Source organism: Cibotium barometz, chromosome 9 (assembly GCF_041138505.1).
Source record: "Cibotium barometz isolate CiBa-2024 chromosome 9, ASM4113850v1, whole genome shotgun sequence".
NCBI classification, from domain to species: Eukaryota; Viridiplantae; Streptophyta; class Polypodiopsida; order Cyatheales; family Cibotiaceae; genus Cibotium; species Cibotium barometz.
In genome coordinates this window covers 16,171,644-16,315,822 of record NC_141054.1, presented here as the reverse complement: position 1 = coordinate 16,315,822, position 144,179 = coordinate 16,171,644, and the positions used below count along the sequence as shown (strand labels likewise).

The 144,179-nt window shown below is 38.4% G+C and overlaps 1 pseudogene; it reads left to right on the top strand.

Moving 5' to 3' along the window:
- Positions 1-90,359: 90,359 nt before the first annotated feature.
- Positions 90,360-138,407, top strand: LOC147635297 (polyadenylate-binding protein 2 pseudogene; annotated as a pseudogene).
- Positions 138,408-144,179: the final 5,772 nt, after the last annotated feature.

Here is a 144,179-nt window from a genome sequence, read left to right as displayed (position 1 = left end):
TTAACAGAATTCGAGGAATTCTGTTAGAATTTAAACCTGGATCTAGAAGTATTGGGATACGGATTTAAGATTATTCATGGTTTTCAAACAAAATCAAAACTAAAAACTTGCATAGAAACCCTGTTTTCTTAAAGGATTGTGTTACGCCAGAATGCTGGAGGGAGCATTTGGCATATATGTTTATCTAAGGGAAGTTTGGTTGCAACAGCTGGCAGGGAGTGTTTGAGGGACAGCTCACGCGGCAAAAACCTGCCCAGGTCTTGGCCAACCTGGGTATGGTGAAAAATGGTGCGCTTCTAGTACGATGGGCGAGGGCCGACGAAGCGGTCCCTGAGTGAAGTGCCAGAACACCTAAGGAGGATCCTGGAGGGTTTTGACCAGGCGATGCACGGGCTCGCGGTGTTTAGGACACCCATGCGTATGTCGAGGAAGATATATATATGTATGGTGATGAATTGATTATTGTAATCTGTTACTAGATCTCGTTGCTGACCAGTTGGTCCCAACGGAGAGTCCAGAGTGGTATTGTTTTTGTGAAACAAGGGCCTAAATGGAAATTTTGAATTATGAAATCTGTGACCATATTTGTTTTGTCAATGGATTATTTTATATGAAAGTTTTAAAGAGGAGTGTGTGCGTATCTGTTTTCTAAAGCTAAAGTTAAGAAAAGCATTTCAATTATGGGTGGGTGAGTACTTGTTTGGTTCCAACGATTCCAGTGGTAGGGTGGTGGCTAACCCATGCGCCGGATGGGGTTAGGCTGGAATCAGTGGAGTTTTAATAATCAAATTGAAAAATCTTAGGATTATGTTAGGATTCGAATAGTTAGTTAATTCCCTGATAAATTTCTCAATTGAGTGAATCAACCAACTGTGCCTGATCTTGATTAGGAAAAAAGCGTTGAATTTACTCAGATGATCAAATTTTATCAGTGATAGTTTCCTTCTCTCTGGTTTATTCAGGTGAAGGATAGTTTAGAATTGATCTCGTTAGAAAAATTCGTTAAGAAAATTCAAAAAGGTGGAATCGTCCTCCCCACTTTCAGGGCATGGGAAATTTTCCGATTTCGGTTTTCGGAGTGACCACCAGCCTAGTCTCGTGCTCAGACATTCGTGGGCGAGGCCTCGAGTGAGAAACCCTACCCCGCGCACGAGGGGGCTGCTTCCGCAGCCAGCTACCGGGAGTCCGAGGGATCTCACAATGTGCACGGAGGGGGCAGAGGGATCTCACAATGTGACAAAGCTTGTTCGATATTCAATGAAGTTGTTGCATTTGAAGATTTAGCTCCTCCCTTTGGACTCTTTTCTTCATCAAGACAATATTGAATGACTCCTTCAAGGGTGGGATTAGGTATGTTCTTCAGGGTGGTGACTAAGGTGGGGTACACCTTCTTGACTGCTTTTATCAAAACAGCCACCTCTCATCATCTTCAAAATCTTCAGCCTTAGTTCGATCAATAACCTTAGTGTTGGAGATGAATGGCCAAAAACCTTTGGACATCATCTTGTACTTGACAAGAACTTGCCAGGTGTAAAATCCCTCTCCTGAGAACTTCTTAATTTGGGTGTTGTCCTTTGACATTAGGTATTGAAGGAGATTACAAGAGACTAATGGGCTGATTTATGAAGAAGAAAAACCAAAAAAATTGTGATGTTTTGGCTTAAGAAGAAAGAGAAAGGCTAATGAGAGTGCAACAACCCTTAATCAAGCGAAGGATGTTGCTTAAAAAAGGAGATTAAGATGGTGAAGCTTATGGTTTAGCACTTAGGATTTGTGCCCAACCACCTATTCTGATGGAGATTAGCTTCAGTAGTGTTAAAGAACACTTTGTTTGGTGATTAAGATCACCATTAGTGTTTAGAAATACGATTAGTGCTTAAGAGCACATTTTTGGCATCAATTAATACTTGTATTCATGATTAGATTCACCATTAGTGTTTAAGAACACACTTAGTATTTAGAAACACTTTGGAATGGCTCCCCTTTGTTGGATTAGTAGCCTTGTTAGTGTTAATCATTACTATTAGTGCTTATAAGCACACTTTGAGAAGCTTTGTGCACTTGAAGATGTTGATGAAGCTTGATGAGGTTTGATGAATGAGACTTATAAGCACCTCATAGTGTATGCCAACAACTTCAGAGGATCTAGAGCAAAGCCCTTGCAAGAGGCACTTAAGAGTTCTAGAGCTAAGAAGAGCAGATTAGTGCAAAAAACACTTGATTTTGAAGTTTTAATGGAAGCTTCAATGGCTACCAATTGGGCAGCCTTGTCTTTTGGCTCTAGCGCATGTGTCGAGCAGCCATTGAGGCTAATATCTTGACTGTAGGGCCTTGAGGCTTAGGGTTTCAAAAGCCCTAAGCTTATGTGGCTTAAGCTTTCCCCACAGAAGGCGCAGAACTGTACAAAATCAGTGCTGCACAAAAACGGGCGTCGGCCTGCTCAGACGGCAATGGTGCGGCTAAGAAAGATGTAGTCCGTCAATTGCTTGTACAAACCTGAGCACCCCGAGGTCTTCTTCAAGTTTCTAGTTGAAATCACACCGAGATTAGGCCTCCTCAAGCTGCTGGAGGGCCTCCACTGGCTCGGGGTAGATGAGGTGCACTCTAAAAACGACTTTTTAAACCTATTCTACACCCTTGCAAGTTGCCTAGCTCTAGATACCATGTTAGAAATTCGTGGTGCTCATGCTAGATCAAAGATGTGGAGGAGAGAGAGACCCAAAATACAAGAAAAGATCTTGCTTATTAAGTTGCTCAAAATACAACTAAGCTTCATGCTACATAAAATGCCTTCTAGCTTCACCTTTAAATAGGTGAGCTAGTGGACCATAAGTCCATTCACACACACACCCTTCTCCTCCCCTTTTACATAACCTTAGTCTTTTAATAGGGATTAGGAGAAAAAAGTCTTGTGTTGCCATCTCCTCACAACACACATGCTCCATTATCATAAATGCTGCCCTTTGGAAGCAGGTTAACGAGTCAAACACACAAGTGAGGACCTTAAAGGACCACTTGGAAGCAACAGAGGCCACCCACAGGGATGTCATAATGAAGATTTTGAAGGCCAATGAGGAGCAAGAGACAAGATACAAGGCACTAGAAAGAAATAATGTGGTTCTTTGCCAAACCTTTGTTCATAGCATCAAAGAAAACACAGACCTCAAGGCAAAGTTGGAATAAGCTAAAGAGTAACTCCAGTCTAAGGAGGTCACCGACAACTACGAGCTCACAACCCTTCATGCCCAAGAAGTACAAGAACTCCAGGGCCAAAGAAGAGGAATTGTAAACTACAGATACAACAGTTATCCTCAAATCTGAAGGAAGCAGAGGACAAAGCCACTCACTTACAACAAGAGAGAGAACAATCCAAGAAGGCACATGCAGAGAAAGTGAGAGCACTTAACGATGCCATCAGTGCCAGTCAAGTCGAGATGTAAAAAGATGGTATTAGCACACAAAGAGAAAATGGTGCAAATCACGCAGCAATTACAAGACAGTCAGAGGTTGCTGCCGCCAAAAGGCTCCAAATAATTAGAGAAGCTCAAGAAAGTGAAGCAACAGCCAGGTGAGACCAAGAGGAAGCAACCCAAAGATTCGAGGAATTGGATGCTACAAGGATGGTTCATGAAACTGTAATATCAAACCTCCTCAAGCATCAATGACTCTTGCTTACAAGAGTTGGAATGCCAGTTGGCGATACAAGGCTGAAGTTAATGGCCGGAGCCACCTACGCCCGATCCTTGAGCATGCCTTGGAGTTAGGTCTATTGCTAGTAACTCCTCGGGTCCCTCCTTAAACTCTCACTCTATTTTTTTCTACACTAACCCTCTCTTTACTTCAATATGATATAAATCTATTTGAAGACCTAGGCTCAGGTGAACTAACCCTCATTAAGCAGAATACTGAATGCGATGCTAACCCTACAATAACAATGGGAATTATGTGGGGGGACATAGTCTTAACATACACAAGATATCTTTTTTACTACCCATTACATGCTATTGTGTTAAACCTTCATAGAAGTTGGTGTCGGGTACTCCAAAATTCTGAAACAACAGTGTCAAAAAATTAGATCTATTTGTTCTAGATGACATTCCCGAGACACCATCCAACTATGAGGTGGTAGCACATAGCTATCAGTGGATTATAAGCCATGGGTAGCTCAAAGTCTACAATACTCACCAACATATTAACTTATGTGAGTCTACCTTATATCATCCTTTTGGAATTCTAAAGCTATAATCTAATATCTACAAACACTTTGAATCCATCATTTTACCAATGTACAATATAATTTTGATGCCACCCATATTGAATAGCCTACCGTAAATCCTGAGGATATCCTTAACCTACAAGATTTTATGAATTCTCACAAGCCTAGCCACCCACCCCCTAGCACAGGTCATGGTCAGGAAGAAACCTATTCTTCATATTCAAATTCCACTTACCCCCCATATATTCTAATGTCGCTAGTAAACTCCTTAATACCTATCCTAATGTCCCACCTACTAAAACATCTCATTTCGCCTGCATATTCTCTACTTTCACTCCTCAGCCGATAGATTTTCCCACTAGCCCTTTCATCCCCGAGGAGATACTAGCACCTCACGCATCTCCCCAACGGCAACCTCAAGAGGTAAGCTATCCTAATTCCCCAGGACAATATTAAAGCTTTCACTGATGATACAATTTTGGAATCATTGTCTGGTGCAAAATATGAGGGCTTCATTCGCACTGGCAATCCTCTATTAAAGCCCAAGTTGATGTTCAAGGTGCTAATGCAAGTGACACCCTTTGAACCAACTCAATGGATTATGCCAGAAGCCTACTCCGAGGTCACACCAACAAACCAGCATTATGTGCCATACCCTCTACGAGCACCTCGCCCGAATTTAGAAGAATTACTTTCCTTGGCTGGAGAAGGCACATTATGGGATAATGTGGCGTAGCACACAAAATTGGCCAATCCCCAATCGGTTGACCTGCTGGAAATCAGGACTGTCACCTTCATGATCAACTATTGCATTCGCAGCAGGTGGAGAAAGGCTCCCCATACACACAAGAGGCGGCTATGCCACAATTGTCACAGATGAGGCACATCCCAAACTAGAGGATTTTGTAACAGAGCTAGACTAGCGGAAAGAGTACTTAACAATTCCAGAGTACTAGCAGAAGGATGTGATGAGAATGAGAGGTAAATAGATGTGATGAGATGTGATGTAAATCAGATAAATATGAATGAATAGATGAGATGTGATGTCATGTGAATCGGGATGTGAGTAAATGATAAGGGATATGACTGAATGTGATAATGTGTGAATCAGGATGTGAATGAATGATATAGGATGTGAATGAATGTGATGTGAATCGGGATGTGAATGAAAGATAAGGGATGTGAATGGACGTGATGGGATGTGAATCAGGATGTGAATGAACGATAAGGGACGTGAATGAATGTGTTAACAATGAACATGAGAATTGGGATGTCAATGAATGAGATGTGATGTGAAATGGATGTGATAAGATGCGATGTAAACTAGATAGATGTTAATGTATGTGAAGTGATGAGATGTATGGGTAGATGCAAGTGGATGAGATTTGATGAGGATAAATGAGGAAATAAGTGATGAGATAGAAAAAGATGTGATTAGATGAGATTAGATGAGAATGGGAATACTTATGAAATGAATGTGATTAGATGTGATTAGGTGAGAATGGAAATACTTATGAAATGAATGTGGATTGATGAGAATGGAAATACTTATGAAATGAATGTGATTAGATGTGATTAGGTGAGAATGGGAATACTTATGAAATGAATGTGATTAGATGTGATTAGGTGAGAATGGGAATACTTATGAAATGAATGTGGATTGATGATTAGGTGAGAATGGGAATACTTATGAAATGAATGTGGATTGATGAGTGGATAATGTGGATTCATGTGGATGGATGTATGGATGAAGTGGATAGATGTGTGGGCCATGTGGATTGACGTGAATGGATGTGTGGATGAAGTGGATTGATGTGTGGATAATGTGGATTGACGTGAATAGATTTATGGATGATGTGGATTAATGTGTAGATAATGTGGATTGATGTATGGGTAGATGTGAGTGGATGAGATTTGATGAGGATAAATGAGGAAATAAGTGATGAGATAGAAAAAGATGTGATTAGATGAGAATGGGAATACTTATGAAATGAATGTGGATTGATGTGGATGGATGAGTGGATAATGTGGATTGATGTGGATGATGTGGATGGATGTATGGATGAAGTGGATTGATGTGTGGGTAATGTGGATTGACGTGAATGGATGTGTGGATGAAGTGGATTGATGTGTGGATAATGTGGATTGACATGAATGAATGTATGGATGATGTGGATTTATGTGTAGATAATATGGATTGATGTGGATGGATGTATGGATGATATGGATTGATGTGGATGGATGTATGGAAGATGTGGATGGATGTGTGGATAATGTGGATTGATGTGGATGGATGTATGGATGATGTGGATTGATGTGGATGATGTGGATTGATGTATGGATGATGTGGATTGATGTGTGGTTGATGCGATTGGATGTGATTTGGTTATGTTTTGCCAGGTACTGAGGAAAAGAGTTCCTAGGCCCACTAGCCAGCGTTTCATGCAAAAATTAAGGTAGGCATACCACGTACACACCCAATATGAAATTGCCAATCGGCTGTCTTTAAAACAATCCTTCAATGAAAATCATAGTAATACTGATCATAATTTTCTAAAATATTAAGTCCATTGTATTACAAAATATTTCATCTGGACTCTCCATTGAAGACCAGCTGGCCAACCAACGAGATCCAGTATGAAAAGTTGATTCACAAAAGTCATTCTTTTTAGTCCATCCGAATCTTCCTCGACGAACGCATGGGTGTCCTAGCAACTGCGAGCCCGTGCATCACCTGGTCAGAACCCTCTAGGATCCTACTTAGGTGTCCTAGCACTTCACTCTGGGATCGCTTTATCGGTCTTCGCCCATCGTACTGGAAGTGCACCATTTTAACCGTACCGAGGCTAGTCAAGACCCCGGCAGGCTTTACTGTAAGAGCGACATTCCTCGACGACTCCCCGCCAGCTGTTGCAACAACGAGCCTCTTCTTAGTTTAAACACATACTAAATGCTTCCTCCAGCTCATTCTGGCGTAAAACAATCCTTTAAAAGAAAACAGAGGTTCTATGCAAGTAAAATTCCCAGTTTGAGATTGGTTCCACAAAACCCTTTTTCCTTAATCCATATTTTCATAATGAGAATCATTGATCTCTCATCACGGTAATCTACCCATCATTGACTGTCCAACTAGATTCTTGGTGATTTAGGTCAAGGGAAAACTAGGTTAATGCAAAGGTAGTCTATTCTTTGTATTAAGAACTGGAATTGGTCATGAAGTTTTTTCTTGATTCAGATTGAGAGATGGACAAGTAGTTTATTGACCATTCCTCTCATAGTCGTGGTCTTAACCAAAATCATTCGGTTTAGTTCTAACAAGGATTTTCTTCAGATAAACATCTACCGAACTTCTAACCGTAAGAAAATTCCAACTTTATGAATTTCATTTCTTCTTAACCATAATAGATTAAGAAATGGTTTTATATGAGAATATCAGATTTTTATGAAAATACTCTTCTTCCATTTAATCTAATTTTGGGAAAATATAAATTTGGCCAATTATTCACATAAATATATAAAGATATTCTTTCTACCACTTTAATTTATTAACTCTAATTCTCTAGGTGGAATTTTGGTGAAACTTCTTCTTTTGTCACCAAAAATTAATTCAAATATTTCTCTACTTAAGTACCATAAAAGGGTTGTTGCAAGATCAGGGTGACCAGTTTTGTCGGTGGACTTGGACAATGCTTGGAGAGAAAATTTGGCAGAGCAAGGTACTTCAAATGAGATCAAGCAACTAATAGAAAAATACATGCACTCAAATTAATCCAATATATCTTAAATTAATATAAATTAGTCTAATTGATGAAGAATAATAAAAAATATAATGAAATGATTTAAAAAATGATCTTTCATACTTAGAGTGATCCACATTTTTTCCATGGATGCACCAGTACAAGTACACTAGTCCATATAGTTTTTATATGATTCACATAGAAAATGTAATTTTGCTAATTAGATTATTAATATTTGCAGGCCTTTGGATAGCCTGGAAGAATTTTAAAAAAGAGATCATTAAAAATCCAACCATTGGATTTGCAATTTTGACTAACCACCACATTCTACTAATATCTCACTATCTACCACTCTTTTGATCTACAAGATTGAGCATTTTAAGTGGTAATTATTGTGGGTACAAAAAGTGGCATATATTAGAACACTTTAAAGACCTTGAAATATTTAAAGAAAATAGACAAATATCTTAAAACTTTCTTAAAAAATCAAGTTAAGCTCTATATTATGTGAAGATCTAACGTCCAAATCAGGAATCTCATATGAGTTCATATGTAAAAGACATTAAGATTTTATGGAATCAGTCTAAATTTGGGACAGGGTGTACACATTAACTTTGTACCTAAGGAATTGAGGACTTTCAACTATCTAATGCTTAATCAAATTATGAAACTATATTCACAACTTTACATGTGACGTTCTAACCAAAGAACTTGAAAGGAAATTCCTTTGTTAGCTAGGAGAGATTAGCCACTAGAGGTAACAAATACTTGTTTTTTCCCTAGGGTGCTTGACTGGACAAAACTAGACACCCTAATCCTGCAACCACCCAAAAATTCTTCTTTTAACTAAATACCAATATCCATTTTTTTAAATAAGCTTAAAATTCTCTTTTTCTCATTTATGATTGGATTCCAATTGTCATGGAAATTCCTCTTTTATCATAAAATAAATTTATCTAAAATTCCTTTTTAAATTAAATAAAAATATGCATTAATTCAAATATGCCAAGAATTCCACTTTTACAATTTAAATGATTGAGTTCCAAATGTCATGGTGGGAAATTCTCATTTATCATTTAAATTTTCTCAAGCATAAAAATAAATTTATCTAAATTTCTTCTTTAAATTTAAATAAAAATATCCGTTAATTCAATTATGCCAAGAATTTCACTTTTACCATTTAAGAAGCTCCAATATCTCCAAAAGTAGAGGATTTTTAAGGGATAATTGAGTCCAACTAAGTTCTAGAATTTTCCAGCTTCAGTTTGGCCGAATTTGGACAAGATTTGGACCAGTTTAGCTCCCATTTTGATCCAGGAGAGAGGAGAGATGAAAATATCTTTATATTTTTGAATTAAAAACCCTCCCACACATGTGAAGGAGGTGCCTACCTCAAAGGTCCCCCTCTCCTTATCAAGGTGTCAAAAATTCATCATTCCTCTAAAATATCTCATTTTTTTAGTAATATCTTTTAATTTTTAACTAATAAACCTTGTACTCAGTCAACTCTTCATCTTATGTGAGCATTTACTCATTTTTGGGTATTTTCTTTTATTCATTGGATTTATCTCATCCTCCCAACACTTGGATTAATCCTATTGGCCCATTGGAATCTTAATTGGACCATAATCCAGAAATTTCTAAAAATCTGGAATCTTAGGTTAAGGTCTTTTTAATCATTTTTAATTGATTCCTAATGCACCTTGGAGAGTTTATTTTGAACTTCTATTTCAGGAAAATATATTTTTAAAATTTATAAAATTTTTATATCCAAAAATTATCTCAATATTGAATTATCTCTCTCTAGAATTTTTCTTCTCTCTAGACCAAACCAAGGAAAAATAATATTTTTTTAATTTAGAAATAGGGAATGATTACAGGGGATTGAGGTAAAAGCTTATTCATTATTCAGGCTGAGGAGGAATCTTACATCCTCTCCCACTTGAGAAACGTGAGATGTCCTCATCTCGCAAAGTGAGATGTCCTCATCTCGCAAAGTGAGGGTAATCTTTCGCCAACTCTTCTTCTTTCTCCCAGGTGGCATCTTCTAGAGGGAAGAACTTCCACTTTGCTAAAAATTCTCTAAGGACTCTGCTCCTGAGAATCTTCTCCCGAACGTCAACGATTTCTTCAGGTTGGAGTACCATTTGGCATTGAGTCAGAGAAATCAATTGTTCGTCCTCATCAAGCACGTGACTCGGGCAAGGTACATATTTCTTAAGCAAATTGACGTGGAATACATTATGTTCCTTTAGATGGGGATGCAGAAGAATTTTATAAGCTAGATCACCCACTTTCTTTATAACAACATATGGCCCATAGTATCTAGGTGAGAGCTTCTTGTACTTCCCTAAAGATAAGGAACTTCTTTTTGGTCATACTCCAATGAAGACCATATCTTATTCTTCAAACTCTCTCTCTGATCTTTTTTTATCTGCATACTGCTTTTGCCTATCTTGGGCTACCTTTATATCTTTACGGATTGATTACATTTGCTGGTCCATGTCATCAAGCATCTGTCTGGACATCTCGACTCTGATCAATGGGTCGGACCAAGTCAACGGTGCAAGGCAATCTTGTCCATACAAAGCTTTGAAAGGACTCGTCCCAATGCTTCGATGATAAGAAGCATTGTAAGAAAATTCAGCCAGATGCAAATGGCTTAACCACTTCTTGGGTTCCCTACCACAGCATGATCGAAGGATATCTTCTATTACCTAGTTCACTCTTTCAGTCTGGCCATCTATTTTGGGGTGATAGGCTGTGCTGAGATCCAAGAAAGTTCCTACTGCTTTGAAGAATGCAGTACAGAATTTTGATGTAAATTTGGGATCTCTGTCACTTACTATCCTCCTAGGTAAGCCATGCATTATGAAGATCTCTTTAAGGAAAACTCGAGCAACATCCCCTGCAGTGTATGTTTCTTTCACTGGAATCAGATGGGCAACTTTGGTTAGCCTGTCAACTACCACAAAAATGGAGTTGTAACCTGATTGCACTGAAGGTAAATCAGTAACAAAGTCCATACTAATACATTCCCACTTCATCTGAGGAATGTTTAGAGGCTGCACTTTCCCTAGCATCTTGACTCTCTCTACCTTGACTCTCTGACACATTAAGCATTTCTGCACATGATCAAGTACATCCTTTTTGAGTCCTAGCCAGAAGAAGCTTTTCTTCATAGACATATAGGTTTTCATAAACCCTCGATGTCCAGTTATTAGGCTATCATGGGCTTCTTGCAAAATTCTTCCCTTTATTCCGTCATCATTGGGAACACATAGCGGATTATTATAATACATGCATCCTTCATCCAATTTGTACCCAAGAACTTGACTCATTTCCTGAGAAGTCTTGCTTTCCTGCATGAGAAGGGTAGCAATAGGGGCAAAGAATTTTTCCTCGATGATTTTCTCCCTTGCTCTGATCAATGGATTTGACACCACTGTAATTGCAAGCAAGGAGGCTTTTCTGTAATTGCAAGCAAGGAGGCTTTTCTGCTGAGCGCATCTGCCACACCACATTTTCTTTCCCCAGCTGATACTCAATTTCAAAATCGAATTCCTACAGGGTCTGCATCCATCTCCTTTCACGCATGTTGAGATCCCTTTGGGTGAAGATCCACTTCAGACTTTGATGATTTGTCATCAAGGTGAACTTTTTTCCCAAAAGATAATGTCTCCACAACTTCAGAGCATAAACTACTGAGAGTAACTCCAAGTCATGGACGACATAATTTCTCTCATGTGTTCTGCATTTTCTGGATCCATAGGCCACTGCATGACCTTCCTGCATAAGAGCACCGCCTAAGGCAAACCTACTGGCATTAGTAACTACCTCGAAGGGTTTGGTAAAATCTGGCAATTTAAGGATAGGGTTGGTTACTAAGGCTGTCTTCAGTTTATCAAAGGCACTCTCACACATTGCAGTCCACTGAAAAAGGGTACTCTTCTTGAGAAGTTAGTTAAAGGGGATGCTATCTGAGCATACCTAGGTATAAAGATCCTATACCATCCGGCTAATCCTAGGAATCCTCTAACTTCCTTTACCGTCTTGGGTTCCGACCAATCTACGACTACTTGGATCTTTGTGGGGTTAGGAGAAATCTCATCCTTTGACACTTTGAATCCCAAGTATTCCACCTGGTCAACAGAGAAAGAACACTTGCTCTTTTTTGCAAAGAGTTGGTGTTTGCTTAGGATTTCCAGGACCTTGTGCACATGATCTTCATGATCTACAGTATTCTTTGAGTATACCAGATATCATCAAAGAAGACAAAAACAAAATCATCCAAGTATTCTCAGAGAATATCCTGCATAAGATGATAAATGTCGCTGTTGGGGCATTAGTTAATCCAAATGGCATGATTGTGAACTCATAATACTCATAGTGAGTATTGAATGTTGTCTTCGGGATGTCCTGTTCCCCTTGATTCTGATCTAGTAGTACCCAGATTTGAGATCTATTTTTGTGAACATTTGGGTCCCACTTTATCGATCTAGAAGTTCATCAATCCTAGGGATAGGATACCTATTTTTAATTTTTAATAGAGTCAATCCTCTGTAGTCAATATAGACTCTTAACATTCCATCTTTCCTCTTTTGAAAGAGAACGGGCGCACCCCAAGGTGAGACACTAGGTCTGACAAATCCCTACTCTAACTGTTATCTTAACTGCTCCTTAAGTTCTATGGCTTCAAGGACTGGCATTTTGTATGCATGCTGGGATATTGTGGCTAAGCTCTGGGGTTAACTCAATCTCATGATCTACTTTGCGAGATGAAGGCATCTCAGTCAGCTCTTTGGGGAATATATCTACATAATCACTTAACCACTCTGGTTCTTTAGCCTTGCATTTTATGTCTACCAGATTCTTCTTAACGACATAAACAGCTTGCCTCTTTCTGCACCCTTTTAACAATTTAGAAGCCTTGACTAATTGCAGCACTGGGGATCCGGAAATTCTAGTTCCTTGAACTTTATTCCTGTGAAAGTCAAGGAAAGAGATGGTTCCATTGTGACAATGAATGTCATCTTGATTCTTATGGAGCCAATCCATTCCAAGGATTCCATCATAGACTCCCAAGGGTAGGACTCTGAACTGGCACTCTGTGTTACGTTCCCATCTAGACTAAACTGAATAAGGTCTGTCTCAAGGTGTGTGAAAAGAATCTTTCCACTGGCCAATTCCACTTGCATAGGTTTCCTTGATTCTTGATTTAGGACTAATTTACGCAGACATCTTGGGGAAATTAAAGAATGAGTACTGCCTGAATCAATCAAAAGCTTGAGTTGCTTACTGTGTTGGAGTTTAGAGAACTGAAAATTGATGGTTATTCCCTTGATGCTCTATTGCAGCATAGATCTGTCCTTTTTCTTTCTCCACTTCCTGAGCTGTAGTGACGGCTCTGCTGCAATTTGAGGTGGAACTCTCTCTCTTTGGCTAGCCCAATTTTGGGATGGAGTTTGGAGACTGCTTTGCATGGAGGCTGCAGGCTAGGCTAGCACTCTTCTGGGGTTACCCCGATTTTGGCGCGGGGGACCCTGATTGGACTAATACGAAGGAGTCTATCTCTGAATTCTGGGACCCTAGCTTCCTTGGCCCACAGAAGGAGATGGGCAATCCTTGAGCTGGTGGTTCCCAAACCCTTGACATCCGAAGCACCTCTTCTCACTTCGAAGCTCTTCCGTTTGAATTCTTGAAAGAGCCACGTTCCTGAGAAAGAACTTCAAGGGAAAGGTCTTTCTTCATTCCTAAAACTTCAAGGGAAAGGTCTTCCTTCATTCCTAAAACTTCCCGACTCCAGATTCTGGTTGGGACCTTGGTGTCTCTTTGGAGGTGGAAGGTTGGAAGAACTTCTCGGTGTCTGGAATCTCTTGAAGGATGAGGGAGCTGGCTTCAGGGATTTCACTGACGTAAACGAGAACATGTGAACATGTTAATAACATATGTTAATAACACAAAAAATCTTGTGATCACATGTTATATTCACAAAGCTTTCACAAGGGACTAAAAAAATTATCTTTGTCGGGTATAAAAAATCTTCTTAGGTGGCCACTGACCTGCTATTATGTGAAGATAGTAATATGAGAACATGTGAATAGCTTAATCCCATGTGTAGCCAAGCTTTTAAGGGGTTCCCAAATGGCAAGTGACCTGTTATTTTGTGAACGGTAACATGAGAACATGTGAATAACTTGTTCACATGTGTTATTATCACAAAAAATCTTGTGATCACGTGAATATTAAATCCTTGGCTGGCTTTAGTGGGACTTTTTACAATGAAAGCTTTGGCGAAGTCCTTCGCCATTCTTACAGCTTCTGCCATTGATATTGGTTTGGCATTCTTGACCAGTGTGTCTGAGGGTTCGTTCATTCCCCGAATGAAACTAGCCATGAGTTGCTCTTCATCTAGCGGTGGTGAATATTTGAGGAGAAGAGCAAATGCCTGGTGATATTCTTCAATGGTTTTGCTCCCCTCATTTAGCTCTAAAAATTCATTCATCTTGGTTCTAAAAATCCGGGGGGACAAAATCTCTTCCTTAGATAGGCTTTAAGATTATTCAAGGACTAGGTATTCCTATCTAGATGGTTAGTGTCGCAATGGTTTCTCCATGCCATGCTGGCTGTTTTCATAATTTTCAGCCTACCAAGAGCCATTTTGCTCCTCTCGTTGTATCCGGTGATCAAAATATTCCTCCATTGCTTCAACCCACTTCTCCACAGCCTCACCCAAGTTCTCCCCTTCACCTTTTGAAGGGTCCTAGATGAGTTCTTTGGTGAAGAGCCTTACAAACATCCGGGTCAAGCTCTTCTTTATCAGTTAGAGGATGTGGTTGACGGCCATGGTTCCCTTGCCTCATGATTTTGCCAGAAATGATACATTATTAAATTTTTATTTTGATTTCGTCCACGAGATACTAAGACTTAAGAGGTTCAAAAAATAATTTTGTAAACAAGATAAATGATCTTATTGGAGATCTATGACATATGTCCGGTAACAGATTTTGCTTCAACAATTTGTCACTTAATAATAATCACTTATACAACAGGGAATTTTTCCACAAAACATTTGTCACTTAATAACAATCACTTATACAACAAGGATTTTTTCCACAAAACATTTCTTTATTTATATAAAGGTTACAATATGTACATAGAGCAGCTCGGCTCCAGAAGTCAAAATCTCCTCGAGAGACGCATAAGACAGTGATATGTTCCCTTACTACCAAGGGAGCTACTATCTTCTTCCTTAGGAATAAAGCGACCAAGGAGTCTGTAGATATGGCAGGAAAGTCTGAAATCTCGAGGTGTCAGGTGATATAAAATAACACCATGTATCACTTTCAGCCTCATCAAAATCATGGTCAATGAGATATTCTGCCTCAATATCGTGCACTAGTAGCAAGAGGCATGGACATACTTCCCTACAAACCACTTGTGCTGCAGTCTCTTCGCTCGGTCAGGGAAATATAAATCCTCACAATGGCCTCTGAATCTGGCTTAGCTTGTTTGAGTTATAGCGGAAGAGATGAGACGCTTGAAGGCGAAAGCAATCATATCTTGTGACTCGGTGAGGTCGGGAACACTAGATAAGTGTGGAACTTCCATCTATAAAACCAAATTCTCTGATTAAAATTCTTCATTAATGAAGCTTAAGGAATGAAAATACAATATGTAAATGCTCTTTCTGAGTTTTTATTACAAATTTCTGAATAAGAATTTATTTTTCCTCATTAGCTTTGATACCAGTTGTGAGACCCCCGCCTCCTCTGCGGTTCCCCCTCCAAGAGCGCTGGTGGGTGGCGGAAGCAACGTTAGCCTCTCACGCGGGGCAGGGATCCACACTCGGGGCCTTGTCTATGGATATCCGGATAAGAGACTAGTCCGGCGGTTCCTCCGAAACTGAACCTGAAAAAACCTCCCTCGCTTGGAAGGCAGGAGCAATTCTGCCAGGAAAAATCATTTAATGGGAGAATTAATCTAACGAGTCAAAGTCTCTATTCAAACTGATCGACCAAACCTGAAGTCACATGGTCAGATCAAAGAAGAGACTTGCACTTGGTCCATAGAATTACCGCTTTTTTCCTCCTTTAACGAGGCACAGTCTCTGATTCCCTCCCACAGAACAAGGGTCTTCCTAGGACTTAATCTAATTAACGTAACTAATCGTAACTTATTTGTATCACAGGAATCCCTCGATCCAGCCTCTAACCCCAGCCGGGGCCCCTGGGTTATCTAACCGCCTGACCATTGTATTGGTGGGATTCCTTTATAAAGATTTGGTTATATTTTGCCCGGGTACTGAGGAAAAGAGCTCCTAGGCCCTCTAGCCGACGTTTCATGCAAAACTTAAGGTAAGCATACCACGTACACACCCAATATGAAATTGCCACTATAATAGAACTGATTGTCTCTAACACAATCCTTCAATGAAAATCATAGTATTACTGATTATAATACTCCAAAATATTGAGTCCATTGCATTACAAAATATGTCATCTAGATTCTTTGTGTTGCAGACCAGATGGCCAACCAACGAGATCGAATATCAAAATTTGATTCACAAAAGTCAGTCTTTTTAGTCCATTCGAATCTTCCTTGATGCACGCATGGGTGTCCTAGCAACTGCGAACCCGTGCATCACCTGGTCAGAACCCTCTAGGATCCTACTTAGGTGTCCTAGCACTTCACTCAGGCGGTCCTCGCCCATCGTATATATCGGAAGTGCACCATTTTAACCGTATCGAGACTGGTCAAGACCCCGGTAGGCTTTGCCCCCCGCGAGAGTGACATCCCTCAATGACTCCCCGCCGCCAGCTGTTGAAACAACGAGCCTCTTCTTAGTTTAAACACATACCAAATGCTTCCTCCAGCATTCTGGCATAAAATAGTCCTTTAAAAGAAAACAGAGGTTCTATGCAAGTAAAATTCCCAGTTTGAGATTGGTTCCACAAAACCCTTTTTCCTTAATCCATATTTTCATAATTAGAATCATTGATCTCTCATCATGGTAATCTACCCATCATTTGACTGATGACTGTCTAACTAGATTCTTGGTGATTTAGGTCAAGGAAAAACTAGGTTAATAAAACGGTAGTCTATTCTTTGTATTAAGAACTAGAATTCGTCACGCAGTTTTTGCTTGTCTTGATTCAGATCGAGAGATGGACAAGTAGTTTACTGACCGTCCCTCTCTCATCATGGTAATCTACCCATCATTTGACTGATGACTGTCTAACTAGATTCTTGGTGATTTAGGTCAAGGGAAAACTAGGTTAATAAAATGGTAGTCTATTCTTTGTATTAAGAACTAGAATTGGTCACGCAGTTTTTGCTTGTCTTGATTCAGATCGAGAGATGGACAAGTAGTTTACTGACCGTCCCTCTCATAGTCATGGTCTAACCGAAATCATTCGATTTAGTTCTAAAACAAGGATTTTCTTCAGATAAACATCTACTAAACTTCTAATTGTAAGAAAATTCTAACTTTATGAATTTCATTCCTTCTGACCCAAATATATCAAGAAATGGTTTTATATGAGAATATCGAATTTTTATGAAAATACTTTTGTTCCATTTAATCTATTCTCGGAAAATATCAATTCGGTGAATTACTCACATAAATATGTAAAGATATTCTTTCTACTACTTGAATTTGTCAACTCTAATTCTCTAGGTAGAATTTTGGTGAAAATTCCTCTTTTGTCACCAAAAATTAATTCAAATCTTTCTCTACTTAAACACCATAAAAATTCTTGTTTTAACTAAATACGAATATCCATTTTTCTGAATAAGCTTAAAATTCTTTTTTTCTCATTCAATTATTGGATTCCAATTGTCATGGGAATTCCTCTTTTATCATAAATTAAATTTATCTAAAATTTCTTTTTAGATTAAATAAAGATATCAATTAATTCAAATATGCCAAGAATTCCACTTTTACCATTTAAATGATTGAAATACAAATTTTATGTGGGAATTCCTCTTTTATCATTTAAATTTTCTCATGCATAAAAATAAATTCATCTAAAATTCTTCTTTGAATTTAAATAAAAATATCCATTAATTCAATTATGCCAAGAATTCCACTTTTACCATTTAAATGATTGATTTCCAAATGTCAGGGGAATTCCTCTTTTATCATTTAAATGTCCTCATGCATAAAAATAAATTTATTTAAAATTCTTGTTTAAATTTAAATAAAAATATAAATTATTTCAATATATCAAATTTTCTCTTTTTCCATTTAATTACATGGATCTCCATTATCATGGGAATTTCTCTTTTGGCATAAAAATAGAAATACCAAAAATTTCTCTTTTCTTTAATTAATTATTTATGCATAAATACCAAAAATTAGTTTTCCATGAATTTGATGACAATCATTCTTTTAGCATAGGATGACTAATCCTAGAATATGGTAGGAAGTCCTCTTTTCACATTATGCATAAAAATGAGTTATGTATAAATTTTGCCATAGCTTCGCTGTCTGCTATTACTGATAATTTTTAATATTTCTAGAAAGAATAAGACTTTGTAATACAATTATGATAGAATAACTATCTTTAGACTTAAATCCAATTTATGGAATTAAATCATAAGTTTACCATAATTTTATTAGCATAAAAGCATAAAAAAGCCATTTTCTTAACCTCTAGCTTAACTAGCATAGAGTTTGGTTTTTGAATTTAGAATTTATCAACAATGAGAAGCATCCATTTGAATAAAGAATTAGTCATAGGAATGACTATTCTTTTGGGAGAGAGAGAGATATACATAAAAAGCATCCTAATTAAGCATAAAGACTAAATTTTTTGTGATTAATCATTGGAATTCTTATAGAAAGTTTGATTTGCATTGAAAAATTTTAATTTGAAACTTCTCAAGTTTGAGAGGGGTTGAGAAGTGAAATCTTTTGAGAATATTTAATGAAAACCATGAAATTACTTCTTACCTCTAGATTTTGCTTGCTTCTTTATCTTAGAAGGAAGCCCTCAACCAATCAATTGGTTTAGTGTGGTGAGAGGAAAGCTCCAAGAATTGTTGAAGAGAACTAACATAACCCTAGTTTTATGGAAGTACCTTTGGAAGGCCAAAATTTTTCTCTTTTTCAGCATCTTGGCAATTATGAGATTTTTGTTATAGTTCACAAGTAGCTTAGGAACTAGGACCTAAAGGAGATTGCGTTGTTTTGAAACGCCAAGTTCTACCAATTGACTTTTACAAACATGAAAAACATGATTTGTTCAAGAAGTTATAGGCATTTTATGGGATTTTTGAGAAAACACCTTTAAATTCCAATGAAAATTTCAAGTTAGAATTTCTTGTCAAATTTCTAATATAGCTTGTATTTTGACATCATGAAAAATCCCCTTTATTTTTTGACTTATAACCGGCCTATGGTTGAAACAAGGTGTAGAAATGTTGTTTCTAGGTTTCCCCAAGAATTCCAAAGTTTTGATGAGAAACAGGACACTAAAGTGTCCTCAGGACACTTTAGTGTCGAATTACAGAACTAGTGTTAAGGCCTTTGACAACATTAGAATATTTCTCTTGGAAGAGTCACCTATGCTTTTTGGGCGACGAGGGAAGTTTTTTTCGAGTTCGGTTTTCGAAGAACTGAGGGATTAGTCTCTTTTCCGGACACTCGTGGTGGTGGGCGAGGCCCAGAGTGGGAAACCGTGCCCCAAGCGTGAGGTTGCTACTTTCGCTGCTCGCTTCCCAAATTTCGGTGCACGGAGGGGACAGGGGTCTCACAAAAAGGACCATTTCATGTAAAGACATTACCACAAAGCAAGTTTTCTTAGTGCTACAAACTATATTATAGAGATCATCATTACAACACATGGAGAGATAAACTATATTGAATTTACACATTGCATCAGAGATGTGCTCTTCATATGTGAATTCTAATTAACTAGGCTGATGTAGATTATTATTATTGGGTAGTGGAAGCTTGCTCTTGCTCTTACTGTGGGGGAAAGTAAGCTTGCTCTTGTTGTTGGGGAGAGTCACGAGCATGATCTTGTTGTACTTGCTTCCATCGAGGGGATGACAAACCTCCAAGGTATATCCATTCCCTGTCGGTGGCTTTTGCGAATATTGCTGCTGTGACAGTGGCATTGTCTTCATCGTTGTGGAGGGGGCACATCAGGCTCTCGTTGCCCAATATTGTTGAATAGATTTTCAATTGTTGTGGCCCTAAATAGTCATACATTCAAATCCCTATATTTTGCTAATAGTAGATTCCACACATACAAAAAATTACATATGTGCTATCAGTGAATGTATAAGGAAATCAAGATATCATTAAAGAAGAAGTGCATGCTTACATTTTCTAAGGGCAGTCTCAACATTAAGTGTAGTAGCAACATGGCATTGTAGCACACTCTCCAACCACATCTAAAGCCGTCATATTGCTGCAGGACTCTTCATCTAACAATCTCGGTTGCCTCTAAAATTTCCTCTTGGGTAAGGGCCTCGATACTAGCTACTATCACTCTAATAGATTTGTACACTATTTTTCATCAATACTAACTCTCTCTCTCTCTCTCTCTCTCTCTCTCTCTCTCTCTCTATCTATCTTTCTATCTATCTATCTATCTCTAAAATAAAAAATGATCGTGTGAACTTGCTGCTTCACGTTGCCATGGAATCTTGCAATTTAATTAGCAAGATAACATCGCTTAGACTCAGTATCTATAACAATCAAACTCTACTGCTCACTACAAAATCAAAAAAATTGTATAAGATGGTAAATCTAGTGTCTATGTCAGAGTACAAAAAGTATAATTTAGGTCACATGACACTTACTTTTCATGGTATGCCATTACAAAGATATGGGCTTGATCCAAAACTACATGCCTAAACCATGGACATATATCCACATAGGAAACCTTCTCTGAAACCTGAAGCAAGGATATAAGAGAATCCAAAATATATACCTTGCGCTGAGCTTCCCATGGGAGATTTGACAAAACCAAGCTGCACAAATAATTTACATTGTATTAATTTGAGAAAGCGTAACACTTCATAACACTTTAAATTAAATTTTAGGACATGGACATAGCAAATCTTGAAATAGCATGCATAACTCTATCGTTAAAGTCCTTGTGCATTCTGGATAAGACATTAATCTCCTCCATGTCAAAAGGGAAGTATTTAAGGAGTGTTTTGCACCGAAAGCCTCACAACAAAGAAGGGGGCCAAATACCTCAAAAAGATTCAACATTAGGATTATGCAACTCTAGACAGGGAGCTGCTTCCCTCACCCTTTCAATACTCTCCCTATTAGCTTCCCTATTTTTGGCTTTGTCATTGGTCCTTTGTGCATTGAGTCATGTGTCATGAAAATGATTGATCTTTGCCTCTTCAGTGACCAGTAACTCTTTTCCTCAAGGGAGGAATCTCCAGGATACCTTTCATCGTCGTATCAATGAGCTTAACTGTCTCTAGAGACTTGTCATACCTAAACCTAAGAAGCTGTATCGAGTACATGTCCTTCCACATCACTGTTACTCTATGTGCATGGGCAACTAGAACGTAGTTGTCCTGAAAAACTTAATAAGCCAATCCTCAATAGCCTCTTACAAGCAACATAGCACTGCACCCTGCCAACGCATACCCATGTGGTTCCTTTGGCAAATTGAGACCTAATTCTATCCCGCAGGGGGAGCATGGTCTTCTAAAAGTCAAATCACCCATAGGGTAATTGATCATAAATTGGGCAGCTACAAGACTTGATTTCTAGAGGCAACGCTTTTTTCCTCATCCATGCAAGGCACAGCCGCCGCCCCCGCTGACCTAGTCTTCTAGAATAGAATTGCTCGAGAACCTATTTATCTAACGTAGGGATTTCACTTAATATGTTGGAAAGCTACCCGACTAATCGAGTCCACCCATCCGTAGGATGGTGCCGTCGGGGCATTCCATCCTCCCACTTTCCACCCTACTCACGCATCAATTTGTTTTCTAATTAATCCTACCACACTGTTTGACATAAATAAACATGTTCCTTAATTAAGGTCCTTTTCACAAGGTTTGTTAAAACAGCCTTTTTCCACAGTACACTAATGCCAAAGACAAGATTTATAAAAAAGTTTATACATGAATCAATTTCATACAGCCAAATCGGCTCTCCTATTCTTTTCCTTTATACTGCCGATGATCTAGAATTCGGCCTTCCAGCCTCTACATGCTGGGCAAAACCCTACGGGACCATACAACTCATCGTCGGCCGCCGCTGTGGCAAGGACTCAAGCCGGCCTATCGCCCTCTCAAGCTCCATCACTCGATCCTTCCGTCCCTCAGAGAGATGTCTGCGCATAAGGGTGGGCTAATTCACCGCACTAGCCTGGGCCCTCAGAACTAGGCAGCATCACAATCACTCGCCTCAAACAATCGGCAAACCTCATTCTCCCAATGGTATGAGGGATACCATGGGCCAACTCTGGGCCTTACTAACATCTCCGCCGTCCGGCTATACAAGCACAAGGACGGGGCAACGTCAAGGCAGGGAGAGTTGTACCTGTACCTTAATTTAACCAAGATAACAATCCATTTACTCAACTAAACCATAGGACTAGAATCCATGTTACCTTCTTAAGAAAACAATCCATTTACTCAACTAAACCATAGGACTAGAATCCATGTTACCTTCTTAAGAAAACAATCCTTTTCACAAAGATTTTAGCATTTCAACTTGAGATTGCGGATAAGACATTCTTTATTTAGGCATATGCTATTGTTTAAAAGAATACAAACTTTAAATAGTAAATCAATCAAATAGACCACTATAATCAATAGAGAAGCCGGGGCCATACCTCAACCCCTAAGAATGATATATAATTGAAAAACAAAATATGTATATACCTTATAGAAATTTATCGTTTATCGTTGCCTTTGCTTGTTAACAAGAGCTTTAGAACTTGACATATGAGAATAGAGTCTTCTAATACTTTCTTTTACGATTGAAATCATCCAATCATCTCCTCTTACTCGTATTGTGACTCTTCTCTCTTTCTAAGATCTATGGCAAAATAGCCTTCTCTTACAGGGTTACGGCATACTATTCTTTCTCTAAAAGAAAAGCTATGGAGTTTTGGTCTCTTCCTCCGAAAGACCATAGCAATCTAAGCTTCTTTTCTAATATATCAGATAAGAATGAAGGGATATATACATCTCAAACTCTAGGATTACCTTGAGGCTACTTGCTGTCTTCTCACAGTTTTCTCTGTGTAGAGACCCTCACAAAAATAGCAAATTGTTTTGGCCATAACTCTCTGATAAAAACTCAAAATATAGTCATATAACCAGTCAAAAGAACTGGAAGGCATCTGGTCTACAAGCCAGCGCGAGAGCAGAATAGGCAAAAACGTTCGTATATAGCCACAAACGCGCCATCTTTAGAAACGCATTGTTTTTCCACATTTTTAGTATGCATGGACTCTAAATATAACCTCTTATCACCTAAATTAGAAATTCTATTTTTGGCGATACTTATCTCTTAATAGAACTATTCTTATGCTCTTATTTCTTTTAGGATTTTTGGAGCTAATATTTTTATTCTAACACTTTCCTAATGTTTCTAGCCTTGTTGTCTCACTCTTCTCTAATTACACTCTCTTTCCTTATTGAAATCTATATTAAAAGACACACATACATACATGGCTTGGGAGGGACCTTACAACCACCAATAGTGATGAGGGGTCTGAAATAGAGATTGAAATTAACACGAACTCCTCAGTCACCACAAAAAAAACAGAGCTCATAGCATCCAAAGAAACTTTAAGAAGTAGCTTCGAATCTGATACGGATTCTCAATCTGAAGAAACAGATAAATTTTGTCAAGGCATCTCCAAAGATAGAGGAGACATAAATGCTATGTAGTGAATCATCATAAAAGGCTACAAGAAAGAACCACCATTACCCAATGGCTACAAGAAAGAACCACCAGTTCCCAATGGCTCCAGTACATGGGTGCAGTTGACTTACATCGAAAGTTTATAGATGATTGGAGAGAAGAGTTACAACAACAGGTCGAGTATTGTAGACCACCCCCAATTCATATAGCTAAGGTCGTGGAAGTCTTTTATGAACCAAAACCAAGTAACTCCACTAGAAAGTCGTAAACTCACATAGAAGGAATGAGAGCCTAAAGTTGCAGCTAAAGCAACTGACAAAGGAAAGGAAAATGATCCTGATTTCCTTCGTCATCTTGCACAGCTAAAGCAGCTAACGAACAAATAACTAAAGATGTAGATAAAACAATTGACAAATGAAAGGCTAAAGTAGCTGAGGAAGGAAAGGCTAAAGCTACAACTAAAGCATCTGATGAAGGAAAGGAAAATAAGCCAGATTTGTGCCTAGCACTTGAGCATTACAAGTCATACACCATAGGCGAACGCAAGTTAGTGTTTGGTAATACTAAACATAACCCCACAAGTGAAAGTGGAGGAGTCTATGATGGACTTGCAGAGGTCAAGGAAGTAGAGTTGAACCGGGACAAGATCCTAATCCTGTCTACATAGCCAAGGACTTAAATAAAGCCAAGGAGGCTGAACTTATAGCTCTCCTCAAGGAGTATAGGGATTTATTTGCATGGACATACCATGATATGAAGCCCACGGGATTCACTCCAATAAAGGGGGACATCACCTGCATGCATGAACCTCAAAAAAAACCCCTATATATGATGCTCATATAATGATAACACCCCTCTATTTAAGCTTATAAGGATACCTTTAAAAATGAATATATCACCTCCCTTCCTTATAGCTATGTTTTTTCTCTAGCATTTCATTGCTAAAAGTATTATTAGAAAGCTACCAAAACATTGCAAGAATTTTGTACAACTATGTTCATCAAAAGTACTTATGATGTATCCTTAATGTTGCCATACCCCTCCCCATCCACATCCCCACCGCCATCATGAGGCTCCCTCCCCTTGCCTTAATTTTAAGATTTAGTATTCACCTAAATACATGGCCTTACCCCTACCTTATAGGCTTATTCTTCATTTTAAAAAAGCCCCTCTTATACACTCACGTGATATCATAAGTTTTCTAAGAGTGAATTCCCTGAGATATGAACGGAATTCCTGCAAAAGTGGTTCATGTAAGGTCCCTCCCAAGCCATGTATGTATGTGTCTCTTTTAATATAGATTTCGAGAAGGAAAGAGAGTGCACTTGGAGGAGAGTGAGATAATAAGGCTAGAAACATTAGGAAAGTGTTAGAATAAAAATATTAGCTCCAAAAATCCTAAAAGAAATAAAAAGACAAGAATAGTTATATTAAGAGATAAGTATCTCCAAAAATAAAAAAATCAAATTTAGGTGATAAGAGGTCATATTTAGAGTACTTTTACATATTTAGAGTCCATGCATACTAAAAATGTGGAAAAGCAACGCGTTTCTAAAGATGGCACGTTTGCAGCTATATACACATGTTTTTGACTATTATTCTACTCGCGCGATGGTTTGTAGACTAGATGGCTTTCGGTTCTTTTGATTGGTTATATGACCATATTTTGAGTTTTTATCAGAGTTATGGCCGAAACAATTTGCTGATTCTGTCAGGGTCTCTACATAGGGAAAACTGTAAGAAGGTAGCAAGTAGCCTCAAGGTAATCCTAGAGCTTGAGATGTATATATCCCTTCATTCTTATCTAATATCTTGGAAAAGAAGGTTAGATTGCTATGGTCTTTCGGAGGAAGAGACCAAAACTCCATAGCTTTTCTTTTAAAGAAAAAAATAGTATGTTGGAGCCTTGCAAGAGAAGGTTATTTTGCCATAGACCTTCGAAAGAGAGAAAAGTCAGAGTACGAGTAAGAGAAGGTAAATCTTGGAGATGATCACATGATTTCAATCATAAGAGAAGGTATTAGAAGACTCTTTATTCTCATATATCAAGTTTTGAAATTGTCATTAACGAGCAAAGACAACGATAAACGATAAATTGTTATTAACGAGCAAAGACAACGATAAACGATAAATTTCTATAAGGTATATATATTTTTTATTTTTCAATTATATATCATTCTTAGGGGTTGAGGTATGGCCCTGGCTTCTCTATTAATTGTTAATAGTGATCTATTTCATTGATGTTAAAGTTTGTATTCTTTTAAACAGTAGTATATGCCTTAATAAAGAATGTCTTATCGCAATCTCAAATTGAAATGCTAAAATCTTTGTGAAAAGGATTGTTTTCTTAAGAAGGTAACATGGATTCTAGTCCTATGGTTTAGTTGAGTAAATGGATTGTTATCCTGGTTAAATTAAGGTACAGGTACAACTTCTCTCTGCCTTACGTAGCCGAATAGAGGAGATGTTAGTAAGGCCCGAAGAGTTGACCCATGGCGTGATTGGAATGCTGCCTAGTTCTGAGGGCCCAGGCTAGTGCGGTGAACTAGCCCACCCTAGTGCATAGACATCCCTCTAAGGGGCGGGAGGATCGAGCGACGGAGCCTAAGAGGGTGACAGGCCGGCTTGAGTCCTCGCCAGCGGCGGCGGCCGACGATGAGGTGTATGGTCCCGTAGGGTTTTGCCCAGCATGTAGAGGCTGGAAGGCCAAATTCTAGATAATCGGTAGTATAAAGGAAAAGAATAAGAGAGCCGGTTTGGCTTGTATGGAATTGATTCATGTATAAACGTTTTTAATAAATCTTGTCTTTGGCATTATTGTACTATGGCAAAGAGGTGTTTTAACAAACCTTGTGAAAAGGGCCTTAATTAAGGACCATGTTTATTTATGTAAAACAGTGTGGTAGAAATATTTAGAAAACAAAATTGACACGTGAGTAGGGTGGAAAGTGGGAGGATGGAATGCCCCGATGGCACCATCCCACAAACGGGTCGACCTGATTAGTCAGTTAGCTTTCCAACATATTAAGTGAAAGCCCTACGTTAGATAAATAGGTTCTCGGGAAATTCTAATCTAGAAGACTAGGCCAGCGTCTATGCCTTGCATGGATGAGGAAAAAAGCATTCTCTCTAGGAATCAAGACTAGTAGTTGCCCAAATTATAATCAATTATCCTATGGGTGATGTGACTTTTAGAAGACCACGCTCCCTCTGCAGGATAGGACTAGGTCTTACCTACAAATCGTATCCTTGAATCTTTACATGGTCAAGGTGTCGACAAGTAGGAAATTTTCTCCAAGCTAAGACTTAGTAGACTATCTTAAGTGTTTCCCATATTTTGGAAGGGGGGGAACCTTACAAGTGGTATTAGAGCCAATCTTAGTTCGTAGGATTTATTTTTCAAAGGTTAACTACTATCAAGGGATTAAAATAAGTGATTATTTATCAAGGGATTAACTACTATCAAGGGATTAAAACAAGTGATTATTTATCATATGAGGACGAATCAATCATCTCTACTTGTCATAGAAGTGGTTTGAATATCCTCACATGTTGAGACAATCATCCTATGAATTGTGCTTGTATCTTGGGGGTGCACACACAAGATATTTGTACAATAAATTTGAGAAATAAGATTGGGAGGAAACCTTTTGAGGGAAAACATAGGGAGATCAAATTAAGAAACTAGTGAGAGATTGAATGACTAGAAGGATAGACCAAAACTTTGTTTAGAGAAATTTTCAGGATATATCTCATTAACTTGCATATTATAAATTACTAAGATTATAACTCCATTAAGGTTTGAATAGTTGACGTGTGAATTCCATCCATTGGATGCTTTACACTAGGACAATCATCCAAGATCTTGAACCCATCTCAGACAAACATGGGTCTAACTTTGGATTTGTAATTCCTAGAGGATCATGCTATTAGATGTGTTAATCCCAAGAAACTAGATGTGTAATTTTTAAAAAACTAATCATCTCAGACATGTTAATCCTAATAATCTTTGGATGTGTCAATCCCCAGGCAGCACCATGTAAGATCCCTGTTCCCACGAGCAACGGATTCAGGGTATTGGCAGCGGAAGTAGCGCTTCTCGCGCGGGACAGGGGTCCCACACTCGGGGCCTCGCCCACGGATATCCGGATAAGAGACTAATCCGTCGGTTGTTCCAAAACCGAACCCGGAAAAACTTCCTTTACCGGAAAGCACGGGCGATTCCACCAGGATAACTTTTTACTCTAACGTAGTCAAGATCATTTCTGATCGAGATGATCCGGTTACATCTATAAGATACTTAGTCAGTTCAAGGAAGAAACTTGCACTTGGATCATTGGGATCAATGCTTTTTTCCCCATTCAAGAGGCACAGCCGTTGATTCCTATCCATAGAACAGTTTCTATCCGGGATTTTTTTTTTCTCTATCGTAAAAACAAAAGTTTGAGTCTCGATTTACGGATCCATCAGTCCAGCCTAACCCCATCCAATCCCATGGGTTAGCCAACCGCCCAACCACTGTAGTGATGGGATCCAATTAAAAATTTGGTTAGGTTTTGTCCCGGGTACCAAGGAAAAGAGTTCCAAGGCCCCCTAGCCGGATGTTCATGCAAAATAAAACTAGTCACACCACTCACACACCCAATATGAAATTGCCTTTTTTCAACCAGATTCAACCAGTTTAAAACAATCCTTTAATAAAACCATAGTATCATTGATCACCATCTTCCAATTTATCCAATTGATTCTTAATTTCCCATCATTCCTTCATCAGAGTATCTATGGCATCATTGGCAACTAGAACGCTCAGGAGCCGTTTCGATAGTTCCTAGCCCATAATACTTGGCAATATAATCACTTAACATGATGGACTCTCGTTGAAGATCAGCAAGATCAACCAACAGATCCATATAAGGAGCCATGGACTCATCCATTGAAGACCAGCAAGGTCAATCAACCAGATCCATGCTCGATTTCAGAAAACAACTCCAACTCTGTTCCAATATCTTCCTCGACGCACGCGTGGGTATCCTAGGCAACCCAGAGCCCGAGCACCGTATGGTCAGCACCCTCTAGGATCCTTCGCAGGTAACCTAGCGCTTCACGCATAGGCCGCTTCCTTGGCCCCTCATCCACCGTACCGGAAGCTCACCATTTTAATCGCACCGAGGCTGGTCAAGACCTCGGCCGACCTTGCTACGCGAGACGTCCTTCATTGACTCCCCGTCAGCAGTTGCAACTTTCTCATCACGACCTTAATCACAAGACGGTCAAAATGCTCCCCCCAGCATTCTTGACATAAAACAATCATTTACAAACAGCATTTACAAACAGTTTACAATACAATTTCTATTTTAACTTTCATTTTTCCACATTATCCCTCCTCAATCTACATTACTTATTCCATATTCCATTTATATGTATACTCATCCCATCACCTCATTTCCATCTCATCACTTCAGATTCCCTCACATCACAATCGTATATTCACATCCATACATCCACAACTATATGCGTGCATTCACATCTACATGCATACATCTACATCCCTATGCATACATCCACATCCACATTCACATTCACCTCCATACATCTACATCTACATGCATACATCCACTCCACATTCACATCCACATCTATACATCTACATCTACATGCATACATCCACCTCTACATCCACATCTACGTCTATACACCTACATCTACATGCATACATCCACATCTCCATTCACATCTACATCTATACATCTACATCTACGTATACATCCACATCTCCATTCCCATCTACATCTATACATCTACATCTACATGTATACATCCATATCTCTATTCACATCTACATCTATACATCTACATCTACATATATACATCCACATCTCCATTCTCATCTACATCTATACATCTACATCTTCATGCATCCACCCACCTCCACATCCACATCTACATCTATACATCTACATCTACATGTATACATTCACATCTCTATTCACATCTACATCTATACATCTACATCTACATGTATACATCCACATCTCCATTCTCACCTACACCTATACATCTACATCTACATGCATCCACCCACCTCCACATCTACATCTACATCTATACATCTACATGCATACATCCACCTCCACATTCACACTCACATCCATACCTCTACATCTACATGCAAACATCCATATCTCCATGCATAATAATATTCTTTTAATTAATCTAGGATGATAGTTCCTAGGATATGGTAGGAAGTCCTCTTTTTATGCTTTGAATGAATTTATTTTATGCGTGATTTCTATAAAAATTTTGCCATAGCTCCGCTACTATGACTGATAAATCTCAATTTTTTTTCTAAGGGATAAAGCTCATTATTAAAGAATTAATTAGAATGGTCTCTAATTGGATCATCAATCCATAATGGTCTCTAATTGGATCATTAAGAAAACAATTAGAATGGTCTCTAATTGGGTCATTAAGAAAACAATTAGAATGGTCTCTAATTGGGTCATCAATCCATAATGGTCTCTAATTGGATCATTAAGAAAACAATTAGAATGGTCTCTAATTGGGTCATCAATCCATAATGGATTGAATCATCAATGTGCATAAACTAAAAGCATAGCAAAAAGCCATTAATTTGGCCTCAAGCATAGCTTAATCTTGGATTAAGGAAAGGCTTTATGAAAAGCTTCATTTGGATTGAGAATGGTTCATGAGTATGACCATTTCTTGAGTGAGAGAGAGAAATTACATAAAAACCATTAGAATTTAAACATAAATGGAAATTAACTTCTATAGCATTTATTAAATTATGTAACTCTTCACTACTATTCACCAATTAACTTCAATAGCATTAAAAAAACCATACCAATTAAACTTCTCAAGCTTGAGAGGGGTTGAGAAGAGAGAATCATTGAGAAATTATAGAAAGATCAAAATTCAATATGCTTACCTTATAATTTGCTTGATTCTTTATTCACGGTAGAGGCCCCCAACCAATCAATTGGTTTAGTATGTTGATGGAGCCACCAATGGGGATTGAAGAAAGAGAGAAGTATCAAAAACTAGTGAATTATTAAAGAATTCACAACTCTTGGCTTAGGTAGAGTAGAGTAACAATGCATAAGACACTCTATATTTTGGCTTAGGTGGAGTAGAGTAACAAGCATAAGACTCTATCTAATTTGGCTTAGATGGAGTAGAGTAACAAAGCATAAGACTCTATCTAATTTGGCTTAGGTGGAGTAGAGTAACAAAGCATAAGACTCTATCTAATTTGGCTTAGGTGGAGTAGAGTAACAAAGCATAAGACACTATATATTTTGGCTTAGGTGGAGTAGAGTGACAAGGCATAAGACACTATATTTTTTTCAACAAGGGGAGGCTTCTATTTATAGGAAAATTTGAGCTCCTAACCAAACAAACTGATTCTAGAATTTTCCAAGTCAGTTTGGTTGAATTTGGACTAGATTTGGACCTAGTTTGGTTACTTTTTGATTCGGTTTGGTTCCATTTTGATTTGGTTTGGTTCAAGAGAGATGAGAGATAAAAAAATATCACATTATTTTTGAGTTTAAAACTCATTCAAGCATGTGAAATATGCACCTCCTTTAAAGAATTCCCCTTCCTTACATATGTGTCAAAATTTTATTGCTCATAGTTTTTTACTAATAAACCTTGTACATTTTCAACTCTTCATCTTATGTGAAATATGCACCTCCTTTAAAGAACTCCTCTTCCTTACATATGTGTCATAGTTTTTTTACTAATAAACCTTGTACATTTTCAACTCTTCATCTTATGTGAAATATGCACCTCCTTTAAAGAACTCCTCTTCCTTACATATGTGTCATAGTTTTTTTTTTTACTAATAAACCTTGTACATTTTCAACTCTTCATCTTATGTGAAATATGCACCTCCTTTAAAGAACTCCCCTTCCTTACATATGTGTTTATTTACTAATAAACCTTGTACATTTTCAACTCTTCATCTTATGTGAAATATGCACCTCCTTTAAAGAACTCCCCTTCCTTACATATGTGTTTATTTACTAATAAACCTTGTACACTTTCAACTCTTCATCTTATGTGAGCATTTACTCATTTTTGGATATCTTCTTTTACAAATTGGATTTATCTCCTCCCTACACATGGATTGATGCTATTGGCCCATAGGAACCTTAATTGGACCATAATCTAAAAATTTCTGAAAATCTAGACCCTTAGACTAAGGTTCTTTATACTTATTTCCAATTAATTCCAATTGCACATTGGAAAATTCTTTTTGAATTTCTATTTCAGGGGAACTTATTTTAATAAGATGAGTTAATTTTCTATCCAAAAATATTCATAATCTGAATATTCTCTCTCTAGCATATTTTTCTCTCTCTAGGCTAAAACAGTTAGAACAAGGCCTTTATATTTCTGAAGAGGGATTGATTACAGGGGAAGATACTAGACATCAAAAAGGGGTTGGGGGAGGAATCTTACATTCTACCCCACTTAAAAAATGCGAGATGTCCTCATCTCGCAAACTGGGATAATTTTACAAGATGCACGAATATGAGATTTAGAGAAAAATTTTAATCAAGATTAACCACCAAGAAAAGTCTTAAAGAGAGCAAGATTCAAAATAAGAACAAGATTTAAACTTTATTCATTCACGGAACTTATACAGTAAAGATAGAAGAACTCTTTACACTTCCATAAGCCCGTCCATCATATGGTCACAAAAGCAGTCCTCACAAGCTGCACAAGTATAGGGTAACTCATCTATGGGAATGATTCTACTGGTTATTGCCGCACCTATCTCAGTGGTATGAGGTGATCTAACAAAAGGACCTCTGAGAGGCAAGCCAAAAACGGGGTAAAGGCATATCTTCTCATGAGGAAGAAAACACGCCAGTAAGAAGACCCGCTCAGAAAACCCAAGATGCCTTGATCTCATGACGCAGTAGTATCGGGGACCCAAACCCAAGGCTTCGATAACCATGGCCAAGCGGACATTGTTACGAAAGTGCTGCTGACCCCAGGGTGTTACCCTAGTTATGTTTTGATAGGTCCGCCATTTGGTCTGCGCTACAGAAGTTCCTAGGTGAGGAAAAAGTGAGCGCTCATACTGTTCTATAAAGTCTTTCTTCACAGACTCTCTTGCGTCTTGAAGGTGAGAAATCATCATGGATAAAACTAGTTCTTGTTGCTAAGCCATGAAGGAGATTAAGAAAGAAAGGAGATTGACGGGAGTAAGATTACTGTGAGCGACAAGTAAAAGTTACGACTTATATAGAGGAAGGAGCTAGCGTAACCTAGAAGCCATCGGTAACTTGCCACTGAAGTTTTACCGTCTTTCCATGAATTTGAGTTTGACACATTTTTCTATAGAAGGCATTAAGAATTTTGAGATGAGGAGATAAAAGAAACTTGTAGGCTAAGTCACCTACTTTCATTGAATTTAGATATAAGGATCACAATATCTGGGGGATAACTTCTTATACTCCCCAAGAGATAAAGAACTTCTTTTGGGCCATACTCGAATGAAAACCAAAACCTTGGTATCCAAAACACCGATTCTCACTTCTAAACTCATTGTTCTAAATCCTTAAAATAGGCGTGACTCCTGAGAAGTATTTTAGGAAAAGGGTATTCCTTTTTTAAACAGAAACTTTCTTTTATTTTAGAGAGGGAATAATTATAAGATCAGAAAGGGAGATTCTTACTCCTGTACACCTCGAAGGCTGGGGAGGAATCTTACATCCTACCCCACTTAAAAAGTGCGAGATGTCCTCATCTCGCAAGGTAGAGGATAACTCTTTTTCTTAAGATCCAATTTTATTCTGGGGTTCCTTATATTCTGGTCAACCCAACAGAATACTGGGATAAATATCCCTTATATAGAACTCATAATTAAATAACAATTCATTCAGATCATGTCATTCATCTTTAACATGATAATGGTCCATTAGACCGAAAAGTTTCCTTCGGAACATTCCTCCACGGAAATTTCAGTCAAGCAAGTTCTCAATTTGACATCCCTTAACTTGATCTACCGGTCAAGTATTAACAGTAGCAATCTGACAGCACAACCCACTAATCTCATAGTGATTTGCTGAATTCGTTATCATCATTCTAGTTATGAATATCATCACAGGGACTCGACCCATTCCCCCTCATTGTGGTTTCATTATATTTCAACTAATTTTTAAAAAATCAACATTTTTCAATCAGCATTTTTCAACTAATTTTTAAAAAATCAACATTTTTCAATCAGCATTTTCAATCAGAATCCAAATCAATTCATTCATTCTCAAACAGAATTAAAAATCATATCAATCACATTCGAAATCATCATCTAGATAGCATTAACGCTTATAATTTCAAGTCTTAGATTTACTCGTATATACTGTCAGTAAAGAGCTGCAGTATACTCTCGGTATATACGGGTAGTCACGGCCCTTGGAATTATAAGGTAAATACTATCATGTCTAGGCCTCAAGCAAGTCAGGGATTCTATATAATTGCGGCACTTCCATCTGAAGACTCAATTACCAAATTACGAATTTCAGTTTGAATATCAAATTGTATGAATTATCTCACACAATTATAATCTTTTTGTGTCTCTTGATAAATTTTTGATATAGTTGTCTTCTCAGTTGATCTTTATTAACCAAATGCTCTGATACCAACTGTAAGATCCCTGTTCCCACGAGCAACGGATTCAGGGTATTGGCAGCGGAAGTAGCGCTTCTCGCGCGGGACAGGGGTCCCACACTCGGGGCCTCGCCCACGGATATCCGGATAAGAGACTAATCCGTCGGTTGTTCCAAAACCGAACCCGGAAAAACTTCCTTTACCGGAAAGCACGGGCGATTCCACCAGGATAACTTTTTACTCTAACGTAGTCAAGATCATTTCTGATCGAGATGATCCGGTTACATCTATAAGATACTTAGTCAGTTCAAGGAAGAAACTTGCACTTGGATCATTGGGATCAATGCTTTTTTCCCCATTCAAGAGGCACAGCCGTTGATTCCTATCCATAGAACAGTTTCTATCCGGGATTTTTTTTTTCTCTATCGTAAAAACAAAAGTTTGAGTCTCGATTTACGGATCCATCAGTCCAGCCTAACCCCATCCAATCCCATGGGTTAGCCAACCGCCCAACCACTGTAGTGATGGGATCCAATTAAAAATTTGGTTAGGTTTTGTCCCGGGTACCAAGGAAAAGAGTTCCAAGGCCCCCTAGCCGGATGTTCATGCAAAATAAAACTAGTCACACCACTCACACACCCAATATGAAATTGCCTTTTTTCAACCAGATTCAACCAGTTTAAAACAATCCTTTAATAAAACCATAGTATCATTGATCACCATCTTCCAATTTATCCAATTGATTCTTAATTTCCCATCATTCCTTCATCAGAGTATCTATGGCATCATTGGCAACTAGAACGCTCAGGAGCCGTTTCGATAGTTCCTAGCCCATAATACTTGGCAATATAATCACTTAACATGATGGACTCTCGTTGAAGATCAGCAAGATCAACCAACAGATCCATATAAGGAGCCATGGACTCATCCATTGAAGACCAGCAAGGTCAATCAACCAGATCCATGCTCGATTTCAGAAAACAACTCCAACTCTGTTCCAATATCTTCCTCGACGCACGCGTGGGTATCCTAGGCAACCCAGAGCCCGAGCACCGTATGGTCAGCACCCTCTAGGATCCTTCGCAGGTAACCTAGCGCTTCACGCATAGGCCGCTTCCTTGGCCCCTCATCCACCGTACCGGAAGCTCACCATTTTAATCGCACCGAGGCTGGTCAAGACCTCGGCCGACCTTGCTACGCGAGACGTCCTTCATTGACTCCCCGTCAGCAGTTGCAACTTTCTCATCACGACCTTAATCACAAGACGGTCAAAATGCTCCCCCCAGCATTCTTGACATAAAACAATCATTTACAAACAGCATTTACAAACAGTTTACAATACAATTTCTATTTTAACTTTCATTTTTCCACATTATCCCTCCTCAATCTACATTACTTATTCCATATTCCATTTATATGTATACTCATCCCATCACCTCATTTCCATCTCATCACTTCAGATTCCCTCACATCACAATCGTATATTCACATCCATACATCCACAACTATATGCGTGCATTCACATCTACATGCATACATCTACATCCCTATGCATACATCCACATCCACATTCACATTCACCTCCATACATCTACATCTACATGCATACATCCACTCCACATTCACATCCACATCTATACATCTACATCTACATGCATACATCCACCTCTACATCCACATCTACGTCTATACACCTACATCTACATGCATACATCCACATCTCCATTCACATCTACATCTATACATCTACATCTACGTATACATCCACATCTCCATTCCCATCTACATCTATACATCTACATCTACATGTATACATCCATATCTCTATTCACATCTACATCTATACATCTACATCTACATATATACATCCACATCTCCATTCTCATCTACATCTATACATCTACATCTTCATGCATCCACCCACCTCCACATCCACATCTACATCTATACATCTACATCTACATGTATACATTCACATCTCTATTCACATCTACATCTATACATCTACATCTACATGTATACATCCACATCTCCATTCTCACCTACACCTATACATCTACATCTACATGCATCCACCCACCTCCACATCTACATCTACATCTATACATCTACATGCATACATCCACCTCCACATTCACACTCACATCCATACCTCTACATCTACATGCAAACATCCATATCTCCATGCATAATAATATTCTTTTAATTAATCTAGGATGATAGTTCCTAGGATATGGTAGGAAGTCCTCTTTTTATGCTTTGAATGAATTTATTTTATGCGTGATTTCTATAAAAATTTTGCCATAGCTCCGCTACTATGACTGATAAATCTCAATTTTTTTTCTAAGGGATAAAGCTCATTATTAAAGAATTAATTAGAATGGTCTCTAATTGGATCATCAATCCATAATGGTCTCTAATTGGATCATTAAGAAAACAATTAGAATGGTCTCTAATTGGGTCATTAAGAAAACAATTAGAATGGTCTCTAATTGGGTCATCAATCCATAATGGTCTCTAATTGGATCATTAAGAAAACAATTAGAATGGTCTCTAATTGGGTCATCAATCCATAATGGATTGAATCATCAATGTGCATAAACTAAAAGCATAGCAAAAAGCCATTAATTTGGCCTCAAGCATAGCTTAATCTTGGATTAAGGAAAGGCTTTATGAAAAGCTTCATTTGGATTGAGAATGGTTCATGAGTATGACCATTTCTTGAGTGAGAGAGAGAAATTACATAAAAACCATTAGAATTTAAACATAAATGGAAATTAACTTCTATAGCATTTATTAAATTATGTAACTCTTCACTACTATTCACCAATTAACTTCAATAGCATTAAAAAAACCATACCAATTAAACTTCTCAAGCTTGAGAGGGGTTGAGAAGAGAGAATCATTGAGAAATTATAGAAAGATCAAAATTCAATATGCTTACCTTATAATTTGCTTGATTCTTTATTCACGGTAGAGGCCCCCAACCAATCAATTGGTTTAGTATGTTGATGGAGCCACCAATGGGGATTGAAGAAAGAGAGAAGTATCAAAAACTAGTGAATTATTAAAGAATTCACAACTCTTGGCTTAGGTAGAGTAGAGTAACAATGCATAAGACACTCTATATTTTGGCTTAGGTGGAGTAGAGTAACAAGCATAAGACTCTATCTAATTTGGCTTAGATGGAGTAGAGTAACAAAGCATAAGACTCTATCTAATTTGGCTTAGGTGGAGTAGAGTAACAAAGCATAAGACTCTATCTAATTTGGCTTAGGTGGAGTAGAGTAACAAAGCATAAGACACTATATATTTTGGCTTAGGTGGAGTAGAGTGACAAGGCATAAGACACTATATTTTTTTCAACAAGGGGAGGCTTCTATTTATAGGAAAATTTGAGCTCCTAACCAAACAAACTGATTCTAGAATTTTCCAAGTCAGTTTGGTTGAATTTGGACTAGATTTGGACCTAGTTTGGTTACTTTTTGATTCGGTTTGGTTCCATTTTGATTTGGTTTGGTTCAAGAGAGATGAGAGATAAAAAAATATCACATTATTTTTGAGTTTAAAACTCATTCAAGCATGTGAAATATGCACCTCCTTTAAAGAATTCCCCTTCCTTACATATGTGTCAAAATTTTATTGCTCATAGTTTTTTACTAATAAACCTTGTACATTTTCAACTCTTCATCTTATGTGAAATATGCACCTCCTTTAAAGAACTCCTCTTCCTTACATATGTGTCATAGTTTTTTTACTAATAAACCTTGTACATTTTCAACTCTTCATCTTATGTGAAATATGCACCTCCTTTAAAGAACTCCTCTTCCTTACATATGTGTCATAGTTTTTTTTTTTTCTAATAAACCTTGTACATTTTCAACTCTTCATCTTATGTGAAATATGCACCTCCTTTAAAGAACTCCCCTTCCTTACATATGTGTTTATTTACTAATAAACCTTGTACATTTTCAACTCTTCATCTTATGTGAAATATGCACCTCCTTTAAAGAACTCCCCTTCCTTACATATGTGTTTATTTACTAATAAACCTTGTACACTTTCAACTCTTCATCTTATGTGAGCATTTACTCATTTTTGGATATCTTCTTTTACAAATTGGATTTATCTCCTCCCTACACATGGATTGATGCTATTGGCCCATAGGAACCTTAATTGGACCATAATCTAAAAATTTCTGAAAATCTAGACCCTTAGACTAAGGTTCTTTATACTTATTTCCAATTAATTCCAATTGCACATTGGAAAATTCTTTTTGAATTTCTATTTCAGGGGAACTTATTTTAATAAGATGAGTTAATTTTCTATCCAAAAATATTCATAATCTGAATATTCTCTCTCTAGCATATTTTTCTCTCTCTAGGCTAAAACAGTTAGAACAAGGCCTTTATATTTCTGAAGAGGGATTGATTACAGGGGAAGATACTAGACATCAAAAAGGGGTTGGGGGAGGAATCTTACACCAGATGTGTAATTCTCAAAAAAATGAAGATCTCAGATGTATTAATCTTGACTGCCTTCAAATGTGGTGCTATGATAAGTATTTGATAGTTTTGAACTTTTAATGGATACAATGAAAGAAGCAAGTTCACCCTTGCTTGCATCTAAAAATCGTAAGAAATGCCAAATTAGTTGGAAGCACTGTTATCAATCTAACCACTAGTACCAGAATCAGTTATGGGATGTCATGAAAGTACACCTTCGAGAAAGGTTTTGTCCTCCAGGATTTCGAGAAAGAGGATAAAATGAATGAATTTTTGGAGCTAACCCAAGAAAGGAAGACCCTAAAAGAATGCTGGCCACCAAACTTTTGTTAAGCTTCTCCAAATTACTGTAGAGATGGATGAGGTAACTCTTCTCCATCAATTCATTTGGAAGCTTAATCTACCATTGAATAACCTCGTCAAGAATGCTAAACCATCCTCTATTTTAGAAGCCATAATTATAGCCAGAGACTATGATAAAGTTTTTTTATATAGAAAATATTGAGAAGGACATGAGTGCTTCCATGTTAATCAAGAAGAGGTCCCCTAATTCAAGAGGAATGTTAAGCCCACCCTTGGCTACAAGGAATCATGAGCTAGAGCAAAATTAGGTCAAGAAATAGGAATAGCAGGGTTAAAGATCGAATTCAACAAGTATTTCTATGAGTAAATAGAAGAGGATTGGTGCAAGATTCATGTGAAGTAATGTGCATGATTAATAGAGCTATTCTACAAGACGATACTAAGATTATGAAATTGCTATCATAGGTTAGATTACGTAAAGGATTGATTCCCTTACGTTTTTCCATGACAATTTGTTAAGTACCATATTACATGGGGGTATAGAATAAGGAATTCGAAGGTTCATATCATATGAGAGGTATATGGATGCATGAAATTAGGATAATAAGGCCAATTAACTTTAGAATAATAAAGACCTTTGGAGGCACAACAAAACGAGCCAAACACATGAAATAAGGGACTCTTTAAGAACAATGTTTAGATAAAAGAAGATTTCTACCTAGTGGGGACACCACTTTGAAAGAGACAGGAGGATTTACGTAGATACTACCCCAGCTTGCGAGATGAGGACATCTTGAATCTTTTAAGTGGGGGAGATTGTAAGGTCCCTCACAATCCATGTATGTATGTCTCTCTTTTAATATAGATTTCGAGAAGGAAAGAGAGTGCACTTGGAGGAGAGTGAGATAATAAGGCTAGAAACATTAGAAAAGTGTTAGAATAAAAATATTAGCTCCAAAAATCCTAAAAGAAATAAGAAGACAAGAATAGTTATATTAAGAGATAAGTATCTCCAAAAATAAAAATTTTAATTTAGGTGATAAGAGGTCATATTTAGAGTACTTTTACATATTTAGAGTCCATGCATACTAAAAATGTGGAAAAGCAACGCGTTTCTAAAGCTAGCATGCTTGCAACTATATACAGACATTTTTACCTATTCTACCCGCAATGTCTTGTAGACTCGATTGGCTGGTTCTTTTGACTGGTTATATGACCATATTCTGAGTTTTTATCACAGAAGTTATGGCCGAAACAATTTGCTAATTTTGTTACAGTCTCTTCACAGGGAAAACTGTAAGAAGGTAGCAAGTAGCCTCAAGGTAATCCTAGAGTTTGAGATGTATATATCCCTTCATTCTTATCTAATATCTTGGAAAAGAAGGTTAGATTGCTATGGTCTTTTGGAGGAAGAGACCAAAACTCCATAGCTTTTCTTTTAAAGAAAAAAATAGTATGTTGTAGCCATTCAAGAGAAGGCTATTTTGCCATAGACCTTCGAAAGAGAGAAAAGTCAAAGTACGAGTAAGAGGAGATAAATCTTGGGGATGATGGGATGATTTCAATCGTAAGAGAGGGTATTAGAAGACTCTTTATTCTCATATACAAAGTTTTGAAACTCTTATTACCGAGCAAAGACATCAATAAACGACAAATTTCTATAAGGTATATATATTTTTTATTTTTCAATTATATATCATTCTTAGGGGTTGAGGTATGGCCCTGGCTTCTCTATTAATTGTTAATAGTGATCTATTTGATTGATTTACTAGTTAAATTTTTTATTCTTTTAAACAACAGCATATGCCTTAATAAAGAATGTCTTATTGCAATCTCAAGTTGAAATGCTAAAATCTTTGTGAAAAGGATTGTTTTCTTAAGAAGGTAACATGGATTCTAGTCCTATGGTTTAGTTGAGTAAATGGATTATTATCTTGGTTAAATTAAGGTACATATACAACTTCTCTTTGGGTGCGTGAGTGTGAATAAGGGTCAAATGTATAAAAGTCATTTTCTCATAATGAAAAGACACAATCCACTTTTTTGCTAGAGAGCTCTTCTTTGTATCTTGAGAGGGATTGAGAGAGAGAGCATTCTAGCATTGTGCCTCTTATATGCTTGTATGATTCATGCTTGTGTGGTAGAGTGAGAGAGAGTGATTGCCTTATGTGATGGTGTGAGCGACTCTATAGTGACTGCGTGGAGGTGGAGTTTGGACGATTGGAGCTTAACGAGTGAGCTTGGAGGCCTCAAGGGACTCAAGTCCGAAGCATTTGTAAGTGCCCTACGACGATTGTGAATGCATTGAGTGTGGTAGCCCATAACATTTTTGGTGCCACTATCGGGAAAACACCTTTGTTTCTTCCTTCCTCTTGGAGTTTCAACTCCCATTGCATAAGACTCATGATTGCCTTTGCATTTTGGTAGTGCATTGTGTAGGAAATGAATGGATAAGGATTGTGTGGAAGAAAAAAATCATGTGGAGTTGTGTATGTGTCGTGGAGTGATCTTAGAATAGAGCTTCACTATTTTTTCTAGTTGATTTTGATATTTGCATCATTGGAAGCATCAACGTGAATGAGCAAGTTGGTGTTCTATTTTTCTTCTTTTTAAAAAATCCACAAAAATCAAAAAAATAAGGAGCCATTGAACTTCTATTCCACTCCTTAGATGTGGCACAACTATTTTGGGAGTGGTTGGAGAAGTATTTTGCACCCAAAATCATAATAGTCAACGCGGTAAGTTTCCATGTGAAACTGCAGAAAAATGTTCACACCGGCAAACCGTTCTCGACATCAATGCCGTGATTAACATCGCAAATCATAGGATTACCTTTCAAAAAATAGGTAACCTTATAATCCTGACACCTTTGATGCCACGAGGTCTGAGAAAATCAAGAATCATGAAGGTGCAAAAATTCGTTGAACCATTTTTTGTTCATGATGTGAACCATTTTAGAAGTCCTTCATGTTGTGAACCCATTATTTTTCACGACGTGAAAGTTTTCTTGCAAACTAATGGTTTAGTCCAATCTAACACACGAGTGTGGTATAGTCAGGTTAAGGATACGAAGATCTAGAAAGGAGTGACATCTACAAGAAGGATGAGGAGAAATTTTTTTTGAACATGTGAATATGTAGAAAAACGTTCACGACATGAACTATTTTCTGACACTTCACGCCGTGAACTATTCCGTCTGCAAACTCACGGCCTTAGTAAACAGATCGATAGAATCTGATCAAAACTAAATTGGGTCATCAAACTAGCTTATCAAATCATACATACATGCACTTAAGATCTGGAAAGCTCATTGGAGATCATCTTACACTTGACGATAGTGCATGGAATCCCCTAGGATCTTCCTATGAAAAAAGTGTGGGTTCAGGTCACTCAGTAATAAGCACTCACTTGAGTGACTTAAGGAACCTCACCACCGTTGAAACTAGTAGTGAAGAATCCATGGAAGAAGGATTGAGGTACTCTGCGTTTGAAAAGAGGAGGTAAGGAGCCGAAATTAGCCATGGGAAGAAGTGAGGGAGATATTCCAAACTTGAAAAAGAACTTTCCAATGTGCATTTGGAATTAATTGAAAAGGAGTATAAAGGACCTTAGCCTAAGGGTCTAGATTTTCAAAAAAAATTGGATTATGGTTCAATTAAGGCTCCTATGGGCCAATTGCATCAATCCAAGTGTGGGGAGGAGATTAATTCAATTTATAAAAGAAAAACTCTCCAAAAATGAGAAAATGCTCACATAAGATGAAGAGTTGACTAAGGACAAGGTTTATTAGTAAAAAACTATGAGTATTATTTCAAAAAATGAGATATTTTGGGTATAATGATTCAATTTTGACACCTTGGTAAGGAGAAGGGAGATCTTCAAGGAGGTGCCTATTTCACTTGTGTGGTGGAGTTTTAAACTCAAAAATATTGTGATATTTTTATCTCTCCTCTCTCCTAGATCAAACCAAATCAAAAGGGAGCCAAACTAGGTCAAAATCTTATCCAAATTGAGCCAAACTCAACCTGGAAAATTCTAAAAACTAGTTGGACTTGGTTAGAGGCCTCCCTCACCTATAAATAGACCCTTAGCCCTTTGTAAAAAAATATGAGAACTATACCATGCCAGTATTATACCGAAATAATGATATTTTCTATTATCCTCTAATTGAAGAGATTGGAGCTTCTCTCTCTCTTCAATCTTCCTTGGTGACTCCAACAACATACCAAACCAATTGATTGGTTGGGGGTTTCTACTGTGATCAAAGAATCAAGTAATTTAGAAGGTAAAGTGTGGATTATTGTCTTCTTTTTCTTAAATCTCTAAATGTTTATCTTCTCAACCCCTCTCAAGATTGAGAAGCATTAAATTGAATGGCTTTTGAATATTATTGAAGTTCTTTAATGTATTGTAATGAAGAAATACATAAATTTCCATTTATGATTAATTTATAATGATTTTTAAGCATTTCTCTCTCTCCCCCAAAGAATGGTCATTCCTATGACCTATTCTTAATTCAAATGAAGCTTCTCATGAAGCATTTCTCTAATCTAAAAGTAAATTCTATGCTTGTCTAATTGGAGTCCAAAATAATGGTTTTTTAATACTTTTATGCTATTTAATTTATGGTAAATTTAATAATCAATCCATAATTGGATAGTGATCCAATTAGTGGTTATTCTAATCACATGAAAAATTTTAAACTTTATTTTTTCAAATTTATTGAGAATTATCAGTAATAGCAGCGGAGCTATGGTGGTAAAATTTCTGAAAAATAAACACATAAATCATTTTTATTCATAATATGAAAAGAGGACTTCCTACCATATTATAGGATTAATCATCCTAGATTAATTGAATGATTCTCATTATAATCATAGAAAATTTGATTTTTATGTTTATGCATAAATAGTAATTAGCAAAAGAGAAATTTCTAGTATTTTATTTTTAATGTTAAAAGAGGAATTCCTATGACATTTGGAAATCTCATCATTGAGATGGGAAAAGAGAAATTCCTAGCATATTGAAGTTATAGGATAATTCATTTAAATTCAAAGATGAATTTTAGATAAATTTATTTTATCTATGAGAAATATTTAAATGTTAAAAGAGGAAATCCTATGACATTTGGAATTCCATCATTGAGATGGGAAAAGAGAAATTCCTAGCATATTAAAATTATTGGATAATTCATTTAAATTCAAAGATGAATTTTAGATAAATTTATTTTATTTATGAGAATTATTTAAATGTTAAAAGAGGAATTCCTATGACATTTGAAATTCCATCATTTAGTTGGGAAAAGAGAAATTCCTAGCATATTGGAATTATTGGATAATTCATTTAAATTCAAAGATGAATTTTAGATAAATTTATTTTATCTACGAGAAATATTTAAATGTTTAAAGAGGAATTCCTATGACATTTGGAATTCCATCATTTAGATGGGAAAAGAGAAATTCCTAGCATATTGAAATAATGGATATTTTATTTTAGATGAATTTATTTTATGAGAAATAATTGACGAAAAAAGCGGGATTCCCATGACATTGGAATGCAAATAATCAATGCAAAAAGAGGAATTCCCATGGTAATTGAGATCCAAGAAATTAAATGGGGAAGAAGAGAAAATTTTAGTATAATTCAATTTATGATTATTTACCAAAAGTGAAAATATGGGTATAATTGATTTCTACAAATCCAATGAATTCTTTTATTCAAAAGAGGAATATTGAATATAATTCAATTGAGGAATTGAGAAATAATATGGAAATAGTCGTCGAGAAAAAGAACCTTTGATTAGGCTGAACAATTGGTAGAATATTAGAAAAAGTCCTATTATCGGTATCAAATTAGAAAAAGCCATTAAATGGGAATAGCATGTGAATGGATGTGAATGGATGTGTATGGGATACGATAGGATGTGAATGAATGTGATAAGATGAAAATAGGATGTGATAAGATGTGATGTAATGAAATGGATGTGGATGTGAATAATGAGATGAGAGGATATGTGAAAGGGTGAGATGGGAAGTACATGGATGTGGAAGTCGATGTGGATGTGGATGTATGGATGCGGATGTGTATGTGGATGTGGATGTATGGATGTGGATGTGTATGTGGAAGTATGAATGGGGATGTGTATGTGGAAGAATGGATGTGGATGTGTGGAAGTGGATCTATATGTGAAAGAATGGATGTGGATGTGCATGTGGAAGAATGGATGTAGATGTATGGATGTGGATGTGTATGTGTATGTATGGATGTGGAAGAATGGATGTAGATGTATGGATGTGGATGTGTATGTGGATGTATGGATGTGGATGTGTATGTGGAAGAATGGATGTGGATGTGTGGAAGAGTGGATGTGTATGTGGAAGAATGGATGTGGATGTGTGGAAGTGGATGTGTATGTGGAAGAATGGATGTGGATGGTGATTAATCTTCATGCTATGGACAAATTGGTGTTATTCATGAATGAAAACCCTAATTTACAGCATTTTAACATTCCTACATAACTCATGATCCATTGGAAAGTGATTACATGCTCTTTTTGCTCACATCTTTCTTTAATCACACCCATTTGGATGTCATGTGGCCATTTGTGAGACAAATGCAAGATTCTTTGATGAATCCATGCATAAATGGAAGGAATGCATATGCTTAGATGCATTGATTGAGCCACATGCATGGAGTGGATGTTGGGTAATAATGAGAAGGTTTTTGCTATGGACATGATGCCTTTATGCATTGGTATGATGCTATTGAGCATTGGAAGAGCTTGATGTGATTGGAATCAATTGGTAATGCTACATTAAAATGCAAGTTGAATCCCTTGATGCCAATTACTCATAAGCAATGCTTTTGGGAGTGATACCAATTGGATATTGATATCATTGGTATATGGTATGTGAGATCCCTGTTCCCACCGAGCAACGGATTCGGGGTACTAGCAGCGGAAGTAGCACTTCTCGCACAGGACAGGGGTCCCACACTCGGGGTCTCACTCACGGATATCCGGATAAGAGACTAATCCGTTGGTTGTTCCAAAACCGAACCCGAAAAAACTTCCTTTACCGGAAAGCACGGGCGATTCCACCAGGATAACTTTTTACTCTAACGTAGTCAAGATCATTTCTGATCAAACTGATCCAATTGCATCTATAAGATATTTGGTCGGATCAAGGAAGAAACTTGCACTTGGATCATTGGGATCAACGCTTTTTTCCCCATTCAAGAGGCACAGCCGTTGATTCCTATCCATAGAACAATTACTGTCCGGGATTTACTTTATCTATCGTAATAACAAAAGTTGAGTCTCGATTTATGGATCCATCAGCCCAGCCTAACCCCATCCAATCCCATGGGTTAGCCAACCGCCCAACCACTGTAGTGATGGGATCCAATTTGGAATTTGGTTAGGTTTTGTCCCGGGTACCAAGGAAAAGAGTTCCAAGGCTCCCTAGCCGGAAGTTGATGCAAACATAAAACTAGCCACACCACTTACACACCCAATATGAAATTGCCTTTTTCTTAGCATTAGCTAACTTTAAAACAATCCTTTAATGACATCCACCGTACCGAAAGCTCACCATTTTAATCGAACCGAGGCTGGTCAAGACCTCGGTCGACCTTGCTACGCGAGACGTCCTCCATTGACTCTCCGTCAGCAGTTGCAACTTTATCAGTTAGGTCTCCACGACCTTAATCACAAGACGGTCAAAATGCTTCCCCAGCATTCTTGACATAAAACAGCCATTTACAAACAGCATTTACAAACAGTTTACAAATACAATTTCTATATTAACTCTCATTTTTCCACATTATCCCTCATTAATCCACATTACTTATTCCACATTCCATTTATATGTGTACTCATCCAATCACATCATTTTCCATCTCTTCACTTTAGATTCCTTCACATCACATATCATATATTCACATCCATACATCCACATCCATATCCACATGCACATCCATACATCCACATCCACATCCACATCCACATTCACATCCATACATCCACATCTACATGCTTACCTCCATTTTCACATCCTCATTTATACATCCACATCCCATATCCACATTCATACATACACATCCATATCCACATTCACATCCATACATCCACATCTACATGCTTACCTCCATTTTCACATCCTCATTTATACATCCACATTCATACATACACATCCATATCCACATCCATACATCCACATCCACATGCATACATCTACTATCACGTCCTCATTCATACATCCACATCCACATACATACATACATCCACATCCACATTCCCATTCACATCTATACATCCACATCTACATCCACATACATACATACATCCACATCCACATTCCACATTCACATCTATACAGCCACATCTACATCCACATTCACATCTATACATCCACATCTACATCCACATTCACATACATCCACATCCACCTTCCCATTCACATTTATACATACACATCTACATCCACATACATACATACATCCACATCCACATTCCACATTCACATCTATACAGCCACATCTACATCCACATTCACATCTATGCATAAACATCTTCATGCATACATCCCTTTCCACATTCATACATCCACACTCCCATCTCCACATCCACACATCCACACTTCCATCTCCACATCCACACATCCACATACATACATCCATTTCCACATTCCCATTCATATAACCCCATATGCCTTCACATCTAATCTTTTACATCACATCCATTCTCGCCCTATCATTCCTTCATCAGAGTATCTATGGCATCATTGGCAACTAGAACGCTCACCACCTGTCCACTCAGGGGCCTTTTCAATAGTTCCTAGCCCATAATACTCGGCAATATAATCACTTATAAAAATCAAGATGGACTCTCGTTGAAGATCAGCAAGATCAACCAACAGATCCATAAAAAGAGCCATGGACTCATCCATTGAAGACCAGCAAGGTCAATCAACCAGATCCATGCCCAGTTTCAGAAAACAACTCTTACTCCTTGTTCCAATATCTTCCTCAACGCACGCGTGGGTATCCTAGGCGACCCAGAGCCCGAGCACCGTATGGTCAGCACCCTCTAGGATCCTTCATAGGTGACCTAGCGATTCACTCATAGGCCGCTTCCTTGGTCCCTCATCCACCGTACCGAAAGCTCACCATTTTAATCGAACCGAGGCTGGTCAAGACCTCGGTCGACCTTGCTACGCGAGACGTCCTCCATTGACTCTCCGTCAGTAGTTGCAACTTTATCAGTTAGGTCTCCACAACCTTAATCACAAGACGGTCAAAATGCTTCCCCAGCATTCTTGACATAAAACAGCCATTTACGAACAGCATTTACAAACAGTTTACAAATACAATTTCTATATTAACTCTCATTTTTCCACATTATCCCTCATTAATCCACATTACTTATTCCACATTCCATTTATATGTGTACTCATCCAATCACATCATTTTCCATCTCTTCACTTGAGAATCCTTCACATCACATATCATATATTCACATCCATATCCACATCCATACATCCACATCCACATCCACATTCACATCCATACATCCACATCCACATCCACATCCACATTCACATCCATACATCCATATCCACATCCATACATCCATATCCACATCCACATCCACATTCACATCCACATCCACATCCACATTCACATCCATACATCCACATCTACATGCTTACCTCCATTTTCACATCCTCATTTAGACATCCACATCCCATATCCACATTCATACATACACATCCATATCCACATTCACATCCATACATCCACATCTACATGCTTACCTCCATTTTCACATCCTCATTTATACATCCACATTCATACATACACATCCATATCCACATCCATACATCCACATCCACATGCATACATCTACTATCACGTCCTCATTCATACATCCACATCCACATACATACATACATCCACATCCACATTCCCATTCACATCTATACATCCACATCTACATCCACATACATACATACATCCACATCCACATTCCACATTCACATCTATACAGCCACATCTACATCCACATTCACATTTATACATCCACATCTACATCCACATTCACATACATCCACATCCACCTTCCCATTCACATCTATACATCCACATCTACATCCACATACATACATACATCCACATCCACATTCCACATTCACATCTATACAGCCACATCTACATCCACATTCACATCTATGCATAAACATCTTCATGCATACATCCCTTTCCACATTCATACATCCACACTCCCATCTCCATATCCACACTCCCATTCATACATCCACACTCCCATCTCCACATCCACACATCCACACTCCCATCTCCACATCCACACATCCACATACATACATCCATTTTCACATTCCCATTCATATAACCCCATATGCCTTCACATCTAATCTTTTACATCACATCCATTCTCGCCCTATCACAACCCATATACATCTTATCCTATCACATACACTTCTTACCTCATCCCATACACATCTTATCAAATCTTAATTCATCTTATCACCTCATAACTTATTTCATAAGCATCTTATCACCTCTTGTCACATCTTATACACCTCTTATCACATCCTATCACATCTCATATCTATTTATAGAATACAAGAGAATTCTTATATTTGATATAAGATTTCTTTACACATTTATTTATGCATAAATTCTATTTAAGGAGATTAATACTTTCGAAGTAAAAATCAATCTTTTATGCATCTTCTTATGCATAAATTCAATTTGGTAGGAATTACACTTTTAGAATAAAAGAATTTCTCTTATGCATCTAAGTTATGCATAAAATCCATTTATGATGAAAAGCACACTTTTAGTATAAAAGAATATCTTTTATGCATACCTCTATGCATGAAATCCAAATATAATAAAAGTCACACTTTTAAAATAAAATAATCAACTTTTATGCATACCTTTATGCATGAAATTCAAATATAATAAAAGTCACACTTTTATAATAAAATAATCAACTTTTATGCATACCTCTATGCATGAAATCCAATTATGATAAAAGTAACACTTTTACAATAAAATAATTATCTTTTATGCATACATCTATGCATGAAATCCAAATATGATAAAAGTAACACTTTTATAATAAAATAATCAACTTTTATGCATACTTTTATGCATGAAATTCAAATATGATAGAAGTAACACTTTTATAATAAAATAATAACCTCTTATGCACACTTCTATGCATGAAATTTAATTGTGATAAAAGTAACACTTTTATAATAAAATAATCAACTCTTATGCATACTTCTATGCATGAAATTCAATTGTGCTAAAAGTAACACTTTTACATTAAAATAATAATCTTTTATGCATACCTCTATGCATGAAATCTAATTATGATAAAAGTAACACTTTTATGTTAAAATAATAATCTATTATGCATACCTCTATGCATGAAAATCAATTATGCATAATATAAAAATCAATTTCTCTATGAATATCTTCAATTAATCTAGGATGATAATTCCTAGAATATGGTAGGAAGTCCTCTTTTCATGCTTTGAATGAAATTATTTTATGCGTAATTTTTATAAAATTTTTGCCATAGCTCCGCTGTTATGAGACTGATAAATCTCAATTTTTTCTAAGGGATAAAGCTTATCATTAAGAATTAATTAGAATGATCCCTAATTGGATCAATAATCCATAATGGATTGAATCATTAATATTCATGAAATACATAAACTAAAAGCATAGAAAAAAGCCATTAATTTGACCTCAAGTATAGATTAATCTTGGATTAAGGAAAAGCTTTATGAAAAGCTTCATTTGGATTGAGAATGGGTCATGAGTATGACCATTTCTTGAGTGAGAGAGAAATTTCATAAAAACCATTTGAATTAAGCATAAATAGAAATTTATGTAATTCTTGACTATCATTAATCAATTAACTTCAATAGCATTCATCAAATTATGTAACTCTTCACTACCATTCATCAATTAACTGCAATAACATTCAAAAACCATTCTAATTAAGCTTCTCAAGCTTGAGAGGGGTTGAGAAGAGAGAAACATTGAGAAATTATAGAAAATGATCAAAATTCACTAATTACCTTACAAATTGCTTGATTCTTTGTTCACGGTAGAGGCCCCCAACCAATCAATTGGTTAAGTATGTTGATGGAGCCACCACTTGGGATTGAAGAAAGAGGGAAGCTCCAAAAACTAGTGAATTATTAATGAATTCACAGTTCTTGGCTTAGGTGGAGTAGAGTAACGATGCATAAACACTATATATTTTTCAACAAGGGGTAGGCTTCTATTTATAGGAAAAATTGAGCTCCTAACCAAACAAACTGATTCTATAATTTTCCAAATCAGTTTGGTCAATTTTTGACCATTTTTAGGTCAGTTAAGCTAACTTTTTGGAACTAGACTTGAATGAGGAGAGAGGAGAGATGAAATATCTCAATTTTTATGAGTTTAAAACTCATTCAAGCATGTGAAATATGCACATCCTTTAAAGAACTCCCCTTCCTTACATATGTGTCAAAATGGAATCATTATACCCAAATATCTCATATTTTTAATATTGCTCATAGTTTTTTACTAATAAACCTTGTACATTTTTAACTCTTCATCTTATGTGAAATATGCACCTCCTTTAAAGAACTCCTCTTCCTTACATATGTGTCATAGTTTTTTTACTAATAAACCTTGTACATTTTCAACTCTTCATCTTATGTGAAATATGCACCTCCTTTAAAGAACTCCCCTTCCTTACATATGTGTCAAAATGGAATCATTATACCCAAAATATCTCATATTTTTAATATTGCTCATAGTTTTTTACTAATAAACCTTGTACATTTTCAACTCTTCTTCTTATGTGAGCATTTACTCATTTTTGGATACCCAAAATATCTCATATTTTTAATATTACTCATATTTTTTTACTAATAAACCTTGTACATTTTCAACTCTTCATCTTATGTGAGCATTTACTCATTTTTGGGTATCTTCTTTTACAAATTTGATTTATCTCCTCTCTACACATGGATTGATGCTATTGGCCCATAGGAACCTTAATTGGACCATAATCCAAAAATTTCTGAAAATCTAGACCCTTAGGCTAAGGTCCTTTATACACATTTCCAATTAATTCCAATTGCACATTGGAAAATTATTTTTGAATTTCTGTTTCAGGGGAGTTCATCTTAATTATAAGAGATATTTTTCTATCCAAAAATATTCAAAATCTGAATATTCTTTCTCTAGAATATTTTCTCTCTCTAGGTTAAAATAGTTAGAAACAAGGTCTTTATATTTCTGAAGAGGGATTGATTACAGGGAAAGATACTAGACATCAAAAAGGGGGTGGGGGAGGAATCTTACATTCTACCCCACTTAAAAAACGCGAGATGTCCTCATCTCGCAAACTAGGGTAATTTCGCAAGATGCACGAATATGAGACTTAGAGAAAAATTTTAATCAAGATTAACTACCAAGAAAAGTCTCAAAGAGAGCAAGATAAGAACAAGATTTAAACTTTATTCATTCTCGGAACTTATATAGTAAAGATAGAAGAACTCTTTACACTTCCATAAGCCCGTCCATCATATGGTCACAAAAGCAGCACTCACAAGCTGCACAAGTATAAGGTAACTCATCTATGGGAATAATTTTGTTGGTTATTGCCGCACCTATCTCAGTGATATGAGGTGATCTAACAAAAGGATCTCTGAGAGGCAAGCCAAAAACGGGGTAAAGGCATATCTTCTCATGAGGAAGAAAACACGCCAGTAAGAAGACCCGCTCAGAAAACCCAAGATGCCTTGATCTCATGATGCAGTAGTATCGGGGACCCAAACCCAAAGCTTCAATAACCATGGCTAGCGGACATTGTTATGAAAGTGCTGCTGACCCCAGGGTGTTACCCTAGTTATGTCTTGATAGGTCCGCCATTTGGTATGAGCTACAGAAGTTCCCAAGTGAGGGAAAAGTGAGCGCTCATACTGTTCTATAAAATCCTTCTTCACAGACTCACTTGCGTCTTGAAGGTGAGGAATCATTATGGATAAAACTAATTCTTGTTGCTAAGCTATGAAGGAGATTAAGAAAGAAAGGAGATCGATGGGAGTAAGATTATTATGAACGACAAGTAAAAGTTACGACTTATATAAAGGAAGGAGCTAGCGTAACTTAGAAGCCAACGGTAACTTGCCACTGAAGTTTTACCGTCTTTCCATGATTTGGGTTTGGCACATTTTTCTATAGAAGGCATTCAGAACTTTGAGATGAGGAGATAAAAGAATTTCGTAAGCTAAATCACCTACTTTCTTTGGTCCACAATATCTGGGAGATAACTTCTTATACTTCCTAAGAGATAAAGAACTTCTTTTGGGCCGTACTCGAATGAAGACCAAAACCTTGATATCCAAAACATCGATTCTCACTTCTGAACTCATTGTTCTGAATCCTTAAAACAGGTGGGACTCTTGAGAAGTATTCAGGGAAAAGGTTCTTCCTTTTTTAAATAGAATCTTTCTTTTATTTTAGAGAGAGAATAATTATAAGATCAGAAAGGGAGATTCTTACTCCTCTATACCTTGAAGGCTGGGGGAGAATCTTACATTCTACCCCACTTGAAAAGTGCGAGATGTCCTCATCTCGCAAGGTAGAGGACAACTCTTTTTCTTAAGATCCAATTTATTCTGGGGTTCCTTATATTCTGGTCAACCCAACAGAATACGGGGATAATTATCCCTTATATAGAACTCATCATTAAATAACAATTCATTCAGATCATATCATTCATATCTTTAACACGATAATGGTCCATTAGACTGAAAATTTTCCTTCTGAACATTCCTCCATAGGAATTTTAGTTAAGCAAGTTCTCAATTTGTCATCCCTTAACTTAATCTACCGTCTCAAGTGTTAATAGTAGCAATCTGACAGCACAATCCACTAATCTCATAGTGATTTGCTGAAATCATTATTATCACTAGGACTCGTCTCATTCATCCTCGTTGTGGTTTCGCTCAGCTTATTACATTTTAACTAAATTTCAGAAATCATCATTTTTCAATCAGAATCCAAATCAATTTCATCAGTTCCCAAACAAAATTAAAAATCATATCAACCACATTCGAATTTATCATCTGGATAGCATTAACGCTTATAATTTCAAGTCTTAGATTTACTCGTATATACTGTCAGTAAAGAGCTGCAGTATACTCTCGCTATATACGGGTAGTCACGGCCCTTGGAATTATAAGGTAAATACCATCATATCTAGGCCTCAAGCAAGTCAGGGATTCTATATAATTACGGTATTTCCATCTGAAGACCCAATTACCAAATTACGAATTGCAGTTTGAATATCAAATTGTATGAATTATATCACACAATTATAACCTTTTTGTGCTTCTTGATACATTTTTGACATATTTGGTTTCTCAGTTGATCTTTATTAGCCAAATGCTCTAATACCAACTGTGAGATCCCTGTTCCCACCGAGCAACGGATTCGGGGTACTAGAAGCGGAAGTAGCACTTCTCGTGTAGGACAAGGGTCCCACACTCGGGGCCTCACCCACGGATATTCGGATAAGAGATTAATCCGTCGGTTGTTCCAAAACCGAACCCGGAAAAACTTCCTTTACCGAAAAGCACGGGCGATTCCACCAGGATAACTTTTTACTCTAACGTAGTCAAGATCATTTCTGTTCAAACTGATCCAATTGCATCTATAAGATATTTGGTCGGATCAAGGAAGAAACTTGCACTTGGATCATTGGGATCAACGCTTTTTTCCCCATTCAAGAGGCACAGCCGTTGATTCCTATCCATAGAACAATTACTGTCCGGGATTTACTTTATCTATCGTAATAACAAAAGTTGAGTCTCGATTTATGGATCCTTCAGTCCAGGCTAACCCCATCCAATCCCATGGGTTAGCCAACCGCCCAACCACTGTAGTGATGGGATCCAATTTGGAATTTGGTTAGGTTTTGTCCCGGGTACCAAGGAAAAGAGTTCCAAGGCCCCCTAGCCGGAAGTTCATGCAAACATAAAACTAGCCACACCACTTACACACCCAATATGAAATTGCCTTTTTCTTAGCATTAGCTAACTTTAAAACAATCCTTTAATGAAACCATAGTACCACTGATCACAATCTTCCAATTTATCCGGTTGATTCATAATTTTCCATCATTCCTTCATCAGAGTATATATGGCATCATTGGCAACTAGAACGCTCACCACCTGTCCACTCAGGGGCCTTTTCAATAGTTCCTAGCCCATAATCCTCAGCAATATAATCACTTATAAAAATCAAGATGGACTCTCGTTGAAGATCAGCAAGATCAACCAACAGATCCATAAAAAGAGCCATGGACTCATCCATTGAAGACCAGCAAGGTCAATCAACCAGATCCATGCCCAGTTTCAGAAAACAACTCTTACTCCTTGTTCTAATATCTTCCTCAACGCATGCGTGGGTATCCTAGGCGACCCAGAGCCCGAGCACCGTATGGTGAGCACCCTCTAGGATCCTTCATAGGTGACCTAGCGATTCACTCATAGGCCGCTTCCTTGGTCCCTCATCCACCGTACCGAAAGCTCACCATTTTAATCGAACCGAGGCTGGTCAAGACCTCGGTCGACCTTGCTACGCGAGACGTCCTCCATTGACTCTCCGTCAGCAGTTGCAACTTTATCAGTTAGGTCTCCACGACCTTAATCACAAGACGGTCAAAATGCTTCCCCAGCATTCTTGACATAAAACAGCCATTTACAAACAGCATTTACAAACAGTTTCCAAAAACAATTTCTATATTAACTCTCATTTTTCCACATTATCCCTCATTAATCCACATTACTTATTCCACATTCCATTTATATGTGTACTCATCCAATCACATCATTTTCCATCTCTTCACTTGAGAATCCTTCACATCACATATCATATATTCACATCCATATCCACATCCATACATCCACATCCACATCCACATTCACATCCATACATCCATATCCACATCCATACATCCATATCCACATCCACATCCACATTCACATCCACATCCACATCCACATTCACATCCATACATCCACATCTACATGCTTACCTCCATTTTCACATCCTCATTTATACATCCACATCCCATATCCACATTCATACATACACATCCACATCCACATTCACATCCATACATCCACATCTACATGCTTACCTCCATTTTCACATCCTCATTTATACATCCACATTCATACATACACATCCATATCCACATCCATACATCCACATCCACATGCATACATCTACTATCACGTCCTCATTCATACATCCACATCCACATACATACATACATCCACATCCACATTCCCATTCACATCTATACATCCACATCTACATCCACATACATACATACATCCACATCCACATTCCACATTCACATCTATACAGCCACATCTACATCCACATTCACATTTATACATCCACATCTACATCCACATTCACATACATCCACATCCACCTTCCCATTCACATCTATACATCCACATCTACATCCACATACATACATACATCCACATCCACATTCCACATTCACATCTATACAGCCACATCTACATCCACATTCACATCTATGCATAAACATCTTCATGCATACATCCCTTTTCACATTCATACATCCACACTCCCATCTCCACATCCACACATCCACATACATACATCCATTTCCACATTCCCATTCATATAACCCCATATGCCTTCACATCTAATCTTTTACATCACATCCATTCTCGCCCTATGACAACCCATATACATCTTATCCTATCACATACACTTCTTACCTCATCCCATACACATCTTATCAAATCTTAATTCATCTTATCACCTCATAACTTATTTCATAAGCATCTTATCACCTTTGTCACATCTTATACACCTCTTATCACATCCTATCACATCTCATATCTATTTATAGAATACAAGAGAATTCTTATATTTGATATAAGATTTCTTTACACATTTATTTATGCATAAATTCTATTTAAGAAGATTAATACTTTCGAAGTAAAAATCAATCTTTTATGCATCTTCTTATGCATAAATTCAATTTGGTAGGAATTACACTTTTAGAATAAAAGAATTTCTCTTATGCATCTAAGTTATGCATAAAATCCATTTATGATGAAAATCACACTTTTAGTATAAAAGAATATCTTTTATGCATACCTCTATGCATGAAATCCAAATATAATAAAAGTCACACTTTTAAAATAAAATAATCAACTTTTATGCATACCTTTATGCATGAAATTCAAATATAATAAAAGTCACACTTTTATAATAAAATAATCAACTTTTATGCATACCTCTATGCATGAAATCCAATTATGATAAAAGTAATACTTTTACAATAAAATAATCATCTTTTATGCATACATCTATGCATGAAATCCAAATATGATAAAAGTAACACTTTTATAATAAAATAATCAACTTTTATGCATACTTTTATGCATGAAATTCAAATATGATAAAAGTAACACTTTTATAATAAAATAATCAACTCTTATGCACACTTCTATGCATGAAATTCAATTGTGATAAAAGTAACACTTTTATAATAAAATAATCAACTCTTATGCATACTTCTATGCATGAAATTCAATTGTGCTAAAAGTAACACTTTTACATTAAAATAATAATCTTTTATGCATACCTCTATGCATGAAATCTAATTATGATAAAAGTAACACTTTTATGTTAAAATAATAATCTATTATGCATACCTCTATGCATGAAAATCAATTATGCATAATATAAAAATCAATTTCTCTATGAATATATTCAATTAATCTAGGATGATAATTCCTAGAATATGGTAGGAAGTCCTCTTTTCATGCTTTGAATGAAATTATTTTATGCGTAATTTTTATAAAATTTTTGCCATAGCTCCGCTGCTATGAGACTGATAAATCTCAATTTTTTCTAAGGGATAAAGCTTATCATTAAGAATTAATTAGAATGATCCCTAATTGGATCAATAATCCATAATGGATTGAATCATTAATATTCATGAAATACATAAACTAAAAGCATAGAAAAAAGCCATTAATTTGACCTCAAGTATAGATTAATCTTGGATTAAGAAAAAGCTTTATGAAAAGCTTCATTTGGATTGAGAATGGGTCATGAGTATGACCATTTCTTGAGTGAGAGAGAGAAATTTCATAAAAACCATTTGAATTAAGCATAAATAAAAATTTATGTAATTCTTAACTATCATTAATCAATTAACTTCAATAGCATTCATCAAATTATGTAACTCTTCACTACCATTCTTCAATAACATTCAAAAACCATTCTAATTAAGCTTCTCAAGCTTGAGAGGGGTTGAGAAGAGAGAAACATTGAGAAATTATAGAAAATGATCAAAATTCACTAATTACCTTACAAATTGCTTGATTCTTTGTTCACGGTAGAGGCCCCCAACCAATCAATTGGTTAAGTATGTTGATGGAGCCACCAATGGGGATTGAAGAAAGAGGGAAGCTCCAAAAAGTAGTGAATTATTAATGAATTCACAGTTCTTGGCTTAGGTGGAGTAGAGTAACGATGCATAAACACTATATATTTTTCAACAAGGGGTAGGATTCTATTTATAGGAAAAATTGAGCTCCTAACCAAACAAACTGATTCTAGAATTTTCCAAATCAGTTTGGTCAATTTTTGACCATTTTTAGGTCAGTTAAGCTAACTTTTTGGAACTAGACTTGAATGAGGAGAGAGGAGAGATGAAATATCTCAATTTTTATGAGTTTAAAACTCATTCAAGCATGTGAAATATGCACCTCCTTTAAAGAACTCCCCTTCCTTACATATGTGTCAAAATAGAATCATTATACCCAAATATCTCATATTTTTAATATTGCTCATAGTATTTTACTAATAAACCTTGTACATTTTCAACTCTTCATCTTATGTGAAATATGCACCTCCTTTAAAGAACTCCTCTTCCTTACATATGTGTCATAGTTTTTTTACTAATAAACCTTGTACATTTTCAACTCTTCATCTTATGTGAAATATGCACCTCCTTTAAAGAACTCCCCTTCCTTACATATGTGTCAAAATGGAATCATTATACCCAAAATATCTCATATTTTTAATATTGCTCATAGTTTTTTAGTAATAAACCTTGTACATTTTCAACTCTTCATCTTATGTGAGCATTTACTCATTTTTGGATACCCAAAATATCTCATATTTTTAATATTGCTCATATTTTTTTACTAATAAACCTTGTACATTTTCAACTCTTCATCTTATGTGAGCATTTACTCATTTTTGGGTATCTTCTTTCACAAATTGGATTTATCTCCTCTCTACACATGGATTGATGCTATTGGCCCATAGGAACCTTAATTGGACCATAATTCAAAAATTTCTAAAAATTTAGACCCTTAGGCTAAGGTCCTTTATACACATTTCCAATTAATTCCAATTGCACATTGGAAAATTATTTTTGAATTTCTGTTTCAGGGGAGTTCATCTTAATTATAAGAGATATTTTTCTATCCAAAAATATTCAAAATCTGAATATTCTTTCTCTAGAATATTTTCTCTCTCTAGGTTAAAATAGTTAGAAACAAGGTCTTTATATTTCTGAAGAGGGATTGATTACAGGGAAAGATACTAGACATCAAAAAGGGGGTGGGGGAGGAATCTTACATGGTATTACCTCACTTGTGCTTATTGATTGATGTTGGATCTTTGGATGAGTGGCGGACATTTGGAGCTATGTGGATAAGCATGAGTTCATGCATAATGGTTTAAGAGTATATTGTAATGGGCATGAGTCATGCCACATCCTTGTAAGTGATCCGCCTCATTTTTAGATTCAAGCTATATGCACCTCACAATTATTTGCACTCACTTTAATTTCTAGAAACTAGATATGTTGGTAAGGGTACCCCGGGTGTTGGCCGAGAGGCCCGATGGAGGTGCATGGCTTGAATCCACCGTGCCGTGAGTGCCGTGATAAAGCGGTACGGTGGAGGACTAGGTGTGGAGGTGAAGACTTGGCCTCAATCCGTGCCTTGGTTCGAACTAGGTAAGGGGGTGAGAAGAGCTTGGCCGGGAGATCGGCAAGCTTCAACGCGCTACACCGACGATCCTCTTGGCTTATGTACATGGCAATGGCGCCTTAATATGGGCATCTCATGGGATTTGATCTTGCATTATGCCATGGAAAACATATGGTGAATGCTTGGTATTGCAAGGAATTTGTATGCCTTTTGGTGATGCAAGTTGAGGCACATGCTATGTAATGGATGGGAATTGATAAGAGGATCATGGATTTTTGCATTGTTACTTGAGAAAAATTGAGATTTAGCTCCTAAAACAAAGGAGACTATGTCAAAATTTTCTCAAATTGTTGGTCATACATGGACAATTGAAGCTTGTGGAGCATGATTTGCAGACCTTGGGATGCCAATGAGGTGCGGAAGGTGTTGACATTGGTTTGGAGCAAACAAGGATCAATTGGGCACAAAAAGGGTCACTTCGGCAAGAATCTATAGATTCACAAAAACCTTAATTCAGTCCCAACCCTTTTGGACTGAATTAAAAGGGACCATATGAGCTCTTAGTGCTTCCTTAGAGCTACCCAACGAGCCCTTAACCTCCGCATTTTGATATCTCTTTAGGGTAGAATTTAGGGTTTTTGCAAAAACAGTAAACCCTCATTCAGTCATAGGGGTTTGAAGATCTTCTAGATCCAATTACATAAGTTTTGCATTTGGATATCTCTAGCTCAAGTTATACCCAAAATACCGTTTCAGCCTATAACCCTGTAAACCCTAAAATAGAGAACAGTAGCACATCTCATCTCTTACGGGTCTTTGCATAGTGGTCTAGTACACTTCATTAGCTCTCCAACAAGCTTTAGATCACTTCAATTGGACATCCCTACCTCAATTTAGAGCCAAATTTCTGAAACCGAAGGTTTCCATGGGGCCGAAGCCAAAAGGGCGACCGAGGCGCAGCACTTTGGCTTGCGCGACGAGGTAGAGGATGAAGAGGCAATGATGGAGCAAGGAATTTTGGATGCTCCGGAGGATACTCTTGGGCACACTTCAAGAGAAGGGGATACTTTTGGGCATACTTCAAGAGAAGGGAATGAGGAGTTGAATGTCGGAAGTGCCCATAAGCACACCCCACAATCTTTGCTACCATCCCCATCGATTCGATCATGCAAATGCTGATGGAAATGAATGCTAAGATGGACACGATGGCTACAAGGGTGGAAGTCAATGGTAGGCTTGACACTATGGCTACAAGGATGGAAGTTTTGGAAGAGAGGGTCGCTCGGCCAATGAGCCAACCTTCCTATGATAGTGGTCATGGTGCTTTACATAAAGGCAAGCAGTTTGGGACAGCTTTTGAAGGCCATAGGAAAGGCAAGCTACCCATGGTACAAGAGGTTTCTCCCAAGGTAACACATGAGCATTCTACCAAGAATGTCACTTTTGGATTCATGGCGGATGCTAGGAGGCCTTCTATGCGGGAGATGAAGCCTACTACATTCCAAGTGGGTTCTTCTCAATTGGATGGAAAACAACATGCACCTACATTCAGACATGAGGAGTCAAATTTTGGGGATCCGAGGAGAGTACCTTTGAAACCCAAAGCAAATCAGTTCTCCATGCTTGAAGAGGAGGTGTATGATATGGATGATGTGGTTGAGCTTGATTGGGAACATATGTCATTCATTGAGAGACAAAGAGAAGCTCATGATAGGTGGATGGAAATTCCAAATTTCCTCAAGAGGGAGTACAAGGATTTTGCACAATTCCTTGGATCTTTTGTGCAAATGCAAAAGCACAAGCCCTCGCACCATCATGAGAATGCATCGTCAACCGTGTCAAAGGATGTAAAGGACAAGATTTCACTCTCTAAGTTCAAGGGTGATGGTTCAGCCCCACACGAGTTGGAAGAATGGATGAATAAGTTGGATACATACTTTCAGCTCTATCCGAAGAGTGAAAGGGACAAAGTGCATTTTGCATCCTTGCATTTGGAAGACTATGCACATCAATGGTGGAGACATATGCTCAAGGAAGAAGTTATGCCACATACTTGGGAAGAACTCAAGCATGAAATGAATATGACATTTGTGTCGCCTTTGGTTCTTGACCGATACCATGAAGAATGGTATGAACTCACACAAAAGGGCATGTCGGTTAGGGAGTACATCAAGAAGTTCATGAAGCTCTCTATGTTCATGGATGGACTCAATGAAGGCATGCGATTGAAGAAGTTTGTGCATGGTCTAGATTCATACATCAAAGCGGATGTCTCAGCACAAAGACCAAGCACTATCAAAGAGGCTATGAGGTTGCCGGAGTTATATGAGCCAAAGTATAAGAGGGTTCAGCCCAATGTACTTTTTCATAAGCCATTTCACCCTTCTTCAAATGTGGGAAAAAGTCTACCTTCTTCTACATCCACTTACATTTCTGAATTCCATACATCTTTTGGAAGTGGACAATCCACAAGTGGAGTTCATAATGATGCTAAGAAGAGCAATGGGTTTGTCAAGAAGCCTCCTCAACCATTCAAGAAGACTCAATGGATGGATGATCCTAAGATTGAGGAATTGAGGAGCAAAGGCCTATGTTTTAAATGCAAAGAGAAGTGGTCACCCGGGCACATTTGCAAATCAAAGAAAGTGGTGGCTACTATGATCATTATGGATGAGGATGACGATTCCAAGTCATCTCATGATGTGGAAGAGTTTGAAGATTGCAGCGAGGAGACACATGAACAAGACTTGGAGGGTCATTCTTTTGTCAAAGAAGAGGATGAGTTTCCTTTCGACCCCGGTGGAAGGGATCATGCATGCATTTTGAGGGACAATATGCCAAAATAGAGTGCTGCCCATATTTACAGAAAATTACAGCAAGGAGATGGTGAAGAATTTCCTCATTATCAGCTTTGGAATGGTCTACTATGGCACAAGGATAAGGTGTATTTGGTTCCAACCTCATCCTACATTTCCAAGGTGCTTCATGAGATGCATTCTTCACCGCTTTCGGGTCATCTTGGTGTTCTCAAGACATTTGACAAAGTGAGCAAAAGCTTCTATTGGAAAGGCATGTGGAGGGATGTCAAGAAGTTTGTTTTGGAATGTGTGTCATGCCAAAGGAATAAGGATAGTCACCAATTGCCAAGTGGTTTGCTTCATCCTTTGCCTATTCCGGATGGAAAATGGACTCACATTTCCATGGACTTCATCACACGGGCTTGCCAAAGAAGCATGGATGGAATCAAGTATTTGTGGTGGTGGATAGACTCACCAAATCAGCTCATTTTATTGCTTCCAAGACTACTTATGGGGCCTCTCACATTTCCAAGCAATTTATGGGGCATGTATTCAAGATACATGGTTTGCCACTCAACATTGTTTGTGATAGAGATATCAAGTTCATGGGCACTTTTTGGAGGACATTGTATGAGAACTTGGGGACTCAAATCACTCCTTCTACAGCCTATCACCCTCAAACGGATGGGCAAATGGAGTGCACAAACAAATGGCTCGAAGTGTACTTGAGGCACTATTGTCATGACATGCAAGCATCATGGGATGCATGGCGTTACCTTGCTGAATTTTGCCATAATTCAAGCAAGCATTTGAGTATTGGGATGTCACCTTTTGAGGCTCTTTATGGGTATCAAGTGCATGTGCCATCTATTGCCTTCCATGAGGATAAAATGGTTAATCCTTTAGCCAAGGAAGAGTTGGAAAGGATGAGACAGCTTCTTCAATTATGCAAGGATAATATGAAGAAGGCACAAGAAGTCATGAAGGCAAATGCGGATGAGCATAGACGCAAAATGGAGTTTAAGGAAGGTGATTATGTGTTGCTCAAGCTTCCTAAGAGCTATCACAATATTCTCAAAGGGTCTTCCAATTCCAAGTTGGCACATAGATACTATGGACCATATTTGGTAGGTCAAGAAAGTGGGTGATTTGACTTATAAGCTTGACCTACCTCCTTCTACAAGGATTCATAATGTGTTTCATGTATCCAACCTTAAGAGGTTTGTGGGCTCTTCAAGAGATTGAAGAGTTACCACCAATGGATGAAGAAGGAGAGATTATCTATGAGCTGGAGAGGATTGTGGACAAGAGGACAAGGGTTTTGAGGAACCGGAACATTGATGAATTCCTTGTGAAATGGAAGTGTTTGCCCATAGATGAGGCTACTTGGCAATCAATGGAGTATGTTCAACAACATGGTTTACTTGATGGAAGTATTCCTTGATCAAGTGGCATGATTATTATGTGAAGAAGGGGCATATCATGAGGTTTTATATGTGCTGTAATTTCTGGACAGCTTTGGTTAGATCTATTGTTGGGGTTACCAATCTACTCCAACACACTTGGAAGATCATTTGGTTCGATGAAAAATATGTGGGACCCTTTTGGGTGCAGCTATGCATCATTTGCAGCTCATCTTTATGGAGGTTTCATGAAGAATTTCAAGAGAAGCTTCATCGACAACATGGCTGCCATAACAATCCTACATGCTATTTTTGGAGAAGGAGTTTGTCAGCTTCACTACATTTGGTTTTCCTATTCCAAATGTATTCGAGGTGCATTTTTGAAGACCTCTCTACTTTCCATGGGTTTACATTGAGATTGCGATTCAATTGTAAATATCTTGTATGATTTTGAGGACAAAATCTTTGGGAAGGGATGGTTTGTCTCATGAACCATAGAGTTTGATTTCCACATGTACATAGGGGCCCATGGGCAAAAGGAGAAAGTGACTATAAATAGGGCTTGGGGGACATTGGTAGGATCTTTTGACATCTTTTGATACTTTTACTAATTTTGGTCATCTTGGACCTTTGGGCTCCATCTATGGAGATTTGGCCTTCCATGGTCATCCTCTTGGGGAGAGGTTAAACACACTTAGGCTATTTGTGCATCTTCTCTTGCTACATGCACTTATAGATTTTCTCTCTCTTTTGTATATTCATGTGATGAGCCATTGGATCACTAATCTCATGATTAATGGATGCTAGATTCTTTCTTTGATGTGTTTGATTCCATATTTTACTCTAGATCCATTTCACTAGGGGGCCTGGGAACTCTTTTCCCTTGTACCCGGGATAAAACCTAACCAAATTCTTAATTGGATCCCATCACTACAGTGGTTGGGCGGTTGGCTAATCCACGGGACTGGATGGGCTGGACTGATGGATCCCTAAAATGAGACTCAATTCTGTTATAATACGATAAATGAAGTAAATCCCGGATAGTAATTGTTCTATGGACAAAGAATCAACGGCTGTGCCTCTCGATGGGGAAAAAAGCATTGGTTTCTATGATTCAAGTGCAAGTTTCTTCCTTGATCTGACCAAGAGACTCACAGGTTTGGTCGGATCAGTTTGGTCAGTAATGACCCTGACTATGTTAGAGTAAAAATATCCTGGAGAAATCGCCCGTGCTTTTCAAGCGAGGGAAGTTTTTCCGGGTTCGATTTTGGAAGAACCGAGGGATTAGTCTCTTTTCCGGATATCCATGGGTGAGGCCCCGAGTGAGGGACCCTGCACCGCGCAAGGAGTGCTACTTCCGCTACTAGCACCCCCGAGTCCATTGCACAGAGGGGGCAGGGATCTTTCACACAACACAGGGATCTTTCACACAACACAGGAAGTGTTGGAGCTATATATAGCTAGCCCTAACTCACTCTAGGTCTTGCCCCTTATATATGTGGCTTGTGACTAATATGATTCATTCTTGTGGAGCGTATGTGGTGTCTCTTGTCTCATCTCTCTCCCTCTCTCAACATGGTATCAGAGCAATTTTAATCATAAGGGAAGCATATACATCTTCTTGTTCAATTTATGATTATGATTTCATGTCTTACAAGATTGATCTTTGGTAACAGTTTGTGTAGGGTGGTTGATAGGTTCTTTGATTACATGTTGCCTACATGATTTTATAGCTCCACCTGTTGTAACTAGAATTGTTTCTTAATCGCGTCCTTAAAGCCAAAACTAGTAAATGTGGTACAGTGCTCGTGAATCCTATCAAAACGATTTGTCAATCTGAGTTCTGAGTCAAAAGTTAGGACAGTTCAGGCAAACTGCATCTAAAACAGTAAAACAAGTTCTTTGTGAATTTTGGTTCATGTTCTATTTTTTACACGATCACTTTATGCTCATCGTATGGTGCATGCCTCTTTTTGGCTACGTTTCTCATATCTCGTACATGGTCTACAAGTTCTGCGATCTTATCTTGTACATGTTCTCACAACCTGACATGGCAAACACCATACTTGTTAACGAATTTTCTTCTGGATAGCATTCTTTTCCTCTTTTCCAAGGCGAAGGATTTCTTGGTTGGAAATACAAGATGCTATTAATTTTGGAAGGAGACGAATTGGCAAATATTGCTCTTGGTATTCTTGCATGCCCTTAACCTATTGATCCACTTCAGAATGATGTTATTATTACCGAAGGTCCTATTTTTGAATAGTGGAAAATTGATCATGCACACTGATTTGTCTCGTGTGATAAGGTTGCTCGTCGGTATATACTTTTTGCCCTTAACGGCTCACTCATGCTAGATGTTTATCCGTTATCCACGTCATATGATATATGGGACTATCTTATCACTATGTTTGAGAAGAAAACTATTACAGAGATTCTGTATCTCCGTAATCTTCTAGGCAAGCTTCAATGCAGGTACATCCATGTCTAGTCACATTGAATCATTCAAAGGTATTATGAATCAACTTTCTGCTACAGGGGATCCTATTCCTCAAACTCAATTGGTTACACACCTTCTTGATACGGTGAAGGATTCTTTGTATGATAATATTGTCACTATATTATCTAACAAGGATGGAATTGACTTTGAGCATACATGTATTTCTTTGATTGAATATTCTCAATGTCATGATCGTCAGACATCGATAACTCACGAAACGGTCATGATTACCCAAGAGTACACAGAATCAGAGATAGCCTTTGCTGTCCAGAGACATCCATTTCAGCAACGCCCTTCTTCCTCCTCCCAATTTACATCTCGTGGCTTTCAAAGAGGAGGTAATTCTTCTCATTTGAGATTTCCCCATCAAAAGCGTTGTTCTTATTGTGACAAAACTGGTCACTTTTGGTATCTGAATGTTGGGCACGAGAGTACGATGAAGAACACGGTATTTGTAAGATCCCTGTTCCCACGAGCAACGGATTCAGGGTATTGGCAGCGGAAGTAGCGCTTCTCGCGCGGGACAGGGGTCCCACACTCGGGGCCTCGCCCACGGATATCCGGATAAGAGACTAATCCGTCGGTTGTTCCAAAACCGAACCCGGAAAAACTTCCTTTACCGGAAAGCACGGGCGATTCCACCAGGATAACTTTTTACTCTAACGTAGTCAAGATCATTTCTGATCGAGATGATCCGGTTACATCTATAAGATACTTAGTCAGTTCAAGGAAGAAACTTGCACTTGGATCATTGGGATCAATGCTTTTTTCCCCATTCAAGAGGCACAGCCGTTGATTCCTATCCATAGAACAGTTTCTATCCGGGATTTTTTTTTTCTCTATCGTAAAAACAAAAGTTTGAGTCTCGATTTACGGATCCATCAGTCCAGCCTAACCCCATCCAATCCCATGGGTTAGCCAACCGCCCAACCACTGTAGTGATGGGATCCAATTAAAAATTTGGTTAGGTTTTGTCCCGGGTACCAAGGAAAAGAGTTCCAAGGCCCCCTAGCCGGATGTTCATGCAAAATAAAACTAGTCACACCACTCACACACCCAATATGAAATTGCCTTTTTTCAACCAGATTCAACCAGTTTAAAACAATCCTTTAATAAAACCATAGTATCATTGATCACCATCTTCCAATTTATCCAATTGATTCTTAATTTCCCATCATTCCTTCATCAGAGTATCTATGGCATCATTGGCAACTAGAACGCTCAGGAGCCGTTTCGATAGTTCCTAGCCCATAATACTTGGCAATATAATCACTTAACATGATGGACTCTCGTTGAAGATCAGCAAGATCAACCAACAGATCCATATAAGGAGCCATGGACTCATCCATTGAAGACCAGCAAGGTCAATCAACCAGATCCATGCTCGATTTCAGAAAACAACTCCAACTCTGTTCCAATATCTTCCTCGACGCACGCGTGGGTATCCTAGGCAACCCAGAGCCCGAGCACCGTATGGTCAGCACCCTCTAGGATCCTTCGCAGGTAACCTAGCGCTTCACGCATAGGCCGCTTCCTTGGCCCCTCATCCACCGTACCGGAAGCTCACCATTTTAATCGCACCGAGGCTGGTCAAGACCTCGGCCGACCTTGCTACGCGAGACGTCCTTCATTGACTCCCCGTCAGCAGTTGCAACTTTCTCATCACGACCTTAATCACAAGACGGTCAAAATGCTCCCCCCAGCATTCTTGACATAAAACAATCATTTACAAACAGCATTTACAAACAGTTTACAATACAATTTCTATTTTAACTTTCATTTTTCCACATTATCCCTCCTCAATCTACATTACTTATTCCATATTCCATTTATATGTATACTCATCCCATCACCTCATTTCCATCTCATCACTTCAGATTCCCTCACATCACAATCGTATATTCACATCCATACATCCACAACTATATGCGTGCATTCACATCTACATGCATACATCTACATCCCTATGCATACATCCACATCCACATTCACATTCACCTCCATACATCTACATCTACATGCATACATCCACTCCACATTCACATCCACATCTATACATCTACATCTACATGCATACATCCACCTCTACATCCACATCTACGTCTATACACCTACATCTACATGCATACATCCACATCTCCATTCACATCTACATCTATACATCTACATCTACGTATACATCCACATCTCCATTCCCATCTACATCTATACATCTACATCTACATGTATACATCCATATCTCTATTCACATCTACATCTATACATCTACATCTACATATATACATCCACATCTCCATTCTCATCTACATCTATACATCTACATCTTCATGCATCCACCCACCTCCACATCCACATCTACATCTATACATCTACATCTACATGTATACATTCACATCTCTATTCACATCTACATCTACATGTATACATCCACATCTCCATTCTCACCTACACCTATACATCTACATCTACATGCATCCACCCACCTCCACATCTACATCTACATCTATACATCTACATGCATACATCCACCTCCACATTCACACTCACATCCATACCTCTACATCTACATGCAAACATCCATATCTCCATGCATAATAATATTCTTTTAATTAATCTAGGATGATAGTTCCTAGGATATGGTAGGAAGTCCTCTTTTTATGCTTTGAATGAATTTATTTTATGCGTGATTTCTATAAAAATTTTGCCATAGCTCCGCTACTATGACTGATAAATCTCAATTTTTTTTCTAAGGGATAAAGCTCATTATTAAAGAATTAATTAGAATGGTCTCTAATTGGATCATCAATCCATAATGGTCTCTAATTGGATCATTAAGAAAACAATTAGAATGGTCTCTAATTGGGTCATTAAGAAAACAATTAGAATGGTCTCTAATTGGGTCATCAATCCATAATGGTCTCTAATTGGATCATTAAGAAAACAATTAGAATGGTCTCTAATTGGGTCATCAATCCATAATGGATTGAATCATCAATGTGCATAAACTAAAAGCATAGCAAAAAGCCATTAATTTGGCCTCAAGCATAGCTTAATCTTGGATTAAGGAAAGGCTTTATGAAAAGCTTCATTTGGATTGAGAATGGTTCATGAGTATGACCATTTCTTGAGTGAGAGAGAGAAATTACATAAAAACCATTAGAATTTAAACATAAATGGAAATTAACTTCTATAGCATTTATTAAATTATGTAACTCTTCACTACTATTCACCAATTAACTTCAATAGCATTAAAAAAACCATACCAATTAAACTTCTCAAGCTTGAGAGGGGTTGAGAAGAGAGAATCATTGAGAAATTATAGAAAGATCAAAATTCAATATGCTTACCTTATAATTTGCTTGATTCTTTATTCACGGTAGAGGCCCCCAACCAATCAATTGGTTTAGTATGTTGATGGAGCCACCAATGGGGATTGAAGAAAGAGAGAAGTATCAAAAACTAGTGAATTATTAAAGAATTCACAACTCTTGGCTTAGGTAGAGTAGAGTAACAATGCATAAGACACTCTATATTTTGGCTTAGGTGGAGTAGAGTAACAAGCATAAGACTCTATCTAATTTGGCTTAGATGGAGTAGAGTAACAAAGCATAAGACTCTATCTAATTTGGCTTAGGTGGAGTAGAGTAACAAAGCATAAGACTCTATCTAATTTGGCTTAGGTGGAGTAGAGTAACAAAGCATAAGACACTATATATTTTGGCTTAGGTGGAGTAGAGTGACAAGGCATAAGACACTATATTTTTTTCAACAAGGGGAGGCTTCTATTTATAGGAAAATTTGAGCTCCTAACCAAACAAACTGATTCTAGAATTTTCCAAGTCAGTTTGGTTGAATTTGGACTAGATTTGGACCTAGTTTGGTTACTTTTTGATTCGGTTTGGTTCCATTTTGATTTGGTTTGGTTCAAGAGAGATGAGAGATAAAAAAATATCACATTATTTTTGAGTTTAAAACTCATTCAAGCATGTGAAATATGCACCTCCTTTAAAGAATTCCCCTTCCTTACATATGTGTCAAAATTTTATTGCTCATAGTTTTTTACTAATAAACCTTGTACATTTTCAACTCTTCATCTTATGTGAAATATGCACCTCCTTTAAAGAACTCCTCTTCCTTACATATGTGTCATAGTTTTTTTACTAATAAACCTTGTACATTTTCAACTCTTCATCTTATGTGAAATATGCACCTCCTTTAAAGAACTCCTCTTCCTTACATATGTGTCATAGTTTTTTTTTTTACTAATAAACCTTGTACATTTTCAACTCTTCATCTTATGTGAAATATGCACCTCCTTTAAAGAACTCCCCTTCCTTACATATGTGTTTATTTACTAATAAACCTTGTACATTTTCAACTCTTCATCTTATGTGAAATATGCACCTCCTTTAAAGAACTCCCCTTCCTTACATATGTGTTTATTTACTAATAAACCTTGTACACTTTCAACTCTTCATCTTATGTGAGCATTTACTCATTTTTGGATATCTTCTTTTACAAATTGGATTTATCTCCTCCCTACACATGGATTGATGCTATTGGCCCATAGGAACCTTAATTGGACCATAATCTAAAAATTTCTGAAAATCTAGACCCTTAGACTAAGGTTCTTTATACTTATTTCCAATTAATTCCAATTGCACATTGGAAAATTCTTTTTGAATTTCTATTTCAGGGGAACTTATTTTAATAAGATGAGTTAATTTTCTATCCAAAAATATTCATAATCTGAATATTCTCTCTCTAGCATATTTTTCTCTCTCTAGGCTAAAACAGTTAGAACAAGGCCTTTATATTTCTGAAGAGGGATTGATTACAGGGGAAGATACTAGACATCAAAAAGGGGTTGGGGGAGGAATCTTACATTCTACCCCACTTAAAAAATGCGAGATGTCCTCATCTCGCAAACTGGGATAATTTTACAAGATGCACGAATATGAGATTTAGAGAAAAATTTTAATCAAGATTAACCACCAAGAAAAGTCTTAAAGAGAGCAAGATTCAAAATAAGAACAAGATTTAAACTTTATTCATTCACGGAACTTATACAGTAAAGATAGAAGAACTCTTTACACTTCCATAAGCCCGTCCATCATATGGTCACAAAAGCAGTCCTCACAAGCTGCACAAGTATAGGGTAACTCATCTATGGGAATGATTCTACTGGTTATTGCCGCACCTATCTCAGTGGTATGAGGTGATCTAACAAAAGGACCTCTGAGAGGCAAGCCAAAAACGGGGTAAAGGCATATCTTCTCATGAGGAAGAAAACACGCCAGTAAGAAGACCCGCTCAGAAAACCCAAGATGCCTTGATCTCATGACGCAGTAGTATCGGGGACCCAAACCCAAGGCTTCGATAACCATGGCCAAGCGGACATTGTTACGAAAGTGCTGCTGACCCCAGGGTGTTACCCTAGTTATGTTTTGATAGGTCCGCCATTTGGTCTGCGCTACAGAAGTTCCTAGGTGAGGAAAAAGTGAGCGCTCATACTGTTCTATAAAGTCTTTCTTCACAGACTCTCTTGCGTCTTGAAGGTGAGAAATCATCATGGATAAAACTAGTTCTTGTTGCCAAGCCATGAAGGAGATTAAGAAAGAAAGGAGATTGACGGGAGTAAGATTACTGTGAGCGACAAGTAAAAGTTACGACTTATATAGAGGAAGGAGCTAGCGTAACCTAGAAGCCATCGGTAACTTGCCACTGAAGTTTTACCGTCTTTCCATGAATTTGAGTTTGACACATTTTTCTATAGAAGGCATTAAGAATTTTGAGATGAGGAGATAAAAGAAACTTGTAGGCTAAGTCACCTACTTTCATTGAATTTAGATATAAGGATCACAATATCTGGGGGATAACTTCTTATACTCCCCAAGAGATAAAGAACTTCTTTTGGGCCATACTCGAATGAAAACCAAAACCTTGGTATCCAAAACACCGATTCTCACTTCTAAACTCATTGTTCTAAATCCTTAAAATAGGCGTGACTCCTGAGAAGTATTTTAGGAAAAGGGTATTCCTTTTTTAAACAGAAACTTTCTTTTATTTTAGAGAGGGAATAATTATAAGATCAGAAAGGGAGATTCTTACTCCTGTACACCTCGAAGGCTGGGGAGGAATCTTACAGTATTACAAATAAGAAACCTCGTTTATTAAGGGGTTCTTCCTCTTCTTTTGCAACCTGTGAGTATTGTGGGAGCACAAGGCATTTATCCAGTCGTCGATGCTTCAAGAGGCGTTATGATGAAGCTCGAAATCAAGCTTATGCTACTCAACAAAATCCTCATGATGAAGACAATGTTCATCAAGAGGCTAATTTGGTTCATTATAGTGTCTCTCAAGAAAAGGTACTACATGTTGGTGATGGTTCTCTCTTTATTGTTGATTCTGGTGCTATTGGCAACATGACATATCAATTGCAATGGTTACACAATTATCATCCAATTCCCAAGAAAGTGGTTTATCTTGCTGATAATATAACTTGCCAAGTAATGGGTATTGGTGACTTGTATTTGGGAACCTCTTCCTCAACCAAAATACTGCGAGGAGTTTTATATGTTCCTGATTTACAAAGAAACTTACTTTCAATTGCGCGGCTTGTGGATCTTGATCTATTTGTTTGATTTGATAATACAAAGTGTCGCATCGAAAAGGATGGCACCACTATTGCGGTTGCTCCTCGACATGGTAATATCTTTGAACTTTCATTGAATGAGGATGTTGCAAATGTTGTTACAGCTCTAGAAGATTTGGATTGTAAGCTATGGCATCATCGGTTTGCTCACTCAAATTTCTCAAAGCTTCTTGATATAATTTCATTGTCATGATCTTGTGAGAGGTATGGACCTTAAATCTCACCCGCATATGGGGATATGTGAATATTGTGCTCTAGGAAAACATCATTGTAAGCCATTTCTAATGTCTACAAATATTCATTCAAATGATCTTTTGGATCTCATTCATACTGATAATTGTGGACCCTTTCCTCCATCCAAGACTTGCTACTGTTACTTCATTACTTTTATTGATGACTATTCACGGTATACAAATGTCTTTTTGCTAAGACATAAATCAAAACCATTGGACACATTTAAGAGGTACCAAATATCTGTGGAGAATCACACTGGTCAAAGAGTCAAAATTCTTCAAAGTGATAATGGTGGTTAATATATTTCTAACTTATTTCATGATCATTGCATCAACCATGGCATCCACCATGAGTATACCATTCCATATTCTCCCCAACAGAATGGAGTTGCAGAGCCAAAGAATCGTACAATTTTGAATGCAATCAAATGCATGCTTATTCGTTCTAGATTATCTCGCTCTTTTTGAGCAGAAGCAGTATTAACAACCGTTTTTGTTCAAAATTATTTTCCAACTGCTACTCCTTCTGGTAAGATTCCAATCATAGCTTGGACAGGCCAAACTCCTTCTAATGCACATTTCAAAGTCTTTGGGTGTATTGCTTATATTTATGTCCCAAAAGAGACATGACACAAGCTAGAACCTTCAGGTTTGAAGGTTATTTTTATTGGTTATTCTGACAACTCAAAGGGTTACAAGTTTTACGATCCAAGTTCTCAAAAGGCAATTGTTAGTCGAGATGCTATATTCAATGAGCAATTGATGGGAGGTTCGTTGTCCACATTGTCCACACATGATGCTGATGATATAAAAACATTACTCACTTCTTGTCCTTTTCTACTTTTGGACAATGATTTGCATGATGAGAACACTCTTTTGATGGATATTGGAGACAAGTCTATTGATGTTCATTCTACGGTTTTAAAGGACACTCTTTTGATGGATATTGGAGACAAGTCTATTGATGTTCATCCTACGGTTTCACAAAGGAGAACAGATCTTGATATCTATGTTGATCTTCCTATAAAAACTTGAGCACAGTGCAAATCATGTATATGATGATGATCTTGAAACCTTTAATCACGTATTGGCTGTTTTTGAAGATCCTTCAACTTATGCAAAAGCTATGTCCTCTTCACAAAAGGAACAATGGAAGGAAGCCATGGAAGCTGAATATGAGTCTTTGATCTCAAAAGGTACATGGGTTCTCACCAATCTACCTTCTGATCGTACTCTTATCAAATGTCAGTGGGTTTACAAGACTAAAACAAAGATAGATGGATCCTTTGATAAATTCAAAGCTCGTTTAGTTGCAAAGGGATACTCACAAATTGCAAGGATTGACTACCATGACACTTTTTCACCCGGAGTTCGTAGTACAAGAATTCGAGTACTACTAGCTTTTGCAACTCAGTTTGATTTGGAAATACATCAAATGGATGTTAAGACGGCTTTTCTTGATGGAGCCTTAAAGGAGGAAATATATATGGAGCAACCTGAAGGATTTACAATTCTCGAAAAGAAACATCTTGTATGCCAACTCCACCGTGCTTTGTAAGGACTAAAACAAGCTTCACGATCATGGTACATCAAGATTGATCAATTTCTCACATCTCACGGGTTTGTTTCTTGCTTTTCTGATCCAAATCTTTATATCAAGCACAATGTGGATAGCCATTTTGTGATATTGGCCCTTTATGTTGATGACACTATACTTGTGTCTAATAATCTATCTTTCATGCAACAAGTAAAAAAGGTTTAATCCTCAGCCTTTGATATGGTGGATCTTGGCAAAATCCATTCATTAGGGGAAGGTTGAGGTCTATAGGGGCCCTTTAAGATGCCATGTGATTAAAAGGTTATTAAGGAAAAGGGCCAATCATGTGATGCCATGTATACAAAAATGTTGGGTGATTAAAGGTGGTCAAAAGATTCTCTAGAAGATGATTTTTTGTACTTTTCATTCCTAAAAAGTAGGGGAAAAAGTTTTTGAAATTTCAGACATCCATAACTTCTACATATGAGCTCAAAATTTGAGCTCAAAATTTGTCGGAGATTAAGGACAGAATCTACTCGCTGAGCTCTTTCCATAGATATGTCACATGATATGGTTTTGCCCACTCAATTTTAAATTCAATTTTGGCGGGAAACTTTGAAATTCAAACTTCTAGCCATTTGAAGAATAAGAAGGTATCTAAAGTCAAAGAAACTTAATATTTTAACAAAAAGTCATTAAAATCATAATATGGCAGCTTAAAGGGTCCCTATAGACCTCAACCTTCCCCTAATGCATGCCTTGGTATTCAAGATCAAAGGTATCGTCACAATGTTCTTTGTCAAACAAAGTTTATCCAAGATATTGTTCAAAAGTTTGGATTGGCTACTACACATTCGGCAAACACTCCTTGTCTTGCAAGCTCTACTAGGAGTACTTCTGCAAATATTGAGGCTGAATCATTAGCTTTAAATCAACCCTATGCTAATCTTGTTGGTTGTCTTCAATTTGTGGGCATGTAGCACTCGTCCTGATATTCTATTTGCAACAAATCTTTTAGGACAATACTTGTAGATGGAGAGGACAATACTTGTCCTCTCCATCTACAAGACATTGGTCTCAAGCTAAACGTGTTTTGAAGTACTTGAAGGGCACTACAGATTTTGGACTTTTATATCGCTGTCAAGAAGACATATCTTCATTAACTTCTCTTAATCTTTTGGGTTATTCAGATGCTTATTAGGCAAGCTCTAACTTGTCCATGCGATCCACCAGTGGTAATTGCTTCTTGTAAGATTCCTCCCCAGCCTCTCAGGATGTCCAGTATCTTCCCATGTAGTCAAATCCCTCTTCAGAAATATAAAAGATCTTGTTTCTACCAGTTTTGGCCTATAGAGAGAAAATCTTCTAGAGAGTGGTAATTCGGTTTTTAAATATTTTTGGATGGAAAAATATCTCTTCTTATTAAAATAAGTTCCCCAGAAATAGAAGTTCAAAAAGATTTTCAGAAGGTGCATTAGAAATCAAGTATAATCTATTCAAGAGGCCTTATCTTGAGGGTCAAGATTTTTTTCAAAATTTTCAACAATTAAGGTTCCTATGGGCCAATAAGATTCATCCAAATGTGTGGAGGAGATAAATGGAAGAAATAAAGAAAATCCCCCAAAAATGAGTAAATACTCACATAAGATGAAGAGTTGACTAAGGACAAGGTTATTAGTTAAAAAATAGAGATATTTAAAAGAAATGATGCATTTTTGACACCTCAGTATGGGGGAATTCCCCTCATTAAGGAGGCACCTATTTCACATGTGGGGGAGAGTTTGAAACTCCCAAATAAAGAGATATTTTTATCTCTCCTCTTTCCTGTTTCAACTAGATCCAAAAAGTGAGCTAAACTGACCTAAAAATGGTCAAAAATTGACCAAACTAATCTCAAAAATTCTAGAATCATTTTGCTTGGTTATGTTGAACCAACGTGAGAGAGAGAGAGATAGACACATCATATGCATCCCCAAAGGTGTGTGGAATACACACAATAGATGAGTATATATAGAGGAGATCCTAGGGCTATATATATAGAGACATTCTATATATAGCCAACACCCCCACTCAAAGAAGGGTCTCTAACTGTGGATGAAAAAACCCTTGGGGGCTCAAGGGAAAAACCCACAGCTCTATATACACCTACCGCTATATTAAATTATTTTATAGTTACAAAGTATTATTCAAAGGAGCTACATCACTCCCATATATACAATAGCCATGAAGGCTGCGAAGGAGCTACATCACTCCCATATATACAATAGCCATGAAGGAGCTACATCACTCCCATATATACTTCATCACTCTTATGTGTACAATAGCCATGAAGGATTTGAAGGTCATCCATCTTCATGTTGTCTTGATCCATTCATGTGCGAGTCTATCTTCATACGATGCCAAATAATATTTTTGTAGTCTCTTCTCTATATTGAAGCTCAACAATTTCCAAATACAATCTTGATCCATAAACCCTGTAATATGGAAGAAGTCTCCATAACAAATGGAAAACCATAATTTTGTTATAGAAATATGAGATGTACACGAAAAGATGTACATAAAGAAATAGACATAAAGGTATCTATTATATGGTTGCTTAGGAATATAGTCCATCCGCAAGGACATGCATGGCAATGTCAACTTGCGGAAGATCATCCAATCAATGGCAAATGAACTAGATTTGGTAAGAGAATCTGGTTACTTGGAGAAGACTTGAAAGATTGACCTATCAAATAAACACTAAAATAGAAAATGACACTCATTCTAGTTAGTAAGGATATCATGGAAAGCTAGAATCATATCTTTACCATGGGAAAAATCTATGACATAAGATCAAACCTCCAATATTATGAGTCAAGATAATGAGACAACTATAACTTGGATCAAACCTCCAAAATGACATGATATGAAAGTAAACCTCATAAGATGATAGGACGAGAAATCAAACCTCTGACGTCCATAGGTAGGATGACCAGACATGATGAAAAAGTGAACCTCTGACATGAAACAATAATTAGGATGTAGACACCTCTGACAGGATGAAAAAGCAAACCTCTGACATGACGTACTTGAAAGTAAACCTCATAAGATGATAGGCCGAGAAATCAAACGTGTGACATTCACAATCAGGATAGTAAACCTCATAAGATGACGGAACAAGAAATCAAACCTTTGACATCCCGCAGGCAGCATGTTGCCAGGATGACATGATGTGAACATAAACCTCATAAGCTGATAGGATGAGAAATCAAACCTCTGACGGGAAGAGAAATCAAACCTCTGACATGTAGTCAGGATGACATGACGTGAACATAAACCTCATAAGCTGACTACATGTCATCCTGACATGTAGTCAGGATGACATGACGTGAACATAAACCTCATAAGCTGACGGGACGAGAAATTAAACCTCTCGGGAAATATGCTCGACGGAATTTCTTGTTAGTTGCCATAGATTGAATTCCAAGACTTGGCCACCATTATAGCCATTTAGACCTGCATGGTTGCATTGTCGACCACAAAAGACATTGATAGACTTAAATAAACCTAGTCAATCTGATGAGCCAAAGCCAAGGCACGGTGCATCCAATGACCATGGCTTCATGGATACAATCCATGGAAACGTAGTCAACCATCATTCACGAAACATGTAACCATCATTTGGAACAACACCATGGCATCATGGATAAAATCCATGGAAACACAATCAACCAATATAGATTAGCCAAGTGAACCAACATCAACGAAACATGTAGCTTGGAATGACCAACATCAACGAAACATGTAGCTTGGAATGACCAACATCAACAAAACATATAGCTTGGAATGACCAACATCAACGAAACATATAACCATCATCATGGAACAACACCATGGCATCATGGATACAATCCATGGAAACGTAGTCAACCATCATCGACGAAACATGTAACCATCATCATGGAACAACACCATGGCATCATGGATACAATCCATGGAAACGTAGTCAACCATCATTGATGAAACATGTCACCATCATCATGGAACAACACCATGGCATCATGGATTGTAGTGAGTGAATTACATCAATGCAATGAACACATATACATATATCTATAAAATGTGTAACCATCACCACCATGGCATCATACCAAGGCACCAAAATTACAAACTCACCAAACCTGTCAAAATCACCGAGGCTTGCATGCTTAAAATAATAATTGTCAAGTTCGTGAGACTGGTTGTAATGTAACAAGCAAAGGTAGAACACATGGCACCTTTAACTATTTCTTGCAAAGGCTCCCGAGAAATAGTTGCATGCTTACAAAGCCTCTCGAGTAGTAACAGCATGCTAAGGATCAATAAAGTCCTCTTTACGCACAAGACAAACTTCCTCGAAGCCATAGGAAGAACAAATACACAACTTCCTTGTGAGAACAATCAAACGAGAGATCAACATCACCGCCGAGATAAAAGGATAATGAGATCATCACCGAGATGACCATGAGCAAGTAACTATAACGATTTTGAAGTCATGAGATAAAACAATCAGATCATCACCGAGATGACCATGAGCAAGTAACTGTAACGATTTTGAAGTCATGATATAAAACAATCAGATCATCACTGAGATGACCACGAGCAAGTAACTATAACGATTCTGACGTCATGAGTTAAAACGATCAGATCATCACTAAGATGACCATGAGCAAGTAACTGTAACGATTCTGAAGTCATGAGATAAAAGGGTCTTCATTGAATTTACCACAAGCATTTCATGGGCACAAATTAGAACCAACCTATTTCAAACAAACTAATGCACACCTTTGGTTTGGTATGCGAGATTTTTGCTCACACGCACAGGGCTAAGAATTGATATTGAGAGAAGGAGTAACCATTCAAAAAGTAAGATCCAACATGAGATATGTAAGCAATATCAAGCAGACATACACCAAAAGGATAGCAAGCCAAAACCATGACATCATGGATAAAGTCCATGGAAACGTCATCAACGAATATAAAGAAATCATCATAATGAGCATCACAAAATAAAACCATGGCAGGATGAACAAAATCCATATACATAACATCAGTCGATCGAAAAGAAAGGCATAATTACCATCATGTGATAATACCTTGGATTGTCAATAAATACATTATGAACGTCCAAGCTTAATCATGTGATTCTTGTAGCTAGCACTAAAACAAGATCACAACATATTAGCTCATGAAGCAATCAAAACGATCAAGATTATTGTAGAAGTACATCATGGTAGCATAAGAGTTATACCAGACCATGGCATAAGTCATGATCAATGTGAGTTGCATAAGGTACGAAAGATCTTCTTCTACTTACATCATGAAAGTAAGAATCAAATATGTTGATTATCATGGACAAACAACTCTAAGGAATATGCATCTCATCAATATCAAATACCATCATGATGATGGCTGATGCGACAGATCTTTTAACGCTAAATATGAATTTTCTCTTAGTTTTAATAAAATTGCCATGAGCCGTCGTAGGAAGTAAACCACTGTAGAAGCCGTCGTATCAACCTATAAACTATCTTCAAAGTTGAAATGTTTCAAGGGAATTCACCTAAAACTTCTTGAGGGGGTCTTGCAACCATAGCCCCTCATGTGGCCTGTGGGTCTCGCTTTCATAGTGCTCCACGAATCCGTTTCGATATGTTGCTATGGTGGACATAATATATAAAAATATCATAAAATATCATATCAGCAAGGCTCCGATAATTAGCAGTAGCAGAGAGATGTTGGATATCTGGACGGATATCTGGACGGTGGAACAACAGAACTAAAGAAATGGATTTGAAGCAAGGGCAACAAGAGGAGCTGATCAGAGAGCTAATAGGGTGCAGATATGGTACATGAAGAGGGTGAGCCTGGGAAGCACAATCTGGAGAAACAGGGCACACACCTACTAGGTGGTAAAAACTTTACTTTTGTCCAAAACATACAGCCCCTAATAAAATTCAGCGAGTACGCATAATCTTCCACCAGAGACTAGACCGTCTCCTTCGTCACACACAACACCTCATTGGCCCCTTCAGCTAGCGCCCCTTTCGGTATGTCTTTCTCTTTATTGCATGCACTTACGGTACATGCTTCTAGCGCTAATCATATTGTGGGAAGTTCGCGAAGGGGAGCGATCCAGAGCTGTCCAGAGCTGCCAAAAAGCATGATGAAAGCAAAGAATTCGACCCAATACATGTCATGCTTGTCCAAAATAAGCACTAAGAAGATAAAGCTAAATCAGACGGTGCAGTCTGGCTAATTCTGTCCACTAAGAAGATAAAGCTAAATCCGACGGTGCAGTCTGGCTAATTCTGCAGGGCTCGTGCTAATTCTACAGGGCTGCAAAGTAGCGCTCTTTCGCGCTCTATCTCTGCTGCACCTTTGTTCCTTGCTCTATCTCTGTTGCACCTTTGTTCCTTGCTCTATCGCTGCTGCACCTTGCCTCCGCATGGAACCATGCACTCACGATTAAGCCTCATACAGCCATGCACTCACGAGTGGGCCTCTCTATGCAAGCTGCACATGCATGTACCCTTCTCTGCAACGCATGCAACCTTCTCTGCATACTCTATAGAAACAAGTCACACACACAGGGCTGCTAGATGGCGATTAGAAACTTGCTCTGAGCAACGTAATCAGAGGCTACGACTAATCACATGCATACAGCTAATTACATGCATGCACCAAACAAAGCCGTAACTACATGCATAATCCACTCAAAACAGGTGATAACAGCGTTTATTTCTGACGACGAACAATAAGCAATAGGCTAATACACAATTAAGCAACAACAAAAGAACAATATATCAAGGAGGAATACTACTTAGCTTCTTTGCTCGAGACGTCCGTGGAGCATAGCCACAGCTCTGATACCATGTTGAACCAACGTGAGAGAGAGAGAGATAGACACGTCATATGCATCCCCAAAGGTGTGTGAAATACACACAATAGATGAGTATATATAGAGGAGATCCTAGGGCTATATATATAGAGACATTCTATCTATAGCCAAAAGGTTAGGGGCTCACTTTTTCCTATAAATAGAAGCCTCCCCCTTTGTTGAAGCTTTATAGTGTTTTTTGCACTATTACCCTGCTTCTCCCAAAGAGCCAAAAACTGTGAATTTACTCATAATTCATTAGTTTTGGACCTTCCCTCTTCTAAAGATTGGTGGCCACTCTTGTTTCAAACAAGAGTAGATCCCTCAAACCATCAAGCCAAAGGAAAGATCTCAAATTCTCCTTGTAAGTTGGAGATTCTTCTCTTTTCTATTTCATTTTATCGTTTTTATGATTTTTGTCTTCTCTAAATTGATTATGATGTTATGCCTCATTGAAAAAAGGCATTCCCCTCTCTTCTTTAGTAAATCCAACCATTCTTTATCCTAGATGAATGATTAATGGATAAAATCAAGTTTTTCATAATGTTTCGCTCTTTGATAAAAGTAGAAAATGTTTACATTAGAATGATTTAAATACTCTTGGTGAACTTCCAATTAATTTTAGAGAATTAAAAATTGAAAAATGATCAGCCATACAACAAAGGTTATGGCAAAATTTTCTAAAATTGTGAAAAATAGGTTTGAATTTTTTATTCAAAAAGAGTAATTCCCATCGTATATGTATTCTTAAAGTGTTAATTTTCATCCTAGGTATAAGAAAATGCATACTAAAAATATTTTATTAAAAAAGTGTTACTTTCTTTAGAATTAAATTTCATGCATTGAAGGAAGTATATTGAAATTGTTATTTTGATTATAAAAGAGTGATTTTCATCATAAATGATTTTTATGCATAAATAGATGCATAAAAGAAATTCTTTCATATTAAAAGAGTGATTTTCATCATAAATGATTTGTATGCATAAAAGATTTTTTTTATATTAAAAAGTGTGATTTTCATCATAAATGATTTTTATGCATAAAACAAATTCTTTTATATTAAAAGAGTGATTTTCATCATTAATGATTTGTATGCATAAAATATATTTTTTATATTAAAAGTGTGATTTTCATCATAAATGGAATTTATGCATAAATTAGATGCATAAGAGAAATTCTTTTATTCTAAAAGTGTAATTCCTACTAAATTGGATTTATGCATGGAAAGATGCATAAAGAATTTATTTTAATCCAAAAGTGTTATTCTCATCAATTTTGAATTTATGCATAGTTAGATGCATAAAAGATTTATTTTTATTTTGAAAGTATTATTCTCATTAAAATGGAATTTATGCATAGTAAAATGCATAAAGATTTATTTTTATTTTGAAAGTGTTATTCTCATTAAAATGGAATTTATGCATAGTAAAATGCATAAAAGGTTTATTTTTAATTTGAAAGTGTTATTTTCCTTAAAATTGAACTTATGCCTAAATAGATGCATAAAAGGATTTTTATAAAAGTGTTATTCCTACTAAAGTTGTCTTTTTATGCCATTCCTAATTGGATCCCATCACTACAGTGGTTGGGTGGTTGGCTAACCCATGGGACTGTATGGGGTTAGGCTGGACTGATGGATCTGTAAATCGAGACTCAATTTCTGTTTAGTTCGATAAATGAAGTAAATCCTGGACAAAAATTGTTCTATGGAAAAGAATCAATGGCTATGCCTCTCAATGAGGAAAAAAGCGTTGGTCTCTATGATCCACGTACAGTCTTTTTCCATGATCTGACTATGGGACTTACGGGTTCCGTCAGATGAGCTCAGTTAGTTAAGGCTTTTGACTACGTTAGGGAAAAGTTATCCTGGTGCAATTGCCCGTGCTTTTCGGGCAAAGGAAGTTTTTTCGGGTTCGGTTTTGGAAAAACCGATGGATTAGTCTCTTGTCTGGATATTCGTGGGCAAGGCCCCGAGTGTGGGACCCTGCCCTGTGTAAGAAGTGCTACTTTCGCTGCTAGTACCCCTGAAGTTGTTGCGCGGTAGGGACAGGGATCTCAAACATGACTATGGACGAGCTCAGTATCGCAATACTAGAGAAATTGAAGGTAAAGGAGGAAAAAGAAACATCTGGGCATGGGCATAACCATCTTTACCTCCACAAGGAATTGGTGTGGTGCTCTATGTGCAGATTGAATCACACTACCACCGAATGTCCACAATTAAGAGCAAGGCCATTACTCTATTGTGCACACTGTGTAAAATTAGGGAATCGTGACACTTCAATGTGCAGATATCCAAGATTCCAAACTTTTTCATAGCTACCAGCACCTAGAGCTCCATTGGCTTTACTTGCACCACTTGGATAGATCACTCCTTCGACAAGACAACCCAACTCTTCCTATTTACCTAGGGGGTATTCTAGGTACAAGATGCTTCACCTCTACCACCACAACCACCATAGGCTAAGATCAACCAATTACTGATTGAAGAGTCATCTAAAGATATTGATATGGTGCATGAAGTATAACTTAGCGGAGAGTACTATGAAGAAGCTGCTAAGGTCACACCAAAATTCTATGTCCTACAAAATAACATGCCCGTACCTGTGTTTCAAACCACGGTACAGTGGAAGGGCAAGGACATGAACTCAAACATAAGGAGAGGACTGCTACAATTTTTTGGCTGCGGGGCGCCCGCGTCGAATCGCTGAGTGTCGAAACAAGAATATAGTTCATATGCACCAACCCCAACAAGTGACTGCTACGCCCAATGACATGGCAATACTCACTTGTACTAAATGTGGTATTGATCATCTGATCAAGGATTGTCCATATCGCATAAGCGGTTCAACTTCCACTGCTAATCAAACCACCATCTAAACCATTAGTGTGCAACGTGGAAATATTACACCACTCAATGTTTTGACACGAGCCCAAGCCCAATTAGGAGATAAGGGGAAGAACTGAGATGTGACTATTTCCAGAACTGGCCACAGGAAGAGTGAAAAAAGTGGATAAGGGTGACACAAGGGTCACAATCCAAGATGGATTCAAAGAAGATATGATCAACACCGGATCCATCCAGTAAAGAGAAGAGGGGGATCAAAGGATCAACCACAAAGGGCCGGACCTAGAGGAGAAAAGGCAGAAACCATCAACTCCTGAAGGATTCGGTGAGTATCCCAATGCCGACAAGAAGATAAGAAATATCAAAGACACAAAGGCCTTAGTAGAAGAATGCCAATGGCTTCATGAAGCCAAGCTAACGGCTAATGGGGTCAAGGATACAATGTATCCACGAAATGCGCCAACAAGGGAAAGGGAATTGGACATACCCACTCTGAAAGATCCCTACTCCCTCCACAACAGATTCGGGGATGCTAGCAGCGGAAGTAGCACTCCTTGCATGGTGCAGGGTCCCTCACTCGGGGCCTCGCCCATGGATTTTTGAACAAGAGACTAATCCCTCGGTTGGAGAAAACCTCCCTCGCCCAAAAAGCACGGGTGATTCCTCCAAGATATTTTTGGCTCTAACGCATTCAAGGTCATTACTGACCAAACTCATCCGACCAAACTTATAAGTCGCTTGGTCAGATCAAGGAAGAAACTTGCACTTGGATCATAGAGATCAATGCTTTTTTCCCCATCTAGAGGCATAGACGTTGATTCTTTTCCATAGAACAATTACTATCTGGGATTTACTTCATCTATTGTACTACAACAAAATTGAGTCTCATTTTACGGATCCATCAGTCTAGCCTATCTAGTCCCATGGGTTAGCCCACCGCTCAACCATTGTAGTGATGGGATCCAATTAAGAATTTGGTTAGGTTTTGTCTCGCGTACCAGGGAAAGAGTTCCCAGGCCCCCTAGCCGGATATTCATACAAGTTTAACGCCAGTCACACCACTTACACACCCAATATGAAATTACCTTTTTTTCACAGATTCAGTTATCTTTAAAACAATCCTTTAATGAAACCATAGTGTCATTGATCATAATCATCCCAAAATATCCGGTTGAATCCTAATTTCCAATCATTCCTTCATCGGTGTACCTATGGCATCATTCGCAACTAGAACGCTCACCACCTGTCCCTCAGGGGACTTTTCGATAGTTCCTAGCTCATAGTACCCAACAATATATTCACTTATAAAATCAAGATGGAATCTCCGTTGAAGATCAGCAAGATCAACCAACATCTCCATATAAAAGAGCCATGGACTCATCCGTTGAGGACCAGCAAGGTCAATCAACCAGATCCATGCCCGTTTTCAGAAAACAACTCTTACTCCTTGTTCCAATATCTTCCCCGACGCACGTGTGGGTATCTTCGGCGACCCAGAGCCCGAGCACCTTATGGTCAGCACCCTCTAGGATCCTTCACAGGTGACCTAGCACTTCACTCATAGGCCGCTTCCTTGGTCCCTCATCCACCATACTGGAAGCTCACAAACTGAGGCTGGTCAAGACCTCGGCGACCTTGCTACGCGAGATGTCCTCTGTTGACTCTCCGTCAGCTGTTGCAACTTTATCAGATTAGATCTCCACAACCTCATTCACAAGATGATCAAAATGCTTCTCCAACATTCTTGACATAAAACAGTCATTTAAAAACATGTCATAAATACAGTTTCTATAATGAACTCTTGTCTTTCCACATTGTTTCACATTAATCCACATTAATTAATCCACATCCATTTTATATGTATTCCCATTCTCATCCAATCACATCATTTTCCATCTCATCACATCTTTCCTCATTTATCCTCACATCAGATCTCATCCACTCGCATCTACCCATATTCACATCTTATCACATCACATTCATTCACATCTATCTCGATTCACATCACATTCATTCACATTACATATCATCCATTCACATCTATCCCAATTTAAATCACATCTCATCACATCCATTTCACATCACATCTCATTCATTCACATCCTGATTCACATGACATCACATATCATCCATTCACATCATATATCATTCATTCACCTCCCAATTTGTATGACATCACATTTTATCCATTTACATCCCGATTCTCATCAAATTACATCTCATCCATTTACTCACATCAATATCACATTCTCTCACATGCACATTTAAATTTATTCTTCCATATACACATCCACATCCGTACATCCACATCCATTCTTCCACATACACATCCACGTCCATACATCCACATACACATCCACATCCATTCTTCCACATACACATCCACATTAATTCTTCCACATACATGTCCACATCCATACATCCACATCCATTCTTCCACTTACACATCTACATCCATACATCCACATACACATCCACATCCATACATTCACATCCATTCTTCCACATGCACATCCACATCCATTCTTCCACATACACATCCACTTCCACATCCATGTACTTCCCATCTCACCCTTTTACATATCCTCCCATCTCATTATTCACATCCACATCCACATCCACATCCATTTTGTTACATCACATCTTATCACATCCTATTTTAATCTTATCACATTCATTCACATCCTATCGCATCCCATACACATCTTATCACATTCATTCACATTCTATTTTTATCTTATCACATTCATTCACATCCTATCGCATCCCATACACATCTTATCACATCCATTCAATCCATTCACATCCATTCACATCCTATCACATTCTATATACATCTTATCACATCCATTCACATGCTATTCCCATTTAATAGCTTTTTCTAGTTCGATACCGATAATGGAATTTTTTCTAAATTTCTATCAATTGTTTGGCCTAATCAAAGCTTCTTTTTCTTAACGACTATTTCCATATTCCTTCTCAATTCCTCAATTGAATTATATTCAATATTCCTCTTTTGAATAAAAGAATTCATCGGATTTGTAGAAATTCCTTCTACCCATATTTTCACTTTTGGGGGTAAATAATCATAAATTGAATTATACTAAAATTTCCTCTTCTTCCCATTTAATTTCTTGGATCTCAAATACCATGGGAATTCCTCTTTTTACATTTGATTATTTGCATTCCAATGTCATGGGAATTCCTCTTTTTTCGTCAATTATTTCTCATAAAATAAATTTTTCTAAAATAAAATATCCATTATTTCAATATGCTAGGAATTTCTCTTTTCCCATCTAAATGATGGAATTCCAAATGTGATGGGAATTCCTCTTTTAAAATTTAAATATTTCTCATAGATAAAATAAATTTATCTAAATTTCATCTTTGAATTTAATTAAAATACTCATTAATTCCAATATGCTAGGAATTTCTCTTTTCCCATCTCAATGATGAAATGTCATAGGAATTCCTCTTTCAACATTTAAATATTTCTTATAGATAAAATAAATTTATCTAAATTTTATCTTTGAATTTAATTAAAATACTATTTAACTCTAATATGCTAGGAATTTCTCTTTTTCCATCTCAATGATGGAATTTCCAAATGCCATAGGAATTCCTCTTTTAACATTAAAATATTTCTTATAGAAAAAATAAATGTATCTAAATTTCGTCTTTGAATTTAATTAAAATAATCATTAATTCCAATATGCTAGGAATTTCTCTTTTCCCATCTGAGTGATGGAATTTCCAAATGTCATAGGAATTCCTCTTTTAACATTAAAAATAAATTGCTAGAAATTTCTCTTTCGCTAATTACTATTTATTCATAAACTTAAAAATTAAATTTTTCATGATTATAATGAGAATCATTCAATTAATCTAGGATGATTAATCCTAGAATATGGTAGGAAGTCCTCTTTTCATAATATAAATGAAAATGGTTTATGTGTTTATTTTTCAAAAAATTTACCATAGCTTCGCTCTTCTATTACTAATAATGCCACATTATTTTTAGGTATAAGCAGTAGTAGCAACTGATGTATACATTATGAATAAGACACCCACTATAGATGTTCATGGTATATGATGCCTGGCATAAGACCAGATGTGTCTTAGTTGAAAGTGTTTGGGTGTATTGCATATGTACATGTTCCTGAGATGAAGTGAGAACAAAGTTGGATACAAAGGTAGATAAATACATCTTTAATGGTTATGCTATGGAGAAGAAAGGTTATAAATGTTATAACCCTTCCGCTCGTGAGATACAAGTAAGAAGAGATGTCTTTGATGAGATAAGTAGCTAGTATGTACCAATAGTGAAGGCAATATAATGACCCCTGGATCGAAGCCATTTTTAACAATTTTTAGGGTTTAAGTAGGGTCAATTATGGTCATTTTAGGTGCATTTTCATGGTATTTGAAAGCATATGTGTGTGGAATGTCATGGTATTTGCATGCATCATGATTGTCGATGTTGTCCATTGGTGGAAGCACATTGCATGGGAATGGTGACGATTAATATTGTTTTGTACATAAATAGGAGGTTGTATGTAAGTGGGTAGAGAGAAGAGAGAGATCGAGGGGAAGAGAACGAGGGTTAGTATAGTTAGGTGGGAACGCAAATTTGTAGACCTTAATGTGGGTACAAATTTGTAGACCTTAATGTGGGTAGAAATGAAAAAATTCCAAATTAAAAAAAATGGAGGGGTGGGTAGTTTTAGCACCCGTTGGTACCCTCTTGAGAGAATAGAAGAGAGAGAGAGAAAACGTTTCTCTCTCTGGCTGGCGTGAAGAACACGAGGAGGAGGAGGAGGAGGAGGAGGTAAGTCTGTTTTTTTTTTTTTTTTTGTTGATTAATGTGTGTGTGTGTAAGAGCTTATTGCCGCTGCTGCCAGTGCTGCATAATCGAACAGAGAGAGAGAGAGAGAAGAAGTGGGCGAGAATGGGTGAGCGTATCAGTGCGTGTGTGTGTGTGCGCGCACTCGGCAACAGTGGGGAGTCTGTGTGTGCACTCGAGTGCAAGGGAGCGTGTGCGCTAGGCATAGGCGTTGGGTGGCAAGAATGTGACCAGCAAGCGAGTGTGTGTGTGTTGCAGGGAGCGATGGCGCAGATGGTGCAGGCTCAGCAACAAGCTTCGGCTATCGTCATGCCTGCCTCCGTGGGGCCACCCAGCCTGTACGTCACGACCTCCCTCTACGTGGGGGACCTTGACCCCAGCATCGCAGAAACGCAGCTTTACGAGATTTTCAACCAAGTAGGGCAGGTGGTTTCTGTTCAAGTTTGCGGTGACCTATCGACCAAGAGATCGTTGGGCTACGCGTACGTTAACTACAATTCTGCAAACGACGCCGCTGATGCCTTAGATTTCCTAAATTTCACGCCTGTTAAATGGGAAGGCAATGAGGATAATGTATTCGAATCGTGACCCTACTGTTCGAAGGAGTGGAACTGCCAACATATTTATCAAGAATCTAGATCCGTTAGTAGATAACAGGACATTATATGATACATTTTCTGTATATGGTCCTGTCCTTTCATGTCGGGTTACCACCAATGCTGCTGGCGAATCCAAAGGGTTTGGATTTGTCCAATTTGAACAAGAAGAGTCAGCTGAAAATGCTATTAACAGAGCAAATAGCATGATCATACATGAAAGGCAGGTTTTTTGTGGGTCCATTCATGAAAAAAGAAGAGCGAGATTTGGCAAGTGCTGCATCAAAGTTCAACAATGTATATGTCAAAAAACTTCATGGATGTAACCTCATAGGAAGATCTTCGAGAAGTCTTTGGAGCGTTTGGACCCATCAGCAGTGCAGTGGTCATGAGGGATGCTGATGGCAAATCAAAAGGGTTTTGGTTTTGTCAACTTTGATAAAGCTGACGATGCTGCAAAGGCAGTGGAAAGCTTGAACGGCAAGTGTATATGGGACAAGGAGTGGTATGTCGGTAGAGCTCAAAAGAAATCGGAGAGGGGGGCAGAGTTGAAAACAAAATTTGAGCAGGTCCGAAAGGAAAGGGAAGGAAGCCTTCTGCTTGTGGGTAGCGCTGCTTAAGTAGAGAGAGAGAGAGAGAGAACTATGGTTGTTAGTGGCTGGACACCTGTAGGAGTAAAAAAAAAAATAGATAGAAACATGGCTCTGCAAATGTCTGTAATGAAAGAAGAGAGAGGGCAATATGGCTACGTTATGTGTGTACATGCAAAATAGGAAAGAGAGAGAAAGAGATTTGATCACTTTGACATGGTGCATACTTAAAAGTAAAAGCATGAGAGTGTGAAAGAATGTATTAGATTGTGTGCATTATTCTTGTGTTTGTGTTTCAGGAGGAGGAAAAGAAAGAAAGAAAAGAAAGAAAGAAGAAGAAGAAGAGAGTTCACGAGAATAGTGAGTAGAGAGAGAAAACAAAGAAAGAAAGAGTTTTGAAGTGTGAAAGAGAGAGAGTGAAGAGTGGAGTGAAGTGAAGATTAGCCAAATGTTGAATGCAGTGATGCTGTTTTGCAGATTGACTGAAACGTGGAAGTGTTGGAAATATCGGTTCTTTTTCATTAAATTATTGGAAACAATTTACACAAAACCATTTTGACATTAAATTTCTTTATTCAGTTTAGAATGGTGAAGTTGTGTCTTGAAGATCTGCTGGGTTGTAGTAGTTTGTTCTTTTCCATTTGTGTGTCTGTGTGGGTGTGTGTAAATAAAACATTGTAAATTATTTCATACAAAAAGATGTCTTTTCGGTGTGTGTTTCTAGGATTTAGGCTGTGTGTGGTTGTTATTTAGGACGCATTCACTGTTTTAGTGGGTATTTAGTGCGTTGGACTAGAGAGTAGGAAGGCAAGTCATTTTTGGTGCGTTCGTCGGGAGATCACTAGCTAGTTAGTAGCTACGGGATATCTCGGCGCATATATTTTGCGTGTGAGAACCAGGGTTTAGGAGTTCAAAAAAAACAAAAACAAAAACAAAAACAAAAAAAAAACGGCACGACTCCTAGGATCAGAAGGACTTAGGAGTGGTCGCGAGGAGTCAAATGAGAGAGGGGTATTGGTAAACACATGTGATTTTTTGGAGAGTTTTGCTAACTAGATTCTGTACGAAGAAGAACGACAAGAGTGGGAGGACATATTCATTCAAGAATATTACCCAGGTGATGTGATACGTAAGATCAAGGCCACATACTGCAAGGATTATCTTAGATCCATAGAGCCCTTTGGTTTGTTCCATGCACCAATCTGGTGGAAGTGGTTTATCAAGGCAATTTTAAGGTCCATCAAGCTAGATAATCCAGAGAATCACAAAGAACCTCAGGAAGTAAGAAGTGCATGAGTGAGTCTACTCAGGGTCGAACAATTGACCCAAGACAAGCAAGGGAAGAAAGGAGGAAAAGGAGGGCTGAACGAGCTGAAATCCGTCTCGCTGCGCAATTAGAGTTAGTGAACCTATTGTTGAGAGAGGAAGAACTGAACGTGACACAAGGAAGATCCTTGGATAGCGGTAAATTTCAGGTTAGCGTTCCTTCTAGTCTAAGCGGGGAAGATCTTTCGTGTGATGACCAAACAATAAGGGATTTAGGAGTCCGCAATCGACCTGTACAAGTTGATAGCCCAACAAGAGAAGAAAGAGAGACTATTGCAGGCACTAGCGGTAGTGTGCCTAGAGGACTTAGAAGCTACCCGCGATTACCTAGGGTAAGACCTAGAGCTTTAAATTTCTGGGACGATCCAACTTTTGAGGTATTACCATTTTTCCAAATGGCTGTTCCAGCACAAAGAGCAACAATCTGGTTAGCCGACTTTGTGCAATTTGCGGGACTTTGGGACGAGGATCCTGATGCGCATTTACAAAAGTTTGAGGTGACATGTGTTGCTAACGAGATCATTGATCAACATCAAAAGCTGCATATCTTTCCGGTAACTTTTAAAGACGAAGCAGCAAGTTGGTATGGCAACTTGGATGCAGCCTCCAAGGCCACGTACCAAAATCTATGAACATCTTTTTTGGCCAAATTTAGAAGGCAAGGTTTTCAAGATAGATTAGCCCAGCAATTAGACTACTTGTTGCAAGGAGTGAACGAGAGCATTGACCATTACATACAACGCATGGAGACCATTGTGAGGAAGATGGGAGTAGCAGCCCCTAATGATGACACACAAAAGCGTCGTTTGATTGATGGTCTAAGGGATCCAGAGGCTCAGAAGTATGTTGGGCTTCGTCGGCCTGTTGATTTGAACGTGGCCAAACAAGAAGCTAGAAACTGGGAAGAGGTACAGCTGGGACAGCAACGACGGAGGGAATTACTTTATGGCCCTATGGGGACATCACCTATGGTTAGCTCTATGAGACCCCAAGAGGTCTCAACAATTGCCGGTCCCTCACAACCACAAGTGGTTGTTAATACAAATCCAGCATCATACATGCCTCCAAACCCATATATGACTGCACCGGCATACATGCTTCAGACCGGAACACCACCACCACCTTTAGTGAGCAAGGCAAGGGTGGGGGACATTGTGACAAGTGTGTTGGGAAAATTTAAAGAGGAGATCTTAAGTGCTGTGCGAGCTCCAGTAAGGGACGTTATGGCTATAGAGCCACAGCTGCCTACTATGCAAGCCAGTGCGCAAAGTCCACTCTGATCGAATATATGGTGTGGGAAATGTCATGGCTATGGCCACTTGGCTACAGAGTGTCCTACTGTATCTCGAGTCGTACCTGATCAACCACGAATCTTGTTTTGTACTTATTGCTTGAAAAACAATCATACAGAGGAAAATTGCTTCATTAAGCAAGCACATGAGAGAAGGCAAGCGCAGGGGATGAACACTAATTTTAATTGCATGGATAAGAATAATATTACTTATGAAATTGGACCTCCACCTCGACCTTTTATGCAAAGAGGAATCCCAGAACCCTATAAGCAACAATTGCAGCAAGGATTACCCGCACAAGCCCAACCTCCATTTCCACGAGGGCGAGGGCAAGGTGGAATGAGGGGACAAAGGCCAGGGTCACCATATCGGCCATATTTTGGCCGGGGTTATCAAGGATATGGAAGTCCTAATACAATTACCCAAGGAACAGTGATTTGTTGGAACTGCCACCAAGAAGGCCACATTGCTGCATATTGCCCGAATGCAAGGGCACACCAAGATTATGCTCCTTTATGCAAGCAATGCAGTGAGGAGGGCCACGAGGAGAAAGATTGCCCTAAAAGTAATGCAAAATTAATAGGGGACAAAGGGAAGCAAATTGTAGATGAGGGTCCAAGTACTTCAGCAAATTTAGTGGAAGTAGTCCCTATAGTAGGTGCTAGGAAAGAATCGACAGACAAAAAATCTAGAAAGGTGACATTTTCTCATAATCATCCATGGTGGGAGTTGTCACTAGATCCCAGGGGAAAGTGCAAAGGACTGCAGAAAGCTTGCCGAAATCAACCCAATTAGAAGGAGGAAAAGTAAGCATGCTTAAGGAGGCATCTTTAGAGGAAGTTGCAAAGAGTCAAGAGCCAGTGATGACGGATGAGCAATCATCTGATCAACCTCCCATAGCACGCGTAGGAAAAGGCCCTCATTTCCAACTTGGTGTAACACCTTTCCCTGATAGATTAAAAGTACCACGTGCTAAGAAGGTCGGGATAGGTGCTAAAGTTGATCCAAAACCTCAATTTGATTTATGGGATATATTGGAACGGTGTGAGGTGTCTATTAGTCTACCTACATTATCAGAGATCTCTCCAATATGTCGAAAGCAGATGTATCAACGACTTGCACGTCGACGTTCGCGGGTGAGAAAAGAAGTGACCCCTAAAGAACCTTTGGAAACAGGAGTGCAAGTAATTGATATGTTTATGGATTCTGAGGCTCCGACTATTACGGTAGAAATTGGACATCATCAGGTCATGGGGGTACAGCTAGATGGAGGAGCTGCGGGCGATGAATCTCATGACTGAACACATGATGGAAGAGTTGGGCCTAAAGGGTTTAGAGCCCACAAATATCATTTTGCGAGTAACAGATCAACGTCGAGTGAAACCATTAGGTCTGTTTCAAGGAGTAAAGACTATAATAGCTGGATTGGAGTTTTGTGTTACCTATCTAGTAGTGCGACCGCATTCCTATGGTGCAGCGTTTCCAATCTTGGTAGGACGACCTTGGTTAGTACGATGTGTTCAAAAGTGGCATAAAGGGATAATAACCATAGGTCCACGCACGGATAGAGTTCAATTGAGGGTTGTGTCTAAAGAATTCTTGAGGGAGTTCACTAAACCACCTTCTACAACCGAAGAAATGACGGGATATGGAAGTGATACATCCGTTGGTGAGGAAGTAGTCCAAGAACGCTTTGCATTAAATAAAGATAAGTATGCTTGTTTTCTTCAAAATGGGTATCAAATGCAAATGGTTGATACGGATGAGCCTATAATGCAAAAGAGAGAGTGCTCTAACTTTGCTTTGGATGCCGGTATGGGAGAATATCGAGTGCATTTTTCTTCGGAGAATGACTCTGACAATGACATTACCGATTGGTTGTCATCACCAGAGGAGTGTGTAGTGGATTGCTTTTGCATGGATACAATCAAGCAGAGGAGAGCAGACGATGGGGATAAAGCAAGGCACCAAGAGCTATATGCCCTTATTGAGAAATTGCAAGAGCAGTTAGAGCTAGAATGAGTTTTTTCTAGTGAGTCGATGGACGCATTATTAAGGAAGGTGAAGCTGCTAGAGGAAGATAAGGGACGAGCTGAGATAAAAATTAGACATTTGCAAGATTTGACCTTGCAACTTGAAGAGTGCCGTTATGAAGAAGAAACTTCTTAGCAAGCCTTACTTCGAGAAAAAGATCGTGAGATTGGTCGTTGTCGACAAGAACTCAAATATAATGCGAGGTATACTCGAAAGTTGCTCAGAGAATGTGCGAGATATAAGCAAAAAGATAACAAGAGTGAGGATGGCTCGTCGTTGCAAAAGATGAGTAGAAGGAAAAATAAGTCATTTTCCAAAGAGTTCTTGAAAGCACAATACAATGAAACAATAGGAGGTGATTGGACTGATTTCAGGATGATTGAGGTAGTGAGGGATGCTTTTATGGTCCAAATTGAGGAGCCTATCAATGATAAAGAGGAAATAGACCCTTTAATGGTGATACCTTATACCCATGAAAGTCTTGTAAGTACTCATTCTTCGCATGAAGAGGAGGAGGAGTATAACACCAAGCAAAAGTTTCTAGAAAATGTTTGTTTCAAAGTGAGAGACCATCCACCTATACAAGCTAGGTCTCGTCGACGATCAGCCTTTGTTTCTGATGCATTAGAAATTACTCAGCGCTGGGAAGTTGAAGAGGGAAAATGCTTTACATTGGGGAGTCAATTGCAAGAACGAACCTTAACTAGATTGAGAGAGGTTCTACAAACATACAAACATGTCTTTGCTTGGTCCTATAAAGACTTACAGGGAGTGAAACCTGAGATATGCCAGCATTACATTGATTTAGAGCCAAACGCTAGGCCGGTATGCCAACGTCAAAGGCGCACAAACCCTGTCTATGAAGAGCTTGTGAAAGCAGAAATAACAAAGCTGTTAGATGCGGGTTTCATTTATCCTGTGGCATACAGTGAGTGGGTTTCCCCAATTGTAATTGTTCCAAAGAAAAATCGTAAGATTAGAATTTGTGTGGATTATCGAAAGCTAAATGATAAGACTAAGAAGGATCACTTTCCATTGCCTTTCACTGATCAAGTTCTAGACCGAGTAGCAGGGCATAAATTGTATTCCTTCTTAGATGGTTTTAGCGGTTATAATCAAATACAAATCCACCCAGATGATCAACCAAAAACCACTTTTACAACAGAATGGGGAACTTATGCTTATCGAGTGATGCCATTTGGATTATGTAATGCTCCATCGGGTGATGATGGCTTCATTTCAAGAGTTTTTACAAAAGTGGATGGAAATCTTTTTGGACGATTTTTCAATTCAAGGGGATGAGGAGGATATGCCTGAGAAGTTGGCTAAGATCTTTGATCGTTGTCAGCAAACCGGTATTTCCTTGAATCTGGAGAAATGTGTTTTTGGCATTAAGAAAGGAATCTTGTTAGGTCACGTGATTTCATCTGATGGCATTACTGTGGACGATAGTAAAATCAATAAGATACGTGATCTGCCTGCTCCTACAACCATGAAGCAATTACGAGGGTTTTTGGGACATGCTAATTATTATCGCCGATTCATATTGAATTTCGGTGGTAAACCCTTTAACTACTCTTCTTCGGAAGGATGTACCCTTTGAATGGTCACAAGATTGTCAGGAGGCTTTTGATACAATCAAAGATTGATTGATAAAAGCACCAGTTTTGATACCCCCAGATTGGTCTAAAACTTTTCATATTCATGCAGACACTTCACACACAGCTGTAGGAGCAGTTCTTTGTCAAGCAGACGATAAGAAGGTAGACCATCCGATTTATTATGCGAGTCGCAATTTGACAGAGACAGAGAGAAATTACACTACATCGGAGAAGGAATGTTTATCCATGGTATTTGCCGTGAATAAATATCGACATTATTTATTGGGCAAGTTTTTTACAATTTATGTGGATCATCAAGCACTAAGATACCTTTTGAACAAGACAGATCTTGCGGGGCGAGTAATTCGATGGATGTTACTTTTTTAAGAGTTTTATTTTGAGGTGGTTACTCGTCCTGGAAACTCTCATGTATTGGCGGATCATCTTTCTCGGCTTTTGACTGAGGATATTGAGGAGGGAGTGGATGATGAATTGCCTGATGCGGCATTATTTTTGACTGATTGTACACTTCCTTGGTTTGCGGATATTGCAAATTTCTTGAGCACTGCTCATTATCCAGGAGGCGCCAGCAAGTATGAAAAAAAGAAATTTTTATTGCAATCTCGCCACTACACCCTCTTTGGTGGTTATTTGTATCGTTATTTTCCTAGGGAGGGGGTGTATCGTCGTTGTGTGCGAGAGGATGAGATACCTTCTATCTTACGTGCACTTCATGATGAGCCATGTGGAGGTCATTTTGCGGGGGAATTAACCGCTCGCAAAGTATTGCTAGCAGGGTATTGGTGGCCAACTGTTTATAAAGACTCTTTTGAGCATTGTAAACATTGTGATAAGTGTCAACGGGTTGGTCGACCCACACCACAATTTGCGACCCCTTTAAATCCAATCTTGGCTTTAAAACCTTTTGAGAAATGGGGAATTGATTTTGTGGGTCCGATTGATCCACCCACTCGTTATCGATCCAATCGATACATTCTTGTGTGCACGGATTATGTGACCAAGTGGGTTGAAGCTAAACCTTTGAAAACGGATAGGGCATTGGATGTCGCCAAATTTTTATATGAAAATATCATTACTCGTTTTGGTTGTCCGTTGGAGTTAGTGAGTGATCGTGGTTCTCATTTTTTAAATGAGACCATTACGGAATTAACGGAACTTTACAAAATCAAGCATCGGAAATCCACTCCGTATTATCCTCGAGCTAATGGTCAAGTGGAGGTGACCAATTGAATACTGGGGACGATTTTAACCAAGACAGTATCGGAAAATCGAACGCGATTGTGATGAGCGATTGTTTGAGGCTTTGTGGGCATACCGTACCACATTTAAGGTTACGACTCAAAATACACCTTTCACTCTAGTGTATGGTACAGAAGAAATTTTTCCAATAGAGAAGGAAATACCCACATTACGCGTTGCCTTGGAATCTCGACTAGGTGAGAAGGAATCTTTAGAGGCTCGATTACTGGCCTTGGTGAGGTTGGATGAGATACGTTTAACGACTCTGTAAAATGTTGAGGCGATGCAACATAGACAAAAGGCTTGGCACGATCGTCACATTAAGGTGAGGGAGTTTCAAAAGAATGATCAGGTTTTAGTCTATGACAATCGATATTATAAGTTTCCTGGCAAATTACAAATGAGGTGGTTAGGCCCTTTCAAGGTGTTAGAGGCCTTTAATAATGGTTCTTTGATTGTCCAAGACCCTGATGCTGTAATAGCTCCTTTTCGTGTTAATGGTCTTAGGGTGAAACATTATTTTGTTTAAGTTGGTAATTACGTGGGTCAAGTTGGTTCATTGTATATTTTTCACATGAGTTTTGCTCTTTATTATTTTGTGTTGTTTTGATGGGATTGGTGGGTTTATCAGGTTTTGGTGCGATCGATTCGATCTTCTTTCATACAGGTGGTATACAGGTGGTATGGAGTTTTCTCTCAATGCTTTGTTTTATTTTCTTCATCCTTATGTGGTTTGGTTTGGGTGGGATGGTATTTTAGCATTAGTTGTAGACCCTGTTTGGGTTGATGAGTTGGAGTGGTTGTTTCGGTGGTTGGCTGCCGGGGAATCTCTTCCAATTGCCGAGAGCGACTTTGGTCGCATGGCCCAATCTTTGGCCGTTATTGCGCTAGAGATTTTTGGTTCAGGTGTGGACACCTTAACCGATGCGTCCGATGATTCTTCGGATGATTCTTTTCATCCTGAAGATGTTGTGGTAGACTATCTTGATGAGGAGGATAAGGATGAGGGTTTGGGCTTTGGCCTTCCTCATGGCTTGTATCGGATACTTCTACCTAGAGAGAGTAGTTTTGTTTCGAGAGCTGTACTTTTGAACGAGACAGAGGGCCATGGGGTGACACCCCAACTTTTGCCTTTTGGTGTAGTGAATGTGCCTATGAGTTTTCGCACCGTTTTTTCTGAGTCCCATGATGTCAATTAGTTTTGTTTTTCTTGTTATTTATTTCAAAAAAAAACTTTAAAAAGAAACAATTGTTTTGTTTGTGTGATTTGTTATGTGTTTTTGTTGTTTGTTTTGGTTTGCATGTGGATTGGTTTTTTTTGTGTTTGTTTGTTTTCAATTTTAGGTATATTATGTTTCTTGGAAGTTGTAATCTAGTTGTTTGAATGGTTAGTATGTGCAGATATGGTATTTTCTTTGTATTTTTTGCATTGCTAGGTGCAAGGAGATGGGGGAGTAACTTGGGAACAATGATATCATAGTATTCAAGATTGTTTCTGGACATGCAATTTTTGCTACTGAGAGGATATGCAGTGTTCCACAGGTGTGTTTTCTCCAATATATTTGGTTTTTTTTTTTTGGTATCACTTGCATGGTGTGTGTAGTAATGGGGATTGTGAGTTATGTTAATCCAGTTGCAATTGCTTGGTACTTGACTTATATGATTCTTTCTTTTGGAAACATTTGGGGTTTATTAGTCAAGGATACTAATTCTATGAGTTTCTTGCTGAGCTCTGTAGTAGAAATTGGTCATTACCACATTCATCTTAACTAGGCATGTGCTGCATTGACTATATTTTTTCTCTTTAATGGTAGGTAACAGCTTGGAAGTGCTTAAGAACTCTAGTGGAAGGAACTTTTCTCCCTTATTCCTGGGTTATAATGACCATAATAGTCTCGATTTTCATGATGAGCCTGGGGAGGGTTTTCAAATCATTGCCTTTGAAAAATGATGAAAAAAAAAGAGAAGAAAAAAAAAGGAAAAGAAAATGTAGGTATGTGGTATATGTGGTCTATCGCCTTAATGGTTCTTGGTAGGTGAGGAGAGTCATGCTGGCAGGGTTGTCAGTACTCTAAACCGATGCCTTGGGCTGTTTTGGGATAGCCATCGTCATGTGAGCTTGGTAGGTTCTTGGAGTCAACCTAGCCGGGTGGCAAGGTCTGAGAATCGCAGCCTAGTTTCATATGGGGTGGTTGCCATTGTGGTGTACATTTGGTTTTTTTTTTTTAATCAAAAGAGAAAAAAAATGAAATGAGAAAGGCATGGTTTTGATATAAGGGAATTTCAATCAGGCAATGACTTCCATGGTTAGTTGTGCTACTATTGTCTTTATGAAATATGGAAGTGAGTGGAAGGTAGTTTTCCTAGAGTTTTGTAGTTATGGATGGGTTGTTTCCTATTTGTTAAAGTGGAAATATTATAAACATAGTGAGGATGTTGTGGTAGTTGTTGCTAATTTTTACTGTTTTTGGGATTTGATGTTTGCTTAATAAACCTTTTTGGTTTATCTATTGGTTAGTGTTATATAAGTCTTGTAGTGGTGGTTGCAACTTGGATTTTCATTCACTCATTTATGTGTGCTGATGTGAAGGTGTTGAAGGTTTGTTTTTGTTTTTGTTTGTTTGTTTGGTACGGTATAATTCTAGTGTATGGTTGGTGATTGTTTCAGAGTGATGAAGTGGAGATGTGATGCTAAGCAGTGACGGTGAAGAAGTTAAGTGTGGGGGAAGCTGTGAAGTGAAGTTGCTGCTGTGTTCGTGAGGACGCTCACATTTCAGTGTGGGGAGAATGATGACCCCTGGATCGAAGCCATTTTTAGCAATTTTTAGGGTTTAAATAGGGTCAATTATGGTCATTTTAGGTGCATTTTCATGGTATTTGAAAGCATATGTGTGTGGAATGTCATGGTATTTGCATGCATCATGATTGTCGATGTTGTCCATTGGTGGAAGCACATTGCATGACGATTAATATTGTTTTGTACATAAATAGGAGGTTGTATGTAAGTGGGTAGAGAGAAGAGGGAGATCGAGGGGAAGAGAACGAGGGTTAGTATAGTTAGGTGGGAACGCAAATTTGTAGACCTTAATGTGGGTACAAATTTGTAGACCTTAATGTGGGTAGAAATGAAAAAATTCCAAATTAAAAAAAATGGAGGGGTGGGTAGTTTTAGCACCTGTTGGTACCCTCTTGAGAGAATAGAAGAGAGAGAGAAAAAACGTTTCTGTCTCTGGCTAGCGTGAAGAACACCAGGAGGAGGAGGAGGAGGTAAGTCTGTTTTTTTTTTTTTGTTGATTAATGTGTGTGTGTGTAAGAGCTTGTTGCCGCTGTGCCAGCACTGCATAATCGAACAGAGAGAGAGAGAGAGAAGAAGTGGGCGAGAATGGGTGAGCGTATCAGTGCGTGTGTGTGTGTGCACACTCGGCAACAGTGGGGAGTCTGTGTGTGCACTCGAGTGCAAGGGAGCGTGTGCGCTAGGCATAGGCGTTGGGTGGCAAGAATGTGACCAGCAAGCGAGTGTGTGTGTGTTGCAGGGAGCGATGGCATAGATGGTGCAGGCTCAGCAGCAAGCTTCGGCTATCGTCATGCCTGCCTCCATGGGGCCACCCAGCCTGTACGTCATGACCTCCCTCTACGTGGGGGACCTTGACCCCAGCATCGCAGAAACGTAGCTTTACGAGATTTTCAACCAAGTAGGGCAGGTGGTTTCTGTTCGAGTTTGCTGTGACCTATCGACCAAAAGATCGTTGGGCTACGCGTACGTTGTTGTGACATGTGCGGTTTAGCCAGGAAAGTACGAGACTTCTAGCTGTGAGAGTAGGTACCAAATCTAACAAGGAAACTCACACACAAAATTTTCCAAGGAGTATAGGACAAGTCCATTTTTAATGACATATACATGTGTCAATTCATCTCAATACATCCTTGAGTTCGTGTACCAAGTGCTTGTCCCTTTCCAAGCATAGATTTATTGGCTCCTTTTTCCAAATCCTTCAAGCCAATCACATGTAGGCATAGCTTAACCTTCAAATAATTCCAACATACATGTGGCCTTTTACATTCCACACATCCAGTGTCATTAATTCCATCATTTCAAGATGTTCTTTATCACCTGAAAACCTGCCTTTAAATTCTAACATCTCACAAACAAAAGATGACATAGCATATGTACCACATAATCATGTGATTTTTGAAAATTCCATAACTAGCATTCCAAAACCCAGCTGAGTAGAAATCGAAATCCAAGCCCAAGATTCTCCAAAGCAATAAAAAAAAAGAGCTTACACAAGGCCTTATCCAAAAGCCCTTTGAGATAGTGTATTTTTTTTTTAAAGCCTTACGATTTTGAAAATCGTAAGTGTTAAGAAAAATATTCACTTATCTTTTTAAAGGAAAAAGAAGCGAATTTATGATTGTAAGATCCCTATTCCCACCGAGCAACGGATTCGAGGTACTGGCAGCGGAAGTAGCGCTTCTCGCGCGGGACAGGGGTCCCACACTCGGGGCCTCGCCCACGGATATCCGGATAAGAGACTAATCCGTCGGTTGTTCCAAAACCGAACCCGGAAAAACTTCCTTTACCGGAAAGCACGGGCGATTCCACCAGGATAACTTTTTACTCTAACGTAGTCAAGATCATTTCTGATCGAGATGATCCGATTACATCTATAAGATACTTAATCAGTTCAAAGAAGAAACTTGCACTTGGATCATTGGGATCAACGCTTTTTTCCCCATTCAAGAGGCACAGCCGTTGATTCCTATCCATAGAACAGTTTCTGTCCGGGATTTATTTTTTTTTTCTATCGTAAAAACAAAAGTTTGAGTCTCGATTTACGGATCCATCAGTCCAGCCTAACCCCATCCAGTCCCATGGGTTAGCCAACCGCCCAACCACTGTAGTGATGGGATCCAATTAAGAATTTGGTTAGGTTTTGTCCCGGGTACCAAGGAAAAGAGTTCCAAGGCCCCCTAGCCGGATGTTCATGCAAAATAAAACTAGTCACACCACTCACACACCCAATATGAAATTGCCTTTTTCAACCAGATTCAACCAATTTAAAACAATCCTTTAATAAAACCATAGTATCATTGATCACCATCTTCCAATTTATCCAATTGATTCTTAATTTCCCATCATTCCTTCATCAGAGTATCTATGGCATCATTGGCAACTAGAACGCTCAGGAGCCGTTTCGATAGTTCCTAGCCCATAATACTTGGCAATATAATCACTTAACAAGATGGACTCTCGTTGAAGATCAGCAAGATCAACCAACAGATCCATATAAGGAGCCATGGACTCATCCATTGAAGACCAGCAAGGTCAATCAACCAGATCCATGCTCGATTTCAGAAAACAACTCCAACTTTGTTCCAATATCTTCCTCGACGCACGCGTGGGTATCCTAGGCAACCCAGAGCCCGAGCACCGTATGGTCAGCACCCTCTAGGATCCTTCGCAGGTAACCTAGCGCTTCACGCATAGGCCGCTTCCTTGGCCCCTCATCCACCGTACCGGAAGCTCACCATTTTAATCGCACCGAGGCTGGTCAAGACCTCGGCCGACCTTGCTACGCGAGACGTCCTTCATTGACTCCCCGTCAGCAGTTGCAACTTTACCATCACGACTTTAATCACAAGACGGTCAAAATGCTCCCCCCAGCATTCTTGACATAAAACAATCATTTACAAACAGCATTTACAAACAGTATTTACAAACAGTTTACAACACAATTTCTATTTTAACTTTCATTTTTCCACATTATCCTTCATCAATCTACATTACTTATTCCATATTCCATTTATATGTATACTCATCCCATCACATCATTTCTATCTCATCACTTCAGATTCCCTCACATCGCATATCGTATATTCACATCCATACATCCACATCTATATGTGTACATTCACATCTACATGCATACATCTACATCTCTATGCATACATCCACATCCACATTCACATTCACCTCCATACATCTACATCTACATGCATACATCCACATCTCCATTCACATCTACATCTATACATCTACATCTACATGCATCCATCCACCTCCACATCCACATCTACATCTATACATCTACATCTACATGCATACATCCATATCTCCATTCCCATCTACATCTATACATCTACATCTACATGCATCCATCTACCTCCATATCCACATCTACATCTATACATCTACATCTACATGTATACATCCACCTCCACATCCACATCCGTATCTATACATCTACATCTACATGTATACATCCACATCCACATCTATACATCTACATCTACATGCATACATCCTCATCTCCATTCACATCTACATCTATACATCTACATCTACATGCATCCATCCACCTCCACATCCACATCTACATCTATACATCTACATCTACATGCAAACATCCACATCTCCATGCATAATAAAATTCTTTTAATTAATCTAGGATGATAGTTCCTAGAATATGGTAGGAAGTCCTCTTTTTATGCTTTGAATGAATTTATTTTATGCGTAATTTCTATAAAAATTTTGCCATAGCTCCGCTACTATGACTGATAAATCTCAATTTTTTTCTAAGGGATAAAGCTCATTATTAAAGAAATAATTAGAATGGTCTCTAATTGGATCATCAATCCATAATGGTCTCTAATTGGATCATTAAGAAAACAATTAGAATGGTCTCTAATTGGATCATCAATCCATAATGGTCTCTAATTGGATCGTTAAGAGAACAATTAGAATGGTCTCTAATTGGATCATCAATCCATAATGGTCTCTAATTGGATCATTAAGAAAACAATTAGAATGGTCTCTAATTGGATCATCAATCCATAATGGATTGAATCATCAATGTGCATAAACTAAAAGCATAGCAAAAGCCATTAATTTGGCCTCAAGCATAGCTTAATCTTGGATTAAGGAAAAGCTTTATGAAAAGCTTCATTTGGATTGAGAATGGGTCATGAGTATGACCATTTCTTGAGTGAGAGAGAGAAATTATAAAAACCATTAGAATTTAAATATAAGTGGAAATTAACTTCTATAGCATTTATTAAATTATGTAACTCTTCACTACTATTCACCAATTAACTTCAATAGCATTTAAAAAAACCATACCAATTAAACTTCTCAAGCTTGAGAGGGGTTGAGAAGAGAGAATCATTGAGAAATCATAGAAAAGATCAAAATTCAATATACTTACCTTATGATTTGCTTGATTCTTTATTCACGGTAGAGGCCCCCAACCAATCAATTGGTTTAGTATGTTGATGGAGCCACCAATGGGGATTGAAGAAAGAGAGAAGTATCAAAACTAGTGAATTATTAAAGAATTCACAACTTTTGGCTTAGGTAGAGTAGAGTAACAATGCATAAGACACTCTATATTTTGGCTTAGGTGGAGTAGAGTAACAAGCATAAGACTCTATCTAATTTGGCTTAGGTGGAGTAGAGTGACAAGGCATAAGACTCTATCTAATTTGGCTTAGGTGGAGTAGAGTGACAAAGCATAAGACACTATCTAATTTGGCTTAGGTGGAGTAGAGTGACAAAGCATAAGACACTATCTAATTTGGCTTAGGTGGAGTAGAGTGACAAAGCATAAGACACTATCTAATTTGGCTTAGGTGGAGTAGAGTGACAAAGCATAAGACACTATATATTTTGGCTTAGATGGAGTAGAGTAACAAAGCATAAGACACTATCTAATTTGGCTTAGGTGGAGTAGAGTAACAAAGCATAAGACACTATCTAATTTGGCTTAGGTGGAGTAGAGTAACAAAGCATAAGAGACTATCTAATTTGGCTTAGGTGGAGTAGAGTAACAAGGTATAAGACTCTATCTAATTTGGCTTAGGTGGAGTAGAGTAATAAGGCATAAGACTCTATCTAATTTGTCTTAGGTGGAGTAGAGTAACAAGGCATAAGACTCTATATTTTTTTTCAACAAGGGAAGGCTTCTATTTATAGGAAAATTTGAGCTCCTAACCAAACAAACTGATTCTAGAATTTTCCAAGTCAGTTTGGTCACTTTTTGACCATTTTTAGGTCAGTTAAGCTAACTTTTTGGAACTAGACTTGAATTAGGAGAGAGGAGAGATAAAATATCTCAATTTTTATGAGTTTAAAACTCATTCAAGCATGTGAAATATGCACCTCCTTTAAAGAGCTCTCCTTCCTTACATATGTGTCATAGTTTTTTTTTACTAATAAACCTTGTACATTTTCAACTCTTCATCTTATGTGAAATATGCACCTCCTTTAAAGAACTCCCCTTCCTTACATATGTGTTTTTTAAACTAATAAACCTTGTACATTTTCAACTCTTCATCTTATGTGAGCATTTAAGGGACTCCCCTTCCTTACATATGTGTCATAATAAAATCATTTAAGGGAAATATGCACCTCCTTTAAAGAACTCCCCTTCCTTACATATGTGTCATAATGGAATCATTTTAATATTGCTCATAGTTTTTTACTAATAAACCTTGTACATTTTCAACTCTTCATCTTATGTGAAATATGCACCTCCTTTAAAGAACTCCCCCTTCCTTACATAGGTGTCATAATGGAATCATTTTAATATTGCTCATAGTTTTTTTACTAATAAACCTTGTACATTTTCAACTCTTCACCTCATGTGAGCATTTACTCATTTTTGGGTATTTTCTTTTTACAATTTGGATTTATCTCCTCCCTACACATGGATTGATGCTATTGGCCCATAGGAACCTTAATTGGACCATAGTCTAAAGATTTCTGAAAATCTAGACCCTTAGGCTAAGGTTCTTTATACCTATTTCCAATTAATTCCAATTGCACATTGGAAAATTCTTTTTAAATTTCTGTTTCAGGGGAACTCATCTGAATTATAAGAGATATTTTTCTATCAAAAAATATTCAAAATCTGAATATTCTCTCTCTAGAATATTTTCTCTCTCTAGGTTAAAACAGCCATAAACAAGATCTCTTATATTTCAGAAAAGGAATTGATTACAGGGGAATATACTAGACATCAAAAAGGGGTTGGGGGAGGAATCTTACATTCTACCCCACTTAAAAAACGCGAGATGTCCTCATCTCGCAACTTGGAATAATTTTGCAAGATGCACGAATATGAGACTTAGAGAAAAATTTTAATCAAGATTAACCACCAAGAAAAGTCTTAAAGGGAGCAAGATTCAAAATAAGAACAAGATTTAAACTTTATTCATTCACGGAACTTATACAGTAAAGATAGAAGAACTCTTTACACTTCCATAAGCCCGTCCATCATATGGTCACAAAAGCAGTCCTCACAAGCTGCACAAGTATAGGGTAACTCATCTATGGGAATGATTCTGCTGGTTATTGCCGCACCTATCTCAGTGGTATGAGGTGATCTAACAAAAGGACCTCTGAGAGGCAAGCCAAAAACGGGGTAAAGGCATATCTTCTCATGAGGAAGAAAACACGCCAATAAGAAGACCCGCTCAGAAAACCCAAGATGTCTTGATCTCATGACGCAGTAGTATCGAGGACCCAAACCCAAAGCTTCAATAACCATGGCCAAGCGGACATTGTTACGAAAGTGCTGCTGACCCCAGGGTGTTACCCTAGTTATGTTTTGATAGGTCCGCCATTTGGTCTGCGCTACAGAAGTTCCTAGGTGAGGAAAAAGTGAGCGCTCATACTGTTCTATAAAGTCTTTCTTCACAGACTCTCTTGCGTCTTGAAGGTGAGAAATCATCAGGGATAAAACTAATTCCTGTTGCCAAGCCATGAAGGAGATTAAGAAAGAAAGGAGATTGATGGGAGTAAGATTACTGTGAGCAACAAGTAAAAGTTACGACTTATATAAAGGAAGGAGCTAGCGTAACCTAGAAGCCACACGGTAACTTGCCACTGAAGTTTTACCGTCTTTCCATGATTTGTGTTTGACACATTTTTCTATAGAAGGCATTAAGAATTTTGAGATGAGGAGATAAAAGAAGCTTGTAGGCTAAGTCACCTACTTTCATTGAATTCAGATATAAGGGTCACAATATCTGGGGGATAACTTCTTATACTCCCCAAGAGATAAAGAACTTCTTTTGGGCCGTACTCGAATGAAAGCCAAAACCTTGGTATCCAAAACACCGATTCTCACTTCTGAACTCATTGTTCTAAATCCTTAAAATAGGTGGGACTCCTGAGAAGTATTCTAGGGAAAGGGTCTTCCTTTTTTTAAAAAAAACAGAAACTTTCTTTTATTTTAGAGAGGGAATAATCATGAGATCAGAAGGGAGATTCTTACTCCTGTATACCTTGAAGGCTGGGGAGGAATCTTACATTCTACCCCACTTAAAAAATGCGAGATGTCCTCATCTCGCAAGGTAGAGGACAGCTCTTTTTCTTAAGATCCAATTTTATTCTGGGGTTCCTTATATTCTGGTCAACCCAACAGAACACTGGGATAAATATCCCTTATATAGAACTCATCATTAAATAACAATTCATTCAGATCATGTCATTCATATCTTTAACATGATAATGGTCCATTAGACCGAAAAGTTTCCTTCGAAACATTCCTCCACGGAAATTTCAGTCAAGCAAGTTCTCAATTTGACATCCCTTAACTTGATCTACCGGTCAATATTAACAATAGCAATCTAACAGCACAACCCACTAACCTCATAGTGATTTGCTGAATTCATTATCATCATTCTAGTTATGAATATCATCACAGGGACTCGTCCCATTCCCCCTCATTGTGGTTTCATTATATTTCAACTAATTTTTAAAATCAACATTTTTCAATCAGCATTTTCAATCAGAATCCAAATCAATTCATCAATTCTCAAACAGAATTAAAAATCATATCAATCACATTCAAAATCATCATCTGGATAGCATTAACACTTATAATTTCAAGTCTTAGATTTACTCGTATATACTGTCAGTAAAGAGCTGCAGTATACTCTCGGTATATATGGGTAGTCACGGCCCTTGGAATTATAAGGTAAATACTATCATGTCTAGGCCTCAAGCACGTCAGGGATTCTATATAATTGCGGCACTTCCATCTGAAGACTCAATTACCAAATTACGAATTTCAGTTTGAATATCAAATTGTATGAATTATCTCACATAATTATAATCTTTTTGTGTCTCTTGATAAATTTTTGATATATTTGTCTTCTCAGTTGATCTTTATTAACCAAATGCTCTGATACCAACTGTAAGATCCCTATTCCCACCGAGCAACGGATTCGAGGTACTGGCAGCGGAAGTAGCGCTTCTCGCGCGGGACAGGGGTCCCACACTCGGGGCCTCGCCCACGGATATCCGGATAAGAGACTAATCCGTCGGTTGTTCCAAAACCGAACCCGGAAAAACTTCCTTTACCGGAAAGCACGGGCGATTCCACCAGGATAACTTTTTACTCTAACGTAGTCAAGATCATTTCTGATCGAGATGATCCGATTACATCTATAAGATACTTAATCAGTTCAAAGAAGAAACTTGCACTTGGATCATTGGGATCAACGCTTTTTTCCCCATTCAAGAGGCACAGCCGTTGATTCCTATCCATAGAACAGTTTCTGTCCGGGATTTATTTTTTTTTTCTATCGTAAAAACAAAAGTTTGAGTCTCGATTTACGGATCCATCAGTCCAGCCTAACCCCATCCAGTCCCATGGGTTAGCCAACCGCCCAACCACTGTAGTGATGGGATCCAATTAAGAATTTGGTTAGGTTTTGTCCCGGGTACCAAGGAAAAGAGTTCCAAGGCCCCCTAGCCGGATGTTCATGCAAAATAAAACTAGTCACACCACTCACACACCCAATATGAAATTGCCTTTTTCAACCAGATTCAACCAATTTAAAACAATCCTTTAATAAAACCATAGTATCATTGATCACCATCTTCCAATTTATCCAATTGATTCTTAATTTCCCATCATTCCTTCATCAGAGTATCTATGGCATCATTGGCAACTAGAACGCTCAGGAGCCGTTTCGATAGTTCCTAGCCCATAATACTTGGCAATATAATCACTTAACAAGATGGACTCTCGTTGAAGATCAGCAAGATCAACCAACAGATCCATATAAGGAGCCATGGACTCATCCATTGAAGACCAGCAAGGTCAATCAACCAGATCCATGCTCGATTTCAGAAAACAACTCCAACTTTGTTCCAATATCTTCCTCGACGCACGCGTGGGTATCCTAGGCAACCCAGAGCCCGAGCACCGTATGGTCAGCACCCTCTAGGATCCTTCGCAGGTAACCTAGCGCTTCACGCATAGGCCGCTTCCTTGGCCCCTCATCCACCGTACCGGAAGCTCACCATTTTAATCGCACCGAGGCTGGTCAAGACCTCGGCCGACCTTGCTACGCGAGACGTCCTTCATTGACTCCCCGTCAGCAGTTGCAACTTTACCATCACGACTTTAATCACAAGACGGTCAAAATGCTCCCCCCAGCATTCTTGACATAAAACAATCATTTACAAACAGCATTTACAAACAGTATTTACAAACAGTTTACAACACAATTTCTATTTTAACTTTCATTTTTCCACATTATCCTTCATCAATCTACATTACTTATTCCATATTCCATTTATATGTATACTCATCCCATCACATCATTTCTATCTCATCACTTCAGATTCCCTCACATCGCATATCGTATATTCACATCCATACATCCACATCTATATGTGTACATTCACATCTACATGCATACATCTACATCTCTATGCATACATCCACATCCACATTCACATTCACCTCCATACATCTACATCTACATGCATACATCCACATCTCCATTCACATCTACATCTATACATCTACATCTACATGCATCCATCCACCTCCACATCCACATCTACATCTATACATCTACATCTACATGCATACATCCATATCTCCATTCCCATCTACATCTATACATCTACATCTACATGCATCCATCTACCTCCATATCCACATCTACATCTATACATCTACATCTACATGTATACATCCACCTCCACATCCACATCCGTATCTATACATCTACATCTACATGTATACATCCACATCCACATCTATACATCTACATCTACATGCATACATCCTCATCTCCATTCACATCTACATCTATACATCTACATCTACATGCATCCATCCACCTCCACATCCACATCTACATCTATACATCTACATCTACATGCAAACATCCACATCTCCATGCATAATAAAATTCTTTTAATTAATCTAGGATGATAGTTCCTAGAATATGGTAGGAAGTCCTCTTTTTATGCTTTGAATGAATTTATTTTATGCGTAATTTCTATAAAAATTTTGCCATAGCTCCGCTACTATGACTGATAAATCTCAATTTTTTTCTAAGGGATAAAGCTCATTATTAAAGAAATAATTAGAATGGTCTCTAATTGGATCATCAATCCATAATGGTCTCTAATTGGATCATTAAGAAAACAATTAGAATGGTCTCTAATTGGATCATCAATCCATAATGGTCTCTAATTGGATCGTTAAGAGAACAATTAGAATGGTCTCTAATTGGATCATCAATCCATAATGGTCTCTAATTGGATCATTAAGAAAACAATTAGAATGGTCTCTAATTGGATCATCAATCCATAATGGATTGAATCATCAATGTGCATAAACTAAAAGCATAGCAAAAGCCATTAATTTGGCCTCAAGCATAGCTTAATCTTGGATTAAGGAAAAGCTTTATGAAAAGCTTCATTTGGATTGAGAATGGGTCATGAGTATGACCATTTCTTGAGTGAGAGAGAGAAATTATAAAAACCATTAGAATTTAAATATAAGTGGAAATTAACTTCTATAGCATTTATTAAATTATGTAACTCTTCACTACTATTCACCAATTAACTTCAATAGCATTTAAAAAAACCATACCAATTAAACTTCTCAAGCTTGAGAGGGGTTGAGAAGAGAGAATCATTGAGAAATCATAGAAAAGATCAAAATTCAATATACTTACCTTATGATTTGCTTGATTCTTTATTCACGGTAGAGGCCCCCAACCAATCAATTGGTTTAGTATGTTGATGGAGCCACCAATGGGGATTGAAGAAAGAGAGAAGTATCAAAACTAGTGAATTATTAAAGAATTCACAACTTTTGGCTTAGGTAGAGTAGAGTAACAATGCATAAGACACTCTATATTTTGGCTTAGGTGGAGTAGAGTAACAAGCATAAGACTCTATCTAATTTGGCTTAGGTGGAGTAGAGTAACAAGGCATAAGACTCTATCTAATTTGGCTTAGGTGGAGTAGAGTGACAAAGCATAAGACACTATCTAATTTGGCTTAGGTGGAGTAGAGTGACAAAGCATAAGACACTATCTAATTTGGCTTAGGTGGAGTAGAGTGACAAAGCATAAGACACTATCTAATTTGGCTTAGGTGGAGTAGAGTGACAAAGCATAAGACACTATATATTTTGGCTTAGATGGAGTAGAGTAACAAAGCATAAGACACTATCTAATTTGGCTTAGGTGGAGTAGAGTAACAAAGCATAAGAGACTATCTAATTTGGCTTAGGTGGAGTAGAGTAACAAGGTATAAGACTCTATCTAATTTGGCTTAGGTGGAGTAGAGTAATAAGGCATAAGACTCTATCTAATTTGGCTTAGGTGGAGTAGAGTAACAAGGCATAAGACTCTATATTTTTTTTCAACAAGGGAAGGCTTCTATTTATAGGAAAATTTGAGCTCCTAACCAAACAAACTGATTCTAGAATTTTCCAAGTCAGTTTGGTCACTTTTTGACCATTTTTAGGTCAGTTAAGCTAACTTTTTGGAACTAGACTTGAATTAGGAGAGAGGAGAGATAAAATATCTCAATTTTTATGAGTTTAAAACTCATTCAAGCATGTGAAATATGCACCTCCTTTAAAGAGCTCTCCTTCCTTACATATGTGTCATAGTTTTTTTTTACTAATAAACCTTGTACATTTTCAACTCTTCATCTTATGTGAAATATGCACCTCCTTTAAAGAACTCCCCTTCCTTACATATGTGTTTTTTAAACTAATAAACCTTGTACATTTTCAACTCTTCATCTTATGTGAGCATTTAAGGGACTCCCCTTCCTTACATATGTGTCATAATAAAATCATTTAAGGGAAATATGCACCTCCTTTAAAGAACTCCCCTTCCTTACATATGTGTCATAATGGAATCATTTTAATATTGCTCATAGTTTTTTACTAATAAACCTTGTACATTTTCAACTCTTCATCTTATGTGAAATATGCACCTCCTTTAAAGAACTCCCCCTTCCTTACATAGGTGTCATAATGGAATCATTTTAATATTGCTCATAGTTTTTTTACTAATAAACCTTGTACATTTTCAACTCTTCACCTCATGTGAGCATTTACTCATTTTTGGGTATTTTCTTTTTACAATTTGGATTTATCTCCTCCCTACACATGGATTGATGCTATTGGCCCATAGGAACCTTAATTGGACCATAGTCTAAAGATTTCTGAAAATCTAGACCCTTAGGCTAAGGTTCTTTATACCTATTTCCAATTAATTCCAATTGCACATTGGAAAATTCTTTTTAAATTTCTGTTTCAGGGGAACTCATCTGAATTATAAGAGATATTTTTCTATCCAAAAATATTCAAAATCTGAATATTCTCTCTCTAGAATATTTTCTCTCTCTAGGTTAAAACAGCCATAAACAAGATCTCTTATATTTCAGAAAAGGAATTGATTACAGGGGAATATACTAGACATCAAAAAGGGGTTGGGGGAGGAATCTTACATTCTACCCCACTTAAAAAACGCGAGATGTCCTCATCTCGCAACTTGGAATAATTTTGCAAGATGCACGAATATGAGACTTAGAGAAAAATTTTAATCAAGATTAACCACCAAGAAAAGTCTTAAAGGGAGCAAGATTCAAAATAAGAACAAGATTTAAACTTTATTCATTCACGGAACTTATACAGTAAAGATAGAAGAACTCTTTACACTTCCATAAGCCCGTCCATCATATGGTCACAAAAGCAGTCCTCACAAGCTGCACAAGTATAGGGTAACTCATCTATGGGAATGATTCTGCTGGTTATTGCCGCACCTATCTCAGTGGTATGAGGTGATCTAACAAAAGGACCTCTGAGAGGCAAGCCAAAAACGGGGTAAAGGCATATCTTCTCATGAGGAAGAAAACACGCCAATAAGAAGACCCGCTCAGAAAACCCAAGATGTCTTGATCTCATGACGCAGTAGTATCGAGGACCCAAACCCAAAGCTTCAATAACCATGGCCAAGCGGACATTGTTACGAAAGTGCTGCTGACCCCAGGGTGTTACCCTAGTTATGTTTTGATAGGTCCGCCATTTGGTCTGCGCTACAGAAGTTCCTAGGTGAGGAAAAAGTGAGCGCTCATACTGTTCTATAAAGTCTTTCTTCACAGACTCTCTTGCGTCTTGAAGGTGAGAAATCATCAGGGATAAAACTAATTCCTGTTGCCAAGCCATGAAGGAGATTAAGAAAGAAAGGAGATTGATGGGAGTAAGATTACTGTGAGCAACAAGTAAAAGTTACGACTTATATAAAGGAAGGAGCTAGCGTAACCTAGAAGCCACACGGTAACTTGCCACTGAAGTTTTACCGTCTTTCCATGATTTGTGTTTGACACATTTTTCTATAGAAGGCATTAAGAATTTTGAGATGAGGAGATAAAAGAAGCTTGTAGGCTAAGTCACCTACTTTCATTGAATTCAGATATAAGGGTCACAATATCTGGGGGATAACTTCTTATACTCCCCAAGAGATAAAGAACTTCTTTTGGGCCGTACTCGAATGAAAGCCAAAACCTTGGTATCCAAAACACCGATTCTCACTTCTGAACTCATTGTTCTAAATCCTTAAAATAGGTGGGACTCCTGAGAAGTATTCTAGGGAAAGGGTCTTCCTTTTTTTAAAAAAAACAGAAACTTTCTTTTATTTTAGAGAGGGAATAATCATGAGATCAGAAGGGACTGTAAGATCCCTGTTCCCACCGAGCAACGGATTCAGGGTACTGGCAGCGGAAGTAGCGCTTCTCGCGCGGGACAGGGGTCCCACACTCGGGGCCTCGCCCACGGATATCCGGATAAGAGACTAATCCGTCGGTTGTTCCAAAACCGAACCCGAAAAAACTTCCTTTACCGGAAAGCACGGGCGATTCCACCAGGATAACTTTTTACTCTAACGTAGTCAAGATCATTTCTGATCGAGATGATCCGATTACATCTATAAGATACTTAGTCAGTTCAAGGAAGAAACTTGCACTTGGATCATTGGGATCAACGCTTTTTTCCCATTCAAGAGGCACAGCCGTTGATTCCTATCCATAGAACAGTTTCTGTCCGGGATTTATTTTTTTTTTCTATCGTAAAAACAAAAGTTTGAGTCTCGATTTACGGATCCATCAGTCCAGCCTAACCCCATCCAATCCCATGGGTTAGCCAACCGCCCAACCACTGTAGTGATGGGATCCAATTAAGAATTTGGTTAGGTTTTGTCCCGGGTACCAAGGAAAAGAGTTCCAAGGCCCCCTAGCCGGATGTTCATGCAAAATAAAACTAGTCACACCACTCACACACCCAATATGAAATTGCCTTTTTCAACCAGATTCAACCAATTTAAAACAATCCTTTAATAAAACCATAGTATCATTGATCACCATCTTCCAATTTATCCAATTGATTCTTAATTTCCCATCATTCCTTCATCAGAGTATCTATGGCATCATTGGCAACTAGAACGCTCAGGAGCCGTTTCGATAGTTCCTAGCCCATAATACTTGGCAATATAATCACTTAACAAGATGGACTCTCGTTGAAGATCAGCAAGATCAACCAACAGATCCATATAAGGAGCCATGGACTCGTCCATTGAAGACCAGCAAGGTCAATCAACCAGATCCATGCTCGATTTCAGAAAACAACTCCAACTTTGTTCCAATATCTTCCTCGACGCACGCGTGGGTATCCTAGGCAACCCAGAGCCCGAGCACCGTATGGTCAGCACCCTCTAGGATCCTTCGCAGGTAACCTAGCGCTTCACGCATAGGCCGCTTCCTTGGCCCCTCATCCACCGTACCGGAAGCTCACCATTTTAATCGCACCGAGGCTGGTCAAGACCTCGGCCGACCTTGCTACGCGAGACGTCCTTCATTGACTCCCCGTCAGCAGTTGCAACTTTACCATCACGACTTTAATCACAAGACGGTCAAAATGCTCCCCCCAGCATTCTTGACATAAAACAATCATTTACAAACAGCATTTACAAACAGTATTTACAAACAGTTTACAACACAATTTCTATTTTAACTTTCATTTTTCCACATTATCCTTCATCAATCTACATTACTTATTCCATATTCCATTTATATGTATACTCATCCCATCACATCATTTCTATCTCATCACTTCAGATTCCCTCACATCGCATATCGTATATTCACATCCATACATCCACATCTATATGTGTACATTCACATCTACATGCATACATCTACATCTCTATGCATACATCCACATCCACATTCACATTCACCTCCATACATCTACATCTACATGCATACATCCACATCTCCATTCACATCTACATCTATACATCTACATCTACATGCATCCATCCACCTCCACATCCACATCTACATCTATACATCTACATCTACATGCATACATCCATATCTCCATTCCCATCTACATCTATACATCTACATCTACATGCATCCATCTACCTCCATATCCACATCTACATCTATACATCTACATCTACATGTATACATCCACCTCCACATCCACATCCGTATCTATACATCTACATCTACATGTATACATCCACATCCACATCTATACATCTACATCTACATGCATACATCCTCATCTCCATTCACATCTACATCTATACATCTACATCTACATGCATCCATCCACCTCCACATCCACATCTACATCTATACATCTACATCTACATGCAAACATCCACATCTCCATGCATAATAAAATTCTTTTAATTAATCTAGGATGATAGTTCCTAGAATATGGTAGGAAGTCCTCTTTTTATGCTTTGAATGAATTTATTTTATGCGTAATTTCTATAAAAATTTTGCCATAGCTCCGCTACTATGACTGATAAATCTCAATTTTTTTCTAAGGGATAAAGCTCATTATTAAAGAAATAATTAGAATGGTCTCTAATTGGATCATCAATCCATAATGGTCTCTAATTGGATCATTAAGAAAACAATTAGAATGGTCTCTAATTGGATCATCAATCCATAATGGTCTCTAATTGGATCGTTAAGAGAACAATTAGAATGGTCTCTAATTGGATCATCAATCCATAATGGTCTCTAATTGGATCATTAAGAAAACAATTAGAATGGTCTCTAATTGGATCATCAATCCATAATGGATTGAATCATCAATGTGCATAAACTAAAAGCATAGCAAAAGCCATTAATTTGGCCTCAAGCATAGCTTAATCTTGGATTAAGGAAAAGCTTTATGAAAAGCTTCATTTGGATTGAGAATGGGTCATGAGTATGACCATTTCTTGAGTGAGAGAGAGAAATTATAAAAACCATTAGAATTTAAATATAAGTGGAAATTAACTTCTATAGCATTTATTAAATTATGTAACTCTTCACTACTATTCACCAATTAACTTCAATAGCATTTAAAAAAACCATACCAATTAAACTTCTCAAGCTTGAGAGGGGTTGAGAAGAGAGAATCATTGAGAAATCATAGAAAAGATCAAAATTCAATATACTTACCTTATGATTTGCTTGATTCTTTATTCACGGTAGAGGCCCCCAACCAATCAATTGGTTTAGTATGTTGATGGAGCCACCAATGGGGATTGAAGAAAGAGAGAAGTATCAAAACTAGTGAATTATTAAAGAATTCACAACTTTTGGCTTAGGTAGAGTAGAGTAACAATGCATAAGACACTCTATATTTTGGCTTAGGTGGAGTAGAGTAACAAGCATAAGACTCTATCTAATTTGGCTTAGGTGGAGTAGAGTAACAAGGCATAAGACTCTATCTAATTTGGCTTAGGTGGAGTAGAGTGACAAAGCATAAGACACTATCTAATTTGGCTTAGGTGGAGTAGAGTGACAAAGCATAAGACACTATCTAATTTGGCTTAGGTGGAGTAGAGTGACAAAGCATAAGACACTATATATTTTGGCTTAGATGGAGTAGAGTAACAAAGCATAAGACACTATCTAATTTGGCTTAGGTGGAGTAGAGTAACAAAGCATAAGACACTATCTAATTTGGCTTAGGTGGAGTAGAGTAACAAAGCATAAGAGACTATCTAATTTGGCTTAGGTGGAGTAGAGTAACAAGGTATAAGACTCTATCTAATTTGGCTTAGGTGGAGTAGAGTAATAAGGCATAAGACTCTATCTAATTTGGCTTAGGTGGAGTAGAGTAACAAGGCATAAGACTCTATATTTTTTTTCAACAAGGGAAGGCTTCTATTTATAGGAAAATTTGAGCTCCTAACCAAACAAACTGATTCTAGAATTTTCCAAGTCAGTTTGGTCACTTTTTGACCATTTTTAGGTCAGTTAAGCTAACTTTTTGGAACTAGACTTGAATTAGGAGAGAGGAGAGATAAAATATCTCAATTTTTATGAGTTTAAAACTCATTCAAGCATGTGAAATATGCACCTCCTTTAAAGAGCTCTCCTTCCTTACATATGTGTCATAGTTTTTTTTTACTAATAAACCTTGTACATTTTCAACTCTTCATCTTATGTGAAATATGCACCTCCTTTAAAGAACTCCCCTTCCTTACATATGTGTTTTTTAAACTAATAAACCTTGTACATTTTCAACTCTTCATCTTATGTGAGCATTTAAGGGACTCCCCTTCCTTACATATGTGTCATAATAAAATCATTTAAGGGAAATATGCACCTCCTTTAAAGAACTCCCCTTCCTTACATATGTGTCATAATGGAATCATTTTAATATTGCTCATAGTTTTTTACTAATAAACCTTGTACATTTTCAACTCTTCATCTTATGTGAAATATGCACCTCCTTTAAAGAACTCCCCCTTCCTTACATAGGTGTCATAATGGAATCATTTTAATATTGCTCATAGTTTTTTTACTAATAAACCTTGTACATTTTCAACTCTTCACCTCATGTGAGCATTTACTCATTTTTGGGTATTTTCTTTTTACAATTTGGATTTATCTCCTCCCTACACATGGATTGATGCTATTGGCCCATAGGAACCTTAATTGGACCATAGTCTAAAGATTTCTGAAAATCTAGACCCTTAGGCTAAGGTTCTTTATACCTATTTCCAATTAATTCCAATTGCACATTGGAAAATTCTTTTTAAATTTCTGTTTCAGGGGAACTCATCTGAATTATAAGAGATATTTTTCTATCCAAAAATATTCAAAATCTGAATATTCTCTCTCTAGAATATTTTCTCTCTCTAGGTTAAAACAGCCATAAACAAGATCTCTTATATTTCAGAAAAGGAATTGATTACAGGGGAATATACTAGACATCAAAAAGGGGTTGGGGGAGGAATCTTACAATGATTTTCGCTTTTCTCTTTATTCGCTTCCTTGCTGTAAGCGCCGGATTCAGAATTCTTCACGTAGTGTGAGTTTTTTTTGAAAATCATATCATGATATTGCTCTTCATTTCCCCTTCAATTCGAAATCCAAGACACCCTGAACAGTCGCCATCCTCAAGAAATAGAAAGCTCTGGTGTATTTCCTTCCTGGTTATGATTTATGCACACCTCTCCCCCTTACAATTGCGCTCCCTCTGGTTTTTCTCCCCCTTCCCGCAAGAGATTCGGGAGCCTTCTACTTTTGCAGCTATTCTTTCGAGTTTCCTCCGATTCGAATACACTGGGCCTCCATCATTTTCGCTTATTAATCGAAAATTCTTTTTTTTTAAAATCCACGTAGGCTGCCACCTTGCGCCTGCGCTGAAACTGCAGCGCCCACATAGCTGGTGTCCCATGTGTTCAACACACACACAGATGGGATGTCGCCATGCCATCAACTTGAACGCCTCCATCAGTTCAATACTCTCAGACAGAGAGGCTCATAGAACAGACCAAGAAATGATTGGTCAAACTTTAAAAAGTAGAATCCATTACCGCCATCATCAAGGAGGCTCTTTTCCAGCTTTTTCATAGCATAAGGATCTATATTGTTTCCCCACTCCATGTGCTGGTTCCGAATAAACTGCTCAATAGATGAGATTATCTGATTATATTGAGCTGAAAGTTCGGAACCTTCTGCAATTTCGAGCAAGTAAGGTGCGGCCTTCATTAGAAGCATCATTGGTGCTTTGAGCCTTTGGTAAAGGAGGTACCAGAGATGCCCTCTCTAAGATAGAATCACAATGAAGCATCCTTTCTTTATGCTTAGTTGTTTTCTTTGCTACTATCAAGGTATCTGATGATCATCAAGGCATGGATTGTAAGAGCAGCATCTTATTGAAGTCCTCCTTGTTTTGCTCAATCCGAGTAAGAACAGAAATCATGGCATTCTCAGACACAATGTCTTAAAAAGAGCATTCTTCAAAACAATCCTTACATCATACATGTTTTCATATTTCCATACATGTTGAGAAGGGTGTTCCCTACTACAAGGTCCACCATATGCATAAAACTCCATAATTCACACCACACTCATGTACAGAGGCTTCGAGACCTGGCTCAGCCTCAGCTCATCTTATTGAACCTCATTTACAATATGAACATATGTACTCAAGCATCATATAATGACTCATCATGGCACTTAACCCCATGCATCTGGATTCGTATTTAATGGTTTCATATGCATGGTTTCACACCATAGGCGTGCCATGGCACGACATCCACCCCCTCTAAACCTTCACATCCTCTGGTATGTGCCAAATCATCATCAAGATCCACATATAACTGGATGTCGTCTTCATCTTCTGCATTACCAGGAAGATCATCCTCTTCCTCTTCAACCATATCCATACTACCACTGTCAAGCCTCTCATCCTGAGTCTCCTGTGAATCAAAAGGATCACTATCATGCCTTCTTTTAAATATCTTGATTCTTTTGCCTGCCACAAGATTCTTTATCTCTGTTCCATCAAGCTCACACAGAGTATACGTGGCATTTCCATGCACATGCTTGACAATGTAAGGGCCAAACCATCTTTTTGCAAATTTTCTTTGAACAGTGAATTGGTTTTCAAGGCTACTATCATACATTAGAACCCAATCACCTTCTTCAATAGGTTTTGGCCGGAGTCTGTGTCTTCTATCAAATCTTTCTTTATTTTTCAACCTTGCATCTTTCAAGCGAGCTTTAGCAAGCTCTACATCTTCAGGTCTCCTCTCCAACTGTCTTATTCGCAATGCAAGGAGGTCATCTCTGCTCAATCCTTCCACCCAGGGCAATACATTCCAAGTTAGAACTACTTCTTCAACTGGCATCACTGGCTTCTGACCATACATTAATTCTGCAGGCATGTATCCTGTCACTGAGCTATGAGTTGTACGGTCAGCCCACAAGGCATATGGTAGCAGCTTTGGCCACTCTCGCATTCTTTCTCTGCATGCCTTAGCCAAAGCTTTAATGATTAGAGGATGTCCTCGCTCACTTTTTCCATTGCCCTCAGGATTGTAAGCACATGTTAGGGATAGTTTGATACCAATTCTAGAGAAGAATTCCCTTGCTTCTTCAACATCTAGCTCACCCCTATCAGCTCTTATTTTCCCAACACAACCATACCGGCAAATCACATCTTCCAAGAGAAATTTGCATACTGTTTCCGTACTCTTTGTTCTAAGAGCACGCCCTTCTACCTGATTTGTTAAATCTTCTCTTGCAAGTGCTATGTACCGCATCTGCCAAATTCCAAAAGGCATTGTAACTAGATCCACTACCCATTTGTAGTGCATGGCAGGCAGGTAGGTTGGCTGCAAGCCATCACGATGCCGCACATTTGAGTACATCTGGCATACCATGCATGTTTCCACATATCGGGAAATATCCTTGTACATTCCTTTCCACCAATATTTTTCCTTTATTTTGGTAAACGTAGCCCACACACTTCTATGTCCAGCCCAGAGACTCTCATGGAATTCTTTCACAAGCTTTCCTCGAGTCTCTTTATCACATATGACTCTCTATGGCATAGCATTCCTCTGCTTAGGATGCTTCCAGAGGTACCCATCCTTTAGGAAATAATAATATGCTTTTCTGCGGATCCTCTTAAATTCTGAGTCAGACCAATTTCCCTGTCTTGTCAGAGTACTCAAGTATTGACCAATAAGCAACCAATCTCCTTCATACATTTCCTCAGTAAAAGACTCAAGTGCATTTGATAGGCAAATATGGTCCCCCTTTGCATATGCAGTAGTGTAGAACCTTGTACCCACATCATCAATGTCACTAATCATCTCTTTCTCATCTTCATACCTGGCTCTTGATAGCATATCTGCAACAACTGGATTATCTTTTCCCGCAATATGCTCAAACTCAGGATTTAGTGACTTGATATAAGCAATCCACCTAAGCATAGCAATATCTGGAGTGGTACAACTTGCTATCATCCCAAGAAGTGGCAAGCAATCAGTTTCCACAAGTACAGATGCCCCAATAAGATATTCTTTTTCACATTTTAGAGCAGTGACTATTCCCCATAACTCTCTCTTGATCTGTGGATACTTTCGTTGTCGAAAGCTTAATACCTTTGCTCCAAATCTGATTACATACCTGTGATTATCCTCATCATCTTGCCCTACTGCCCATCCTATCCCAGTAGGACTAGTATCAACTGTAACAATCACAGGCCTGCCACACTCATAATCTGCCTTTCTCAGAGTGGGTGATGATTGGAGCAAACATTTCAGCTTCCGCATAGCTTTAATATGTACTGCACTCCACAGAAATTTTTGATTTTTCCTCAAAAGTTGATAAAGAGGATCTGCTACATGTGCATAATGTGGGATCCAAATAACATAAAAGACACATGCTCCAAGAAATCTCCTCAGCTCTGTAACATTAATGCATGTCTCTTTCATTCTTTGTATTGCATCTATCTTGGCTGGACAAGGTCAGCGTCCACTAGTACTACAAAGATGTCCCACTATTAGCACTTCACCAACTCCAAACACTGATTTCAGCCCAGATAAAGTAAGATTCACTTCTTCAAGCCTGGATAGAATCATGTCACAATCCTTTATATGATTTGCCACAAACTTGCGGCACCCCTTTGAATCCAAATCCCCATCTTTGTCTTTCTCATCACAGCCTTTTATTGGCACATCATCCAGAAATGGCATAGTTATTTGTGGTATGAAGTCTCGTAAGACTTTATTCATTCCATTCATCATATGTGCCACCGAGTTGGTGGCTCCCTGTGGTAAGGTACACATCCTTACTAATCCCAAAGGAGTTCTCATTGTGGTCAAGTCCTTGCTTTGTATATCCAGCTGGAACTGATCATATCCCGAATACAGATCACCCATAGAGTATATAGCTTTTCCTGCAAATGCTTCTGCAAACTCATCCACAATCGGACCTGCTCCCACATTCCTGATTGTGACTTTGTTTACAGGCTGCATGTCTTGAATAAAGCGCAATGTCCCATTTTTCTTTGGCACAGTAAACCATCTGTTGGAATATGGAGCACATGATGGCTCCAAGATTCCCATCCTGATCTTTTCTTTTAGTAATTCCATCAGCTTTGGCAAGAGAGCCTTTGGTACTGGAATTGGCCGCAGGTTCCAGGGCACATGTGGAACAGTAAAGATCACCATTGGTGCTGTTACACTTGGATCAACACAGCCTATCTCATGCGGCTGAAAAGCGAAGGCTTTCCCATGTTTCACAAGCATCTCCTCAAAGCATTCCCTTTCAACTGGCAACAGAAAATCCTTCTCACCAATCTTCAGCTCTTTTAGAGTTTCTTGAGTAAACTTATGCCCAATTTTCTTCGGATCTCTAAGATTTGGTTGCATAGAAGCTTCATCTATCTTCTCCTTGCTTCCTGGTGGCAAGGCAAGGCAACTGGTTTCACCTTCTTTGCAACTGTTTTGTACTTTGTATCAACATGAGCATCCATCTCGCAATTCATGTTTTTACATTCCACCCCCTCGAATTCCTGGATTATATCATACATCTCCACAGATGACACCTCTATCATTTCATTTCCACCCTGTAAGCATGCTCTTCCCATATCAAAAAGCACATCCATAGTATCTACAAATGACACCTCATCAAGCACCCCTGAAATAAACTCATTCTTCTCCAAAAGACCACACTGCTCAAAAATTTTTTGTTCATTTTGTACATGTCTTTGCATGCCACGCTTCAAATCCTTGCTTTTTACAAAAACCAGCGACCCATAGCTGGAGAATCCCTGAAAGTTTGCGGAAAAGTTATTTACATTGATTGAGTCCGCGAGAACTCATTTCCCCTTGTACCATTGGAATCCCGCTTTACAATGGCACCTGGCCAAAATCCCTCATCTCCCTGTAATTCATGAATTCTCTATTTATCTTTGGGAGTGACTGTGCTCGAAGAGACTCACGATTCCTTTCATGGTTAATGCAAACTGTCAAGAACTGAATAGCTTTCTTGCCATCCTTACTCCTTATTCTTGCATATGCCGAGCCATCGTCCAAAACTTTTGTTTCCATCCTCACAGCTGTAATGTAGGGCTGCCCAAGGATGAGGGGATACGATGACATCTCCTGAACAAAGAAGTTCTGATCATCTTTCACATCCCCTATAGTTACCCTTACATTTGGACATGCTGCATAAAGCTCTCCAGATGAGTTATTAGCTGCTTTAATCATCCACCCATGATCTACATCCATTGGCCACTTACATTTGTTGTAGAGATTTTTAGCCATAAGATTTATTTCAGACCCATGATCAATTAGAGCGACACATGGCTTTTCCAAATCACCTATCTTGACAAGGGTTTCAGTAGTTGCTCTTGCCCAATGGCTCCTGGAGTAATGACTCTTTGTAAGAACTTCTTTTTCATCATCCTCTTCCACAAAGCGCACTTGTCATGCCCCATCAGCAGAGTGATTACATTCCACCACATTTTCTTTCTCTTCCTTTTGCTGTACCTGTACTCCATGAGTCTTGGAAGTGCTTGCCTCCCTTGCGATGGAATAGATTCAATTATGGACTACCTTTTTCTTCGTATAATATCAATTATCTCATCATGAAATTCTTTCTTTGCAATCCCCAAGACTTTCCCTAGTGTAAATTCCACCCTGCTGTTTAGAATCCTCTCTTCAAGCACCTTTTTGAGATCTGTTGCAGCTTCAATATCAGATTGAAGCTTGTAGAGTGGACTTTTCCCTTTACCCTTCTCCTTCATTTTTGCTGGCACTTCTTCCATTGAAACTTCCTGTGGAGGTCTGCTATGCTGTGGAGGCATATGTGATGGCCCAGGATCCTTCTTTTCACTTCCACGTGTAACTCTTTTTGATGGCCCTCCTTCCTCATTTTCCCTTTTTCGCTTCTCCTCTACCTGTGCCTCATTATTCTGGCATTTAGCAATGTAGGCATGAACAGATAAAGAATCCACAGGCTCCTCCCAGCCAGTCTCAAGACGTATACAGTCACCTGCCTCATGCAAAGCTTGCTTAGATACCTTCTTTGACGCAATTAATTCCATTGTTGATGGCCAAAAATCCTCATTCTCATAATCTTCATCATTCTCAAATCCCTGCCTTGATTGATCAACCTTTAATCCATAGGTTGCTGCCTCAACCATAGAAATGGCATGACTAGCAGCCATATCCTCAACCAGCTTTTTCATCCCTCCTTTCCCAAAGTTTGTACTCAATGGAAGACCAGTCTCTGTAAGATGGATTTTCCCATCTTTGAAAAACACAAGTTGATTTTTAAGAGCTTCTTTATAGCTAGCACAATCCTTCTTTGCATGTTCTGGGTCATCACACCATATGCATCTATATGTAAACCCTTCTTTGCTTTGAGGCCTTTGCATAGAAGCCTGCCCCAATGGTAGCCCCTTTTCTTCAATCCTGGACATCTTCAATTTTATGTCACGCATACCCTTAATAAGCTCATCCATCGGCCCTTCTACCTTTGGGATTGTAGCAGCTGGTTTTGGCAGATTCTCACGAGTAACAGCAATTATAGGAGTTGCAGAGCCCATCACCATTTTATCCCTCCTCCGCTGCCGCTTTGCTAACATGGTGACCGCATCCTCAACATCATTCCAATCACTCTTTAATCCCTGCTCTGTATCCTTATCCTCAAGGAGGATTTCCAATTTCTCTTGGAGATCTTTCCCAGCTGCTTGTAAGAAGAGCTCCGTTTTTTCTCTGTCCAAAGTTGTGCGTTCTATCCTTGACAGCTGGGCATAGCGCTTCTCAAACTCTCTTAGCAATTCTGTGGCAGAAATTCCCATTTTAGGTTTTGTGACCCATTCCAAGAAAGTTCGTTTGGTCACTCGCTCAGAATCTTCCATGAAATATTCATCCTTTAAAGCAAGCTTGAACTCCTCCCAATTTCTGCCACCATGTGCTGTCTGCAATCCTCTTATGCGCTCTCTTATTTCAGGAACACATACCAGCTCGAAACTTCGAACCATATCCTCCTCAGTCACCCTGTTTAGCTCCATTTCCTTTATGTAGTTGCGCAGGTACTTTGTGATATCCTTCCCATCAAATTGATCCACCTTTTTCACAATTGATTGTAATGCTTTGGTTGTGGAAATTTGTCCCCTCTCAGCAGCTTGTTGCTGTTGCATGTACATGGTAAACATCTGAAACATCTGCATAACTCCGGGGTCAAAATGAACCCCCTGACCCTCAGAATTCTCAGCCATAGCTTCCATGTATATTTCACCACACTCTCACCCCAGCAGTTTCACGTCGGGTTCACCAAAGAGCTGTCGTGACGTGTGCGGTTTAGCCAGGAAAGTACGAGACTTCTAGCTGTGAGAGTAGGTACCAAATCTAACAAGGAAACTCACACACAAAATTTTCCAAGGAGTATAGGACAAGTCCATTTTTAATGACATATACATGTGTCAATTCATCTCAATACATCCTTGAGTTCGTGTACCAAGTGCTTGTCCCTTTCCAAGCATAGATTCACTAGATCCTTTTTCCAAATCCTTCAAGCCAATCACATGTAGGCATAGCTTAACCTTCAAATAATTCCAACATACATGTGGCCTTTTACATTCCACACATCCAGTGTCATTAATTCCATCATTTCAAGATGTTCTTTATCACCTGAAAACCTGCCTTTAAATTCTAACATCTCACAAACAAAAGATGACATAGCATATGTACCACATAATCATGTGATTTTCGAAAATTCCATAACTAGCATTCCAAAACCCAGCTGAGTAGAAATCGAAATCCAAGCCCAAGATTCTCCAAAGCAATAAAAAAAAAGAGCTTACACAAGGCCTTATCCAAAAGCCCTTTGAGATAGTGTATTTTTTTTTTAAAGCCTTACGATTTTGAAAATCGTAAGTGTTAAGAAAAATATTCACTTATCTTTTTAAAGGAAAAAGAAGCGAATTTATGATTTTTGCTTTTCTCTTTATTCGCTTCCTTGCTGTAAGCGCCGGATTCAGAATTCTTCACGTAGTGTGAGTTTTTTTTGAAAATCATATCATGATATTGCTCTTCATTTCCCCTTCAATTCGAAATCCAAGACACCCTGAACAGTCGCCATCCTCAAGAAATAGAAAGCTCTGGTGTATTTCCTTCCTGGTTATGATTTATGCACACCTCTCCCCCTTACAATTGCGCTCCCTCTGGTTTTTCTCCCCCTTCCCGCAAGAGATTCGGGAGCCTTCTACTTTTGCAGCTATTCTTTCGAGTTTCCTCCGATTCGAATACACTGGGCCTCCATCATTTTCGCTTATTAATCGAAAATTCCTTTTTTTTAAAATCCACGTAGGCTGCCACCTTGCGCCTGCGCTGAAACTGCAGCGCCCACATAGCTGGTGTCCCATGTGTTCAACACACACACAGATGGGATGTCGCCGTGCCATCAACTTGAACGCCTCCATCAGTTCAATACTCTCAGACAGAGAGGCTCATAGAACAGACCAAGAAATGATTGGTCAAACTTTAAAAAGTAGAATCCATTACCGCCATCATCAAGGAGGCTCTTTTCCAGCTTTTTCATAGCATAAGGATCTATATTGTTTCCCCACTCCATGTGCTGGTTCCGAATAAACTGCTCAATAGATGAGATTATCTGATTATATTGAGCTGAAAGTTCGGAACCTTCTGCAATTTCGAGCAAGTAAGGTGCGGCCTTCATTAGAAGCATCATTGGTGCTTTGAGCCTTTGGTAAAGGAGGTACCAGAGATGCCCTCTCTAAGATAGAATCACAATGAAGCATCCTTTCTTTATGCTTAGTTGTTTTCTTTGCTACTATCAAGGTATCTGATGATCATCAAGGCATGGATTGTAAGAGCAGCATCTTATTGAAGTCCTCCTTGTTTTGCTCAATCCGAGTAAGAGCAGAAATCATGGCATTCTCAGACACAATGTCTTAAAAAGAGCATTCTTCAAAACAATCCTTACATCATACATGTTTTCATATTTCCATACATGTTGAGAAGGGTGTTCCCTACTACAAGGTCCACCATATGCATAAAACTCCATAATTCACACCACACTCATGTACAGAGGCTTCGAGACCTGGCTCAGCCTCAGCTCATCTTATTGAACCTCATTTACAATATGAACATATGTACTCAAGCATCATATAATGACTCATCATGGCACTTAACCCCATGCATCTGGATTCGTATTTAATGGTTTCATATGCATGGTTTCACACCATAGGCGTGCCATGGCACGACATCCACCCCCTCTAAACCTGCACATCCTCTGGTATGTGCCAAATCATCATCAAGATCCACATATAACTGGATGTCGTCTTCATCTTCTGCATTACCAGGAAGATCATCCTCTTCCTCTTCAACCATATCCATACTACCACTGTCAAGCCTCTCATCCTGAGTCTCCTGTGAATCAAAAGGATCACTATCATGCCTTCTTTTAAATATCTTGATTCTTTTGCCTGCCACAAGATTCTTTATCTCTGTTCCATCAAGCTCACACAGAGTATACGTGGCATTTCCATGCACATGCTTGACAATGTAAGGGCCAAACCATCTTTTTGCAAATTTTCTTTGAACAGTGAATTGGTTTTCAAGGCTACTATCATACATTAGAACCCAATCACCTTCTTCAATAGGTTTTGGCCGGAGTCTGTGTCTTCTATCAAATCTTTCTTTATTTTTCAACCTTGCATCTTTCAAGCGAGCTTTAGCAAGCTCTACATCTTCAGGTCTCCTCTCCAACTGTCTTATTCGCAATGCAAGGAGGTCATCTCTGCTCAATCCTTCCACCCAGGGCAATACATTCCAAGTTAGAACTACTTCTTCAACTGGCATCACTGGCTTCTGACCATACATTAATTCTGCAGGCATGTATCCTGTCACTGAGCTATGAGTTGTACGGTCAGCCCACAAGGCATATGGTAGCAGCTTTGGCCACTCTCGCATTCTTTCTCTGCATGCCTTAGCCAAAGCTTTAATGATTGGAGGATGTCCTCGCTCACTTTTTCCATTGCCCTCAGGATTGTAAGCACATGTTAGGGATAGTTTGATACCAATTCTAGAGAAGAATTCCCTTGCTTCTTCAACATCTAGCTCACCCCTATCAGCTGTTATTTTCCCAACACAACCATACCGGCAAATCACATCTTCCAAGAGAAATTTGCATACTGTTTCCGTACTCTTTGTTCTAAGAGCACGCCCTTCTACCTGATTTGTTAAATCTTCTCTTGCAAGTGCTATGTACCGCATCTGCCAAATTCCAAAAGGCATTGTAACTAGATCCACTACCCATTTGTAGTGCATGGCAGGCAGGTAGGTTGGCTGCAAGCCATCACGATGCCGCACATTTGAGTACATCTGGCATACCATGCATGTTTCCACATATCGGGAAATATCCTTGTACATTCCTTTCCACCAATATTTTTCCTTTATTTTGGTAAACGTAGCCCACACACTTCTATGTCCAGCCCAGAGACTCTCATGGAATTCTTTCACAAGCTTTCCTCGAGTCTCTTTATCACATATGACTCTCTGTGGCATAGCATTCCTCTGCTTAGGATGCTTCCAGAGGTACCCATCCTTTAGGAAATAACCATATGCTTTTCTGCGGATCCTCTTAAATTCTGAGTCAGACCAATTTCCCTGTCTTGTCAGAGTACTCAAGTATTGACCAATAAGCAACCAATCTCCTTCATACATTTCCTCAGTAAAAGACTCAAGTGCATTTGATAGGCAAATATGGTCCCCCTTTGCATATGCAGTAGTGTAGAACCTTGTACCCACATCATCAATGTCACTAATCATCTCTTTCTCATCTTCATACCTGGCTCTTGATAGCATATCTACAACTAGATTATCTTTTCCCGCAATATGCTCAAACTCAGGATTTAGTGACTTGATATAAGCAATCCACCTAAGCATAGCAATATCTGGAGTGGTACAACTTGCTATCATCCCAAGAAGTGGCAAGCAATCAGTTTCCACAAGTACAGATGCCCCAATAAGATATTCTTTTTCACATTTTAGAGGAGTGACTATTCCCCATAACTCTCTCTTGATCTGTGGATACTTTTGTTGTCGAAAGCTTAATACCTTTGCTCCAAATCTGATTACATACCTGTGATTATCCTCATCATCTTGCCCTACTGCCCATCCTATCCCAGTAGGACTAGTATCAACTGTAACAATCACAGGCCTGCCACACTCATAATCTGCCTTTCTCAGAGTGGGTGATGATTGGAGCAAACATTTCAGCTTCCGCATAGCTTTAATATGTACTGCACTCCACATAAATTTTTGATTTTTCCTCAAAAGTTGATAAAGAGGATCTGCTACATGTGCATAATGTGGGATCCAAATAACATAAAAGACACATGCTCCAAGAAATCTCCTCAGCTCTGTAACATTAATGCATGTCTCTTTCATTCTTTGTATTGCATCTATCTTGGCTGGACAAGGTCAGCGTCCACTAGTACTACAAAGATGTCCCACTATTAGCACTTCACCAACTCCAAACACTGATTTCAGCCCAGATAAAGTAAGATTCACTTCTTCAAGCCTGGATAGAATCATGTCACAATCCTTTATATGATTTGCCACAAACTTGCGGCACCCCTTTGAATCCAAATCCCCATCTTTGTCTTTCTCATCACAGCCTTTTATTGGCACATCATCCAGAAATGGCATAGTTATTTGTGGTATGAAGTCTCGTAAGACTTTATTCATTCCATTCATCATATGTGCCACCGAGTTGGTGGCTCCCTGTGGTAAGGTACACATCCTTACTAATCCCAAAGGAGTTCTCATTGTGGTCAAGTCCCTGCTTTGTATATCCAGCTGGAACTGATCATATCCCGAATACAGATCACCCATAGAGTATATAGCTTTTCCTGCAAATGCTTCTGCAAACTCATCCACAATCGGACCTGCTCCCACATTCCTGATTGTGACTTTGTTTACAGGCTGCATGTCTTGAATAAAGCGCAATGTCCCATTTTTCTTTGGCACAGTAAACCATCTGTTGGAATATGGAGCACATGATGGCTGCAAGATTCCCATCCTGATCTTTTCTTTTAGTAATTCCATCAGCTTTGGCAAGAGAGCCTTTGGTACTCGAATTGGCCGCAGGTTCCAGGGCACATGTGGAACAGTAAAGATCACCATTGGTGCTGTTACACTTGGATCAACACAGCCTATCTCATGCGGCTGAAAAGCGAAGGCTTTCCCATGTTTCACAAGCATCTCCTCAAAGCATTCCCTTTCAACTGGCAACAGAAAATCCTTCTCACCAATCTTCAGCTCTTTTAGAGTTTCTTGAGTTAACTTATGCCCAATTTTCTTCGGATCTCTAAGATTTGGTTGCATAGAAGCTTCATCTATCTTCTCCTTGCTTCCTGGTGGCAAGACAAGGCAACTGGTTTCACCTTCTTTGCAACTGTTTTGTACTTTGTATCAACATGAGCATCCATCTCGCAATTCATGTTTTTACATTCCACCCCCTCGAATTCCTGGATTATATCATACATCTCCACAGATGACACCTCTATCATTTCATTTCCACCCTGTAAGCATGCTCTTCCCATATCAAAAAGCACATCCATAGTATCTACAAATGACACCTCATCAAGCACCCCTGAAATAAACTCATTCTTCTCCAAAAGACCACACTGCTCAAAAATTTTTTGTTCATTTTGTACATGTCTTTGCATGCCACGCTTCAAATCCTTGCTTTTTACAAAAACCAGCGACCCATAGCTGGAGAATCCCTGAAAGTTTGCGGAAAAGTTATTTACATTGATTGAGTCCGCGAGAACTCATTTCCCCTTGTACCATTGGAATCCCGCTTTACAATGGCACCTGGCCAAAATCCCTCATCTCCCTGTAATTCATGAATTCTCTATTTATCTTTGGGAGTGACTGTGCTCGAAGAGACTCACGATTCCTTTCATGGTCAATGCAAACTGTCAAGAACTGAACAGCTTTCTTGCCATCCTTACTCCTTATTCTTGCATATGCCGAGCCATCGTCCAAAACTTTTGTTTCCATCCTCACAGCTGTAATGTAGGGCTGCCCAAGGATGAGGGGATACGATGACATCTCCTGAACAAAGAAGTTCTGATCATCTTTCACATCCCCTATAGTTACCCTTACATTTGGACATGCTGCATAAAGCTCTCCAGATGAGTTATTAGCTGCTTTAATCATCCACCCATGATCTACATCCATTGGCCACTTACATTTGTTGTAGAGATTTTTAGCCATAAGATTTATTTCAGACCCATGATCAATTAGAGCGACATATGGCTCTTCCAAATCACCTATCTTGACAAGGGTTTCAGTAGTTGCTCTTGCCCAATGGCTCCTGGAGTAATGACTCTTTGTAAGAACTTCTTTTTCATCATCCTCTTCCATAAAGCGCACTTGTCATGCCCCATCAGCAGAGTGATTACATTCCACCACATTTTCTTTCTCTTCCTTTTGCTCTACCTGTACTCCATGAGTCTTGGAAGTGCTTGCCTCCCTTGCGATGGAATAGATTCAATTATGGACTGCCTTTTTCTTCGTATAATATCAATTATCTCATCATGAAATTCTTTCTTTGCAATCCCCAAGACTTTCCCTAGTGTAAATTCCACCCTGCTGTTTAGAATCCTCTCTTCAAGCACCTTTTTGAGATCTGTTTGCAGCTTCAATATCAGATTGAAGCTTGTAGAGTGGACTTTTCCCTTTACCCTTCTCCTTCATTTTTGCTGGTACTTCTTCCATTGAAACTTCCTGTGGAGGTCTGCTATGCTGTGGAGGCATATGTGATGGCCCAGGATCCTTCTTTTCACTTCCACGTGTAACTCTTTTTGATGGCCCTCCTTCCTCATTTTCCCTTTTTCGCTTCTCCTCTACCTGTGCCTCATTATTCTGGCATTTAGCAATGTAGGCATGAACAGATAAAGAATCCACAGGCTCCTCCCAGCCAGTCTCAAGACGTATACAGTCACCTGCCTCATGCAAAGCTTGCTTAGATACCTTCTTTGACGCAATTAATTCCATTGTTGATGGCCAAAAATCCTCATTCTCATAATCTTCATCATTCTCAAATCCCTGCCTTGATTGATCAACCTTTAATCCATAGGTTGCTGCCTCAACCATAGAAATGGCATGACTAGCAGCCATATCCTCAACCAGCTTTTTCATCCCTCCTTTCCCAAAGTTTGTACTCAATGGAAGACCAGTCTCTGTAAGATGGATTTTCCCATCTTTGAAAAACACAAGTTGATTTTTAAGAGCTTCTTTATAGCTAGCACAATCCTTCTTTGCATGTTCTGGGTCATCACACCATATGCATCTATATGTAAACCCTTCTTTGCTTTGAGGCCTTTGCATAGAAGCCTGCCCCAATGGTAGCCCCTTTTCTTCAATCCTGGACATCTTCAATTTTATGTCACGCATACCCTTAATAAGCTCATCCATCGGCCCTTCTACCTTTGGGATTGTAGCAGCTGGTTTTGGCAGATTCTCACGAGTAACAGCAGTTATAGGAGTTGCAGAGCCCATCACCATTTTATCCCTCCTCCGCTGCCGCTTTGCTAACATGGTGACCGCATCCTCAACATCATTCCAATCACTCTTTAATCCCTGCTCTGTATCCTTATCCTCAAGGAGGATTTCCAATTTCTCTTGGAGATCTTTCCCAGCTGCTTGTAAGAAGAGCTCCGTTTTTTCTCTGTCCAAAGTTGTGCATTCTATCCTTGACAGCTGGGCATAGCGCTTCTCAAACTCTCTTAGCAATTCTGTGGCAGAAATTCCCATTTTAGGTTTTGTGACCCATTCCAAGAAAGTTCGTTTGGTCACTCGCTCAGAATCTTCCATGAAATATTCATCCTTTAAAGCAAGCTTGAACTCCTCCCAATTTCTGCCACCATGTGCTGTCTGCAATCCTCTTATGCGCTCTCTTATTTCAGGAACACATACCAGCTTGAAACTTTGAACCATATCCTCCTCAGTCACCCTGTTTAGCTCCATTTCCTTTATGTAGTTGCGCAGGTACTTTGTGATATCCTTCCCATCAAATTGATCCACCTTTTTCACAATTGATTGTAATGCTTTGGTTATGGAAATTTATCCTCTCTCAGCAACTTGTTGCTGTTGCATGTACATGGTAAACATCTGAAACATCTGCATAACTCCGGGGTCAAAATGAACCCCCTGACCCTCAGAATTCTCAGCCATAGCTTCCCTGTATATTTCACCACACTCTCACCCCAGCAGTTTCACGTCGGGTTCACCAAAGAGCTGTCGTGACGTGTGCGGTTTAGCCAGGAAAGTACGAGACTTCTAGCTGTGAGAGTAGGTACCAAATCTAACAAGGAAACTCACACACAAAATTTTCCAAGGAGTATAGGACAAGTCCATTTTTAATGACATATACATGTGTCAATTCATCTCAATACATCCTTGAGTTCGTGTACCAAGTGCTTGTCCCTTTCCAAGCATAGATTCACTGGCTCCTTTTTCCAAATCCTTCAAGCCAATCACATGTAGGCATAGCTTAACCTTCAAATAATTCCAACATACATGTGGCCTTTTACATTCCACACATCCAGTGTCATTAATTCCATCATTTCAAGATGTTCTTTATCACCTGAAAACCTGCCTTTAAATTCTAACATCTCACAAACAAAAGATGACATAGCATATGTACCACATAATCATGTGATTTTCGAAAATTCCATAACTAGCATTCCAAAACCCAGCTGAGTAGAAATCGAAATCCAAGCCCAAGATTCTCCAAAGCAATAAAAAAAAAGAGCTTACACAAGGCCTTATCCAAAAGCCCTTTGAGATAGTGTATTTTTTTTAAAAGCCTTACGATTTTGAAAATCGTAAGTGTTAAGAAAAATATTCACTTATCTTTTTAAAGGAAAAAGAAGCGAATTTATGATTTTTGCTTTTCTCTTTATTCGCTTCCTTGCTGTAAGCGCCGGATTCAGAATTCTTCACGTAGTGTGAGTTTTTTTTGAAAATCATATCATGATATTGCTCTTCATTTCCCCTTCAATTCGAAATCCAAGACACCCTGAACAGTCGCCATCCTCAAGAAATAGAAAGCTCTGGTGTATTTCCTTCCTGGTTATGATTTATGCACACCTCTCCCCCTTACAATTGCGCTCCCTCTGGTTTTTCTCCCCCTTCCCGCAAGAGATTCGGGAGCCTTCTACTTTTGCAGCTATTCTTTCGAGTTTCCTCTGATTCGAATACACTGGGCCTCCATCATTTTCGCTTATTAATCGGAAATTCCTTTTTAAAAGAATCCACGTAGGCTGCCACCTTGCGCCTGCGCTGAAACTGCAGCGCCCACATAGCTGGTGTCCCATGTGTTCAACACACACACAGATGGGATGTCGCCGTGCCATCAACTTGAACGCCTCCATCAGTTCAATACTCTCAGACAGAGAGGCTCATAGAACAGACCAAGAAATGATTGGTCAAACTTTAAAAAGTAGAATCCATTACCGCCATCATCAAGGAGGCTCTTTTCCAGCTTTTTCATAGCATAAGGATCTATATTGTTTCCCCACTCCATGTGCTGGTTCCGAATAAACTGCTCAATAGATGAGATTATCTGATTATATTGAGCTGAAAGTTTGGAACCTTCTGCAATTTCGAGCAAGTAAGGTGCACCCTTCATTAGAAGCAGCATTGGTGCTTTGAGCCTTTGGTAAAGGAGGTACCAGAGATGCCCTCTCTAAGATAGAATCACAATGAAGCATCCTTTCTTTATGCTTAGTTGTTTTCTTTGCTACTATCAAGGTATCTGATGTTCATCAAGGCATGGATTGTAAGAGCAGCATCTTATTGAAGTCCTCCTTGTTTTGCTCAATCCGAGTAAGAACAGAAATCATGGCATTCTCAGACACAATGTCTTAAAAAGAGCATTCTTAAAAACAATCCTTACATCATACATGTTTTCATATTTCCATACATGTTGAGAAGGGTGTTCCCTACTACAAGGTCCACCATATGCATAAAACTCCATAATTCACACCACACTCATGTACAGAGGCTTCGAGACCTGGCTCAGCCTCAGCTCATCTTTTTGAACCTCATTTACAATATGAACATATGTACTCAAGCATCATATAATGACTCATCATGGCACTTAACCCCATGCATCTGGATTCGTATTTAATGGTTTCATATGCATGGTTTCACACCATAGGCGTGCCATGGCACGACAACGTTAACTACAATTCTGCAAACGACGCAGCTGATGCCTTAGATTTCCTAAATTTCACGCCTCTAAATGGGAAGACAATGAGGATAATGTATTCAAATTGTGACCCTACTGTTCGAAGGAGTGGAACTGCTAACATATTTATCAAGAATCTAGATCCGTTTAGATAACAGGACATTATATGATACATTTTCTGTATATGGTCCTGTCCTCTCATGTCGGGTTACCACCAATGCTGCTGGCGAATCCAAAGGGTTTGGATTTGTCCAATTTGAACAAGAAGAGTCAGCTGAAAATGCTATTAACAGAGCAAATAGCATGATCATACATGAAAGGCAGGTTTTTTGTGGGTCCATTTATGAAAAAAGAAGAGCGAGATTTGGCAAGTGCTGCATCAAAGTTCAACAATGTATATGTCAAAAAACTTCATGGATGCAACCTCAGAGGAAGATCTTCGAGAAGTCTTTGGAGCATTTGGACCCATCAGCAGTGCAGTGGTCATGAGGGATGCTGATGGCAAATCAAAAGGGTTTTGGTTTTGTCAACTTTGATAAAGCTGACGATGCTGCAAAGGTAGTGGAAAGCTTGAACGGCAAGTGTATACGAGACAAGGAGTGGTATGTCGATAGAGCTCAAAAGAAATCGGAGAGGGGGGCAGAGTTGAAAACAAAATTTGAGCAGGTCCGAAAGGAAGGGGAAGGAAGCCTTCTGCTTGTGGGTAGCGCTGCTTAAGTAGAGAGAGAGAGAGAGAACTATGGTTGTTAGTGGCTGGTCACCTGTAGGAGTAAAAAAAATAGATAGAAACATGGCTCTGCAAATGTCTGTAATGAAATAAGAGAGAGGGCAATATGGCTACATTATGTGTGTACATGCAAAATAGGAAAGAGAGAGAAAGAGATTTGATCACTTTGACATGGTGCATACTTAAAAGTAAAAGCATGAGAGTGTGAAAGAATGTATTAGATTGTGTGCATTATTCTTGTGTTTGTGTTTCAGGAGGAGGAAAAGAAAGAAAGAAAAGAAAGAAAGAAGAAGAAGAAGAGAGTTCACGAGAATAGTGAGTAGAGAGAGAAAAGAAAGAAAGAAAGAGTTTTGAAGTGTGAAAGAGAGAGAGTGAAGAGTGGAGTGAAGTGAAGATTAGCCAAATGTTGAATGCAGTGATGCTGTTGCAGATTGACTGAAACGTGGAAGTGTTGGAAATATCGGTTCTTTTTCATTAAATTATTGGAAACAATTTACACAAAACCATTTTGACATTAAATTTCTTTATTCAGTTTAGAATGGTGAAGTTGTGTCTTGAAGATCTATTGGGTTGTAGTAGTTTGTTCTTTTCCATTTGTGTGTCTGTGTGGGTGTGTGAAATAAAACATTGCAAATTATTTCATACAAAAAGATGTCTTTTCGGTGTGTGTTTCTAGGATTTAGGCTGTGTGTGGTTGTTATTTAGGACGCATTCACTGTTTTAGTGGGTATTTAGTGCATTGGACTAGAGAGTAGGAAGGCAAGTCACAATAGAAGATGCAGATGTCAGAAGGGCTGATGCTACACCACATGTAGAGTAGCAATCATAGGTGCTTAGTGGATCTAGAGAGTCATCTAGTAGTGGATCCAATGATAGCCCATGGTGAGGCAGGTTGAGAATAGATGTGGGTACACATGTACCATGCTTCGAGGGGGAAGGAAAAGGTAGATCAACCTTTTGTGCCTGATCTGTCAGCAGGTCACTCATATGTGGATGGTGACTCTAGAGCGGCTCTGAGGAGAGCCTTGATGAGGAGCTTGGAATTCCATTTGTGGTTACTCTTGGCGTAAGGAGAATGATGGATATTTTCAAGACACCTAGAGTGATCTTGGTGTACACATGTCTACGAGGATTAGGTAGCCTATTGAGAGGTTGAGATATGATGGATATATAGCCCATCATTTAATTTATGCTTACATGGTCAAAGCAATACATGAACTAGAGCCCACTTGTTTTGAGTAGGCACTTGAAAATAAGAAATGGGAAGATGCATGAATAAGGATATGGCAACATTGGATACAAATGCAACATGGGAGTTAGGAAAACGAGGCAATTGGATAAAAGTGGGTGTATAAAGTCAAGCATAACACTGATGGTTTAGTGAGCAGGTATAAGGAAAGATTGGTGGCAAAAGGTTATGCGTAGACTTATGGCATTGACTACAACCCAGTTGCAAGAATGGCAACCATGAGAGTTGTCATTGCTATGGCTGCAACAAAGAGTTTGTATTTACATCAGATGGATGTAAAGAATGCCTTCTTGATGGTGATTTGCAAGAAGAATTTTACATGATGCTAGTCACTAGGTTATGAGAGTGATGCACACCCACCAGACTTTGTGTGCAAGTTACGCAATGCCTTGTATGTCTTCAAGTAGGCACCCAGAGCATGGTCAAACAAGATTGGGGAGTATCTTGTTACCATTGGATTTTATATATCCAATGTACATTTTTCACTTTATGTGAAAAAGACAGATAGAGGGATCATGTTATTAGTCATCATGTGGATGACTTGATTATCACTAGTGATAGTGATGTTGACATACATGATGTTAGGAGGCTTTTGTAGCAAAAGTTTGAGATGAAGGATTTGGGTGAGCTGCGATATTTTTTGGGCATAGAGGTAGTGAGATCACCTTATGGATATTTGTTATTACAGAGGCAATATGGCTTGGACATGTTGTCCAAGTATGGTATGGCTAGTTGTAAGCCTATTTCAGTGCCATTGGAGTAGAACACAAAGCTTTCTGCAAATACAAATGAGCTTTTAAAGGACCCCACTACATATAGGCGCATAGTGGGTAGGTTGATCTACATAACCATTACTAGGCCAAACTTGAGCTATACTGTTAGACTTGTGAGTTAGTTTATGCAGACCCCTAGGAGGCCACATTTGGATGTGGCTAGATGGATTCTCAGACCATACGTAAATTTCACAGTTGATTATGAAATTTTCTATGAGGTTGGTACAGAGATATAGCTACATGGGTGCACAGATGCTTATTAGGCTAGTAGTGTTACAGATAAGAGATCTACCAGTGGTTTTATGTTCTCATTTGGGAGTGCTGCTGTGACTTGATCTTCATGACCATTACAAGGCCAAACTTGAGTTATGCTGTTAGAATTGTGAGTCGATTTATGCAAACCCCTAGGAAACCACACTTGAATGTGGCTAGACATATTCTCAGGTACATAAAGTCCACACTTGATTATGGACTTTTCTACGAGGTTGGTATAGAGATATAACTACATGGGTACACAGATGCTCATTGGGATGGTATTGTTATAAATAAGAGATCTACCAATGGTTTTCTCATTTGGGAGTGCTGCTATGAGTTGGAGCAGTAAGAAGTAGCCAACAGTTGCCTTGTTGAGTACACAGGTAGAGTATAGGGGTGTATCTATGGCATCATGTGAGATAGCTTGGTTTTAGGTGAGTCTATTGATAGAGCATTTTTCATTTATTATAACAACATGAGTAGCATACGCTTGCCTAGTAACCCAATATACCATGCTAGAACAAAGTACATTGAGGTGCACTATCACTTTGTGAGGGAGAAGGCTCAAGCAAGTGATGTAGATCTGGTATATGTTAGCATAGAGGATCATGTGGCTTACATCTTCATGAAGGCATTGGGCACAAAGAAGCTCCACGGGTTTTGGAGCTTTTTTGAAGTGCACAGTGTGGAGTTGAGCTCGAGAGGGAGTGTTGAGATATCGAGGTCAACTAGTGCTATGAGACAGACATTGATGACCCACCTAGGTGATAGCTTCTGCACTTATGCCACTATGAGATTATGCTATCTTTCATGTAACAAGTAAAAAAGGTTTTATCCTCAGCCTTTGATATGGTGGATCTTGGAGACATCCATTCATGCCTTTGGTATTCAAGTTCAGAGGTATCGTCTCACAATGGTATTTTGCTTCTTCGTCAAACAAAGTTTATCCAAGATATTGTTCAAAAGTTTGGATTGGCTACTGCACATTCGGCAAACACTCCTTGTCTTACAAGCTCTACTAGGAGTACTTCTGTAAATATTAAGGCTGAATCATTAGCTTTAAATCAACCCTATGCTAATCTTGTTGGTTGTCTTCAATTTGTGGGCATGAGCACTCGTCTCCCTAATATTCTGACTCACAAGATGGGTACCATAAAATGCTCTTTATGCTAGGTATGAATTACACAAAAATACATACATGTCCCAATGATTGCATGCTATTTAGAGGGGTTAAGAAAGATGCAACACAATGTTTACAATGTGGCAAGAGCTTCTATAGGGATGATTTGAAAGGAGATAAAGTTCCTTCAAAATATTTGAGACACTTCCCTATCATTCCTTGCATCCAACACATGTTCAAATGTAAGGGGATTGCAAAACTCATGACATGGCATGCTACTCATTGCTCAATCGATGGCATCATGAGGATCGTAGCTGATTCACTCGCATGGAAACATGTGGAGCGTCAATGGCCAGAGTTTAAAGATGAACGCCGTCACTTACGTCTTGGCTTGGGCATGGGTGGTGTTAACCCATTTGGCTTCAAGTCCATATCATGGTGGTCTACTTGGAGGATTGTATTGGTGAATTACAACCTCTCTCCATGGGTGGCAATCAAGAAAGACCATATCATGCTTGCTCTTCTTGTACCAGGCAAGTATAAGGTGGCAAACATCATGGATGTATACCTCAAGCCTTTTTGACTAAGGAGCTTGAGACACTATGGTGAGATATCAAAGTACATTACATTTCAAGGGCAATAAATAGGTGTGAGACAGAGGTGAAAGGAGTTTTGGTTTGGACAATGCATGACTATCCTAGGTTCTCGAAGTGCTCAGGTACCTACGCAAACCTTATATTGCATAAGGCTTTAACCTTTAAACTTGAAGTTTATATCTCTATCTCAATCATATCAATTTTAAAATAGGTTTGGCAACCTCCGGACATCATGCATGTCCGATTTGTGGACCATCACTTGTTTCGAGAAGACCCTCTACAATTAAGAAGGTGGTGTATGACAAACATCATCAATTTCTTCCTCCTTCATATCCCAAATATGTGCCACATGATGTATCACCACTAGATGGGATGTAGATATTGGTTTGAGGCATGGAGAAGTACCCCCAATCATCTCTTAGATCCAATGCATATCTTCTCTCGACTTCCATATTGGTGTGACATGAAGATAAATCATCTCTTAGATCCAATGCATATCTTCAAGAATGTGGCAACAAATATTTGGAACATTTAATTGGTAAAAGAGATTATAAGGGTATAAGGGATGACTTACAAAACATTGGATGCCTTCAAAGTGCATGGCTTATTGAAAGTGAGAGTGGCAACATAGTCCTACCAAAGACACCATGGGTATTAACCAAGGAGTACGATAAGGTGAAAAGTGTGATTTTTTCTTTTTGTAAACCAACGGGAGTAATGCATTCATTGAAGGTTGCCTTTTCAAAAAGACCAAAAAGAAAGGAGATGAATAATTATATGGCATCAAGACACATGATTGGCATAAGTTATTACAAGTATATAAATATTCGCTCATTCATTTTCTCTTTGTGGTACATAATTTGTAGGCTCATATACTAACTTCCATTTTTTTCTATGCATAGTTTATTCTTCCAATTACTATAGTTGGTTGTGGAGACTAGAAGGTGAGAGAGGCTATTTACAAAATGGGAAGCTTGGTGAGGTATGAATCTTCTCTTCAATTAACTAACTAATTTATATTACTTATTTGGTATTCTCATGGGCTCCCAAGTTATGTATTGGTAAATTATATACATGATTTCTATGTATGTAGGCATATATCCTTAAAGGAGATAGATCCTACATCCATTGAGATGGCTCATCTCAATGTTATTGAGGCAATGTGAATGATCGAGGACAACTTTCCTAGAACAATTCTCACTATCCAATTGCACCTTGTGGTGCATTTGGTTAATGAAGTGGCGTTGTGTGGTGTTGTTCATGTTCAATGGATGTTTTTACTTGAAAGGTTCATGAAAACCTTAGAGGACTTTGTGAGACAAAGATAGATCCTACATCCATTAAGATGGCTCATCTAAATGCTATTGAGGTAGTGTTTATGATCGAGGAACAACTTTCCTAGAACAATTCTCACTAGCCAATTGCATCTTGTGGTGCATTTGGTTGATGAAGTGGTGTTGTATGGTGGTGCTCATGTTTGATGGATGTTCTTACTTGAAAGGTTCATGAAAGCCTTAAAGGACTTTGTGAGATAAAGAGCAAGGCCAGAAGCAAGCATGGTAGAGGGATGGTTGATGCAAGAGTCTCTTGTGAATATCTCAAAACATCTATCTCGCACATAGACCCTTCCATGCCCCGATTGTGGAGCAATGAGGAGGATGAACGACTAACCACTAATGTGCCTTAGGGAAAAGGAAGGCAACAAATACTATATGAAGCATTATGCCACAAGGTGAATACATTCTACGTTCTAAATAGTCCCATTATGG